The following is a 122,286-nucleotide window of genomic DNA, read 5'->3' on the forward strand; positions in this document are numbered from 1 at the left end:
ATATTGTATTAATGATTTGATTTGAAAAGACTACACTTACTACATTAGCTAAAGGATGTCCACTGGAGGGCATTGGCCTACCTTATAAAATTTCTAAAAGACGTGATTTTTTATGGCCCCCGCTATTGGAGGCCTCTCGTACCCCTAATTTGTTGGGATCAGGGTCTTTGTTTACAAATAAGTTTTTCAAATTTTTATTTTTATTCTTCGCTCACTTGCAATCTTCTCAATTTCTTTCGTTCTTACCTTTTTTCCTTCACAATATCTTTCATTTTGTTCTTTCATTCCTTCTTGCTTTCATCGCCTTCCTTCCATCATCTTATTACTCTTAGATGGCTAGGTATAATACATTTCTTTTATTCTTTATTTTATTACTTATCCTATTTTTTTATATCACAGTTTTCTTATTTTTGGGTTTGACTTTTTAATACAATACTACCTTGTTCTTATTCTATTTTTATTTTTCCTATTATTAATTGACTAGTTATTTGTGCAGTTTATTTTGTACCTACTTATCTATACTGTTTTATTTTTTGACAGTTTTACTTACCACCCTGCGAGCAAACGATAGGAATAATGGGCGAAGGTTGTCGTCAAATCTACTTTTAGCTTTACTTCCGTTTCTAAAAGACGCGTTGGAGCAGCCTGTATCCAATCATCTTCTGATGACATAAATGAAGTGGTCTGGTCTGTCCACCTAGTGGGTTGACTTCGTGCTGCGCTTGCTGGTTCAAGATCTTCACTCCAGAATGTTAAGACCCCAGGTGTTATTAGTTCTGTAAGCTATATGTTTTGCTAACTGCGACTTCAAATTGTTATTACGCTGGAACATATTGGTTTCTTTCGTCTGTCTACGGATCTCCTAATTTAACATTCTATCTCGTACAGCAAACTAGAGCATAGTCCTACTTTTGCCTCTAGCCGTAAGTCTGCCTATGAAGCCTGAAGTAAGAGACCACATTTAATAGCCATTATATAACAATAGTTAAAAATCATTTTGCACCATTTAGTAAGGTTCGACGTTTTCAGTGCAGCCTTTAAAACATGTTGATGAAAACTTTGTAATTGGATTTTTATAATGAGTTCATAGATGGGTCCTCAGTTTTCCAATGCATATAAATGAACCCATCCGTAGTAGTGGCGGCGTTAATGTCTTGTAGATCGACTCTGTTGCAGGTTCAAAAAAATGTTAACCTTCGTTCTCTGATGAGCATTTAAAACTATAGCCTTGATAACATATTAATAATAATCTTATCCTGTATCGAAAACGAACATTGTCCCCTTTAAAATGTATATAGTTGATAAAATGAGTCTGAATATATATTCATTGTTTTATTAATTGAAATAATAAAAATAATATGGCAGCTATCAAATTTATTCTAATATTTTTTATGTTAACAATTTTAAAAATGTCTTAATATGTCAACTATTGGAAGTTTAAATGTATATTTAATTAGAATTAATATTGTTAAATATATTAAACTTAGTGTTGGAGCAGTATATATATTATTTATATAAGCGGACTGGTTAAATTAAGTGTTGTGCCGTTCACGGATTGGTCAATGCGAATCTTATGGACCAATAGCGGGAACCTAATTTAAAATTCAAAATAAATGACAATGTCAGAGAAGCTATATTTACTATTCACACAGTAGTAACTCATAAGACTTAGTTTTGGAATAATGTAATTTGAAATAAATTCAAGACGATTACGCAAAGTTCAGAACATTAGTAATAAATGTTGTTTTATTTCTTAATAGAACAACGCAAAGTACCAAACGCATAGAATATCAACGTCTTCAGAAGGAAGGTGAAAGAGCCCATTTTGTCGAAGTGGCAGTAGCTGAGAGGTTATTGAATGGTGACCACGAGCCGGTAAACGCAGCGTGGGTAGGCCAACCACTAGGTGAACTGACTGAGTTATGGTCGCAGCAAGTCGCTGGATATGGGCAGCGCAGGCCCAGTCATCGTGGCGACTTTTAGTTAAGGCCTATGCCTTGCAGTGGGCGTCTATTCGTTGAAAAGAAAAAGAATCAAATTGTCTCCCATATAATAACATTTGAACTTGAAACTACGAGGAAAACAAAACGGGCTTTGATTTAAAAACAACCCACGACAAATATAAACGAGATTTTTATAATCGTAGATTTTCTCCGGACACTTTGCTTCGACTGTTACATTACTTTTTTTATCAAACGAATTGATCACAAAATTCTAAAGTCTAGCAGCTAGGGCTAGCTTCTCGATTCATGGATGCCCGTGTGAAATGTATTTCGATTTGTTTGATTATTCAATTGAAATTGATTCTCTTACTATAATGCTTATCTCGACTTATTAATGTTTAATTAAATACAATTATTACAACATTACGAATAGGACAGTGCTTTAGTTGTGCTATAATTAGGCGAACGCTTTTTGGTGTAACTGGGCACCAAGTATGCTAAGTAAGAAAAGGTCCAATATTTAGCCACTTCCGCACATGCAGTGGCAATCGTGCAACAAAGTGCACCGCCCGCCAGCCCGCTGATAAATGCTTATGCGACAAACAATGCGAATCACACAACCGCCACCGCCAAATCACTCAACACGTGTTTCACCCCTCCACGGGGCATCTTCAAGAGTTATGTTACACTGATTAATGCCAAACAGAGTTGACTCTGTGTTTGGCATTAATCAGTTACTAAATTTCGTTTATGGAACAGTGTCAAGTAAGTCTAGTGTTTTTAATATTTAATTAAAGTGAAAAGAGTCTTTCAAAATTATGCCAGTCTCGTGATTTTAATGTTTAATCAAATATAATTATTACCATGTGGCGAATGCAGAAGTGCTTTTGCGGAATCACTCTAATGTTTATTATTAATATGCGCTCATAGTCTGAAAAGTCACGTAGTTCCGAATGGGATCACGTAGCGTCGCGAATAATTACAAAACGCAGCCGTAGTCAACAGTTTTTTTTTTCTTCTGAACCGATTAAAAAAATAAATTTCGAACGTGCCACGCTTTTTGTTGCCTGAAATTTTAAATTATGCTTAGTAATTGTGTTAACTTTAGCACTACGCCAAACGTCGTGATCTGATTTATACAGGGTGTTTTTTTACATCTTTACATTTGCGAAAGCAATAAAGAAGTGAATGTGTAGTAATAAACCTATTTCCAATCAACTTGTATAAAGTGAAATAGGTTACAACCATTTAAATACGTTACAATTTTTTTTTATTGGAATGCGACTGGCCAATAACTTCTGGCAGACCTTATTTGCAGGAACGGATAGCAAACAATAGATGTAGATTTTGATATGGAATAATTCGAATTTTGAAAATGATTTTTTAACTACATTATCATTACAATTATTATGATTATTGAAACTATCGATTTTTGTATGAGAAGTTTACATTATTTACTTGCAAAAACGACCTATATATTCATCTTTTAAAGCTTTTACACCTATAGCCTGTATGCGTTAATACAGTTATGTATTGTTAATGTTATTATTGACTTTTTTTAGACTGGACTGCCACTGCTGCTCAAATGGAATTTGCAGATTAGATCACTTAGAGATGGCAGGGGGCAGAATGCGTATAGCCTTTGACTTAGTTTGAAGTGAAGGTCTAAAGCTTCCGGCGGAGCCTCGGCTTAAGCTGCTATATGCTATTATTTCACGGGATTAAGGCCACTGAGCTTTTATATCGCTTCGAATGGAGTGACTACGCTCAAGAGTGCCCACGAGAGGACGTTATCTTGGCGTGACACTTGTCTATAACATCTGCTGTTGCTATTGCCTGGTTAATATCACTTGCGAAAGCGTTAGCGCTGGGAGAAGATGCGGAAGAAACTCCAGCAATACTTCTATCTGGTATGATTGGGGTTTGGCGTTACCTGTGAGATATGATCCGGTATCGTTTAGGACATGATCGCTGGTTATTGAATGGCGACGATGATGGTGGTGCAGTGTACGTGGTTTGTCTTTTTGTCGTCGCGTCGTTCGAAAACTCGAGTACTTGTCTCGACCTCATGACAGTTTGACGTTTGAAGTGCGATTGTACATCGTATTCCTCTATAAACAAAATATAACAAATCTCATAGTTATAGTTTTATTTATCGATTAAATGTGAAATAAATAAACGTTGTTGTCTATAAATATTTATACGACAACATAAATTTATAGCGCGAGAACCATTAAAGGCCTGAAGTAAACTGTCGATTGCGTTAAATTGTAATATTTGAAATTGTTAAATTGTTAATGTTTTTTGAAATTTTCATAATTTCCGGACAAATTTCTGTTTCGACCAACAAGAACTTTATACCTCGAGTATAAGAAAGATAATTTAAAAGATAAGAGAAATCGCATAGAGCAGTGGTAGTCCAACTATAGAGGACGGAGGCCCGCGACCGTAGGTCGCAAATTCGATTTCCAGGATACAGTTTTATACAATTCACATTTTGTACATTAATTCTGTGATTGCCATTGCTCACAAATTGCATTCCTTAGTAAAAGCTGTGTTATGTTATATTATAATGTATATTTAGTATTGTACAGTAATTATCTTGTATATCCTCTCTAGTCAGTGGTAGAAGATAGATTTGCAAGTTTCCAGAAGATAGGCAGCAATCACATTGCGATCGCCAATCCGCTTTCCAAATGCAACGATTATGGTATATTCCCGCATATCTTTGGGAAAGGCCTACACCATGGAGTAGGTGTCTATGGGCTGAAACGACTACGAAATGAAATCGGTAAAGTCATATTCAACTTATGGTGTTATCCGGGGAAATAGGGATTCATTTATATTTAATTCCTATGCATATAAAATATTTTTCGACAGATATGGATACCGCAGGCATATGATTTTATAGCGCCTTGAATCTTGACAGCCCATACTCTCCTACTCACCGCTTACCTGTGGCGCGGTACTGCTGTTTTGGTAGCACTATAATAAAACTGTGCCAAATGTCACACAGACACTAAAACAAAGAAATTCAACTGCTAATTTTCCGTTTAACAGCTAATCGAATCAATTGAAGTTTTATTCAAAACCATATTTAGAGTAACAAAATTTTCCAAGAAATTATTGGTATATTTTGATTAAATAATCGACAGATATACATTTGTATAGAAACTACTATGTACGGTTTGCATCATTTAAATAATTTTATGAAAATAGTTTCGTATGATACAAGCTTAAAATTTTATTTGTCAAACAATGATTTTTCCAATTCAACGAACAGTTGAATGTTTTTTTTTTTCATAATTTGTTTGTTTTTGTATTTAAAAGAACGTATTTTTTTAATTTGCGAGTGTCTTCCTTAAAGACTCTTTATTAAAAAAATGTATGAAATATACAAATAAACTAATGATTAAGTGTGATCAAATTAAATTAAATACATTGTAAAATATTTAATATAGTTTTTTTTACTCTCGCGAATGCTAAATAACAATAACAATACATTTATATTTGATGGAAATGAAATGGTCCAGCTAAAATATTTAAAAAATGCTTAAGAAAAAGCTATTTCTATATACTTTTCAAAGAGTGCGGCACGTATATAACTGGCCAGTAACATGATCACATGATTAAAAACTTTTTGGTGTTGTATCTTTATCAGGCACGAAAGAAATTAAAACCGGTCGTTTATTATTTGCAATTGAGTGTATAACCATAATTTCAGTCGTAAGATGTCAACTAAAGTAGACTTCCCCTACAGGTTTTTAATGCTGGTTTCTTTCGTTTGTTTAAGAATATTTGATCGTAGAGATATCCTGAGCATAGCTCTTTTCATTATTCGTTGAGCGATAAGCTTGGCAGTAAGGATTTTTATGAAGGGATTAAATAAAACTTCATTTTAAGCAAGAGTTATGTTACACAGAGTCCAGACTGACTGACTCTGTGTTTGGCACTAATCGGTGTAACATAAGTCCTGAAGATGCCCCGTGGAGGGGTGAAACACGTGTTGAGTGATTTAACGGTGGTAGTTGTGTAATTCGCACTGTTTGCCGCATGCGCATTTATCATCGGGCTGGCGGGCGGTGCACTTTGTTGCACGAATACCACTGCATGTGCGGAAGTGGCTAAATATTGGTCCTTCCCTTGCTTAGGATGGACTTCCGCAAAATAACGCCTTTCTTTCCATTAAATATTTAATACTTCATTTGTTCACGAAGTGAATATACCTGTGACTGGACGGTTAGACAATTTTAAAAACAAACAAAAACACTTTTCTTTTTATTAAACATTTTTAATCTATAATTTATTAACAATGTATTGAATAAATTTAAAAGAAATTCCAAATAAAAAAACGACTTTTATTTTGTACCGAAACACGTCACAACCTCTTATTAACAATCTTATACGTTCTGCGCATAGCTGAACTCTATTTAAATTACAAAACTAGATACATATGAATACTATAACTTAGTCTTTGTCTGTGTACTTCTCTCTTCTATATCTTTTTTAACTACTCTTCTGTCTTGCTCTTGAGCTTCTTTTAAAGAGTCTGGAAGTTTCTGGTTGTTGGTTTCTGGTAGTGTGAGTACAAGGAAACCGGATATTGTCGCCATGCAGCCGAAAAGTATTGTAGGTAGGTAGACGTAAAATCTAGCCTGTAAAAAAAAAAAGAAATTTTAAATATTTGTGTCATTTTAAATTTGTGACAGTTGATAGTTTCTTTAGCTTTAATCTGTGGAAGTCTTCGCGTTCTGAAACTTAGACAAGTCAATGGTAAACACCATTGGATAAAAATCATTTGTCCATTGGTTTTTAAGCAGGTTGATTCATTTCCAATAGGTGTGAAAGCTAAAATAAAGTATTTTATGCTTTATACAAAAATCATGTGTATGTATGTTCGTATATATATGTAGATTTTGTACATGTTAATTATCCATTATTTATAGTTTTACTGTTTCCATACTATGGTTGTCTGTAAGAGAATGCCTCGTGTGATGAGACTGCCCGTAGTACATTTTTGTTTATTATTATGTTTGTGTATTATTTAAACTTTTTCTATTTTTTCTAGCGTGTACAATAAAGAATATTAAATAAAATTAAATTATTCATGCGTAATTTCTAATTAGATTCATATCATTCTTTGGTCTCTTATTGGTACTAGTAGTTCAGTTCGTTCTTAACAATCCTATGTATATATACTTCAATATTATTGACAATCAACCTTTATAAGCCTTATTAAAAGAGGTACTGAGGCGCATTTCAGATAGTAATTGGTTAGTATTACTATGTTCGACCTTATAGACGGAATCCTATAGGACAAAATATTTTAAATTTTGCAAATTGGATACGTGACTACAAAAAACTTCCGTCCGTACAAGGAAGCTCAGTTTGATTCTAGTTTCTATCGAATTGGGCTCTCCTGGCATTCATAATCAACAAAAGTGGTCACTGTTAATGGTCCTTATTTTTTTATATATTTCATATTCATACGTAATATAACATAATTTATAAAATCATTAATAACGACAACGAGGAAGTTCTTTCCGGACGCCGAGATGGTTCTGACGGTTCTGCTCACAGTAAAGCTGGACATGTGTCTGGCCCAAATACTCGCGGGCCACGGGGGATTCCCAGAGTACCTGTATAGGTTTAATCTAAAAGGGAATCCCACGTGCATCTATGACCCAGCGGTGGACCAGATGGTGTACGCAATATTTGCTGTCCCGTATATGAAGTGCTTAGAGTGACTAGCGAAGTGGAAATGGGTAGAAGTATTGCTTGCGGCAACATCGTTTTCCTTTTGGAAGAGGAGAGCCACCACACTTTCTTGCGGTCTTGTTGCAGGGTGGTGAGTGATGTAATTAGGCAAAACAAAATCGTGTAAAATGAAGTGTGGCGAGGGATGGGAGGCGTTGCGTGAATTATAGAGAATATAAAGGATGAAAGAGGGAAATAGTGAAGAATGAGAGAGGGAAGGTGAAAGTAGGAGGATGTATATCCTTGTTCCGAAAATAACATGAGGGAAAGAGTATTTAAAAAAATATATTAATAACTCAAACAATAACTAGGTACACATAAGAAGAAAGTATACTTTAAGGAAGAATAAAAATGAAACTGAATTTACATTGATTTTTGTGTACGGAATGAGTGTTGAACGTGTGTATATTGTGTGTTTGTATAAAGTACTAGCTGTGCAAATAAAATTATTATGATAATTCTTATTATCAGACAGACAGATGAACTAGGACTCAAAAATGTTCATCTCGGGCCGCATGCGACCCGCGAGTTTGACAACCCTGGTATAATATATATACATTAAACACGAACAAATAACAACGGATCGTTTGTTGTGTTCTATTTACGTTCGAAATCCGATTAACGAGTGTAAGAACGGTCGATTTTAATGAAGTGTGTTTAAAGTGATGTATCAATACATTAATCCGTTTGCCGGTAATTGGGATCCGTTTCGTACGTACGGAGCGGTTAATGAATTTCGGTTTGCCCGTAAATTCACTTCGCTTGTAATTCGATTACGGTACGCGTCCGTGATATTCGGCTATTGTTCGTTTAATGCGGAACGGCGTGTTCCGAAAAATTACGACTGTTGCGGGGTAATACAAATTTAATTGCACATTGTTTTTTTTTTCTTTCGCTGTGACTGACGAGGAAAGAGGTTCGTTGTAGAACCTTATTTATTGCCTATTGCTATAATCTCCTTGCCTAGTATCCCTCACTACTGACGTGACTTTTTTTGGAGAATTTCTCGAGAACTATGCTACATCATCTGTGTATTGCTTTGGTTATTGTATTTTCGAACGTGGCTGGGAACTGATGGAATCAGCACTTGGGTCTGCAGCCTCGTGGGCGTTGTTTACACTCTTTTTTCTGGCTTTGTCATGAAAAAACTCAGAAATCTTTTATGCATGTGGAAAGGCGAGTGGATACTCCGAATTGTTATCTAAAATTTACAATAAAATAGCGATCTATTCTACATAATATACACGGGCCTGAATGCTACATAAAAACTGTGAATGCTCTTAACGTAAGCCGAAAGCGTCTGTTGTATTAAAGGGACCGGAAAGTAATGTCGCTTTCTTAAGTTTAATTCATACGATTACATTATTAACAAGTTTTTATTTCTTATCAACAATATATTCGCCTTCGTTATTAACAATCTTATGCCATCAAGTATACAAATTTTCAATGTCGGACCGGTAAAAATCAATCAGTTTTTTGTGAAACGACATTATTTTCTGGTCCTGCTAATATTTAACTATATGAAAAACAGAAAGAAATAAATCCAATTACTTGTTCTATCCAACAGTTGTTAGCGGTCAGTTAAAGTATGCATTACTGCGGTATTCAAGATTGACATAAATCACCGTTTTTTTATAACATAATAAAAATATGTATATGTAATATTATCGACAAGTGACAGTCGAATCCGAGGTCCCTCGTGGGGTCCCTTGAACTTAGTCACTCCATGGAGCGTTCACCGAAGCGATTTTAGAGGTCGGAGGCCTTCCAATCCGGTTAAACAGTAATATCCGTGCTCTGTATTTGGCACTAATCGGTGTAACATAACTCCTGAAGATGCCCCGTGGAGGGGTGAAACACGTGTTGAGTGATTAACGGGGGCAGTTGTGTGATTCGCATGGGCGCTTTCGCATTCGCGGGCTGGCGGGCGGTTCACTTTGTTGCACGACTACCACTGCATGTGCGGAAGTGGCTAAATATTGGTCGTTTTCTTACTTAGGATGGACTTCCGCAAGGTAACGCCTGATTCCATTAAATAAACAGTAATATGTAGCGGTCCCAGCCTAGGCTTCCCGGAAGCCTTCGAGCTTCGGTACTTTAAAAGAGGTCTGGAGCACTCTCCGCCCTACCAACTCATGTCCACGGAATGTGCTATTGCAATTTGGGCGGACGTTAATCCTATCAGGAAAAAAATAAAAACATTTCTGCACCTTTAAAAAATATTTAAAAAGAAACGTAATTATATTTAAATCATGAGAGTACTTTCATATTAGTGTATTTCAGAAGCTTATGATTATTTAAACTATTTTATTACTCTATGGCAGTTACCACAGATAAAAATAAATTGTAACAAAATCTACGTAGCGTTTACTCGTTCGTAGCAATACGCGGCGAGTAATGTTTGAATATGACTTGTATTAAATCCCACCTAGGTACAATAGGTACACGGTAGGTACAATGTACTACCGGGTATTGTATTTTACGCTCCCTACTTCTTCCTCTCCGCTCCTACCAAGTACACGTTCGACTTCGAGTGCCGGTCTGGCGTTAAAATCGGGGAGGTAATAGCCTCCCTGATAAACGAAAAAGACACCAAACAGTCATTCATCACCCTCTGCAGAAAAATCTTAAAAAATGCTATAGAAAGAAATAAAACGTAAATATTGCAAATAAATAGATAATGAAGACAAAATAAGAGCAAAATAATATACAGTACTGTGATATAAAATAATTATAGAATTTAAGTAATAAAAATGTGATATAAAATAACAATGTTATTATGAAAATGTAAAAAGAAAAGAGGAATGAATGTAAGGTGATACAGAGCAAAAGTGAAAGACAGCAGAATTGTGGCATGAAAGAATAGACCGAAAGACAATGTGAAGTATGAAAGAAGAGAAAGTAAATAATAAAAAATTATGTGGATAATTAAATTTGCCCGTAAAGTCCCTGTCCAAAAGATAGGGGGTACGAGAGGCCCCCAATAGCGGGGGCCATTAAAAAAAATTAAAAAAAATACCTGGTACACGTACACACACGTATATTCACTGTCGAACACAGATGTACTCTTTCTCAAATGATAATTATGCTCAATTAATGTATTGTATACCTTATCCAAAAATCAAAGGTTCCAGAAATAATAAATAACAATATGAAAACGCTTTAAATTCGTATTATTACATATTAAAATGAATTACAGTTTATTATTTATTCCTGCAGACTTTGTGCTATCTAAAGTTACTGGCGTGTCGTTTTCCAATATCAAAAAAAACTGTTGTAAGATTTTCTACAGTTTACCTGTTTGAAAATAGATGTAAAAGCTTTAAAGATTTTTTTCTGAGGAATTAGTCTTTATTTAACATTAAACCAGGGATAAATATGTTTATGCGTCCCGTCAAGCATTAATAAAATTTATTTTATTTTATCGACTTTCTCTCATCAATATATTATTATAAAATTAATTATAATAAAATTGTGGTACACGCTAAACCGAAAAAATGAATTAAAAATAACCATAGATCAAAACGAAGTGACGCACGAATAGAAATCTGCGTGCGTATTATATATACGCTTGTATCGAAAATACATTGCCAAATTACTTCGTTTTTCCTTTCTTATTTTATTAATTTTTACTTTTAATTATATTTAATATACTTGCTTTATCTGCTTATTTTAATGTTAATTAAAAATAAAGTTCTGTATGTTATTAATTGCGGTATGTGCGGCGCTTCATAAAAATTTAAAATCAAAATTGGCCCGTTGATTAAAAAGGTTGTTTAACCCTGCTTTAAACAAAAGTTTTAATGTATAGAACAAGCACCCCTTTAAAACTTTTGCACATATTTACAATCATCTCGTACATGCGACGTTTATCGATTATCTCTTGCTAAAGAACCAAAGATAATAGAAAAGAAAATATTATAGAACGTACCAGTAATGGCGTCTGCGGGGCGATAGTGGACCCAATCTTCCCAATAGTGGAGCAAACCGCTAACAGCGTAGTCCGGTAGTCTGTAGGAAACACCTCCGCCGCAAACACGTACAGTGAGTTGTACGCCAACGTTATGAAGAACTTTCCACCCAAGTAGAACACCGTGGACCAATTACCATCTGCAAAAGTGAAATTCAAATTCAGAACATTTTTATTGAATTACGCATTCACACACACTTTTGAATCAATGAAAAAAATAATTCATTCGAATAGTAAGAAAAGGACCAATATTTAGCTACTTCCGCACATGCAGTGGCAGTCGTGCAATAAAGTTCGCCAGCCCGTTGATAAATGCGCTAAACACAGAGTTTTAAACTAATCTAATCACTAATCGGTGTAACATACGTGTTGAGTAATTTGGCGGTGGCGGTTGTGTGATTCGCATTGTTTGCCGCATACGCATTTATCAGCGGGCTGGCGGGCGGTGCACTTTATTGCACGACTACTTAGGATGGACTACCGCGAGGTAACGCCTGATTCCATTAAATCATTCGAATAGGTTACTAAATGCTGAATGCTGAACGCCTTCGATATTGTGAGCAGTCGCGATCGCAGGTCACGGGTTCAATTCTTGGAATATAGTCTAATATAATTCACATCTTGTGGATTATATAGGATTGTCACTGCTCACAAACAAGCTTCCAGAGGATGAGCAGCAGCGTGCTCTGCGTACCATAATACCAAACTGCGATGGACAACCCGCTTGCCAAGAGTGTCGACTATAGAATATGCCTGCCTTACTTGTATATATTTAAATACGCAACTATACGCCGCTACCAGGGATAGTGGTTAAAAATTTGTTTTCTTCCTATATTTCCATTTTAAATTTTTAATCCATTTTTAGCACCACACGGTGGCGATTATGGTATATTCCCCTATAGATATCTTTTAGGAGACCTAGGCCTTGCAGTGGGCGTGACATTGATATAACAAATATTTAAATATGTATTTATACAAAAAATACTACGGTTCGAAATGTTGATTCAATCGATAAGAATAAGATATTACTCTTTTAACATTAATTTTACTTTTACTTAATTTTAATTTTTTCCTGTTATAAATCGTCTATTTGTCACGTGAAAGTCAGTATGATATTAATTCCAGGCACATCTTTATCCTATATAATACTACAATGGCTTAAAATTTTGAATCGTCAGTTATTTTATTTATTTTAGCGTTGGCTGTTGGGGCCGAAAGATTCTAGAGTGGCGGCTGCTAGCCGGTAGATACGGCGTGGGGAGGCCGCCCACTAGGTGGACCCAGGACATAGTTAAGATTGTGGGATGTCATTGGAAGCTGGTAGCGCAGCACCGGTCATCGTAGCGATCTTGGGGCGGAGCCCTATGCCTTACAGTGGGCATCCACCTGCTGAAAATAAGAAGAAGCTACTATCGTGTGGGAACGTACTACTTAGAAGAACCGTAAATTCAAACAATTGCTATCTATAAATGAAATTTTACAATATAAACACTGAGATGAGTCAATAAACCAATTCAAGACTCTTGAACGCTATTATAAGAATTATTTAATAATATTCTTTTAATTAAACCACGCAAAAGGAAAATCTCAGATATCTTGTGAGAATAACGATCACAATTCCCGGATTTTAAATGTTAATTTCGTGTAACTCTACCTAAAATTGCGGTAAGTCCATAAACAGCACAATCATTTGTTTCAATTCGAAGTAAATTTTTTAAAATGTATCCAATTTCTTCATTAAATTCTCTCATTATGACAGAAAGAAAAACAAATGAAAAACAACACGAAACAAAATGTTCTTAACTTGTTTCTTTTTTTTTTAAATGTAACCGTTTTTATTGTCATATGTCATAACTAGCCAGATACAAATAGTACTAATAGTTTGTAGTAGTGTAGTTTTTTTTGTTTGTAGTATAATTTACATTTTATGCATTAATTATATACGATTGCAACTACCGACAAATAAGAGAAACCATTTTCCAGAGGAAGGGCTGCAGCGTTTTCTACGTACCATAATATAATACTGCGATCGCTAACCTGGCTATTATGGTCATTCCCCCCACAAATAACTTTGGGGTAGACTTATGCCTTGCAGTGGGTGTCTAATGGCTGAATCGAAGATAAACAGAATAGTCAAAGACATTTTAGTGTATACCATGTATGTATTTCTATATATGTTTATATGTAAGTATATGTATTAAGTGTATTATATACTGAAATATGTAGTGTGTATTATTTTTGCGACATACACCCTAAAGCGCTCTTTCCTTCATGTCTCTCATATCCATCCAAAAGTTAGAGTTAGTCTGGTAGAGACCGCCTCGAGCGATAAGATCGCATGTTGTATCATCTCTACATAAATTATTTAACTTTTATTTGTTATATGTATTTGTTTTTTTTGTTCTTTTGATATACAATAAAGTGTAAATAAATATATATTTACGATAACCTAATGAATGTAAATAAAAAAAAATTGCTTTAGGTAAATGTATAAGTTTAAACTTATACATATCATCAAGACATCTTTCCATCTCACACAACTACTAAGCGGGCACGGGTACTGCAAGCAGTACTTGCACCGTTTTAAAATAATCGATAATGAGACTTGCCCATGTGACGACTCCACAGTACAGACTTTTGATCACTTACTCAGACACTGCTCCCGATTCGCATCCAAAAGACGTAACCACGTGACCTTATGTGAAAACCTTAATATACCTCCGTTCAACTTACTGGACCTTCTCAAGAAAAAATCTACAGCAGAATCTTTTCATGAATTGGCTCGGCACATTGTCCTAAATCTCAAGGTATTTAACGGTTTGTAGCGCTTGGGCAGCGACTTGAAATAAAATAATGTACCATCTAATATATAATTGAGTGTTCCAAATTGTATTGTTTATATGTATACATTTTAGGTGTATTTATTCGTAAGAGAAAATTGTGTAAGAAAAATTCTAAAAAATAATAAAACGCTGTCGTGCCTTCCAGCTGGGAGAAGAAAGATCCGTATCAAATAGCGGCAACCCTCTCCCAACTGTCTGCGTTTAGTTAAAGCGAAAAATAAATATAGTAAAAAAACACTGGCGATACAAATTAGAATTAATAAAAAAAAAACGGTCAATGTATATGATTTTATAAGAAACTACTAAACGGCGCGATTAATTTATCTCTTTGTATATTTAAAAAAAGTATTAAACACAGACTCTGCTTAAAGACATTACTCTAATCCAGAAAATGTCTACGATGAAGATTTTTGAAAATGAATGGTTCTATTTTTCAGGATTAAAACATATTAATACAATCATTATAAAAATTTAAAACACTACTGAGTTTCTTGTTTACTATATTCTCTGTATATGGCGTGTAAACTTAATTGTAAGCTAAAGATTATAAATGATTGTAACAATCTCATAAAAAAAAAGCTGTTTTTACTTTAACTTTGACATATTATTTGCGAAAATAATTTTTCCCCCGCTTTATTTTAACAGCGCTGTAATTTGGAACGACACCGATAGATGGCGCCAGATGTTGATTGCCTCGTGCTATGGTTACGCAAGTGTAGTCGCATAGGAAGGCTTCAAGGCTTCAGTTCAATTTAATCGCCCATGTCGAAAAAATTTCGAGCAACTTCAACCAAATTTTTTTATATGCGGCTCAGTTATCTGAGACCGTGAAATAAATTACCTTAAATTTATATATATGTTAATGAACAAACATATTGTAAATCATTTAGCAGTAACTGACTGTTTCAAAAAAAAAATTATAGTAGTAGGTAACGAATTTTTGTTGTTTCATAATTGGTGTAAAAATATATTCTAAATCAGTGATTCCCAAAGTGGTCTATATCGACCCCTAGGGGTCTATGACAACCTGCAAGGGATCTACGTCAACGAAAAAGAATTTGGGAGTCCATGAAATGAAAATGGGGGTCCACGATAGTGGATCTCAACACATACACTGATAGTACCTATTTACTTACATCATACTATCTTATAATATCAAAACATTTACATTATTTATAAAAGTACCTATGAAGTAAAAAATTATTAATATGTAACGTATATTTTACATAACAGATACAAAATTTTATTTTGAGTAGTTTTAATTTAAATTCAATTAATAAATGTATAAATTAACATGTGTATTTACTTTAAGTTTTAATACTAAACTTCACTACAGTTAGAAATTTACAGGAAATCAATATCAGGTAAGTAGAGGGTCTACCTAATACGGAAAAACATGGCATTTGGGGAACTCTGTTCTAAATAGTACGTATTTATGGAACAAATTTAGTGTTCCGTGCACTCCTTACTTAATTTTTTCTATATGGTCCGTAATTATGAGACAGGGAAACTAAGCAAGCAGTATTTATTTAATTCCATGGTTACAGTACATATTTGTACAATATTGTTCGTAGAGGTCTTACCGCTTTTTTTACGTTTTTTATCGGTTGCTACTATGACTATTTGTATGATGAAAAATATAGATATGCTAACATTTCTCCGACGCCTTCTATCGTATGTAGAATAGAAATTCATGATTACATATTCTGCGTGCATGCCTCCTTTGATAACTCACAAAAAACCGAATCCTTTGCTTGTGCCCTTTATAAATTGTTTGCAATATATTTCAACCGACCAGCGTAGAAAAAGTGAGTTGAATTATGAACGAAATACGTGAGGTTACAATGGTACAGATAAAATAATGGAATCGAATGAAAATAATTTAAAACCTCTAATATAACTCCATTAATATCTAAACTGATAAAACTTTATAATTAATCTTCTGTTAGGTTTAAAAGCCTAATTTAATTTTGATAAATTTAAAAAGTTTATTTAAAATAAACTCTTTAAAGTTATCGTATTAAAGTGTAAAATATTTTTTAAATTATAAAAAAACTTCATACCGAATTGCTCTTCAACTATATTAAGTATATATATCGCATAAAAACACATCTGAGATTATTGTTAGGTTTTTTCAATTTTATTCTTTTTTATATTAAATAGTCACTAAGTATTTTTCACATGACGTTCACGGGTGATCATACGTGATTAATTATTTGAATAAATACATGTATAATACATTTGATTAAAATTAAGAATTGCTTACTAAAATGAAGAATTTTTCATCAAAACATTAATTTTTTAAAGAAGGTAAAATCAAGAATTATTATGAAAATTAATTAAACATTTTTAATTCAGAATTACGAATTTTCTATTGAATAATTTATTTTTAGTATAATCCTTTGAAAGACAACAATTGTTTCTATTAATGAGAATAAAAATTGGTGTCATATTGCTCGATCTAAATGCAAAGAATATCTAAAACGTATTACTGCATTTAACATTATAAATACTTGTTTTATGTCAAACATAGATCAATCAAGAGTTTAGTGTACTTAAAAGGATATTGTTAGGCAAATAAGAAAAATTAATATCGAATATATATCCATCTATAAGGTGAACATACAACCCTATTATTGAAAGATAGAGACTGTTTTTAATCAAACGTTTCTAAAATCTATTGGGATGTCTACGTGGAGCAGTGTTTCAATCAACATATATATATATGTTATATTATCATAGGCTACATATAGACTATATTTAACATGATTTCTTTATAAATAAACCGGTGGTCTTCATCCTATAATCAAGGCGGACATTAAACAGCTAAATTTCATAATAGCACTGTAATACTGCGAACGCATGTAATGAAGTTATACAGATTATACATGTATATTGTAAAGAAATATAGAAGAGAAATAGAACATTTACTTACCGGGTAGAAATCCATAGGCAATAAGAATCAATCCAGTTAAGATGAAGGCAATAGCAATAACTCGTTTTCTTCCAAATCTGTCCAAGAATATCAATTTGCAAACATTGGCCGGAGCTTCAATAATAATAACAACAATGTAGTTCAAATAACTGTTTCCAGATAATTCGATGGCGTTTATAGAAAGGCCGTAATAGACTAGAGTTGAAGTAGTCCAGAGGAAGGAGCAGATGAAGACTCTCTTCCATATCATAGCGGAGGCGAGAATCTGTCTGAAAGATGATTGGTTGCTTTCTCTACTCTCAAATTTCTTAGCATCTCTCTGCCTCATTGCATGTTTCTCCACTTGATCATAATGATCTTTAGGAATTGTTACATTGTTTAACTTCTCCGACTTGCTTAATGTGTTCAAACCTTCTTCATATCGACCCTTGCTGAAGAACCACCTGAAGCTTTCAGTCAGTATCCACATGTAGATGAATACGAAGATAGCCGGCGTGTAAATAATGAGCAGTAGATATCTCCAGTTCTGAAGCCACCAGAATAGCAGTGTGACTGTGACTCCACCGAGAATAAACATGGTGTTGAATAGGAGACTGATGAATACTCGACCCTTGGGTCCCACGAGTTCTAACGCTGAAATGGAAAGAAAACATTTCAGATACATTATGGTTAACTTTTTATGGTAATTTATTACTTATAATATAAAGTGTATGCTATTCTTTATCTTTCTTTCAAATAGATTTTAAAATTAAATCTATTTGATCTGTGTAAACGACAAAAATAATTGTGGAAAATCTTGACGGATCTTTTTTTAATTTATAATTTTTGCTCCATAATAAGTAGAATAATAGTACCAATATCTATTCGCCTTTATAATCGGAACACAGTTATATGTTACAGTTAAAAATATAAATTATTCCGGTTTATTAATGTAAAAAAAAAATCGCTGATTAAAAATTATGCATTTATTTGCTTAAGGTGTACAATGTTCACAAAATCATTACAGTTGAAGTAGAGAAAAAAAATAAAGTAGGTATAAAAGAAAACAGATGAAAATATATATGGCAGGTAGTGATCGAAGTGTGGTATTATTGTATGCAGAAGACGCTGCTACCTAGGACTCTCTTCTCTTCTCTCTTCTGGACACTTGTTTTGGAGCAGTAACAATCCTATATAATTAATGCACAAAGTGTAAGTTATATAAGATTGTATCTCTGCAGTAGAACCCGCGACCTACGATCGCTAGTATCAGTCTATTACCGCTAAGCTATCGCTGCTTAATAGTGTCAGTATTAGATCTTAATTGTATAATTCTGTTGTATGTTTAACTGATGAAGCACGGCTGATTACATTTTATACTTGTTCAATGTAATTAGAATGGGTTTTCCAATCTCTAACACGTTCACTTGGATAAAGTTCCAAAGTAACATAAATAGATGTTAAATAATGTTGCCGACGCGGCCGAAACGCAAACTTTCACGGCTGAATGGAACTTGTGCGAAGTAAATTTAGTAGAGAAGTTACAAAAAGTAGGTGAGGTAAGAAGTTTGTAACGTAGTGCCCGAGTAAGGTCAGGAATAGGATTTTAGGATCGGAGCGGATATGATTTATAGTTATAGTTTTAATTTTTATACTTTACTACGTAAAACCTACACTTGAATTTTGAGTGTATATACGATAATACGGAAGAATTGTACACGAACGAAAGTGATCGACACAGTTTAGCGGATTAAAAGCAAGTTCAAGTGGTAGTAAGCAGGTCACATTTTGCTTATAACAAATTCCCGCAGAACCTTTAAGGTTCTAGAATGGAGAAAATGGGCCAACAAGTGTAGAAAGCTGGATATAGACCGCTTTCAACCAGTTTTATTAGTAATCTCTGGGAAAACTTATGTCCATCATTGGACGTTTCGGTGCTGAAATAATTATGATAATTAGGTAAACCGTTTTTTTTTTTAATTTTAGTTGTGTCTATACTTCTACGGGGTGATTGATTATAGTAACAAAAAATTTAAAATACTAACTCAATTGCTGTTAATTACTGTATCGTACAAACTATACAAAAATCAACAGTTTAAAAAAAATAACGTTATTTTAAGTTAGAAAAACCGTTTTAAATATTTGAAATACTTCATACAAAAATTATTATTTTTTATTATCTGTCCTTGTAGAGTTCATACTGTCTGATGTTATCAGCCTATCGATAAAAAAAAATTGTAACCTGTCTCAGAGTAATCACGTTATATAGGTGAATTGGAAGATTAGAAACAGTAACTTTGAATTAATAAGGAAACAGAAATGGTTATCAACAAAGTTCAGTAGACAAACAAAACTTATATGAGCTATAGATTCACCCCTACATAGCTTTTATACTTATAACTAATCACCCTGTATGTAAAGACCCTCACACACAGTTATAAGGTCGTTATCTTCATCGGATCTATAAGCATCCGCACTTTAACCTTTACCTTTAACGCCTCGACAGTTCCTCGTATTTTTTTTTACGTTTAATTAAGGTTTTCGTTCATCGAACACTTCCGGTAACAATTGTTTTAGACTCCCGCGTGATATCGAACTTTTAAGGCACATCATTACCGGTTTTAAGATATAAAAAAAATAACGACATAAACATAAACGTTTAATATAAAAAAACTGTGTCAGACGTTCACTGCTGGAGAGAAGCCTTTATTAGAGACTTCAACATTTAATGTAATCAGGCGTTATTTTGCGGAAGTTCATCCTAAGTAAGAAAAGGACCAATATTTAGCCACTTCCGCACATGCAGTTATAGTCGTGCAACAAAGTGCACCGCCCGCCTGCCCGCTGATATGCCTGTTAATAAATACGCAAACACAGTTTTGGCACTAATCGGTGTAACATAACTCCTGAAGATGCCCCGTAGAGGGGTGAAACACGTGTTGAGTGATTTAACGGTGGCAGTTGTGTAATTCGCATTGTTTGCCGCATGCGCATGTATCAACGGGCTGGCGGGCGGTGCACTATGTTGCACGACTACCACTGCATGTGCGGAAGTGGCTAAATATTGGCCTTTTCTTACTTAGAGACTTCAACATCTAGATTCTTCTGACGAACGTAACAAGGAAATCCTACGCTGCGCTTTCAAGTCCGTGGTCTCCAGGATTTTAAGATCCCAGCGGCCATATGCGCTATGGGTTACGTAGCCTTTCCGTTCAACTTGTCAATTCGCTGGGTTAGTTTTTTATCTGTCCTTTAGAGTATTGAAATCGGTGTATATATATCTATTAAAAAAACCCAGTGTTAGCTTATTAAGAAGTCTTTTTGGAGCGTTTGAGAATCTCTTAAGGTGAAAATTATTACATATAATTTCTTGCAGTATTTTGTTCTTCGTTTTTCTTTTACATAATCTTAAATTATTCTCTTTTTTTCTTCCTTCACAATATCTTTCACTCTGTAACTTTTATTTATATTCAGTTTATAAATCGTCTTCTATCCGTCGTCGCATTTCTAACAATATTACATTTTTATTATTTTCTTTTATATTATTTACTTTTTTATTTTTATTAATACATTTGTTTGTCTCAACCGTTAAAATCTGTTTTCCTATTACTGCAACAGCTATTGATTATTATTATCTGACCTTAGGTTTTGTTAAAAATTATGACTTTATGACGCTCTCGCAGTATTTTAAGAATCTGCAGTGAAACCTATTTTTTTATTCTCGCTCTCCTATCTTTGGGAAGGAGTGGGTCGTTAGTTGTCTTATTAATTTTTTATTCACTTTCCTTTTCACTTTCATTCTCTACTAACATTCTTCACATAATCTAACGTTCCATTCTTTCTTTGTACAACTCATTCAATCTTTCTTTTTCGTACTAATTCTCATTCAAACATCGCCTTCTTATTTCTCTATTTTACAATTTTGTTTACATTTTTTCACATTTTTATTACAGTTTTATGCTTACCCTATTACACTGTTTTACTTGTTTATTTTTTGTAACACGTTTACTTATAACTTTACAAAAACTGAGAAACGATTCCCTACATTGGGCGTCTTTCAACATAAAGGTGATGTTTCTCTTATTTATTTTCGGCATTCGGAGTCGACCTGGATTCCTCTGAATGCAGGGCAGTGGTTAAGGTGGACCACAGTCTAGTCCACGCCCGGTTCACAGAAGCACGAGGGGTCCTCGTTGAGCTTAAACCGGTGAAGGTATTCGGGGAACCCCCCGTGTTCCGTGAGGAGCTGAACCAGCAACACTTCTTAGAGAGGCTATGCTGCCACTACCTTCCTTCCTTATTCGATCTCTACATCAGTTCAGAGAACACTGAATCAGGGACAGGAGGCAATTGCGTGCACCACGGTCTGGTCCACCGCTGGGTCACAGACTCCCACTCGTACTGTGTGTACTTGTAAGTGGATGTTCTGATTTTGATTATATATACGATCATTACAAAATATATCTTTATTTTAAAAATATATATAGTAAGACTAATCTATTTTTACTTTATCACGATTGCAATTTACAATTCATTGGTTATCAACAGCAAAAAATACAATTGACAACTGAGTAACTGTGCTTCTTAACTGAAGCGAAACGAACGGTTTTGGTTTTTAGTTAAAGAAAGCGTGTTCTGAGTTATTCAATAGCTGTCTATCTGGTAAAGTGTTTGATGAAGCTTTTTTATTTATACAGATAATAATACAGACAAAAAGTCCCTGTATATATATATACATATATATATATATATATATATATATGTATATAAATATATATATCTATGAACACATATATATATATATATATATCGTACTTTTATAACGTGTTTTCATGTTATCAATTTCGTGTTCTTCCTGTCAAAAGTTTCTCCTATAACGAGAGTATTTATCAACTTATACACGGTGATACGTGTAAATACTTTAAAGGGATCAAAAACTTCTCATTTGCTGTCAAATTAATGTATAATACACGCCATTAAAAAATAAATGGTTTCAGAAATAATAACTTATGTAATAATAATATAGTAAGAAAAGGCGTTTTTAAATTTCTTTTAAATGTTTACTATGTTACTATGCATCCTTTTAGACATTGTACTGTCAGAAGTTATTTTCCCCTCGCATACTTACAGAAAAAATAATAATATAACATGTTTAGGAGTGATCCCTTTATATATGACGATTCGAGATAGATATAAAAACGATATAGCTTTTTGATGATAAAATAGCTGTAACTCTACCCCTTGAAAATTTTTACACCCATGACAAACAACCCTGTATATCTATACTGTTCTTCTTCCTCTCTGTTATATTTCTGGTCACTTAAAAACCCACTTCGAAGACAAGCAAGCTAGTTGCAGAGTAGAAGTGAAGCTATCTCTTTTTTGCAGTGGAAATGCGTGGCGGTATTCTAATGCATCTCTTATACTATCATTTGCAACTAAGCGAAGTCTTACGGCATGATATTAATCATTCTTCGTATCTGAATAATGGTTGGCAGCTAGTCCAAAGATCAGAAAAGGTCTATCGATTATACTAGTACTAGTTCTTTTGGTGCTTTTAGTTACTGGATCACTCAGGGAAGTTCATTCCACGTTGGTAGGAGAGAAAAGTAAGCTTCGTTTGGTGCATGGTTTGTGGCAGAATCAAAAAACGAGTTGATAAAGTCTTATCCTTGTGAATTATAGCTCCCTTGGACCTCTCTTGTCTTGGTCAAAAAGTGCTTTAAATTCAAGCGACGTTTGAGAGTAAATACAGAGAGATAAGGCTACATGGGCCGCCGTTACCGGTGTGATTGTGGCTTAAAAACTTGGCATTGCTTTAAGCAATGATGGAGAAATATTGTGAAGATTGTAGTCAGTGTAAGTCTGTCATAATCCATCTAGGCGAAAGACGAGTTAGATCTTGCAAAATGTGTTGATTTGCATATATACTTTAATTTTTATTTATTATTATTTTAATATATTTACAAATCCTTCCTTTCATTACGATAGCTATACGGGAGTAGATGAGTAAGGATTTTTATTGTCAGTATTAATATTAAGCTAAGCCAAAAATAAAAAATGTTTTTCTCTCTTTCTTTTAGATGTTATTTATATTAGGTATTATTTTACTTTAGAAAAATAAATTGTATTTGGGTATGACTGTGCCTGTGATATTACAGGATTGATAATAGTTTCAGCTGTACTATGTCTACTGCTTCCTATTAAATTTTCAATAGGAACGTTTGAAAGCGTTCTATATCCCGCGTCTTTCGATGATTTTAACAAGGTCAATTGTCAACCTTACAGGAGGTTGTCTTGCACTGCCGGTCCGTCTCCACTCCCGAATATTAAGTACCCTGCGTCCATTTACTTTGCACGCTTTATTAATAAATAATTTTCATCTAAAACTTCTATCGAATTTTTTAGCACCTTTTCTTGTTAAAAGTGTACTTACCGTCAGGTGAATGTTCTCTAAGGAATTACCTGTTTTTATATTACAAAAAATGACAATAAAAGTATATCCTGTTTAAAATTGGTTCTTCTATGATTATTTCTTTTGCATTTTTTTGTTCTAAGTATAAATGATAGTTATTTTAAATTGCTAATGAAATTCTTAGAAACATCGCATTGTTACGGTTAGTATTCTATTTACAATATAAAGATGGACGTATAGCTCGTCTTGATGCAGTATACGGGGTGATTGTTTAAATGTATAAATGCGTCAAAGGGATTATATACTTTATTTGCTAGCAAAATGTCTTAAAGTTTATACACTATTTTGCAATCACCTGTATATAGTGATCATTATTAAGATATAGTAATTCGAATTTTGAAATATTTTTTTTTACTTTATTATCGTAACGGTATTTATTATTTCTGATGCCATTAACTTTTGGACACGGTATACCGTACATATATTATCAACAAATAAAAAAGTACACATTTGTCATCAAAAGACTTCACAGGAGCAATGTTTACACTACCTGCTGTTTAATATTACAGAACATACACAATGGTTAAGTTTAAATTGCGCAATACATAATGCAGCCGATACTTTGTTTTAAAATATACACCTTCCGCCATCTATCGGTTTAAATAGTAAACTCACTTGATAAGCTCAAAATTTAACACCATTTATCATTGCTAAATACATACATTTAAACTATAGAACAATATGCACATATAGAGTGATGAATGTGTATTACATTTCGTTGTTTAAGTCCATAGATGTCCACTGCAAGTATTTATATTCCCCCAAAAATATCTAAGGGGTGGTACAGTCTCCAAATTTATTTGTGAGCAGTTGCAATCCTATGTAATTAATAAACATAGTGTAGATTATATAAGATTTGTATTTCGGGAAAAGAACCTGCGACCTAAGATCGCATGTCTTAGTCTTCCAACGACGGGTTACTACTGTTTGATCACTTTCAAAATCAATGATTGCACAATTAATAAATAACGTAATGATAATACAGTAAGAAGAAATATTTTTTAAAGTTCGAATTACCATTTATTATATAAATTACTTTTTACTATCTGTCCTTACCGAGTTTGTATTACCAAAAGTTAGCCTGTTGCATTAAAAAAAAAGAAATATTTATGTAACATATCTGCATTCATAATATAATAAAATTTAAAACAGGAGCCACCAGACATTCTTGGAGTCGGGTAATAAATAAAAAAAGAAACAATTCGTGATAAAAGTGATTAAAATGGAGAAGAATGTGGTAGGTATAATAATAGATATAGATCTAATAAGAAAAGCATCGAAGAAAAAATTTGAGCGTAGAAAAGTGTTATTATTATCAAATTGTTAATGTTTAGAGAAATTGAATAAAAATTGTAAAATAGCAGAGTCCAGGAGCAATAGCGAAGGACGAGAGGCAATGATGAAACAAGGTATGCAAAAGAATGAAAGAGATGTTAAAAGAAGAACCAGAGAAAGATATCGCGACGGATAAAAGAAGGGTGAGAAAATAAAAATCATTATTTGTATAAATTATTAAGAAAATATCGTCCCTGTTATATGACAGGGGAGGTACGCGAGGCTCCAAAAACGGGGCCTTAAGCGTATAATTATAAATAACATCACGATTTAAGTAAAGGATCAATATATAGCTACTTCCACCATGCAGCAGTAGTCGTGCAATAAAGTGCACCGCCCGCCAGCTCGCTGATAAATGCGGTGTAACATTACTCCTGAGGATGCTCCGTGGAGGGGTGAAACACGTGTTGAGTGTTTAAACGGTGGTGGTTGTGTAATTCGCATTATTTGCCGCATGCGCATTTATCAGCGGGCTGGCGGGCCGTGAACTTTATTACACGACTACTGCTGCATGGCGGAAGTAGTTATATGAAAGGTTGTCAAATATCTCCCTTCCGCCTTTTTGTCTTTTGAATTTCGCGGCTATGTACAAAGCGCTACAGAGCTCGTATCTGGCAATACTATACATAATTTGAAAGGTCTTGACATAACCTACAAAACGACGCCATGCATGATTAGTTTGGATATTGCGTTCAACAGTTATAGACGTGTAAACATGGAGTTCACTAACGCCGAAATTCGCGCTATTTTAAAGTTTTCCTTCGTTAAAGGCAAATCCGCTAGAGAAACGTTCCGTGAGATTAATGGTGTTTTGGGGGATGGTACTCTATCACTTCGAACCGCGGAGGAATGGTTTCGACGATTCAGAGCCGGCGAAAACGACACCATGGATAAGCCAGCCGGCGGAAGACCTGTGACGACAAATACCGATCAAATCATGGACTACATCGAGTTAGACCGGCATGTGGCATCTCGTGACATCGCCCAGGAGATGGGAGTTATTCACCAAACCATTTTAAACCATCTGCAGAAGGCTGGATACAAAAAAAAGCTTGATGTTTGGGTGCCGCATGATTTGACGCAAAAAAACCTTCTGGACCGAATCAACGCCTGCGATATGCTGCTGAAACGGAACGAACTCGACCCATTCTTGAAGCGGATGGTGACTGGCAAACTGAAAAATGGATCACATACGACAATATCAAGCGAAAACGGTCGTGGTCGAAGGCCGGTGAATCGTCCCAAACAGTGGCCAAGCCGGGATTGACGGCCAGGAAGGTTTTGCTGTGTGTTTGGTGGGATTGGAAGGGAATCATCCACTATGAGCTGCTCCCATATGACCAGACGCTTAATTCTACCATCTACTGCGAACAACTGGACCGCTTGAAGCAGGCGATCGACCAGAAGCGTCCAGAATTGGCCAACAGGAAGGGTGTAGTGTTCCACCAGGACAACGCCAGACCACACACTTCGTTGATGACTCGTTAGAAGCTACGGGAGCTAGGATGGGAGGTTTTATCACATCCACCATATAGCCCGGACATAGCGCCAAGTGATTACCACCTGTTCCTGTCCATGGCAAACGCCCTTGGTGGTGTAAAGTTGAACTCAAAAGAGGTTTGTGAAAAGTGGCTGTCCGAGTTCTTCGCAAATAAGGAGGGGGGCTTCTACGAGGGAGGTATTATGAAGTTGCCGTCTAGATGGAAACAGATTATCGAACAAAACGGCGCATATTTGAACTAAATCCGATCACTGTAACACTTTTTATAAAGCATTGAATAAAGAGCAAAAAAGCGGAAGGGAGATATTTGACAACCGTTTATTGGTCCTTTTCTTACTTAGGATGGACTTTCGCAAAATAACGACTGAATTCATTAGATAATAACGATTTAATCTGGGAAAAATTAAATAGTATCAGTTTTATTAAAGATAATTATAAAAAAAATGTATGTAGAAAAAATCATTTCCTACTTCATAGAGGTAGACACGTGAAACGAGCGCCATCAATCGTTTTATACGGAAGTAAACTTTGTTTCAATACTGTACTTTAATAACCGTCTGTTCCGTGAACACTGACCTCTATCAAAGTACCTTTGAATTCATAAATAATCTTTAAAATACAGGAAGATTATTTATAGGTGTAAAGCCTCTAAAGGTTAATGTACATAGTGTGATAAGAAAATACGAATTTTTATACCAGGAACCACTGCATCTAAGTCCAGTTAAGAATATGTTTGATAGTCTAATTCATTGAGATAGTCTCGAGCAAATTTTAAAATTCATTAAGGCTTGCTCAGAGTCTTTGAATCAGCCTCTTCCCACCCAAACCCTCTCATAGCAAGTGCTTCTCCCTACTTCCCCTGTACCTCAGTAAAGGCCAAGAGACGTCCCAAAGACGTACTCCTCACTCCCATCACAGGCCTCCCACAGAATACGCACCACACCATACTACACCCGCTGCAAGCGCTAACCACTGCAGCTGCGACACTCCGCATAGGACAGCGGGTTATAAATAACAGAACCAAACGCTACTCATCACACCACAACACCTGTCTTTAGAGAGCGGCCGCCCGCTCTCTAAACGCGAACAGTGTGGGCAAATCAAGTTTAGATCCGGATCCCTCCTTGGTTCGTCTGTGGTCCACGCTGCCGTCCCAAGCCGTATATACAAAACACAAACATTACACAGCCCTACTCGGGTAGAGCGCTTTACTACGTGCGAACGTTATCATGCAACTGGTGCGCACCCATCCAGTTTTGTTTATTTTCAAGTTTTTAAGTTCACGGACCCCTCCGCTCCGTGAATTCTCCAAAGACTTTTAAAAGTCCCCGGGTTAACAGCAATAACTTCAACCGAAAATAAGTAAGAAGGAAATTTGAATAAGTTATACTTATATATCAGCTTCCACAAATAAAAGAATGATATCATATTCGCTGCATTCGTCGCGCATTATGGATTTTGAATAACGCGTTAACAAAATTTTGTTTTAGCTGTAAAAAACACCAAACAAGCTCATTAAATGTTAAAATTAGTGTATGAACTTGAGCAAAAGTCAGGGTGTTATTTGACCCTAAAAACCGTGCAAAGAAAAGCAAAAAATCGTTTGATTAAAAAGGCGAACGACGATCCGAAAGTTTATTGAGGAACGAAACAACTCGCATGGATTCAATCAAAGAATTGTACCGATGATTTGCAAATGATACAAAACAGCCAGTCATTTGTTTTCAGATGTCGCTACTCTTTACTCTCCTCCTTACGCCTTACTCTCCGGATTTACTAGCATGCGATCTTAAAACTTGATTTAAATTTAACACGTTGTTCGAAATAAAATTAGTCTCCGTATTTTTGGATATAACTCGTGAGTGTCTTTTGTCGTCAAATATATAGTAAATTTTAAGACTATGTACTCACCTAAAACAAAACACGCTGTATATATCCCACCTCCGAAAGCGGGCTCAAGAAACTCCAGGACTATAAACATGTTGTAATTCAGGGAGAATGCCCGGATCACACCGAAGATTCCGCTGGTGACGCACGCGAAGACCAAGGCGAGGCGTCGACCGAACTTGTCTGATATAAGGCCGGTGAGAGGGATGGAGATAAAAAAGCCCGCGTTGTGGACTGTGCCCACTAGTGACCGCTTCCAATCCTGGCAAGCGAGGTCGAACTGAAAACAATTTAAAGTATTACTTATTATTAGTAATGGTATAGCTCAATTCATAGCAAATAGATTTTACAACTACTTTCTATTATTCTGAAATATATTTATGTATACTAATTTATTTCTATATAAGACAGTGATAGGCCAATAGCTTTTTATAGTACAAAGCCTGCAAGGACAGCTACAGTAAACAATAATTAAATTTAATATGTTAATTTTAGAATTTTTTAAAAAAAATTCTTGTTGAATTATAATTAATTTTATCATTACATCTAAATTCTTTGATTTTTAGATAGACTCTGCCATAGATATCAATTTACAGCAAACATGCTATACATTCACTCCAGCTTTTATACTTATAACTAATCATCCTGTATAATACTAGATGTCCCCTTACGGGTTGATTTTAGTGTAATACTTTCTTAGCTGATCTATACACGATAAAAGAAATATTTCTACCGAATTTAAAGTTTTCTACGCCTATTAGTTCCATAGATAACGTGATGAGTCTATACTTCGTTAAAATCTCTATGTATGTAAATAAAAGAGATATATCCAATTCACATAACGGTGCTAAATATTCAGTAAAAATTTTTATTATGTCAATATAATTAAAATAGAGTTTATTACTGTATTTATTGAAGCATATACTGTTTAGTTACTAAAAGACACAATATCGGAAGATTCATTATATTTCGGGTATACTAAACGCGCGGTAGCGGTTCCACATGTATTTTAAAAAGTCAATATCAACCTCTCTTTATTCTCTAATTAAGTACAATCTCAATATGACGACACAAGAAAGCAGCGGTCACAGTAACTACCATTTCAGCTGTACAATGTTCACCGATGGACATATATTTCTTCCTCATATTTCCAAAGACTTTAATAAGGTCATCCGTCCGCCTTGTCAATGGATGTTTTATATGTTTAACATTATACAAAGTATAGATGTTAGCATTAATTGCGTGAGAAATATGTGTATTCTGTGTGTTATATCAATTATTTAACTACAAATCGCACAAGATTTTTTATTCGGTTTTATTTTCATATTTACGTGATTTAATTTTCAATGGCATTAATAGATAGATGTGGCTCTCAATTGAATTTACGTAGAAAAAATAATGTAGTTATGATATTTATATTATATTTCCTGTACAACAAAATGCGATAAACTATTAAAAATGGTAATGATAAAGAAGCATTTTCAATACAAGATGGTTGGTATCGCAAGGTTACAAAATAATAATTATCAGCCAGGTGGTCGTAAAAAGAAGTCTGTCAGATTCTGCAATAGAGATTTAGGGTCCATAATTGAGCAAACACAACTGAAGTCAGACTCCGTAATGGTGCGCCGTATAAAAAGTAACTTCAAACGAAAATGAAAAATGAAAGGTAATAAAAAACATATCCGTAGACAAAAACACAAGCCTTGTCCGCGATTAAAACCCGAAATAGATTTACAGAGGGCGCCCCTTTTAAATTTGTAAAGGGGCACAAAAGTTGAGCGCCAAAACAAACAGCAGCGGGTCGATCGTCGGGCACTTTTTTTTCTGTATTTCGGATTGCAAATGAAATTCTGCCGACTCTCTTGTTTACATCAACTGAGCATCGATTTAGATGACTTTGTTTGTTTCAATCTCGGCCTCAAAGCTCTTCATTTAGCAAACTCAACACGTAATTTATTTCATCCATTGAAACTAGAATCAAATTGAGCTTGCTTATAATACAACCCTTCAGATAAAAGGGTTTCAATCGCACTCTAATCTGAGAATAGGCGTCTGGAAATTAAAGAGTGTCTTCAATTTAGTTTTTTTTTACAATTATTGTTAATAAAGTTTTAAATTCTAATGCACACTTATTTAACATAGTTATATATTAAAGCGAAAGGGTTAAACTCGTGACGAGTCCACTTTCGAATGCCTCGGGGCGTGGGCCCCACAGGAGAGAAATTTGATTGAGAAGCTGGGAAACACTGAGTCCGACAATTTCTTCGCATATGTAATTTATTACAACTTCTCGCGAGTTTTTTAATAAGTTTTTTTTTTTAATTTATTTATCTTATAAAACTATACACTGTTGCCCACAAAAGAGTTGTCTTTAAATAGAAATCAGTATTTTATCATCTGTTTACAGAACCAGGAGAACTGATGGTAATTAGTAAAGTTGAGGGCAAACGTTCAAGAGTTAGTAGTCCCATAGTCAGATCGGACCAAACTCCATACTCTTAATTTGAAACTTTATAATGTACACGATTCCACAGAAGCCGGTGGCGCAGTTAAAAAACAAAGGCCATGTTTAGGGCGTTACGCAACTACGTAATAAGGAAACAAGGAGAATGTAAATCTGCATTCATTTTTATGCTTCACGTATTCTTGATCGAAGTTGATGCTGCTAGCCCTAGGGGTTTTATAACTTCATCAGAGTTGAGTTCAGGTCCGTAAATTTAAAAATACAATTATTCTGGTCTGGATCTGGATCCTTGATTCGCCCACACTCTTCGTGGTTAGGGAGCAGGAGGCCGCCCCCTTAGAATAGACATTGTGGTGTGTTGGGTCTTGCCCTGTTGTGAATGATTCAATGTCATGGTCGGAGAGTAGCGGGTGAAGTGGTCGCTGGTGTTGTGTGGTTAGCGATTGCAGTGTCGTGGGTGTTCAGTGGGAACCCTGTAAAGGAGTTCGTCCTTGGGATATCTATTGGCCTTGGCTGAGGTACGGGGGGAGTTGCGAGTAGCACTTGCTATGAGGTCTTGTACTCTAATAACAAATATTGTTGTCAAATTAATTATTTAAATTCAAACCGACGTCGATGAGATTAATATTGTCAATTCTGATTTTAGGCAATGAATTTGTTTGTGTTCGAAAAGGGCTTAATTATATTAATAATGTTTTGCAATATAATTAAATAAATCTCAAACAAGTTCAGAAATATTTCTTTTGTTAGTATTATTACTAATAAAAAGGATACTACTAATAAAAAATATTTCCGAATTTATTATCAATGGTCAAAGACCGTACGAAATTGTTTGATAAATGTGTGTTGCCAGTGATACGGGTAGAACCGTGTTATATGGGTTTAGCAATGCTACTGGTCACATAGAAAGCAATAGAAGGTGGCTATGCTCGGAGTTGCACTGCGAGATCGAATTAGAAATATGTTGGTCCACAGAAGAACCAAGATTACCGTCGTAGCTCGTGCCGACACCACGTGCTTGTACACGTGGTGTGAAGGACTAGTTCCTGTCGCAAGGCTTTGGAGGAGATCTGTGCCTTATAGTGAGGTGTTTATCGTCTGAAAGAATACTATTATAAGTAGTTTATGAAAATTCTATATGAAAATCTTCAATTACAAAGTAACATATTAAACTAAAAACGTGTCTGACTTCTTTGTGGGACTTTCTCAGAACACACGTGGCTTTATTTCTAGTTGAACGATGACGGGGAGATTAAGTTTCTGTTAAATTGGGCTTTTCTTCAAGTACACAAGTGTTTGTTATTAATGACCCAAAGTGGATAAAAGGTCGTATATAACAATTACCAGTTGACCCTGTGTACTACGTTCCATCTAACAGTCAACGAGTGAATAAATTACGAATTTTCAAATTTACATACTTTTTGACTCTGTGTTTGGCACTAATCGGTGTAACATAACTCCTGAAGATGCCCCGTGGAGGGGTGAAACACGTGTTGAGTAATTTGGTGGTGGCGGTTGTGTGATTTGCATTGTTTGCCGCATATGCATTTATCAGCGGGCTGGCGGGCGGTGCATTTCATTGCACGATTACCACTGCATGTGCGGAAGTGGCTAAATATTGGTCCTTTTCTTACTTAGGATGGACTTCCGCGAGGTAACGCCTGATTCCATTAAATAATTACAAAAAATCATTAAGTACGTTAAATAAAAAATCACGGCTAAAGGGATGTATGTGTGTATTTACTTATCATTTTTTAGACAAATTAAAAAACACTAAAATTATGATAATAGGTCAAGCCATTCTAGAGTTTTAAATAGTGTTAATAATATAACTTTGTTTCTAATTATAAATGTGGTGAGGCGAGATTCAGACTACAGGCGACTAATCACTCGTTTATTAATTAAAAGTCTTTTAATAAACAAAACACTACTCATTTGACATTCTCTAATTGACATCTTACATCTAGAATTTAAAAAAAGCAAACAACGTTTAGCTGTGTCGATCGTAAATATGATTCCTTACATTATTAATGAAAAATCAAATGATTTGACTATATTAGGAAAAGATTTATGTTATATAAATGAATTATTTCAAAATTCTCTAAAAAGAATTTCTTACTTAATTAAATGTTAAGGATTTCTGTATTTTTTTGTTAGTAACAATAATGAATATGATTTATTTATTGTTTGTTACACAGTAAACCACACGCGCGGTTAGTACAAGGTTTTGTGAACAATGGTAAACGGAAGAAAGTTTGTTCACACGGTTCACAGTTTTAACTTCTGCGTCAATGTTGCCACTATACAGCACATATCTTATTTTTTGTCTTGTTCACTCGGCGTATAGTTGCGTGAGTGGGAAAAGGATACGAATACAGGAAATAACAAACTGACAGCTACATTATTATACCGCGCGGGAATTTGAAACTATTAAGTATATAGCAAAGTTATTAAATAAATTTAGAATGTTTTATAATTGGTAATATATATCACGGCGTAAACAATTATATATAGCAGTAATAATAATAATATAAGAAAACAAAATACATATAAATGATGTATGACAAAAAAACGCAATAAAAATGAGTAGTAATCGGAACATAAAACTGGATTAGGATTATTGTACTAGAGCTATTAGTATAATAAATGCACTTATGTAAGGTTATGCGATAGTGCAATGTGCAGTGTTGGATTTGTTTCGCATTTCCTCATCGCTGTGTGCAGAATTGCGATTATAAACGGTGACGACCAATGAATGGTATAATTTTCTCTTTACATGTTCATAATTTCGTTATAAATCCTTTGTGAAGTTTAAGATAGTTTTTCATTGTTTCCCAAGCCTATATCCTCTTTGTCCTTTTTAAAGCTCTTTGTGAATTAATCACTTTAAGAAGGGCAAATTTTTCATTGAAAACCTTTAATATACATCGTTTCAGCCGTAGGATATCGAAGCGAAAGTAAATGATATTCTGCAGCAGATTTGCTAGTTGAAGTTGCAAAGATCCTAGTGCGCCTAACAGATTGCCGCTGTGGTTGGTCCTGGATTGGAGATCACGTACCGTAAAGTGCAGTATAGGATATCCATTCAAAATGGGGGGAGTCGATTTTGTTTAGGATGGAAAAGCTTTGAATGCATACCGCTTTCAACTCTTCCTTTTTTAAATCTATTGGAAAGACATATCTTCAACGTAGACCTATGCTTAGATAAAGATGATGAGATATAACAGCTTAGCTAGGTTCTTATATCTAGTTTTGCAAAAAAATCTTGTAAATATTAATTCGTTGGTAATAATAGTACATATATGAAGACATAGACATGCATATAAATGTACAGAAATATGTTTATTTATTAATTTACCCTTTTCACAAAGTTCGTAAATGCTGACATAACGCCTTGGAGCATTCTCCACCAAATAACTAATTATATATGCTGAATGAATCGTTATTTTAATAATTGAAAAAAAAATCAATACGAAACCATTATAATTAATAATAATAACAATGAAACAAATATTTACCCTATTTTATGAACCGTATGACGTATATATATGTTTATACATACATATATATATATATGTATTTATATATATGTATATATACACGCCCATATGCTACTACTGTCAGGTTCGGATTCTTGAATCATTTGTCATATCAAAATCAAGATGATACTAATATCAGGCGTATTTGTCTCCATTATTTAATGATCGACTTTTCACTAACGTTAGTTGAATAGACATAAACACTTTGGTTTTTAACATCTCGAGAGAAAAATAATGTAAATCAAATCGAAATCACAACGTTCGTGAGAACGGGTGTCAAGGTGGTTAAGCGATTGTCTGGAAATAAATTTTAATTTTATGAATAAACAGTATTTCCATTAAATGGCATCTCTTTTAAATGAGTTATTATCAATTGTTGTTAAGTACTTAATATTATAAGTTTTATAAGTCAAGCGAGATGTTTTTTTTTGTTCTGGTGATATATTGGTAATTTAATGGAATCAGGCGTTACCTCGCGGAAGTCCATCCTAAGTAAGAAAAGGACCAATATTTAGCCACTTTCGCACATGCAGTGGTAGTCGTGCAATGAAATGCACCGCCCGCCAGCCCGCTGATAAATGCGTATGCGGCAAACAATGCGAGTCACACAACCGCCACCGCCAAATTACTCAACACGTGTTTCACCCCTCCACGGGGCATCTTCGGGAGTTATGTTACACCGATTAGTGCCAAACACATATATTGGTAACTTACATTGAAGATTCCGCGAGGTCAGCGGCAGGGTGCAGTCATTGTCGTTCAACCCGTAAAAGCAAAGACCTACTAAAAGATATCAATGGTGGAATATACCATAATCGCCACGCTTGGCAGGCGTATTGGTGAAATAATGTATTTTTTTTTTTTATGACCCCCGCTATTGGGGGCCTCTCGTACCCCTATCTTATGGTGAGACAGGGACTTATTTTACAATTATATTTTTTCACATTCATTTTTATTTTCTTTCTCTTCTTTCTTTCTTTACATTTTCATTTTCTTTCAGTCTATTTTCTCTCTTTCATACAACAATTCATCTTTCTTTCTCATTCGCTCTATTCAACTTTCATTCTTTCCTCTTTTCTTAATCTCTATAATTTTATTTCTGTTTATTTACATTGTTTTCGTTACACATTGTTATCACAGTAGGTTTATATTTTATTTATTTACAATATTCAAAGTTATTACAATTTCTCATTGTCTATTTACATTTCTATCACTTTGTTTAACTTTTATTTATGTGAATTACTTTTTTAATTACTTGTTTACAGAATGCGAGGAAGTCGTCTTTTGTCAATTTTTCTTTTATCAGAGAGGCAATCGAGTCCTCCCTGATTTGAACGCCAGTGTAGTATTATGTTACGCAGAGGACGCTGCTGTCCAACCTCTGGAAACTTATTTATGGGCAGTGACAATCTTTAATAATGAATGCACAAAGTGTGATATATATAAGATTGTATATGATGGAATCGAATGCGCGACTTACGATCGCAGGAATAATACTTTTTTATAAGTTTCTTAACAAATGGAAAATTGCACAGAAATTTGAAAATGATTTTTGAAGTCTTGCACAATTGCCTTTACGTTATGGCTTCTCAGTTCTTCATTTTAATTGTAGTGTAACTTTTCGATCGGTGTTAATTGGTTACAAAATAAATTAATATAATTAACATTTAATCAATAAATAAATTGATTATTATGATGTATGTTTAGGGGTACGGAATTTTCGTATTTACGAAATAGATGCGAATAAATGCGAAAATTTCTTATAAATGCGAAATGTATGCAATTTTTCTGTTTTTCAAGATCATTTTTAAATGAGTTAATTGATGAATATACACACTTTCATAGGTAAATTCAGTGATGTCAACCCCGTATCATAGACCCCTAAGGCCTACGGGATATATTTCTTGGCTTACTTATCAGTTAAGAAGCTCTTTGTTTTGTGTAAAAGACCTCTGGTCAGTTGAAAATTCCTAATTTTTAGAAAAACGCCTTATCTTTTTTTCGAACTCTGCCATCAATGGGCTAATCCATGAACTCATTAATAAAAATATAAATCATAATATGCATGACAATTTGTTGGCCGTCAAATGCAACTTTTCGTGCTTTGATGGAGCAGAATCTAATACAGAGTATTTGACATCCAACTTTACATAGTGGACGCTTAACTTATCTTTAAAATATACAATGTCGTCGTAACAAACTAAAAAAGAACGCTTAAGGTTGCGAATATTAATTTTTTTACGATTTTTTAATTAACTAAACTTGTCAAATGTTAAGGCATGCACCTTTAATTTTGAAAAATTTTTGTCGAAAAATGCCTATTACCTCAAATTTAATAAGTTTTAAAGTATAAATGCGAAATTAATACGAAATTTGTAAAGTTTGAAAAATTTAAATGTGAAATTGGTGATTTTTTTTTGCGAAAATTCCGTACCTCTATGTGTTACATTAATATATATATTACGACAGTAATCGACACGCTTATAATTTCTGGCTGCAAGAAAACTGTTGATACTGATAGTGTAGCATTATGTCAGTAGATAGACACCCTTTGTCAAGCATAGGCCTTCCTAAAAGATTGCTACTATGATCGGTATAGTGCTGCCCGCATTCAGCGAATTTCTTCGACATTGACTATCTCGTCGGTCTACCTGATGGAGAGCTTACCCACGTTGCGCCTAACGTAGTCACTACTTATTAATAATATGTAAGAAAAGGACCAATATTTAGCCACTTCCGCACATGCAATGGTAGCCGTGCAACAAAGTGCACCGCCCGTCAGCCCGCTGATAAATGATACGCATTTATCAACGGAAAAAAATATTACATACGATAATTTTTCCTTGAGAGGATTTCAAACGCTCTAAAAAGACTTCTTAATAAACTAACACGGGCAAGGGAATTGGCAAGTTGAACGGAAAGGCTACGTAACTCGTAGCGCATATGGCTGCTGGGACCTTAAAGTCCTGGAGACCACGGACTTGAAAGCGCAGCGTAGGATGTCCTTGTTAAGTTTATCGGAAGAATCTGGATGTTGAAGTCTCTAAGTAAGAAAAGGACCAATATTTAGCCACTTCCGCACATGCAGTGGTAGTCGTGCAATAAACTGCACCGCCCGCCAGCCCGCTGATAAATGCGCACGCGGCAAATAACGCGAATTACACAACTGCCACCGTTAAACCACTCAACACGTTTTTCACCCCTCCACGGGGCATCTTCAGGAGTTATGTTACACCGATTAGTGCCAAACACAGAGTTTAAGGTTTTTCTTTGTTGAAGTGGCTAAATATTGGTCCTTTTGTTACTTAGGATGGACTTCCGCAAGGTGACGCCTGATTCCATTAAATTATTAATAAAATGGTAGAAAAATTTCTTAACAAAAAAAGAGGCACCTCCAGTAGCAGTAACATTTATATCTCCCAGTCACCAAAACTTTAATTAAGTATCCGTACATTGGGTATTAATGAAAGAGCTTACGTTATGCATGGCAAGGGTTTCATACAAAATTGTACGGAGTCTGGCACGCCAGTAAAAAGCCTTGCACAATAGGTGAATTGCATTCACAGACTTCAATGTGTCGTCGACTATGCGAAATCGTTATGCCAGTGCTCTGTAATATATGAATGTAGAATTTGGTATTCATTCGTGAAATCAATTAAAAATTTTCGACTGTTCCCAATAGAGTATTATTCACCTTTGAATTACTTTGCAATCTTTTTGAAACTTTCTACGTACATTGAAATTAATAAAAATCTACAGGATGATTGTTGTAAAGAGTATAAAAGGGTGAATATAAAGATCTCATCTCAGCAAAAAGCTTTTAAGCTTTCACAACTATTTTCAATCAAGTGATCGCTCTAAAACGCTATTGGAAACGCAGTGACAGATATTAAAATAATTAATTCTAGTATGTGAATATCCGAATTTTGAAAAAACTTTTTTTACTATATATATTTATAAATATATATGTGTACATTTATAATTTTATATAAAATTATACATAATTATTAAAATTAATATTTTCACTATCTTGATGCTTTTTTTTAAGTATAAACAATTACCTTTATAAAATGGTATGTCAAAAATCATGATGAAAAATATGTTAAGTGTAAGACGTTGGCAGGACCATTTGAGTGAGAGAGACCTTTTTTAGTGCCATAGATTACCTTTTTGCTGTTTCAAATATCATGTTAAATAACTTTACATTCTCTTTGACTTTTTCTATCTAGATTTAAATTTTTAACAAACTTTTTTTGATAAGGTACTTGAAAATAGTGTACAAAAATTTGGTTTTGAAATTTATTATATGGTAAGTTAGATAGGAACCCCACTAGATGGACCTATGACATCGTTAGTCACCGAAAGTCGCTAAATGTAGGCAGCGCATGACCGATCATCAAGGAGTTCTTTGGGAGAAACCTGTGGTGTGAGTGGGCGTCTATCTATTGTAAAGATGATATGCAAGGAGGAGTTTTACTGTGTATTGTATTAATTAGATATATAATTATTTTTAATTCTGTGTGAAATATTAGCATATTTAACATCGGATTGGTATAAAAGATAGTTATTACTTTTTTAATACTTTTCAAAATTACACAAAAAAGTTAGTAGTTAGAAAACTGAATTATAAAGTGAATTACCTAAACTTTTCCTATTTAAAATGCGCTATGAAATACGAATAAGCTATATGAAATGTTTTTATTTACGAAAGACGTTTCGTATCTAATTACGTATGTCGGTTTCCTTACATAAGTTTCGTAAGAATTTCATATTAACTACAAGAGATATATTACATATGCATTCATATCTAAATAACTAGTTATTGGTTATAATTTTTAAATGATTTTATTTTTTATATTATTATCATCTGGTTAAGCATATTTTAATGCCGCAGGTATATGTTTAAAAAAAGTTAATATTTTTAAGGAATCTAGATAAAGATACAAGTTATTTATTCAGTGCTAAACTTATACAGTCTAGATGTGCTTTTTAGGTATAAGTAATGAGCTGTAGTAACGTATTGTGGCATGTGGACCTGTATTTAGCGTCTTATCGTTACATGATCGTTTCAGCCTATAAACACCGCTTGCAAGGCCTATACAAGGGGTGCTTATTGCAGAGGGTGCCTATTGCTGGGGTGCTTATTGCAGGGGGTGCCTATTGCAGGGGGTGCCTATTGCAGGGGGTATCTGCGAGATTGCATAGGCCTCCCCCAAAGATATCTATGAGGGAATTTATCATAATCGCTACGCTTGACAGCGGACTTAAAAATCACTTGTTTATTTTATGTTTCAAGTTGTTCAAATTATATGTTCTATTAGTAATGCCTCAAAGCCTATCTATAAATCTACTTACTTCGGCGGACTTTACATTTTGATGTTAAATAAGTTATTCAAGCTATGTTCTAAATTTTCTTATCACTAATTGCTTATTTATTTATGCTATAGACTCTACTCTAATGCCTTACGTTTAAATGATTATCCTTATTTTTAATTTAGGTAACTTTTAACTATATTTATTTTTGTTTGAATCTCGTGTTTTTTTTTTATAATTATATAGAATGAATAAATATATCTGTAGAGGATATAGTAGATTATGGCTAAATTATTTAAACTTTAGTGCAGGCACGAGTATGTAATAAAGTCATTAGACGGCAAGGCTGTGTGTCGAGGGGTTATTTTTTTAAGCGCTCGTGCGGCTGCTGTAATGGTTCAAATGTGCGCCATAGTAATTTAACGTACAATTAAATGCTTTTGTAATGTGAACAGCATTTTGTCCGCATTACAATAGGATTTACTGTGATTGCGCTTCCCATAGAGTGAGTACGAAATCGGAGGAAAAAATGTGAATTGTTGCTTTTGATGATTTTTTTTATTTATTCTTATTTTTACCCACACATGAAGATTTGGCGACATTCAGAGCGGCCCTTCGCAATAAACTGTTTACTTTATTTATTTATTTTAATTAATATTCTTTATTGTACACGCAAAGATACATTTAAAAAGTTTAATAATAATAAAAAAGTACAATGGGCGGTCTTATCGCAAGAGGCAATTCCTTACAGACAACAATAGTATGGAAACAGTAAGTTTAAATAATGCGCAGTTAACATGTCCAAAATATACATATATACAAACATACATACATATTTATAAATATTTTCTTATACTATAATTGCTACTTTTATATATAAATAAGTTAAAAATCCTGATTTATTTATAGAAAATAGATCATTGATTAATATGGTCATATCATACAATAATTTTCACAAATATTACACGTATACTAAACATACATATATGCAACCATACGTACATATGTGTATAACATATATACTTATAATAAATAGGGTATAATACGAATATCGTTAGGAATAATCATATGGATTGTTTAAAAAAAAACGTTACGTTCTAAACCAATTCAAATTATTTTTTAAACATATCTCTCTTTTGCATGATTGTCCAATCGTAGCTTTTACAAGAATAATTTGAAAAATAAAAATTAAGTGAGATTTTAGTTAAGCAAATACAATTAAATAAAAAATTGTATTGTGACCACATATAACGTAACAAGTTGTTTTCTTTACGCAATATATTTACGTTCACGCGCTGTTGTGAATAAACAGATTCCATTGTTACCCTAAACGACTTTAACTGTTCAAACATCATTAAATTGAAAACACTGATGTGTATTTTAAATGAACGAGGTTTAATGAAACAATACTTTGTTGTTTACTGTGTGTGTCGCTTGATCATTGTTGTGTGAAAAATTATATATTTATTTCTATGTACATAACTGCGAAACTGAATTTTAATATCACGTAATTATTAAATTGATTTATGTATGTTTGATACATACATTGTAAAAAGCTGATCCTTAAAAATTTTGGGATCGATCTGATATAAAATATTTGTAGGTGGCGGCAAGAGATTTGTCTATTTGATCTTTAAGTTGTTACGTTATACATAGAGTATAATCGAAAACAAAAAGATTTTCTGAAACTGTGTTGTTTTGGAAGTGTTTCGTTCGAAATTATTAAGTACATACAATGCAATTTAAACCATAATATAGATATAATATAAATATATAAACAAACATAATATAAATATGTAAACTATAGTCTTTGATCCCTGTCCCTTTTTATTTGTTTTTTCCATTGTTTGACTATATATCATTATATGTTCTCAGTGAGATAGTTATAAGTTAACAACTGTAACTATTTTTATATTTCTAAGCTTCTAAGTTTGTACTTTCTTAACGCCTTTGGTTACTGTCTATCTCAAATAAAGTAAATAAATATTAAATCACAGATATATGTCGAAACCGACAACAGTTTTACATATTAAAACAAAATTGAGACTATTTATATTATTACAAGTATCTTTCGCATATAAGGAATATTGATCTGTATGTGTAAGCCTTCGACTAGGTGGCAGGACGACAAAGTCAAAGTCGCGTGTTTTACTTAAAAAATATAAATTTCTCTCTTTGTAAGAAAAGGACGTCAAACACAGAGACTCTATTCGGTGTAACATAACTCCTGAAGATGCCCCGTGGAGGAGTGAAACACGTGTTGAGTGATTTGGCGGTGGCGGTTGTGTGATTCGCATTGTTTGCCGCATACGCATTTATCAGCGGGCTGGCGGGCGGTGCACTTTGTTGCACTACCACTGCATATGCGGAAGTGGCTAAATATTGGTCCTTTTTTTACTTAGGATGGACTTCCGCAAGGTAACGCCTGATTCCAATAAATATTTCTCTCTTTGTTTCTACGCTACTATACTCATCCCTCTCCCTCGTCGGGCGCGTACCACACACGCATCACACAAATACTCAAGACACCGGCAGATGCTCGTCCGAGTTCAAGCAAAGGCGGTCAGGGTCGGTCTGCGACGCTACCGCCGAGTAGTCCTCGCAACACTAACCAAGACTACACTACAGTAACAACTACACTCTTCAAGCAAAGTCATCGCTGTAATTGGGATACGATCTGCCAAACTAAAGTTTTAGTTCACAGACCTTTGTTTACGTGAAAATAGCTAGCAGCATTACATCATTCACACTACACTCTCTGCTAGATGATGCTTATTTGTAATCATCATTTCAGCAATAGGACATCAACTACTAGATATAGGCATTCTCAACAGATTTCAAATAGGACCGGCTATAAAAGCTTAACGTTGAAAAATCAGACGACTTAAATGGAAAACTATAAGCAAGTTCATTAGACTATGTCAAAACTAGCGAAGGGATCGGCGTTATTTGTTGCAAGAGATTGGTTACCGCAATCCATCAAGGACAGCCATTACTGTATTCAATAATATATTGAGTAAATCTAAGCTCAAGTAATGGCCGTTATAAATGAAGATGTATTAACTGCATTCCTTAGTAGATAAAAGATGTTTTATGTAAAATTATGTAACATTTATAGTATTGTGCAATAATGAACTTGTATATCTTTTTTAGTCTGTAGTAAGCCATTTATATGGACTGAGGCTTGTGATTGTAGGTTGCAGGTGAGATTCTCTGTATACAATTATATATATTATCACTGTTTGTGCATTAATTATATAGGATTGCCACTGCATACTAAGAAGTTTCCAGAGGATGAGTAGCAGCGTCCTCTGCGTACAATAATACTACACTGTGATCGCCAACCCGCCTGCCGTACGTGGCGATTAGGGAATACAATACCGAACTAAAATCTTAATACCGGTATTTGATATTTGAAATATCGGGATACCGATATTAAAACCGGTATTATTAATAAAAAAATTACTTGTTATGTTTTTATTTATCTCACTTGTTATATTGACTTGTTAACAAATAATACATGAAATCCAATAAATATTGTTCCGAAATGAGTACATATTATTTATTCTATTACATAGAGAGTAGGAGTAGATAGGTACAACAAACGCGGAAGCAAAAAATAAGTACATATTAAATTGTATGTTACATTTTACATGTAATAGGCTTGTATGGCATTATGTAATTAAAGAAGCGAAAAATATAATTAAATTGAGAGTATTTATGAAATAATATTAATATCTTGCGTTTTGTTTATTAAAGTACACCAATATCTCACTTTGCGTCGTGGTTATGTTCCAAAAAAACACGACGCAAATTGAAACGCGGCAAAGTGAATTAAGATTTTCTATAGGAAACCATGTAAAGATCGAAGATAGGTTCCAGCGTTACGAAAACACTACTTTTTAATAAGAAAATTGAACAAAGTAAACATTAAAAAACAAAAATAATATTACTCTGTCAATAAATAAATTGGAATAATATTTACCCTTTTTGTAACCAGAAAGAACCCGTAAAAATTTATATAAATTTATTATTCTCTATTTTAAAAAAAGCACAACACACTACGTATTTAAAACTGAACTTTAAAATTAGCAAAACAGAGTGAAAATAAATACTGTATTCAAATTGCGTTGATTTTTAGTTAGAAAAGGAATGCCCGAGTTTTGATGGCATGGCGCAATTAGGAACAAAAGTGTTGCCATCTCTTAGAAAAAAAAAGAAAAGTAAAAAAATATTAAAGACTCGAACCCAAAACAACACAACCTCGAAAATCTAACGCACAGTGAAAATTAGTACTAATTAGGTAGCGACGTAACTTCGAAAAAACTCAAAACGAAACGACGCAAAGCGAGGTATTGGTGTATGCTTTTAAAAACATAAAAAATCAATCTTTTCTGATGAAACGAGGCGAAATCAAACGAGGTCCGAATTTTCGTCCAAATCAAATTAAATTTATTGTGCATAAATTCTATTTTTATCAAATAATGTAATACCAAAATACCGGTATTTTTACATGAATAATTTATATTAATAATTTATATTAATAAAAAAATTATATTAATAACGGACAAAAATCGTCCGGAATTCCGGTTTTCGGGATCCCGGAATCCCGGTTTTGTAAGCCCTAGTGGCGATTTTTGTTTATCCCGCCATGAATATCTTTAAGGGAGGCCTAAGGCTTATAGCCAGCGAAAAGTTACACAGATTTTATTTATCTATCAAAACTTTTTGTACACCATTGACAATAATTAGAGAAAAAAAGGAACAATTCATATGGTACAAGAGGCGGTCATATTGTTCGACGCGATCTCTACCAGACTACCTTTGAATGGAAATAAGAGACATGAAGGAGAGGGCAGTTTGGGTTGTACGTACATATAAATACAAATATACACACATACAAGAATACTGACATATACATATATACACATATTCATTGCTATATAAATATGTGTATACATATATATGAATATTAACATGGGAAAGGTACTCCATAAATATGAATAATTAAAAGATGCTATACAATATCCTATTTTTAAGGTGAAGGAAGTGCTCTTTTAGATTTTTCCCTTCAAATTCTTCCGCCAACAGGTCTTAAACCTTATTTTTGAACATATATAGCTTCCCAAGTAGTAGCGCCCACGCGTACCATAATACCACACTAGTCGACAACCCGCCTGCGAAGGTGGATTATGGTATATACCCCAATAGATATGTATATGTGTATATATATATATATATATATATATATACAGATAGAGTTCGCCTTCGGAGAATCATCTTATTCGAATAACAACGTAACAATGTCTGGAAGAATCCGAATTTTTTCGGTTCATGCGACAACTGTATATGCTTGAAGTCGTAATATTGGCCTTGGATAAAATCTTGAAATTTATGTCGGCATATATCCGGTATGACGATTATTGTTTTTAATAAAAATAAACGCGTTCAACAAGATAATATTATTAATACGGTAACTGCGACAATGTTTGCACGCGAGTTTCAGGTAGTGCATTGTGAGCTTATATAGACCCCAGGAAAACTTTATTTCATTTCGACAAGAGTTCATATTTGCCTACAGACACTGTCAATGAAATATCATAGTTTTTTATTCACTTTGATAAATATGGCTACATATAGTTTGTTCCTCCAATTAAAAAACACAGCTTTGTGGAACAGTATAGATATAAAAAAAAATGTTACATTTGTAAGTACAATTTCACTGGGATATTGCTGCCGCAGAGAGGGAGAATACGATAACTTTCTTTACGCACACGATGCAATGTATGCCGTGTTAAACACAGTTCAAGACACTTACCTCTTTAACAATGGAGTGTTCTTCAAGATAGAAATATGACTCGCACTCTATTTCAGTGGAGGTGTCAAAGTAGTGCGGAGAACATCTTCCTATGCTGCTGTTGACGAATTCGGTGACGTTCGGGAACGGTGCATACCGCACGCACTTCGCATAGCTTCCATCTTCATAGTGGGGTATCGTGTAGTTTGAAACAGCTGTCTCGCCATCGCATTCTGGGATCGCACATCTGAAAAAAAATTCTTTTATACCAAGATGATTGGTCATAGATACAAAAGATTTAAAGAGACTGCATTGCCCAAACATCAAAAACTCTTCAAGTTTTTACACCTATTTTCAGTCATCCTGTATATAGTTACCGCTGTTTTGATTTGTTTATTAGAATGCAATACCCCAATAACTTCCGGCAGTACAATGCATAAAATAAAAAAAATAATAAAAATAATAATAAATTTAGATACTTCTTTAAGGCTTTTACGTCTATGACTAATCATCCTGTGCACGATTAGTAGTATAAACTGATCCTATTGGGTCCAAGTGTAAATCTTGTGCCACTTGAAACTAAATTTAACAATTTTTATATAAATAAATCATTTAACAAGCTTTTTAATTCAGCACCATATCAGAAATATTTAATGGAATCAGGCGTTATTTTGGGGAAGTCCATCCTAAGTAAGAAAAGAACCATTATTTAGCCACTTCCGCACATGCCAAACACAGTGGCACTAATCGGTGTAACAAAACTCCTGAAGATACCCCGTGGAAGGGTGAAACACGAGTTGAGTGATTTAACGGTGGTAGTTGTGTGATTCGCATTGTTTGCCGCATGCGCATTTATAAGCGGGCTTGCGGGCGGTGCACTTTGTTGCACGACTACCACTGCATGTGCGGAAGTGGCTAAATATTGGTCCTTTTCTTACTTATATCAGAAATAACATCCCTACTGCTGGATATCAACCTCTCCTATAGATATCTGATAGGGCCGGTTGAATGCCTGCATCTAGCGATTTTCGAAGACTTTAATTATGTTATCTATCCACCTCGTGACCAGACGTCCTAAGCTTTGCATGTCGGTCCGTGTCATCCGTTCTAAACCTCAAGGCTCTCACTTCAATACGTATAAACTATTCAATGAATGTATTATTTTCGTTGAAAATCAATGTGATCGGGGCTGAAGCCACGTAAAAAGTTTTAGAATTCCTTGCAATTAATTCATCGATTCTATCATTACTGCTTTGGAAGCCCGTTCCAAAAATGAGCTGATGTTTTATCTCGACTGGCCCAAATCCTGGAGCTCGTTGAAGAGAGATTTCCATCTCTTGCTTTTACCTCTACAGCATAAAAAATCACTTTGAAATTATTCCTTGTTATTTCTTTGAATAGGTTGTAATTAATAATCAAAAATGTTCGAAATTGGTATCGTATTTTTTGTATTCGAATTGTGTTTTCAATTATTGTGATTATTTATTTTTATTATATTAAGTACATCAAAATTAAGGTGTACTTTCAACTGCTTTCCTTAATCAAATTTAAAAATAAATATTAATATAGTTGAAAAAATTCGTCACGTAACTTGAAATAATATACGCTAATGAAAACGCACCTTAACATCAAATGTGTTTATTATTATGGTAAACATATTAACGGTTTCATTCATTGTTTCACCTTGACCTATTCAAAATAGACGTGAAGACTTTAAGGTTATATTTCACGGGCAATATTTTCATTCGAATTTTTCGTTATAACAAGTTTGTAAATGTATTATGTAAACAAATACGCTACGTGTTTTCATTGGTGTAATGTATTAGATAAACAGTTGACTTAATAAGTAAACTAAAACAATTAATTGTATATTTAAATGCAATTACTTCGTATTATATGCACAATTCATCTAGTACTCTCTCATCTGTTATACAGGATGATTGCCTATAGGTGTAAAAATTTTAAAAAGTGTGAATGAGCCGCTAGAAAATTTTCTCACATACTCCCAATAACTCTATGTAAAGTAATCACTCTGAAATAGGTGACATTATTTTTTTTAATTTATAGGAATGCGGTAGGACAATGTCTTCTGGCAGTACAAAGCAGACAAAGACAGATAGTTAAATTGTAATATGTAGTCGTATTAATTCGAATTTATATAATGCTTTAACTTACTAAACTTTACATTATTTATTATTTTTGAAACCTTTTAATTTTAATAGGGTTTTCTATACATTAATTGACAGCAAATTATCCTCTTAAACCTTTTTTACTTATAATCAACCGTCCTGTGTAAAGAAGTACAATAATAGTAGATAAATGCTCCCTAAATAAATAAAAATTTTCGGAATTGTATTTTAGGTATATTTATTGAAAATAGGTTAGATAGTAAATGTTAAAACTTTAAATTAATCATCTTGTTAATTAAAGGGACCGCAGAAATTATTATCGTCCATTGAATGAAAAACAAAAAAAATACATTACGTCATATTTTTATAACTATGAAAATAAATTATAAAAGAAAGGTCTATACTTATTTTATACGTGAAGTTATTGGCTTGCCATAGACTTTTTGAAATTATATGTATTTAAAAGTGGACACTTTATTTATTATACACCAATGCCTCGCTTTGCGTCGTTTCGTTTTGCGTTTTTTTCAAAGTTGCGTCGCTGCTTAATTAGTACTGATTTTCACTGTGCGTCGTTGGATTTTCAAGGTTGCGTTGAATGGTAAAGAAGATAGCAACACTTTTGTTCCTAATTGCGCCATGCACTCAAAACTCGGGCATTCCTTTTTTAACTAAAAATAACGCAATTTGAATACAATTTTATTTTCACTTTGTTTTACTAATTTTAGAGTTCAGTTTCGATTATGTACTGTGTTGTAATGTAGTGTGTTGTGCTTTTTTAAAAAGATAATAATGAATTTATTTAAATTTTTACGTGTTGTTTCTGGTTACGTAAAAGGTAAATATTTTTCCAATTTATTTATTGCCAGAGTTATATTATTTTTGTTTTTTAAATGTTGACTATGTTCAATTTTCTTCTCAAAAAGTAGTATTTTCGTAACTCTGAAACCTTTCTTCGATCTTTACATGGTTTGCTATAGAAAATCTTAATTCACTTTGCGGCGTTTTAATTTGCGTCGTGTTTTTTCGGAACGTAACTACGACGCAAAGTGAGGTATTGGTGTATGTATGTTAAATAATACTTTGAATATAAATTTTATGTTTTGAACAATGTAAGACCAAAGCTAATTTGATTATATTTAGATTGTAATGCTTTATGGTACACGATATTTTTTGCTTGATAACATCCTCATACACCCATTTTGCTTCCGATTGACGTCAAATGTTTGACAGGGTCAAGTGTTTTAATTTACAGTGTATTTTGTTTAGGGAAATAATTATTTTTACTATTTTCTTTTCAATTACAGTTTTATTCTCCATAAGTACCTTTCTACTGGTCCTATTTTAAATCTACAAGGGATTCCTGTGTCTAGTAGTAAATGACCTTCGGATGAAATATAGACGGTGGTGAAGACTCTTCCTCATGTCTTAAGAAAAATATTAAAAATAATCGCTGTGTTGTGTAGCCATTTTCGTTTATCGAGGAATACGACTTGTGATCATAGGTCGCGGGTTTGATTACCGCGATACGATCTTATATAAAGATTGAATATAATTTACACTTTCTGAATTATTATATAGGATTGCCAATGCTTACGAACAAGTTTCGAGACATCCACAGCAGCGTCCTTTGTGTATCATAATACCATACTACGATCGCCGAACCGTCTGCCAATTGTGGCGATTTTGGTATATCCTCCCATATGGGGCAGACACAACTCCCCCAAACATATCTACATGGGAGGCCTTGCAGTGGGTGTCCACATTCATAATATACACTAAGGGTAAAGATACATAGATACACCCGTTAATAGATCTCTAACTTTCTTTTTGTAACTGTTTATTGACCCTTTAATATCGAAGGGAACTTTATTTAAAAATAGAACGCTTTGTACAGGTAAAGAAGAATGATCGAAGTCCGATTTGTGAGAAGTACCCATAAGGGAATACGATAGCGTGCAAGACATAAGACTTCTATAAAATAATAGTTATTTGCCTATTAGAAGCTCAAAACCTATTCTGTATGAATATTTTGAGTCGGAAAGTGAAACTAAGTCATATCATTGAAAATATTCAGATAACGTGTGGCATGTGCATTTGCCTATCTTTTTACTAAAAGCCTTCAAGGAGTGAGTGTATAGCTCCTTTACTGTCAAATAATATATGCACATGAACTAAAATCAAGTTGTCTACCTGTATCATTTCAATAGAAATACATATTTAGCGTTCACTTTTTATATTGCTGACCAGTACAGCTAGCTAATACTTTTATGTTAAACTATTCTTGTGCGTTTGAAATTCGGACGCCATCAGTGACGTTGTCTCTTCTGTAAGAAAAGGACCAATATTTAGCCACTTCCGCACATGCAGAGTGCTCTCTGCTGTGGACCCTGTGTTTGGCACTAATCGGTGTAACATAACTCCTGAAGATGCTCCGTGGAGAGGTGAAACACGTGTTGAGTGATTTAACGGTGAGAGTTGTGTGATTCGCATTGTTTGCCGCATACGCATGTATAACGGGCTGGCGGGCGGTGCACTCTGTTGCACGACTACCAATGCATGTGCGGAAGTGGCTAAATATTGGTCCTTTTCTTACTTAAGATGGACTTCCGCAAAGTAGCGCCTGATTCCAATAAATAGTGGTCTCTTCTGTTCCGTAAGGGTTATGTAAATTGTAAATACTCTTTGTACATATGTGATCACTTTTGGCTATCATCTTCCTTGCTAACGTGCTGGAGTAATAAATTGTTTTCACCCTCTAAATGCGTATATTTCATAGAAGGTAGATCAGATACGTGCTCGGGCGGTAAGTCACTTCCGCCGGCTAATCGTTTTAATGTCTACATCCTTGATGGCGCCCAAATTCAAGAACTCCCTGGAATTATTTAACATAAAAGTATTGTGGCCGCACTGGCCAGCATTACGGAGCGTGAACTCTTCACGTATTTTAGAGTGAACACTCTGAACAGTATGATTGGAAATATATCCTTTCATACATCGACAACAGTTATTATATTATTTATGTTGATAAAAAAATATTTCTTATTTGTGAAAATTATGTTTCATTTTTAAACGGTTTTATTTAGTTCGACCCGTACGGAATTTATTTGTTTATTTATTTGGGTCAAAATTAGAAATTGAAATTTAAACATCTTCCCGTTGTCAGATTGATCTTAAATTTGGTACACACATTTAATTTAGATGACAGTATAATATAATAAAATTAATAACATTATGAATCTAAGATGGCCGCCGATAAAAAATGGCGGATTACATATTTTTCCTTAACCTCCTCAATATGGGTATCAAATGAAAGGGCTACATTAGTAAAACACGATGATTATGTCAAAATTTAAAATTCAAGATGGACGCCGTTCCAATATGGCGGACTAGGTACATATTTTTCCACAACCACTACAATATGGGTATCAAAAAACCGTTTAATTTAAAAGTTTTTTAAATGTATTTATTCTATGTTTCGTAATGGCACTATGAGGGTGCCGAATTAAAATTAAAATCATTCATAATAAATAAAGAATAAAAAAATGATTGGAAATAGATGTATAAGCTATAGGTCAGTTTTATTTATCTTGCTTTAGTTCGCGACCTGTCTATTCTATAGATAATTACGTTATAATATTTATGTAAGTAATATTAATGTTTTGTAATATAATATTAATATTATGTTAATAAATACACATTATACATTGTGTATTGTTTGTTTCAATATAACCTGATATGATTAATGTGTGGAAAAACGATTACAATATTGCAAGATAATTAATATGGACATCAGAAGTATGTGGTAATCAATAACATTGTTGTTGTGTTTCTAGGCTTATATTAAATCTAGGTAAAATTCTAGATGGTTCTATATGTAATAGAGACGTAATTATCGGGTCCAATGCGGTGCCTTATTGCAATCAAATGACATCCACGTTCACCGATCATACTTCTTTTGTTTGTTCTTCGTCATTATCGTTTCAGAGGTAGGTCGTTCAGCAGGGAACACACACACATACACACACGCAGGCACACACACACACACACACACACATGTACGCACGTGAACATACACATACTATTATGACAGCTAAACTATGCCGACTCGTGTCTAATATCGGAGGACACAAGCAAAACAGAAGAAAGCTATTAGCATCTGTGACTACGTCAGTGCTTATGTACGAGTTACCCATATGGTCTGACGTACTGAGCAAATAGTAATCCCGACGGAAAATCGCTTCAGTTTATAGAGTCAACACTGCGAGTAGCTAGCGCCTTTCGTACAGTATCGGAAGAGGCGGCATGCGTGATAGCGGGTATGGCTCCTGTTGCACTTCTTGCAGATGAATTGATGAATCTCTACCGAAGCAAAAAATGAAATTCAGACACTATTTCAGCTGAACTTGGAACCCAGGGAAGACTGAAAAGCTTGCAACAGTAGCAATCATCCTAGGATAAGTCAACGAAAGGAAAATGGATGCGTAAGCTAATACCAGACCTAGAGCCGTGGGTGAACCGAAATCATGGAGAGTTGAACTACTACCTAACTCAGATCATATCCGGCTACAGCTGTTACCGAGCGTACTTCCATAGGTTCAAATACAAAGATTCCCCTGACTGTACTTTTTGTGCCGGAATGATTGAAGATGCAGAGCACGTCTTTTTCGTCTGGTCTTGGGAAGAAGATGTAGGATGCAAAATCTATTCTGAAAGTCTGATAGCTACAATGCTATCATCACCTTCGGTCTGGGAACTAACAAGAGAGTGCACACACACACACACACACACACACACACACACACACACATATATATATATATATATATATATATATATATATATATATATGTGTGTGTGTGTATATAAAACTACATGTAGCGGCGAATCTATAAAAACTTGCAATCGATTTACATATCGATTTTCAAGACAATCGATATATAAACAATCAGAATTGCGGATAAATGTCATCTTAATTATATCGATTTAACCGAATTCTATTTTAAATCACTCGATGTCCGGGGGCATGTCAACAATATTTATTTATTTATTCACTCCTCTATACCACTTGTGTTACGGACTCAAAGGTTTATAGACATTCTCTACTAGTCAACTGTCTCTACTACTCTGGCTTAGAAAGAACTGGTAGGCAGGTTAATGTCATAAATATATAATTACATAATACTATATGTTATATACTTGATAAATACTATACTTATTATCTAATTACTAATAAACATGTACTTAAATGTAAGAATATAATAAATACATATATTATACATATATATGCTTCATAAGATTGAGCATTTGTGGCCTAGCGATAGAGGACACAGACTTGCGATCGTTATTCGCTGGTTTTATCCCCAGGATGCAATCTTAGATATTCACACTTCGTGTATTAGTTATGTAGGATTGTCACTGATCACAGTTTTCCAGAGGCTGGCCTCTTCGAACTGCAATACCACACTGCGATCGCCAACCCGCCTGCCATGCGTGGCGATTATGGTATATCCCGCAATAAATATCTATAAGGGAAGGCATAGGCCTTCGGACTGGAAACTATAGAGTTTCCAGTCAGAGAAAAGTTACATAAAGTCTTCCGTCAATAGGTCTCGAACCTTCTATTTAATTATTTATTGGATTAATGAGTCTTTAATTACGAGAGGAAGTTCATACCAATGCAGACATATTTGCAAGAACAAAAAAGTAAAAGATTATATAATATATTATTTTCTTGAAATTGTATTATTTATTTGAATAAATGAAATAAGAACAAAATCTATTTCAATATGATGTTTACGACATATAATAGACTCACGAAACATTGAATCAATGACTAAGCAATAAAGGTATAAATGCTCACGTCGACACTAAAACATACGTGACTAAGTAAGTAGAAATGTCTTTGCATAAATTGATAAGAGGTGGTGAAATGAATTCAGTTAAGATAAATATAACATAGTAGTTTTATAACATATTAGAGCTAAAGGGTAAACAAAAATCAATTATTTTACTGAATATTTTGTTGTCATATAAACTCTTTGTATATTCTATTTATATCTGGCTGGTTTTGATGTCATTAAATATATTATAAAAAAAGAAAAAAGTTAGTAAAATTTCGAGTTAAATTTTAATTTGTTTTCTTTCTGTCAAAATGAATGAATCTAATGAACGAATTCCATACAATTTAAAATTATACTTGCATGCACCGACCATTTGTGATATTTATGAATCTAATGCAATGTTAGTAGCACAAAGTTAGTTTAAGTGTTTTCAATTAGGGAATTGCTAGGTCAAAGAGATTCACTCTTGTCGTTCCGTTAGGGGCTAAAATGAACGCTATTTTAAAAAAAATATACCAAGATTGGTATACAAATAGATAGGACTTAGCAGAAGAATTGAAAGTTGTTTACATAACGGTATTGGACAATTTAAAAAAAAAGCTAGGTATATAAAATATCTCAACATTTGTGTACAAGAACGAGTTGAGTAAAAGATACGGAATGAATCATGTCCTCTGTTTTAAAGAGATTGATAACTGATTTTGTAAAATGAATCGTTTACTTAGAAATCGAAGATCGGTCAGGCTTCACAGACTGGTAAAACCTTAGTTAATTCGCAATGAGATAATGCACTGCGTGGGCGGATTCGCCGGACAGAACCATCGATTCTGAACTTTACTGCAAACAACTGATAAGATTAAAGTAAGAAGTTGGTTGAAAACGACCGGAATTAATAAACAAAAGAGGGGAAATAAAGAAAGGGTGTGGTCTTTTATCATGATAACAGTACACGACATATATCTTTAGACACTAAGCACAAATAAAGAGAGTTTGGCCAAAGAACTTTTACTCTAAACATTATTAAAGACATTTGATGTCACGGTATTATTATTGAATTTATTATATATAGAACATCTAAATATATTATTGCTACTTTTTCAAGGTTTTTTTAAGGCACAAAGAAGGTTTTTATGACGTGGAAATTAAAAGAAAATGCCGGGAAAAATATAAAAAAACACATTTTTTACATAGTACGTAGTAAATGAAAGCATTTATTCATTTATTATTGAGTTGTCAAACATTCAGATCGGACATTACATATGTGCGGGAAAAAGAGAAACGAGTTAGAGAAGTTGAGAAGGACGTAAGGAGAATAAGGAATTAGAATTAGAAAATGAATAAATTATTTGCAAAAATAGTCCTTGCGTACCCTAGATACGAGTGCCTTCAATAACGAAAGCCATTTTAAAAAAAGTTATAATATTCGGGAAAAAATGACGCCGGTAAGTTGTTCCACCCCTTCCTCCTCCCCTTTTAAGTTCACAGAACCTTCTGAACTAAGATGAAGCTGTAAAAGCCTTCAGGCTAACAGCAACAACATCAACAGAGAATAAGTAAGTCCTCTTCTTCGCTGGTCTCACTATATAAGTACTAGCAAAACGCTTAGTGCGGGTGGAAGGGATTTCAACCGTTTACGGATGTGATCTGTGCATCTTGTTGTCCGATGGAAGAAAGTATATTGGAAATTATATACCGTAATTCACACAATTTTAGCTCAGAGTTTTGACTTCATTTACTTTGATCTTCTTGATCCAGATTGACACAAAAATATACAGACATAAAGGTAATTGCAATGTAAAATACATAGGCAATATATACATTATACTCGACATAAAATTCAATAAGGAAACAAATAGTATTAGCTTACATTTATTCGAGATTTGTGTGAAAAAGTTCGTGTAGTGAGATAGGAACGTGACCAACTACATCGGTGTTCTAACAAAGAACCAACAATTCGCATTTCTTAAAAATCAAATTTAAGAAGCAATGAAAACTTTAACAAGCTATTTCAACGCGAACCAAAAACTGAAATAGGATTCAGTAATAAAAATAAATAATTAAGCCAATTCATTAAATATCACCTATTTATCCGATAAGTATTTAAATTACAAATTTATTTGTAATATTCATGATAATATAATAAAGTAATACATATTTATGATTTAATTATTAATTTTATTATAATTATTGATGCTACACAATAGAGTTATAGCATTAAAGATTTATGGAATAACTAGCCTTTTAAAATATAATTATCATGCTATTTTAATTTGCATTGTTAATTAGTTTAAATCAATATTTCTGAAATAAAACAGTGCTTGTAAATTATACATAGAAATTTGCTATAATTTATATGTTAAGAATTAAAATTATTTGGGAATTACTATGTATATTCGTTTTCTTTATATTTAAATAAACGGTTAGATTTGCCTGTCATTCAAATTAAAAATTTGACCAGTATTTTTCACAACCGTGTACTTGTGTCTCTATTAATTTTGTTAGCAATTCTTGATTAATAAAAATAAAATTAATAACATTTTGATTTATTAGTAAAGTGGAATAATGAAAATAATACATTAAGTTAATTAAGAAAATATTATTATTTTTAACAGTTCAAGATAAATAAAATATATTACCTGTACTTTAAATCCATAGCTTCGAAATTGAAAACCGACGAATACACTCCCGCCAAAAACACAGGGAACAAAATCAACATGTAGTTATAAATATTAAATCTTCCAAAAGGTCCCAACAATTGCAATATATCGTCCACAGTCACTTCGGCATCTTGCTTCTTTTCGGCGTCCATTTTGATTTATTATTTTTCATTCAGCACAACACTAAGCTTCTGTCCAGTTTTGTTTCGAGAGAGTGGCGCGAGACGGCCGTTGGTATGACCACCGGGCCGTTAATGCGCGAACGCAGTCTGTATTATAGTTTTTATTGTTGAAAAATCATTGCCTTCGAATTATCTTAGGCATAGTTTTTATGGCGTAACTTTGTTGTATTACTGCATCAGTCTATTTCAATATCAAGGCGTTGCGTACTTTTTATAATCTGTGTTCGCTGTCAAAATTTCGCGGGAAAGTTTTTGCATGTCACTGAAAATAGTGATTTTGCATTTACGTACATACAATTATACTATCATTGTTAAATCATGGTTTTCTATTGAAATTGAAGTTTTCGAACGACTTTTAAAAAGTCTTCTTCACCGTTCCACGATAAACCGTTTATTTATTTATTTACTGTAGTGGAGATAAACAGTAACGAAAGGCAGTAAGAAAGTACAAACTTAGAAGCTTAGAAATATAAAATTAGTTACAATTGTTATAACTATCTCACTGAGAACATATAATGATTTATAGTCAAACTAGTTAAAACCAAAGACTATTGTTTTTACTATTTTTTTTAACCAGTCTGTGGTGTCCACCCCCTTCAGGCTCCAGCGGCAACCATTTCTAAGCATGTGCCAATCCGCTAGACTATATTAAACATTTGAAACACTGTATTATAAATAGTAATTTAAACAAATTCACCGTTACATTTTATGAGTTATGGTTTTCTGAATAACATAAGATTATGTATTAAATGAAGTTAATAAATAAAATTATTAAAATGGTTATACAGTTGTGTCAAGTTACAAATTGATACGGTAAAATGTTACTTAGTAACAAGAAAAATTTTTTTTAGGTGTTCAATAAAGTTCTGTACGTATAGAAATATTTTTTTTCTTTATCATTATCATCCTAGACGTCCAATGTAAGGTATATTACTCCTTCCAAGACCTCGACTTTATCGTCTGTCTATCCAGGGAAAAGACTCCAAGACACTTCTACCGGATCTTGGTTTCCACTCAAGAAGCTATCAGCCCCAAAGGTCATAGGTTGCACGAGAGATTTGACCCACCAACTACCACTACAGACGAGCAATTTTTTAAAAAAATCTTGTTGTTATCTTATTAGAATGTCCTATAAATTCCATAGATTAATAGATACAATAAATCTCAAGTTAAATGGACCGGAGTCAATGCTTAATTACAAAGGTACGTAATCGGAGACTGGTGTTACTGATACGTTACGTTCTTGTGATATCAAATTTAGTAGTTAAGTTTATAACTCCTATACAGGTGGATTGTTTCTTGTAAAAGCTCTAAAGGGATAAATAAATACTTCTTTCAATTTATGTATTGCACACCGTATATATCAATTGTTTCGGAAATAATAAATTACGTAACGATAATATTTCGTTGACCGCTCAAATATCCTACGTGTTCAACTACTGTAATTAAAGGAAACCAACGTGAACAAAGCACGAATTCTGCGAACGAGCCTGTCGGGGCTGACGGTGCGAGACCGGTCAAAGAGGCGTTTTTTGGGTGAGACCTATGACTTGCAGTGGGCGTCTATCACACTATTGAGCTCACACAAGAGTTACACTCTAACTAAAATAATGATAAAGGAATATTTATTCATTTTTAGTATATTAATTAATAATTTAATATACTGTTATCCTTCTCATTTCCTTCTATTCCTTTTCATACTTTGTTAATATGTAAATATTTGGCAATAAATACAAAAAAAGCGATATATATATATATATAGGGTAAGTAATAAAAATAAAAGATAGCTTCTTAACTTTCGTCTAGGCGACATAAAATTCGTAACTCTTTGGATTACAGTTTACGATATTATAATATATAACCATGTAATATCTCTAAATTAACATATAACAATAAAGCTTAGGAGTGAAGCGCTCTAATAATGTATTAAGAATGTTGATAAAGTGACCACAAGCAATAAGGATGTTGTTGTGGGCTTTTCTTAAAATAGGGTGCATTTGGAACCAACCTATTTCGCTTTAAATTGAAGAATGTAAGTATATATCTTGCGTTCTTTTTAAGATACCCACTGCTAGTTGAAAGCTTCCCTATTTACTAATAGGACTAGTTAAAGACCCGAATCCACCGACCTTCTTTCTTAATAAATAAATAATGATAAATAAACTCCGATCTTAATAAATAAATTATGATAAATAAACTGTTTTTATTTCAAGAAGCTTCCCATATTTGTGGTACATTTGTAATCCATATTATTATTTAAATTATTAATAGAAATTATAATTATAATAAATATGGGTCTAGGTTTATTTAAAACTAAAAACGTCTGTCCAACTTGTGTTGGGTTATATTATGTGTGTAGAAATTCTAAGTTGCACTTGTACACTGAAACTACAGAATCTTAAGGCAACAAAGGCCATTTGTAATATAAAATGTGCTTCATAGAATTGTTTTAATAATATATAACCTTTAGAATATGTAGCTTGTACACTAGAAGTTACATCGCACAACTGTCAACACGTGAGCCCTGATCAACGGTGTGCTTTGAATAACCATAAACATGCGTCTCGTCTTGAATAACGTTCCTGCAATGGACAGCACGCTTTGCAAAACGTCACATACGCCAGCAGTATTCTCGGAATCGTTTCAGTTATAATTCCCGCAGGTGTATAAATTGCAATGGATTTCTTTAAGTACAAGGTCTATAGATATCCTGTCTTATTGGAAATCTATGGGACCCTATAGGGAGATCTATATTTTCAACCATGGATGTCCTGCGATGAAAATAATGTTGATGATGATACATTCTACCCGCTATAGCCTTTTCGGTTATTTCAGTCAAGATACATATGTTAATCTTATAGTTGAGAACCCTGTATGATCAGTCAGTTATATTCTTAAAATATTTTTTTCAGCAGCAGCTCATATGTATACACTGTATATATATATATATATATATATATATTTAGAAGTTTTGTTAATTTGGTCAGAGCATCTAACTTACATTGTAACTGGGTTAGAATGTTTTGTCACACGCATCATATAGTCTTGATCTTACACCTTCGGATTAACATTTCTTTCGTTCCACGCAAAACTCTTTATATGACAAAATTTTTAATAACACGGACCGTGTCCGATCACACCTAATTCAGATTTTAATAGCTAAGGTAAGTCATTTAACGAATGGGGAATTTTTACACTGACAGAACGATGGAAAAAGGTCTTCGACATGAACATAAATATCTAATTAAATAAAATTTTTAAAAATATTGTTAATTCTCCTTTTTATTTGAAATCGGCAATGACTTAGTTGCTAACGAAATAATAATATATTTACGTTCGTATATATGTACTATGCAATAGTACATGGACAAATTCAGTGAAAATGTTTTCCCGCCGCGTCGCTGAGATCTCCATTGTTACCCACTTCAGATTCGAAGTACCCTAGTCATTACCATCTAACAAACGACTAGTCGAATCACTTCGGTCGCTACGTTGCCAAATCGTTCAACTAGCGACTGCCGTAATTAACCAATCGTCTCCGTCGTAAGTGGCCAATTCATTGATGTTCACGGAAACTTGATATCCGGTTTTTTTTAGTTTTTATTCTGACTACGATTAATCAGGATGCTGTTTTTAAACGGTTCCCAACAATGATTAGTGAGACGTTAGTTTATACCAGAGTTCCCCAAACTTTTTTGTGTCGTAGACCCCTTGCCATATTTTTCCGTGTTGGGTAGACCCCCTACTTACCTGATATTGATTTCCTGTAAATTTCTAACTGTAGTAAAGTTTAGCGTTAAAAACTTAAAGTAAAACACATGTTAATTTATACATTTATTAATTGAATTTAAATTAAAACTACTCAAAAAATTTTTTATCTGTTATGTAAAATATACGTAACATTAAATAATCAATTTTTTTACTCCATAGGTACTTTTATAAATAATGTAAATGTTTTGATGTTATAAGAAAGTATGATGTAAGTAAATAGGTACTATTAGTATGTGTGTTAAGATCCACTATCGTCGACCCCCATTTTCATTTCATGGACCCCCAAATTTTTTACCTCTGACGTAGACCCCTTGCTGGTTATCATAGAACCCTAGGGGTCGATATAGACCACTTTGGGAATCACAGGTTTATACGATACTAGTGTTTGTGTGTGTGTGTGCGTACGATAAACGTTGTGTTCCAATCGATTCTAAGAATTACTTACATTCACATAAAGTCACGAGAAGTTAAATGACATCCTTACTTTTGTTTTTCGTATTCTTAATACTATGCCCGCATTAAAGAAAAACAGATTAGTGGTATATATAGAAGATAATCAAATATAGCATACCTATCAAATTAATTATTATGTTCTTCTCCTTGGAATCTATATTCCGAACGTGGTGGTAGTACTTGGCGAATATGAGACCATTACAGTTCGTGGGACTTCTTCCTCATTCCAACTCTTGCTATCGTCAGATTATGCACCAGTATCTGTGCGGTGGTTACCGATTTTTCCAGATCGATGAAACCTGCGATCGCATCTCGAGTCTCGTATCGATATTGCTACTACAGCATGATGGACACTGTTATACAGCCCGAGGGTATGTTGTTCCAAGGACAACGATGACCGCCTCGCTTTGTATCACCTGAGCCTCGTGGATTGTGAAATATTGTCTAATTACCTTTTGGAAACCAATGGGGGGAGGGGAGTTGGTGTATGTCTGGCAGTGAATGTCCGACGGATGAAATAATGATGTTGATGATGAAACATATACCTATTTTTTATAGATAGATGGCCCTATTTAATTGGGAACAGAGTTTTGTATTTGTTAAAAAAAAAATTTCACTAAAATTTTTATTTTCGTTCACGTCTTCCATAGTAAACAATATCTTTTTTTCTCCTTCTATCATTCTACAATTCTATCATTCTTTCTCAATCATTCCATTCCCTTCGTACATCCTCAAACACTTCAGTTATTCATTTCTATTACAGTATCACATCCTATAGGTATGTTAGCCAATATTATTCGTAAATAATTCAAACTATAAAGTTCATGACATTTTTAAATTCGCAATTTCTACGATTCGTGCTTGTTTGATGAATATTGAATACGCGTTTATCTGATTTGTCACGTATTACGCACAAATAATTCATGTTAGATATATAAGTGTGATTATAGATTATACTGACAGTTAAATGTTAATAGATTTTTTATAAATAACACGGATATTCATTTAAACACTTCATGTAAAACCTAATGGGGCGATAAATTTGTATCTCAAATTTCTACCTTAAATTGTTGAGGTTGTTGAGAGGCGACCAAGTGCCGGTAGACGCGGCGTTGGTAGGCTCCACACCGCTCCGCAGGTAGACGGACGACATGGTCAAGGTAGCTGGAAGTCACTGGGTACGCAAGACGAATGGTGAAGGTAGAAATGGTGGAGGTAGGAGGTGGCAAAGAAGAGAAAGAAGATACAGTGGTATCTTCTTTCTTTGTTTCTCGCCTTAAAAATAGATTACATTTTTTTTAATTTTCAGTTTGTAATGGCATTATGAGATTGGGGGAGGTCGATGATGCCTTAGTGGGCTATCGACTAACATTACGAAGATGATGATGATATTGCTAAGGTGTTTTAAATAAATAAAATTTCAATACTTCACCTGGCGGTACTATTTCAAACAAGAAATACAACACAAAATAAACTGTGGCGTCTAAAGGTTAGCAGAATCATTTAAGAGTGTTTTAAATATGGATATGTTTAAAACACTCTTATAATTAATATACTCATAGACTATTAAATTGATATATTTATTTTTATATTATAATTAATATCAAAATATAAAAAAAAGCTTTAAAGAAATGAATGTATAGTTCATTTGCTATCTACTAACGCATGGCACAACTTATCGAAAAATAATGGTTTCAGAAATAATTAATATATAATAATGAAAATCGTACAAAAAATATAAAGAATTCTGTCCCTGAAGATTTTTTACTACCAGAAGTCTGCTCTATGCCTGTCGCATTCCTATATAAAAAGAATAATATAACATATTTCATAATGATAACTTTATACAGGATGGTTGAAAACAGGTCTAAAACATTTAAATGTTATTGCTAACTAATGAGCTAAACATTCGCTTTTTTAAAACTTCCCCATCTATAACCAATCACCTGTATAAGTTTATCTTATATTAAATCATTAATGACATAGTATATCCCAACAAACGTCAAGACATCTGTTCTTAAATATCGCATGTGCGTCACGCCGTTCTCCTTATATATCTTATAGGATTACTACAGTTTACGAGGTAAGTCCGAAAAATTTTAAGTAAGTTTGCGTTTAAGGTAAAAGTAAGTGTTCTGTTCAAAAAATCTCGTGTGCGTTTTCCCAATCACATTTTCGTCTAACATACCTAATGCGTTACTATAGTGTGCGACGTGTGAGCTCAAGATGGGGGAAGTAGACAAATGTCATACTGCCTATTCTTAAATATATTGTGCGTCTTGCTAATCGCGCTCATCCGCATAGTGTGCAAAGTATATTAGTGCCAGGACGAGGAAGGTAGTCAAATAGATAAGAAAAGAAAAGCCGTCTGATCTCAAAAATGTCGTGTGCGTCTTGTAAATATCGCTCTTCACCACTCACATGCCTTAGACGGTGAATATAATTTGAGATCGGAGAGGTAGTAAAATGTCAAGCCATCTGTTCTTGAATATCTCTTTTGCGTCTTGTCAATCGCTCTTCTACGTCACTCTGCACAAAACCCTCAGACTATGACTAGTATTTCCGCGCATGCTATAACAATAAACAGATAAAAACGCATCAAACTGCTGAAGTGTTTGAGGTGTTTCTTACCGCAAATATGAAACGTGCGATCGTAAGCTTTTATGTTCTATTGTCAGCTCTTATAAATGACAGACTCTGCAATGACGGACGCGGTACCGGGAATTGTGTGCGCATTGATATTATATAGTTCGACAGCCTTTTGTTTCCTCCCTACGAATATAATTCTATTTAATAACAACATGTAGTGGTAGTTATTTTAATAATATATGTATTACATGTACACGGTATTTTAATTTTTATTAAAATATTTATTTATGCTTAAAAGTGCATCCAGGGGTTGTCCAATGAAAGTCCTTCGTCTTGATCTTTAAGTACAAGGACACTTTGAAGGTTTGAGATACCTACCACCAAACAATCCTCCTTAAGCAAAAGTGCCTGTGTTTCATAAACACATCCCGATTATATATATATATATATATATATTATATATATATATATATATATATATATATATATATATATATATATATATATATATATATATATATATATATATATATATATATATATATATATATATATATATATATATATATATATATATATATACTGTGAGCACTTCTGCACATCATGAAAAAAATGCTAGAAAAACCAAAATTAATAGATACTAAAATCAGATTGAGCTTGCCTATATACGCCCTAATCCGAAAGCATACAAAAAACTCAGATGGTTTTTTTACAGTGGTAGAGCAATTCATTTCCAGGCTTTATAATAATTTAAATAACCTATTCCACGTAACTGTATAAATGTATATGTTTATATATGTATATATATAAGTATTTTGTACATATGCATGTATCTGTATGTACACCGTAAACTGCCTTCTCTTTCATTTCTTATCTACATTCAAAGGTAGTCTGGTAGAGATAGCTTCGAACGTTAAGACCGTCTCTTGTATCTCTATATCAATTATTTCTTTTTTTTTAGTTATTATCCATGATTTAAAATAAAGCGTAAATAGATAAATGAAATAACTTAAAAAAACATTACACTGTTTTATAAAAAGTCGGTACAGTTGTGTACAAAAGAGTTTTCAATTTTATGAACCCTTAACAGGTTACATTTTTTTTAAATTCTTAAGGACATAGACCAGATTATGTTAATTCTTATATAGAGTTATATATACTATCCATTTGTGATGGATATAGGCTTTTATCATAGATTTAGTAACTTTCAATTGGAAGCGGTTAGAATTCAGCTTTTTTCTACGTACGTATAAAGGTCATCTGGCTGTCCTAGTGGTAGATGTACTACACTGCCACTTAGCGGTCTTCACTCGCTATTTTGTCTACCTACTGCCAGTTTAACTTAACAATCTGTTGGACTACGAGGATTACCTTTGTTCTTCTACGGATCCAAACACTTAAATTCATATCATAGTCTTAAACAGTTCCGTTGTCGATAGATATAACTTTTCTTACGTCAAAGATCGATATAGAAAAAACATATTAGTTGATTTTTTCTTTGTAACGAATATTCCGTTTCCTATAAGGCAAACATCTAAGGCCCACAACTTTCGAATCCAATCACAAGGTAACTTGATACTTGACGTCATATGTTTTTATCTTTCTAAAGTATTTCTAACAACGAACACAATTTAAATACATTAATGAATATAATTAAAGGAAATTAGATATATACATATTGATCGTTTATAAGTGTAAAAGGTTTAAATAGGCAAATGCATAGCTAAGTTGCTATTAATTAATATAAGGTACAATACTCGACGATAAATATTGCATAGCGTTATCTCTGTCGCACGAAATACTAAACGTCACATAGGCAGTGTGGGACAGAGATAATGCTGTACGAAGCCGAAATTAGCCGATTGTCTCTTTCCAAAGGCCGATGTGCAATATTTATCGCCGGATACTGTATACTATTTTAAAAATCAATAGCTTCAGAAATAATAAACAACGTTATCATAACATACTAAGAAATATAGTTTTCAAAAGTCGATAGCTTAAAAATATATTTTTTTATTATCTGTTCCTACAGACTGTACTGCCAGAAGTTATAGCCCGTCACATTTCAGAAAAAAAATTACTGTAACATATTTCATAGTGACCACTCTATTTGGGTGATTAAAAATAGGTGTAAAATCTTTTTCCTGACAAATAAGCAGTAAATTCAAAATTCAATAACCACCGTGTACAGTGTAAGATATGATAAGATATATTATAAAAAATACATTAGTTTTTTTTTTAATTCAAAACATAGGAATGAAACTAATTAATTAAATTGAAATTTTATTTATATATAAAACAACACGCACAACAAATAACAATGGCCAGTGTGAAATACAAAAATTAACTACGTTGTTCAACCATTTTTTTTTTAAATAACTCTTTTACATTTCACTGGTATTGTATTGTTAATATTAAGTCTCCAATTAGAAAGAGAGTTCGTTGCATGTTTTTCAAATTTAGGCATAAAGTTCTTGTTATGTTTCTTTTCGGCCAAAAGACGCACTGCAAGGCTTGACCCAAACATTGCCCTTGCGTTGCCCACAACCATCGACATCTCACGATTTTAACTATTTCGACTATCCACTTAGTAAGGGGCCCGCCCTTGCTCCGTCTACCGGCGCATGGTCGCCTCAAAAACCTTTCGTCTTCTATGGCCATGGATTGCACGAGCGATGAGCCATACTTACTGCCACTGCAGACCGCAGAACGCTATCATCATGACAATTGAATATTTCATAGCATTTTTTCTTTGTTGATATGGTTGTTTTTTGTGACGGTGAGTCGGTAAGGACTTCTCTTTTTCTTCTCGATCTCGATTCGATCTTTACGCTTTTCTCTTCTCTTCGATCTTTAAGTGAAACTATATTAGGCTCTTCAGGCATTTATTTTACCCTTGTAAACAAATCCCTACCTAACGTCTTTCTCAGTAAATGATGCTGAGAGGTGATGCTTGACCTATAGATCTAAATATTTTTAAATTATTTTTTGCAATATTCACAATTCCAATTTCAAATTTATTTTATAATTTGTTTTCGTGGACAGAGTTAAAAAAGAAAGAATAATAGATTAATAAATCAATAATTGCATTAGAGTGACCAATCATCCGTTATTAACTTTTACAGAAAGATCGATAAAAGAAATCAATTAGGGGAAAATTTGATTTATGTTTTATCGCGTTGTCTGCATTCCATTGATTGCTGTAATCCAAATTGATTTGTATTAGTGCCATTGGTAGGCCGTAATGCGTTTAATTTTTATTACCTCCTCCCTCCGACCTCTGCGCGTAATTCCTCGGAGGAAATTGACTGGTTCTAATCGATATCTTGCTTGCGGTAAGTACATTGCGAATTTAACACGCTATATGTATTGTTTACTGTTCAATGTGAATCATTAATGATTGTTTTAGTTATATATGTGCAGGAATATGTTGTGTATCTTTATTGATATCGGCGTCTATTACTCGAGATCGTTCTAGAGAATTGTTTAAGTTTAAAGGAAACTAAACCAATAGTAAAATCAAAGTTAAGAGTAGTTAACTAGAGAGTTTAACTTTCCTTTTGGTTAACATTTAAAATACTAGATGGCGCCACGTGTTCAAGTATACAATGCACAGCTACCCAAGTGGCATTTACAGATTCCTTTGATTAGAGGAGACAAGGCGCATAAAGCATTTGGCATAAAACCTAATTCAAAGTAGCGAAATTTGAAGGCTTCCTGGGAAACCTAGGGCCGAGCTGCTGTCGGAGACGACTTAGTTAAGGTCGCGGAAAGTCGCTAGAAGTGAGGAGCGTAAGACCGGTGGTGATGATGATGAAATGTATGTATATTGGTCTTAATAAAGAGGAGCTACATATTTTTTTTTTACTTTATAGTACCAGCTTGCATCTCTGTACATATTGTTCTTTGTTTCAAATTTCAACCGAACGTCTGGATGGTTTTGAAAAAAGAATCATCGCATAGAAATGAATTTGAAAATATCAAGTATTCGCGTGCATTTGTTATTCCGACCTCGCTCGGCCTGCATCGCAGATTTCCGTGTTTTATTCCATTGACGTGAACTTGCTATCCGATATTGCACTTCCGTACAATCGCTAGTGATGTACATAGGCGAACATCATTTTTATCGATATTTTTTAAATGAATATATATAAATATACATATATATATACACATATATATACTTATATACAGCGAGCATCTATCAGCGGGCTGGCGGGCGGTGCAATTTGTTGCACGACTACAACTGCATGTCTGGAAGTGGCTAAATATTGGTCCTTTTCTTACTTAAGAAATAAAAATTGTGATATAGATATGGGTTATAAGAATAATAGAAAATGAAAATTATAAAGCAGAACTGTTATAAAAAAGTACTAATACAAAAAATAGTAAAATAAAAACTGTAGAAAAGCAGTTTAGGAGAAAGTGGTGAAGTAAAACAGGTGATGTATGAATGGTAATGGAATAAAAAGACATGAAATGTGAGAGAAAAAAGAAGAATGAGTGAGGAAATAAAATTAGAAAGTGAATAAATTATTTGAAAAATTGTCCTCGCGTGACCCAGGACGAGAATGTACGGGAATCACTCAATAAAGGGTAAGAAATAAAAATGAAATTAATAAGATAAAATAGATATTCTAAGAAATTGAGATTATTCCTAAACAATTGGAATACAACTGGTGTAAAACTATGAGTTCGTTTTAAATTTAGTAGCGATGGGAATATTGCAGACCGATTTCGATAAATTGATTTCTTGATATTGCATGAATGTAAATTTAGTTAATATTATAAATTGACTTATGTATGTACTCCCTAGTTGTAAAACGTATGTGTGATATATTATTTCAATTAGATGATTTAATAATATGATTATAAGATTAAGTGTTAAGAAAAATTTTGAAATTTTCTCAGTTTTATCGATATGCATTGACAACACTTTAAATTCCTAAAGAAGAGCTCTTTGTGGGATTGGAACTTTTCGGCTTCGAGGGATTGTTATCCGCAAAGTAGCTTTGAACGCATATGATATTTTTCAAAATAGAAATTTAAACAGGAACACATGCGAATACCGTACGAGTTAAAAGTTTACAAATAAATGTCGGCGTACCGCGTACTACATTCAGATGTTTTGTTAATATATGATTGTTAAAAACTAATTCGTTTAAGAGGAATATAAGTGAGTTGTTTGTTAGTTAGTAAGATATTGTCTCGATGATCTTTCAAGACGTTTTTATACTATTTAAATATATATATATACTAAGAGACCGCGACGCCCAGACCTTCGTTATATTATAAAAACTGAAAATTCTTCTATATATGTCCCCTATACAGATAAGCAAACCCAGCCTATACAACCTGGGTAGCGGTAGCTTTGGCAGGTAACAGGTGGTAAAGGTGAGTAAAATTGTGTTTCAAATTTGTGATAGTATAAAACTTAGTTTTCGTATATTTTAACTTACAATCATATGAGAAACCGCCTCGTCTATTGGCGGACACTTAGGACGGCAACAACCCCTTTCCAGACACCCTCACAGTCTAATTATTTATAAATCTACTTTCGTTATAGTACAAAATCTGACTTTTATATATTTTATTCAGAAAACTATACGAATAATGTTTCTACAATCCCCAGTCACTTTCGATGGCTCCCCTGTCTTCCCAGACATATTGAAGTGTACTAGAATTTTCGGCTTTTATAATATAACGAAGGTCTGGGCGTCGCGGGCTCTCACTCTATTGTATATTAGGAGTGTGTCGTAATCATAAATATTGAGTCCTCTGGCATATATATTAACACTTTTAGCTCTTTTTATAATAATTGAAGTATCACTCAATTCATACTAGTTAAAATAAAGATTTACAGTCACATTTTTGTTTTTTTTTTTATAATTTTACATAGGCTAAATCGATTTCAGAGACCAACGTGATAACTTTTCTTTTGTACAGTTGATGCTTGTTTATTTATATCAACTTATAACTTATTAATGTGTTCTTTTTTTAAATGTCTCAACATCATTCTAATCATTTCATCAGTAAGACATCCACTGTCGAATACAAGCAATAGATATCTAATAGGACTGGAAGTAGAAGAAAAAGTGGGCAGCGTCTTAATAAGGCTTTGAAAATGTGTCTACTTAACAATCTACCGTTCAACTTATCAGACCTCAAGAAACGATCAACTGCAGAATCTTTATATGAGTTGGCCCGACACATTGTCTTAAACTTTAAGGCATTTAACAGTCTGTAGTGCTTGAGCAGCGACTTTAAATAAAATAATGTGGAAATGAATGTACAAATATATATGAATATTTCAATTTTAACTGTATTTCCCCATATGAAAAAATGTATATAATAAAACGCTGTGGTGTCTCGCAGCTAGGAGAAGAAAGATATTAAAAAAACCCTTCAAGAACTACGGATTTTTTGGTGATTGGCTATATATGTAAAAAATTTTAAAGGGAAAAAAAATCAATATTTTCGATCATAATATAGTAAGGAAAGTGTTTTGTGATTAATACATATTAAAATAAATTATTGTACACTATTTTTCGCTACAGACTTTGTAATTGGTATGTTGTATTAAAAAAAATGAAGGTTACATCTGAAATCAGAGTGATCACTTTATACAGTATAATTGGAAATTATTTTAAAAGCTTTTTTAAGTTTTTAAGCTGATATACGAGCTACACGTTCATCCTATTCAAGCATTTACATGACACCAATCATTCTGTAGATGTAATAAACAATTGAATTTGAAAATAGAATCAAGCGCCGGCAAATGATAAATGTATTTGTAACAAGTACATTCCGCGAGATATAATCAATCATCTACGTTTCACTCATTTAACAATTACTTATGTGTAATGCGTGAGGGAGGCTACAAGGTACTCTCACTTAAATTTACGTGAGACATTAATTACTCGAACAATACATCGCGTCGGTCTCTCGCCTAATGCCTAACCCCCAGCGACGAATAAATCTGGCGGGCGAAGAGAATCTACATCGCAGAACACTTTAAGTGTACAGATTAAAAAGTTTTACAGAGACAAAATATCTTTTTTTTATTTTATGACAAAAGTAACTATTTTTTAGCAGCGCTTTGAGGTAAATCAACTGAGACAAGCAGATTTAAGTTGAACAGTAGTGACAAATTCAAAAATCTAATCTAATAAGTTACCTCTACATTGGTTAAAGCATTATTAAATTTAGTTGGTATTAATAGGGTGGCTTACATTATCTATGGCCTTAACCATAAGCAAAATCGTTTTTGTAACAAAAAGTTATATGTGTATATAAATAAATCATTGCCTGGTCTGTAGATGATAGATTCAAAAACCATACATCTAATAGCCCTGAATATACATACGTGGATATATATATATATATATATTAAACAAGTTATATATTTCACCGCGTTTACTTATAGCATTCATGTTTAGTGTTTGTGCTGATGAATTATTGATAACCATATCACCTTAAATTAACAGTTTTTAGCCAGTGACAATGTGGTGTATATATATGCATAACATATATATATATATATACACTCTTTGGTGAAAAGTATGTTGAAATTCTCATTAAAAACTCTTGAGCTTCAGAAAGGAAGATATTTCAATTTTTAATCGCGTCGTTTTGCTTGATGCCAAAAACGCTCAATTTTTTGGAAAAAAAACGTCAAAAGCTCGACTCATATCGATCCGCAACCACCGCATACGACGACTGGCTATTCAGCAAACTGCGAAACATACTTCACATACTGCAAAAGGTAGGAACACTGATTTGACACAATTATGGTGTTAAAACCGAAGTAAATAAGGTCTTGAAGATTATACAGGAAAAGACTACTCCGACTATGTCGAGGACTTGAAAAAATGTTTTACAGGGATTACCTTTTGAAAGGGAATTTACATTTTATAAACAAATCTACATCACACATATATACATAGTCAGGCCATAAATACCGCTACAATTAAAAAAAAATTAACTTTTAAATTTGGAATCTATAATTTTTAATTCATTGCCTTTTCTTATTTTCGCCACACTACATTGCAAAGCATTTCATGATTATGATTTTAATGTTACTTCTCGATATGATAATATCTTTCTAAAGATTGACTTATAATTTAGATATGCGTAGTTTTAAGGGAAAGTCTTGTAGTTGACAATAAATTCTAGATAATTCTGTACTATTCTACTCTGTACATTGTGCTGTTCAAAATAAGTGCGACGCCGTGTAAAACGCTAAACACGTTTCTAATTTCAGAGTACACTTGCGCCGCGTAACTGCCCTCAGATGAGCTCTGAATTAACTCGGAAAATTTTGTTTTTTTCTTCTTCTAGCAAACAGCACATTCGGGTCTCTACCGGACGTGTTCGCCAGTGGCTGATGTCGTACGTGACCAGATTTAATAACCCGCGAACATCGACTATTACAAACCGATATAGTACAAAGTATTCATTTTTAAATCGTCCACAGCTACTTTGTTATAAAAGCAGTAATTTTTTTCCGGTAACAATTTGTGGTGCATGGTTTTAATTTTAAGTTGGATGTTACGCCACCAAAAAAAATAAATTAAAAGAAAGACATTATACAAATATTCAATTCATTTTGAGTCACATTATTGACGTACGTTTTAAAAAAATTCTGACATCGCAGCGTTTTGTTTCAAATTCGATTTTTATTGAAGTGCATGAACAGTCACAGCAATTTATAACATTTATTGAAATGTGACGCCATCTGTCGAAAATTCTTCATACCAACTTAGAAACCATCATGTTCTCATGCAGTATAACTTTGTTGAAGATCATCACATGATCAAATGAATATTTTATGATTCTATAAAGGACATACAGACAAACATTATTTTTTAAATATATAGATAGAGAATTGATACATTGATTATTTTTGAAGTCAACATAATTTACAATATTCTCGGAAATAAACAAATAATGTATAATGCATTAATATTTATAATCATTGTCAAATTTAAGATTGAATACCGTTTTCTTTTTGACGTACCTCTGACACAGGAATTCGATGTTCGATAACTTCGCTAATAAATCACAGCGGGAGATGAATTCAAAGTCTTAACAAAAGTTTAAACTACAATAAAAGTAAAGGCTTGTGTTTTGAATTGTTTTCTTTACACAAGCAGATTTCGTGTGAAATTGTATATTCGATTGTTAGTCCTAACACATTATATAATACATGAAGTGTCTGGTCTCGGATCTGATTGTAAGCAAGGCAGTCCGCGGCAATCAGCGGCAGTCCAGTATTTGGTGCGGTAAGAGCAGAATACTAACAGTTAGCAGAGAGAAGAGAGAATAGAGATGAACATCGCCTAACTAGTGAGTAAAAAGTAGTATCGCCATACCTTTTTGAAGTTCTGTCGAAAGGTGATAGGCATAAACAAAAGAGTCACTAAATAAATAAAAAATAACAAGTATAATGAAAATAAACAAGAGTCATAAAACAACGTCACAAGAGTCATAAAATAACTATGATATTAGAAAGGCAAAAATTTTGAATAAATACGTTGTTAAGTAAATGTATGAAAACTAAAGAATTAAAAAAAATATGCAAAATCCCGGATGGAAAGCGAGGAAAGTGAGGCGATGTACGGAAGTAAAGTATGGAAAGGACAGAGGTAATGGAAAGGAAATTAGAGGAAAGAATAAAAGACATTGAGAATTACGAAAGAAGAGAATGGAAATTTTTGTTAAAAAAATTCTTATATGTATAAAGATTCTGTCCACACGTGATAGGGGTTGAACGAGAGCCCCTAAAACGGAGCTTAAAAGAAACATAATTTATATAATGGTAAATATCATCATTTATTCCGAGCGGTCTTGAACCACGCGCTTTACTTCGCTCCACGTTATTCCAACTGCCTTCACTTCTACAGTGATCGTCCGCCGCTAGGTTTGCTTTGGGTGGCCACGTCTTCGCTTTCCTTGAAGATTCCATTCTAGGGCTTACCTCGGTATGTGATCAGGGTCCCTTCGGAGCGTGTGGCCTATCCAGTTCCACTTGCGGCGTTTGATCTGCTGGTCGATCGGCATCTCACCGCAGCGTTTCCAGATATCTACGTTGGAGACTTTCTCAGACCACTATAACTGATAATACGTCGAAGACAGTGAAGACTTGGAGCCGACGCGAGATATCTTCGGTGACGTTCCACGTTTCGCGTCTCGCATGCATATAGCAACAGGGTTTTCACATTGGACGGTATATTTTGGGCTTTACTCTCCAAGTCAGTTTCCGTGATTACCATACAGAACGGAGCCGTGCGAAGGTTTCCTGAATGGTAAATATACGGTATCTTACCAGGGAAACTTTAATCGATATAAATAAAAATTAATCGCAAAATTTGTTTCATTATTTCAGTGTTTCATTATTGTCTATCACTGCACGCCGGTAAAAAACGTTTCTTCTACGTAAATCAATGTACGAGACAGGTTGTGCCCGTGAATTACGACACTACGTCTCTTTGCCATATATTTATCACTGGTTACGCATGTTCGTAGACCTTGGTCAACCGTTTGAGTCCTAAGCAGCGCGATCAGATCAGATTTTATATTGAGAAAGCCCAACACATTTTGAACACTGCGGACAACTGTCAGTCGTTACGGATTGCCGTTTTGGAGTACTCAGGTTTACTTACGCAAGTACGCAGCTCCTTTTGGAGTAAATAGTATATTTTACAATAGGTAGAAATGTACTATAAATATACAATAATACATTAAAAAATGAAAAGTTTTATTTTTGTAGTTAACTTAAAAAAAATTATCGAAAAAAATTAAACAATTTTTAAAAATGAATTTAAATATCTATTTACAACTAGTAACAATTATAATTTGCAGCATTGGTGTTCATCAAAACATATTGGATAAATTTCTTTTCACCATCGTGCGCAAATTGTGATACACACATAACAAGCGCTATCGCGCCGCTTGTTGTTTGTCGACTCAGCAAAACAAGCGGTATAGCGCTTCTTGGGTATTTTCGTATATATATAGGATAAGCGCGATCTCGCTGCTTTGGATTCTTTAACAGTGTTTTTTCAATACCGTCTAAAACACAAACGGCTAAGGAACTTAGAGATATTGGACGAGATGTTTTGTATTTTTACGCGCGCTGTTCACAGTCAGATTTGACGATGTACTCCTTCACATATACTAATAACGAAAAAGTTCTTTAAAATCTGCGCAAGGCTGTTTTCACATTTATGTATCTTAAAACGTATTGTCACGGTAATGAAATTTGATTTATTTTTTAAAAGATCAGATAGTAGTTTAAAATACCAATCATAACTCTTGAAGATTACTTTTTTGGTGGAAGGCGCAAGCGACAGTGCGGTGCAAACATAGATGGCGTGTTAGCTAAAGATATTTTAAATTAAAAGGCAGTTAGTAGGTAGTTAGTTGCAATATATAGATAAATTCAAGTGTAATTTCTTATTAATTTCTAACGAAATGTTTGTAATTCAAATAAAATATATACACTATTATTAACTTCTTTTGTATTATTACAAAAAAGAATTATAGTAGTTACTTCAATATAAATATTGGTAACTAATGGTAAATAATGGTATAAAAATAATGGTCATTTACTCTGTGTTTGGCACTAATCGTAACATAACTCCTGAAGATGCCCCGTGGAGGAATGAAACACGTGGTGAGTAATTTGGCGGTGGCGGTTGTGTGATTCGCATTGTTTGCCGCACACGCATTTATCAGCGGGCTGGCGGACGGTGCACTTTGTTGCACGACTACCACTACATGTGCGGAAGTGGCTAAATATTGGTCCTTTTCTTACTTAATAATGGTAAAAATATATTCATTTGTAGTGATGAAATTATTCGTAATATGGTTTAATTTAATGGTCGTACAAATGGGCAGTAAATTATGAATATTTATTTACGTAATGGACATTTTAAAGACATTAAACATAAAATTTATGCAAATAGAAATAATTTCGACGTTAGCACCTATGTATTATTTATATCTTATGTAATAATATAAATAAATGAATAAACATTTTTCAATGTTGTTCTTTTTTTAATGACGTATTACATAAATGTTAATTGATGTACCTTATAATACTTGATTTATTACACTAGAATAGAATCTTTATTTACATAGGAGGTATACATATGTATACATCAGAGGTAAACTTTCGAATTCCTGCAGCAAGAACGCATTCTAGATCTCTCTTTTTTTATCAACGGCTAAGGCAAATATCGGTAAACGTGCACCCTTATACAGGATGTGTGACCTCCACAATTCATATATTAGTGATATTGATATATTCTCTTGCTCACTCGTATCTTTTAAAAGACAACTTCGTTTGGAATTATTGAATACACACAATACAATTTAAACATCATTGGAACGTGACGTGCTGTGACTCGTAATTATTGCGGTGTGATATGCAGTATTGTTCAGTAATGTTTTTATTTGTTTTGTCATTGTTTGACTGTAAATCATTAAATGTTCTTAGTGAGATAGTTATAAGGTAATAATTGTAACTAATTTTATATTTCTAAGTTTCTAAGTTTGTACTTTCTTATTGCCTTTTGTTACTGTTTATCTCCAATAAAGTAAATAAATAAATAAACATAAGTAAGTGTTCCATATTATTCGTAATTTAAATTAATTTTTTATTCATTTGCATACATCATGAGAAGAACATCAGAAGAATTGAATTTCATAAAATTAGCTATGAAATTGAGGTTTTTATTGTACTCTATAGACGAAGCATTTGACCTCCGTTTCGCCTGATTTTAAGCGACGTCGATGTCTACAATGGTACATGCTTGTCTTTTGGAAACCTATTCATTGTTTTTCTTGGAGACTCTTTAATTATAATTGTCTTGAAACAATGACACCGGTAGTTTACACCGGTAGGTGTTTCTTGACTTTTCGCACTATAGAAGTATTAGCAAGACGATTAGTGCTGGTGGAAGGTATTTCAATGGTGTACGGATGTGATCTGTGCATCTTATTGTCCGATGAAAGAAAGGAGATAAGTAAATTTTATTGTGTATATATTTTACCAATAAGACCGATTGAAGACGGTCTAAGTATTCTGATGACATTAACGAAGTTTGATCTGCTTATGGGCGGAACTTTTATGCTGCATTGACCATGGTTTTTAATAACCTAAAGACATTAGCGGTAATCTGAATTGCGCAATATGCGAACTGTTCACTCTCACTTGAACTTACTAATTCGCTGGACTATGAGAGTTAATTTCTTTTCTCTTCTTTTGACTTTGTGCTTGGCACTAATCGGTGTAACATAACTTCTGAAGATACCCCGTGGAGGAGTGAAACACGTATTGATTTAACGGTGGTAGTTGTGTAATTCGTATTGTTTGTCACATGCGCATTTATCAGCGGGCTGGCGGGCGGTGAAATTTGTTGCACGACTACGACTGTATGTGCGGAAGTGGCTAAATATTGGTCCATTTCTTACTTAGGATGGACTTCCGCAAAATAAAGCCTGATTCCATTAATTTCTTTTGTTTACTTTCATCTAACAAATAGACAAGACAGCGGCGGACGCTTCTGCTCGCACGCTTGCAGCGATTCGTCCTGCGTCGCTCGTTACCGCCAATATTCCTCGCTTCGCAATACTTACACTACACTACAGTTACAGCACTATATATCTACACGGTTATAGTCTTTCTTCGTGCAAACGTCATCGTTGCAACTGGGATACGATATACCAATGTAAAATTTTTAACTCACGGATCTTCTGTTTCTGCGAGGTCAATTGCAATTAAGCTGCACACAGCCTAAATCAGCTAGCAGCATAACAGCAATTAAAATGATCTCGTAGAGAAATACCCATCAAAGCCTTTTCTATGCTTTTTAGGAGGCTAAAAGCTTGCCTATGATGTCGACCACATTTTAAAGCATAAGTCACATAACATGTAATAGACTATACATTGGTCATATACCTTCATCTTTAGGCATTGAGAGATAGGCCTGCATCCAATGTCTTAAAAGGACCTTTCTGAGATCCTCGGTCCACCTCTTGGGTTGACAACCTACTCTGTGTCCTTCCGGTCTGTTGTAGCTCATAATGGCATTTTAATTAAAAATAAACCTTCAACTAACATAGGCAGTGTTTTTTAGCAGTTATCAGAAATCGTACCCTTGAAGTTTATTTATAATGTCATTCGTTATAATATATTACTAGGACTAATCACCACATTTTTCCTGTCGCAAGCGTATCTCTATTTTGGATTATGTAAGAGTAACACTTAATTTTCACATTTCTTCATAAATTTTCAATTATATTTTTTTCTCCGCAATTATGTGCAGTATGTTATGCTTGAAATTAAAAATATCATTCTTTTTTGGAAATATATTTTGAGCACTGTTAATATGTTTTAATTATATATACAAATAAATAAAGTTGACGTGTCCGTTTGTAATAATAAAACAATCGCTTTTTACTACATGTATATGATTATATTTACGTATATATACATTAGTACATTTATTTAATTTTTGTCTGATTGTTAGTTTATTTGTTCCGGAAAATCACTGAAATGGCTGGACCGATTTTAACAGGGTTTACTCTGGCAGCTAGCTGATGTAATATGGAATAACGTAGGTTACTTTTATTTTTAGAAAAATTCTAATAAAAAAATTAAATAAACTCAATACCTTTTCTGTGAAATTTCAAACGGACGAAGTCACGGGCACAGCTAGTATATTAAATATAAATTAAACATTTTGTTTACGTTTTTACTTAAAACGCGTTTATAACATCATTATCAATTCACCTTTAAAACGTCTTCTGCATGACCACTCCCATAGAGTTTCAGAAAGACTGCTTGGTAGTGGTACATTCAGAGACTTTCGATTACCTTAATAACATCTGTCTGCCTTATGTGTAGACGCTCTACGTTAAGCTTGTCGGTCTATGGCTTCCATTCAAGAACTTTAAGGTTCTGGTGGTCATGTGATCAGCTCATTATACGGCCTGCCCACTACTTCAACTTGCTAATTCGCTGGACTTTATTCGTTCATTTATTGATCTCATTCTAGTTCGATTCTGCAGTGGAATCCCGGGCATAGCATTCTACATGCCTTTTTGAGAGACTAAAAGATTGCACTGGTTATATACCGTATATGGATCATAGACCTTCGTCTTTAGGTACTTAGGGATATTTAACAAGAAGTTTCGCAGTCTCTGAAACGCTGCTGAGCGGAGTTATATTCGTCTTCTTACCTCCTTCGAGGTTAGTAAATGTATAAAGATGTAAAAAAATTATTTATAACCTCTTTGGAGATGACATGTTTGATACTGTCTAGTTTTCTAACCAAGTTTACGAATAAGAGAATTTTTTTACGGAAGGTCACGAAGGCCTTATGTGCATTTACATCGTTTGTTCGCGAGTTTTATAACAAGTCGTTATGCGTAGTCTCATTGGATTTATGGCCTATGTCCCGTGAACATCTTACGGCTTAATGATGATGAATTTAATTTAAATATAGACTAAATCAAATTATGAAATCAGTTGGCTTCAGTACAATTGCATTGTTTCCAATATTAATACAACATCTGTTGTGCATCTATTGAAACTTGAATCAAGATGGCGCGATTCCGAAATTTGTAACGATATTCGGCGAACGACTATTGTAGTATTTTGTACACAACCTATTCAGGTTAAGTAAATACTTATTAACCGTTGTCTACCAGTAGATATGCTAATTTACTTAAAATAAAGAAAAGAAATCGAATTAAAAAAAATTTAAAATGAAGACATAAAAGATACTCTAAAATCGAACATGGCAGACTAATAATTAATCAAAATATGTCTGCAAGTGTAATTGTTTTGTGACGCAGTAGCTTGCTCCCTTTCCTCTTACCATAAATACCTTTGGAGTAGACATTTATAAAGGGAGGGATATATGTAAATACCTTGCAATGGGAGTCTATAGCCTGAAAAGAAAAAGAACATTCAGTGACTTAAATAACCTAGTGGGTGAAACACAATTTTTTTAATTATGACTGCGGTAGATCGTAATTGGCTGCTCAGAAGAAAACACAGGGTATTTGAAGTCAAACCAGTATCTTTTTCGTATGTGTCTTGATAATTGAGATATAACTGTCTAAGAGTGCAAAACAATAAAACATGTATTGCGTGTTATTGTTATAGAGATGTGAAATAAATGTTTTATTTATGGGTCTCCGTTTTGGGGACCTCACGTTCACTCCCACATGTGGGACTTTTTGAGTTTAGATTTTTAGTTTATTTTCTTCTTTCGTGCTTCATATTTTCTTTTGTTCTTCACTATGTCTGTCGCTCTATACAATCTTTGCATTTTGTTCAAATTTCCTCTTACATCCCTCTCGTGCATTTCCAGGGTATCTCAGATTTTTTTGAACTATCACATTACTTTGCTATCACAGATTTAGTTATTGGTTTAAGACCTGCGACGAAATAAACGTTTATCTATCATTCAATCCATGTAATTATTTCGAAAATCGGTTACCGACTTATATATGTAAATATAAAAAAGAAAATATCTGGATGTGACTTTTAGATTTCGTTTTCCTTTCGCGAATCTGCACAATTCAATAGCGAGCTTTTTAAAGGTGTCTCTCGATCTTGAACTCCTGAACAATGGGGACCTTAGTGGTTTATTGCTCTCCAGTGGCGATTACAAGAACTTAAACGTGGCCTGGGAAGGACACTATGTAAACCGAAGCTAGAATTAAAGTTGCAGGAAATAGATAGAGCTTGGGAGAGATAAGATGATAAAAGGAAAGCGATAAAAGCAAAAAGGAATGAAAGAACAAAATGAAAGATATTGTGATGGAAATAAGGTAAGAATAAAAGAAATTGAGAAGTATGACAGTGAGTGAAGAATAAAGATGAAAAATCTGAAAAATTTATTTGTACACAAAGACTCCGATCCCAACTAATTAGGGGTACGAGAAGCCTCCTATAGCGAGGGCCATAAAAAAAAGGCTGACATGGTGATGATCATGATGAAGTGTGTGATTTACTATATTTGTATATTACTATGCTAAGTGAACATAAACTTCATTCACTTACATTGTACTTACACCGACTTCTGTCTTTATATTGTTGTATAGTATGTTTGTGTCTTTATAAAGCACTCAGCCAGTGAAAAATACCCGTGAAATCTTCCCACGCGTTGTTATAAAAATAAAAAAATTGTCTGTGAAAAATGAATAATGCGTAATTCGTAAGTCGATGTTCAGACATATTGTTACTTTTTTTATCATTTCTAAGCAGAATTCTCTGCGAGTACAAGTTGTCTTCATTAAGTCTGTAGACGTAAAAAAAACGCGTCGCAGATGTTTTTCAAAACATGAATGTTTCTTTAAGGCTTTTATGTATATATATAGAGTATAACAAGCTGTATTCTTGGAATTAAAATGTGTTTATTTTAAATTTCGAATACATGTTGTTGTTAAAAAGTAAAAATAAAATATAACAGCGATTTATTTTGTCGTTGCCATAATCTACAAGTTAGTGAAATATCTTACTTTACTCACTATTACATGAACCGAATAAAACCAATGATCTTCTTACTTTATTGTTTGCCGGTATCAATTCATGATACGCCTTCGTATACAGCCTGACAAAGGATTTATTTCAAAAGCGCACCTTAATTTTTACTTACTTAGGCCTGTATTTTAATTCAAGCGATGGATATATCAAGTTATTGCAACTTAAAACTTGTCTTTTGTAAACCAATCAGAAGACGGCGGTACAGGGTGTCCGGTAGCAGATTTATATTTAGTAACTTAAACAATAAATATAATTATTAATAAATAGTTTTAATAAAAGCATTGAATGATAAAATATAAGTGCGGATTTTAATTTTTAAACAGTATGTTATCCTTGTTGTATATACTGTTCAAAAAGAGCCAAGAGCTTTGTGTTCTGCGCCACAAGTTACAGTAAACTTGATTCAATTGAGTTGAATTCTCGACAAACATTTTCTTTTACATATATCAGATTTCGGGAGAACTCTTGTCAACTAATTTATTTATAAGCTTATTGTTGATTACTGAGTGTGCTATCTTTGCGGTAGCCCCATAAAAAACCACTGGAGTAAAGTCGGGTGACATGGGTGGCCACAAGGTATCCCTAAACAGGCTGATCAGTTTTTATGGGGAAAATTCTCGAATCAAATTCACCGAAGTTCAGACCGTGTTTGCATATGTATATAAAGTGCAGCTTGGAGATCCTGCAGTAAGAATTCATGCGCCTATAATTCTCACACATACACTCTTATACATTCAAAACACACACTGATTATTGTACTTATCCCAGTAAAGTTAATTACATCGTAATTAACTACATATCCTTATGTAATTAAGATGACCTTGTTCGACACAAGCAGCGCTTTGTGCTTATGTTTCTGTATTTGAAAAACTTAAGATTAACCTATATTTATGTAAAATTTCTTTCAGTATTTTCATTAATAATGTTTTGCTGTTGGTTTAGTCAATTAATTATATATGGGAGAGAGCTTTATCAAGCAGTGGACGCCTTTTTGTTGAAGTCATAAAAAATCACGTAGTTTAATAGTAAGTAATAAATTATAATTTAATTCATTTCAGCATTAAATATCGTTTAGTTCAGTCTGAGAGCTCATTACTCCCGGCAATGCGAGATCCCTTGCTCTGAACTTTCATACTTGTCCTCCGTGACAAATGACCAGCGCTCCGCCCGTAACGTTTTGAGCTAGTGGAATGTTGGACTGAAGTTTCATTTAAATATCAAAGTAAGCCGCTGCCGTCACAGATGGGGTAGGTGGAGGTAATTATCTTTTATTTAAAGACAAAGGACAGGCTTAATATATGCAGACCGAGGAAGGTGAAGCATTGTTTATATACGAAAGATAACATTCAGTAAGTTGTACGTATATTAAAATTAGAGGAATGGCACAAAAGTCATTTATCTTAGAATACTTAGTTTTACTTAATATTATATATATTTATACATGTGTTTGTATGTACGTACACCCTAAACTGCCTTCTCCTTCATGCCTCTAAAAATATATATAAAATCTGAAATGGTTAATTATGTGTCAAGTCCTTTTTTGAATTGCCCACTTGTGGGGAGTAGGCTTCAGGTTGGAAGACACTGATCTAGACACTGCCCAATCATAAACCAGCGTTAGCAGTGTAGTGAAATTATACTTTGACGAATCGGTAAGTCATGATTTAGGAGCGTTTTTAGTTTGATTCAATTAGGTTTTGTTTTGCCATCTCTCTGTATAATTCACTAACATAATATTAATGTTATGAAATGTGTTGTTCTGTTACTGGCTCTATCTTTATTCTATGTTACTAACATGTGACTGATTCTTACGCTTATGTAAATTTATATCGCTAATTTACGTTATAGACGTTTTTTCGAAGAGAAATAATTATAAACAGTTGTAGAGTAGTCATTATGTATAAAAATGGTATATCATTAATGCACATAGTCAATCTATCTTTTTACTATACAAGCTAAAAAATATATACATTTTTGCATATTAGTTAAGAAAAAAGTACCACCAAAGTGTCACCTGACAACCATAGTATGGAAATGGTAGTAAAGTAGGTAGTAGTAGAAAGTAGGTAGTGATAGTATGTAAAAAAATACTATATAGGGTGAATTATATGAGATTATATCTCAGGAATCAAACACGCGACGTACAATCGCAAGTCTCAGTCCTCTACCACTGAGCTATCACTGAAAATAAATATGAAAAATAAACAAATATCAATAAGTCAGAAACGTAGATTTTTTAAAAAAAAGGCAAAGACAAGCAAGTCGAAGTTTCTTGTAAATTGCTTACAGCGTTAATACCGTTCGCGCCAGGTTTCATTTGCGTAATGCACTTCATATCAAGACTTCTTGGCGGAAACTGTATGAAAGTTTATTAATTGTTATTTTGATGAGATTATTAATATACAAACAATGTGACAAGTTTCTTTAAAAAAGATAAAAGAGTTATTACCTCTTTAGTCGTATTACAATCAGTATGACACCAATTTAAATTGATAAATATTAATAATCTTTTATACATTATTTGTTATACTTATTACTTGGTTATAAGCGTAAAACCTTTAAAGGAGTAAATATATAACTTATTTGACAGCAAAAACCCTGTATGACAAGAAAAGATTTTTGAATGCGATAGGCCAAAGGCTTGTAGAAGTACGAAGTCTGAAGTGACTAGTAAAAAATAATTAAATTTAATATGCAGTAATCTTTAGTTTTAAAACTCGTTTTCTTACTATTGTATAATCATTCTGTTGATTATTATTGCTCAAACCATTGATCTTTGAATAGGATGTACGACACTTAAACTTGAAAGATAAAAAGGTATCCATTTCTGTACAAATTTATGAACATCTGAATAATCACCTTCCATAATACCGTCACCATATCTCCTTTGCTCTTTTATACACTTACTAAAGATGTGCTATTCTTATATAGAGTTTTATATGCATCCCTTGTTCCAATATCCCTTCGTAGCGTAGACGTAAATTAGTTTAAATAAGTTTCGTCGTCAGTCGTCAAAACCTGGAACGCGAACAGATCCTAACAAGAATCGCATATAGAATCGAGAATCAATAAATAAGAATCAACAAAGATCCTATATATATATATATATATATATTTTTATATTGTCGTTAAGTACAGCGGTTTACATACAAGGTAATGAGATACACGGAGTAAAAACTTAGGTATAGCTCCCTGGTAAGCAAAATATTATTACTGGTTTTTCTGTAGGAGTAAAAATAATTAAATTTGATGTACAGTAATCCGAATTTGTAAAACTGTTTTTCTTACTTTACTATCATTACGTCATTTATTATTCATAAAACCATTGATTTTTAAATTCGGCATATCATGCAGCAAATGAGCAATATATACTCGTACATACCACTTTATAGCTTGTACACCTATAAACAATCACCCTGTATAATTACAGCTAAATAAGTAAAAATTAATCACCAAACGTGTTGCTCAGTGCAAAACTCTGAAACGGCTCGATCGGTTGTACTAATTTTTTAATATTTTTTATTAAGGTACGAAGTGAAAAGTTTTTATGGCGAGTAGAATGGAAGCATTGCGGGGAAAATTGTAAAACAACACTTTTGTTTACCGGTTAAAACTATAGACTGAATTAAAATGAGCAAGCCGAGCGGCAGACGACTGAGATTAGTGATCGTAGATAGCGGATTCGATTCCCGGGATACAATCTTATATAATTCACACTTTGTGCATTAATAATATAGGATTAATTATCCCTTCTCTAAAATATTTTGTTTAAACCACTTACTCTCTCTTTTCACAAATCTAGATTTATTTTCTTACGTGACTCACATGATAAGTTGCTTAGATCATTGGAGAACTTTAAATTGACTATGCCTGTTAATTTTACCATATTTGTAGAGAAATCTTTCACTGTTGTCGCTATTAGGTTATGGAATAAATTACCAGAACCAATAAGATGCGCCAAATAGTGGTCATTTCAAAAGATGTCGGGATATTGTGTAACATTTGTGATTTATTCGTATTTATGTAAAACCTTTTCCGCATATATAATGTATATATGTATATCTATTAAGCAATATTATTGTATATATGTACACCCTAAATTGCCTTCTACTTCATGTCTCTCATTTCCATTCAAAGATTGTCTGGTAGAGATCGCCTCGAGCGATAAGACTGACTACCTCTTGTATATAAATTATTTCTTTTTTATTATTTATCGTGCACAATAAAGTGTAAATAAATTAGAAATACATATAGTATTGCCACTGCTACATACAAACAAATTTCCAGATCGAGTAGAGAGTGATCGCCAACCCGTCTGCCATTCGTGGCAATAATAGTATGTATTTTGTATGGTGTTATGTGGATCTAAAATAAACAAGTCAAAAAGTTAAATTTAACTGTCAAATAGGTCTTAATTATGAACAAAAAATATTAAAAGATTTAAATGACTATAATATCGCAGTGGTTAAAAATTACTTACTTTTTTTAACGACTTTTTTATTTACATTTTCAGTACTGCCTACTGTACTGCAAGCCAGTTCGTAATGTTATTTCAAATCTTTTTTTCTCTACGAGAGTGTGCCTTGATTAGAATATTTAGTTAAGAAGTGAGTTTTATTGTCATATCGGATATTAAGAAAACAAAAATTATTATTATTGTCATTAATATAAAACCGTGTAAGCTATCTCACGTGTGACTAACGAATTTATTGAACATATACGATGTTAATTGCGCGTGTATATGTATATATACGTGAAATTGAGATGCAGTTCACCTTTGATAATGCTCGGTATTTCGCAGCGAGATACAACCAGTAATGAGGACATCTGCTAAAGAAACAAAGTCATCGATATAGCTCGAAGAATTGCACATCTAAAGTGGCAGTTGAAGGCTGTAGACACGGCGTGGTTTGCCCCCCCACTAGATAGGCTGCCGCCGTAAGTAAGGTCGCGATAAGTCATGTGATGCTGGTAGCCTGGGATCGTCATGGCGATCTATCGGATCATATATTGCAGTTGGCGCATATTAGCTACAAAGGTTGCGGTACGTGAAGTCAAGTCGCACTAAAATCGTCACCAACACTTACATAAATTTCTTAAAACAATACAATCACACTTCTGTAAGATTTTATATTACTAAGCGGTTAAAACATCACGCATTAATTTTTTACATGCAATCAATATTGGCTGTAATAGGAAGGTAATAAGGAAAGTCCTCTGTAACAACTTCGAACACGATAGTAGCAATTACCAGTAAGTTACTAATAAGGAGCTTATCCGCAAAGGCATCGGCACCCTAGCGAGGCCTTATTGGCAATTTGTGCTGATCGAAATTGCCTGTTTACATTTGTAGCGAACTTACAGGCGTTGAACCTCTTTTTCCTCTCGGTTTATTTCGAACATTTGCTTCTAATGATCACATTAGTACAGTGTTTATAAATTTTATTTATTCGTATTTTAACCACTTACTATTATTTACAATGACCTGACTTACACCGGTTTGAACTCATATCGTGTAAGATTTTATTTTAGAACATATCAAAAAATTGAAACTTTTCCATTTAAGTTTTATCCTAATTCAACATTGATGTCGCAAACTTCTTTACTTATAACAACTGAAAAAAAACTTTGCTCATATCTCTAATTTTTTTTATAATCACGATTAATAGATAATTTTTTCATCCTTCCAATAAGAAAATTTAATTCATTTTAAAATTTACATATTATTAATAATCAAATAAATTTTAAAGATCTTCAGCACTGTTTACCAACCTTTATAATGCCATGCCGTAGCTTAGCCTTTCTAAAATTCTTTAAAGACTACTGTTTGGCACTAATCGGTGTAACATAACTCCTGAAGATGCCCCGTGGAGGGGTGTAACACGTGTTGAGTGATTTAACGGTGGTAGTTGTGTAATTCGCATTGTTTGCGCATTTATCAGCGGGCGGGCGATGCACTTTGTTGCACGACTACTACTGCATGTGCGGAAGTGGCTAAATATTGGTCCTTTTCTTACTTAGGATGGACTTCAGCAAAATAACGCCTAATTCCATTAAATACTTAAAAAATTCTTATGCCTCCTCTATGTAACGCATAATTTTTATTATTGACTTAAAAAAAGTTAAATGTTAGGTTTCAGAAATCACGATAAGTAAATTTTAAAAACATTTTGAAAAACTCAAAGAATTCAAATCCCAATTTATTTTAATGAAGATTTTCTACATATTTATTTATTTTTTTAAATAATTGTTTCCCGGAATTATTAAAGAATTTGATTTTGTGAAAGGATTGAACGCCGGAGTGAAAGGGTCAACTTTGTCGAATCCATTTTCTAATTGCCTCCTTAATAATCAAATTGCCTCCTTTAGGGCATGACCCCCCCGTTTGGAAACATTGCTCTTCAGGGTCTTCTCATTTTTTAAAATTGTTTTAGCTTTTTAACCAAAAAAAAAATTATAGACCGAATAGAGACAGATAATATCATGCAATCTCTCATATAAGTCCCCAATTAAGAGACTGTTTATGCTACCTTTGTACAGTCAAAATACTGCAGCATTTTTATAATTATCAGTAAATAGATTAGACTTCATATTATCAAGAAGACGTTTTTGATAAAAAGTGGATAAAATTCTTTGCATAATTCCTTTATTTAACTTTAAATAAATTTAACATTATTATTACTATATTATATACTAATTTCATCATTATAAATAATTTTTATTTAATTTAAATTTTATTAAAAATTATTTATGATGAATTAAATTTTAAACCAGTTGCGTATATCATGTGAAGAAAGCCAGAAGAGACCATTTGATAGACACCAGTAATAGATCGGCCCCTGTTACGGTATTCTTCATTTTTAAGCTACAAGAGTTCTAAATGCGACCTGAAAAGGTCAACAAATTCAGACAGGTCCTTTTTTGAAGTCATTTATAATATACTAAATAATTTAAAACAGTTTATATATAGGAACGAAGTAAATTAAAAAAAAACTTATAAATTTAAATAAAGAACGGTGTATGTTTTTTAAAATGAAGCAAATAAAGGGCTTATCGTTAAATATAATAATGCAGCGTTCGTTCGAGGTAAAATCGAGCAGCGAGCGGAAAGCTTCATAAAGCGCTTTTCGATGATATTAAAAATAGATTTTCTCGATACGATTTTCATAGAGGGGGCATGTTCGTGCTGTATTAGAATAAGTATAATCTTCTTAGTTTCAGACTCGACTACCGTTTGTTCCAGATTGCAAGACGTGATTTTTAAAATAGAATCTTTAAAACAAATATGATATTCAGTAATTGGTTTAGCTTATAAGTTTTCTAGAAGCAACTCTTCGCAGTAGTTGATAATGAAAGATTACAAAATAATGACTCAATTCTTTCCCGAGGGGAAGTCTTGATATCAACAGGGTTCCTTTAACAAAAGAGTTACATCGGACTCCTTACATCCACATCAGCGAAATTTTTTCGAAACCCATAGCCAACACTTTGGCGATCTTTGTCGAAAGCCTGCCTTGCAGGGGGCGTCTATCAGCTGATAAGAAAAAGAGGAAGAAGTCATAATTACGAGATCTGCAGTTTACCGTATATCTATATATCTATGCTCCGAATTTCTTTAATACATCGAATCAGGGTTATAATAAACATAGTCTAGTGGATTTGTAAAGTTGAAGCGGGTAGGCTATATAGCGTAAAACATGGCTTTGGCTTTAAGGTTCTAGAGTGGAGATCACGGATCGACAAAACAGTAGATTGGATGGACGATACTTAGACAGATGACCCCGTTTAGGTCGTCGTGACATTACATGAAGGCCACTTCCTACCGATGCTATTGGAAATCTATAGAAGAGACATATGTTCAGCAGTGCACTACGGCTAAAATGATAATGATGAAGATATTTTGTTAGAAAAACCTTTTCTATCATGAACCTTACTCTGTGTTACTTTCAATTTGTTATAAATTTCGAATTCTTTTTAACTCTTTTCTGTTTATGAACAGTCGTTTTTGGGGGCTGTATTAAATTCACAAAAATTATGAATTAATAATTTTACATATTTATAATTCACACGAATTAAATATTGCCTCTCGGTACTTTGGGAATTGACATCGAAGAGAACTTAAAACACTTATTCTTTTTTAGATACTTTTTTATATGTCTTTTTAAACAGTGTTATTGGTTACAGGTGTAAAATTTATCAACAATAAACTTTAAAGATTTTATTACCTTATACATTAATACACGGTATAAACTTATCACTCTAAAAATATGTAATATCATTTTTTTTTATTAAAATGCCTCAGGTTAAGGACATCTAACAGTACTGTCTGCAGGAACATATATAATATTATTAATTTTGATATGTAGTTATACGATTTTTGTAAAAGCTTTTTCTTACTCTATTATCGTTGTTATTATTTGTCTCTGAAACCGTTGTTATCGAAGAGTGTACAATAAATTATTTGAAAAAAAAAAATTGCAAGATATTGTGAAGGATAAAAGGAAAGAATAAAAGAAATTGAGAAGAATGAAAGTGAGTGTAGAATAAAGATAAAACCCTGAAAAAATTATTTGTAAATAAAATCACTGTCCCAAACAAAATAGGGGTACGAGAGGCTCCCAATAGCGGGGCCAATTAAAAAAAAATAAAAAAAAATTTGACAAGTGACCTATATATACATATTATATATACTCTTTTCTATATATAATCATTTTATATATATATTGCTACATGTACCTGAGGAATACATTCAACTCTTTTAATGTTTCATATCTATAAACAAAGATATTGTAAAAATAAGGAGAAAAGTAAGAAGTTTAAAAAATTATTTCTATAGTAATAACAGTCTTATTAATTGATAAAATATAATATGTAGCGTTCACTGCGGCTTGAGGCCGATTTAGCCTCATGGTAGACTTTGCACTGGTGCGGCGCGTAAAACTCGTGTTTTCTCTCTGGTGCGGCGGCTGTTTACACTCAACCGTATGAGGTATGACAAAGACAAATATAGCTTTCTTTATGTCTGCGAAGAATTGACTCAATATTGTAAAAAAATGATTGAAGCATGAGGCAGAAAAGACCTCAACCACACTACTAGGAAGTGCAGCTTGAGGCTGATTCGACCTCAGCCGCACCAGCTGAAAGTTCTTCAAAATTGGGCCCGCAGTGAACGTGTTAATTTCAAAATATCTAAATATTCCACCTGGAAATCCCGGTGGAGTGCAGCTTAAGCTGCGTTATGACAAGCAACGTTTCATTACTATGCGGCAAGCTAGCGGATAGTGTCGAAAGCTCGGGCGCGAAGAGCGCTTTCACGCAATCACGACTTGTAAGTCTACGTTTTAAATTAAAAAATAACAAACTCACAAAGTGATTTTTAATTATAGTACATGTTGGTTTTGATCCTAATTTTTTCATTTACATAAATTACTTACACTGTTTACGCTAGAAGACTAATTTAGTCAAATGTTTTATGTACATTAAGTATTATTATTTTTATTTTAAATAACAATATAAATACAACTAAAAGGAATATATATAATAAGTAATAATTAAACAATTTATACAGAGGTTCAATATACGGTCTTATTTATCCAGGCGATCTCTATCAAAAACAGAAACATACATTTTGTAGTATAATACACTTGCAAATATACATAGACATAAACATATATGGAAATTCATATATATATATATATATATATAAAATATAAATATATATAAAATATAATATATGTGTGTGTGTGTCTCAGTCGATACAACAAGACGTAGACAGCACATCGGTTCAGCGATTTTTTATGTCATAGATCCACCTAGTGGGGGTGGGAGTGCGTGTGGACTGTATAAATGAAAATGGTGGTGGTAATTTTATTATAATTTTACAAGACTAGGTAGCAGTAAGATAATACGTAGCAATGGACTGATAGAATAAACGAACAATCAAAACTGCTTTTCGACATAAACTGTCAATATATAAAAAACAAATAAAATTATAAAGAGGTTTTAAATGTTCCAGACAGTCTGCAACACTATGGGGCCTATCCAAATTGATTATGTATTATATATAACATTCATAATGACAGAGAAAAATTATAATAATTAATACATAAACATTTAAACTTTAAATAACATAAAGTAATGAGTATAGAACGAACATCAAATAATATTAAATATACACAATTAAACTCCATTGAATAATGCGTAGCTCTATCTTTTGTAGTCTCGAAACACTTTTTTAAAAATAAAAAAAAATTCTTTACATTGATAGCTGTGTCTTATAAGAAATGTATTGCTAAGATAATTTTGAGTTAACACCGGGGTAATGTACAGTAATCTCGGATTTATCACGAGATTCGCATAGCCAATCTTTAATATCTAATTAATTTCATATTTGTCGGCTTGCGTCGTATCAAAAAATAAAAACGCGTTAGCCGAGCGTGCTGCGCTGTCGTCGTAAATCTCGTGTGCGTCACATGGATTCAGTTCCAAATGAATTGCATACACGCAATCTAAACGTCATGCGCTGCAGTTTTGACTAATCTGCATTCATGAGTTTATAATAGTGGTGTAACTGACTTTATTAAACATTATCGTATGCCAGTGCAATAATGTTAATGCTAACAATAAAATATGTGATATATGGCGGAAAATTGACAAAAACTATCTTCTGTTCAGTCGCTTACATAATAATGTGATCAAAATGTCATGTGAATTTGTTTATAAAATGTAAATTCTATATGTAATCTTCCAAATACATTTCATTCTTTTCAAAGTAATCCCTGTCCAATAAAACGCACTTTTGCGAAACATTCGGAATAGTCTTTTTCAAGTACAGCCTTTAAGACCTACGTTTCGGTTTTTATATCCTCAATCGTGTCAAAACGGCGTCCCCGTATTGGATTTTTTAATAACCAGAAGTCTCACGGAGTCAAATCAAATGAATGCGGTAGTTGCAGATTGATATGAGACGAGTTTTGGACGGTTTTTTTCAAAAAATTGAGCGATTTTGGTACCATTCGAAATGTCACATTTTTGACAGAGTTGGAACGTTTCACAATAACATGTGTAACTACGAAATAATTAAAATTTTGACAAATAGACACTTTGTAAAAGTTATAGAAACCGGAGAGTTTTAAATGAATTTCACCTTTCTTTTTGATCATAGTGTATTATAAATGGTAGAAGAATTGACGTAATGATCTTCGATTCACTTGTCTATATATACATATATAAATGAAAATGTGTTTCTGTACATTATATGAATACAAAAATCATACATACAAATCACAATATAAAAATAAAGGCTTTCAAAAATTGTTTTTATTTTTATTTCAAAATAACACAGCAAGACTTGAATAGGTACACCTAGTATAATATATTATATACTATATGTATGTTATTAGTAATAAGGTAACACATATAAGGCTTCATTAGCAAACTCACAATTCTAGGTCATGATTTATTTACGAGAACGCATCAGGAATAAAAAACTTGTAGACAAGCATACCGAAAAATTTTAGCGGATTGGCAAAGTTGAAGTGACAGTTGGAAGGCTTGATGAATGAACCGATGACCGCTAGGACCTTAAGGTTCTAGAGTGAACGAACGAAGCGCAGTTTAGTACATCCTCCTGTTAGGTGGAGACATGACTTTGTAGAGGGCTTCAGGCAGTCCTATGTAAAAGCCTATCTAATGGATTCAGGCGTTATTTTGCGGAAGTCCATCCTAAGTAAGAAAAGGACAAATATTTGGCCACTTCCGCACATGCAGTTGTGCAACATAGCGCAGCGCCCGCCAGCCCGATGATAAATGCGTATGCGGCAAACAATTGCCTTCGTGATACTCGTAGTTGTGTAATTCGCATTGTTTGCCGCACGCGCTTTTATCAGCGGGCTGGCGGGCGGTGCACTTTATTGCACGACTACTGCTACATTGGCAAAGTTAGCTATATATTGGTCCTTTTCTTAAAAGCCTATGTCCAGAGGTGGACGACTTACGGCTTAAATGTATTTTATATTGTATACATTAATTTTTATCACGAAAAGTAAACATCTATCTGTACAGGTTGACTGGTAGATAATATTTTTAAGTTCACGTTAGTTGATGCTGTATGCGAGTTCTTTTTATCGGTGCTATTGGATATCTATGGAAGAGGCTTATATTCACTAGTGAAGGTTCTACTGCTGAACTAATGATGATGATTTTTGTGAAGTCATTTCGGTTGTTGGCGAATAACTGTGTACCGTTACAAAAGAGGTTTGATTTAAGTCGACCGACACTTCCGCTCCGAGAACTCAGCTCCGATGAAGCTTTAAAAGCCTTAAGGCTAACAGGAACTACATCAACAGAGAATATATAGAAGAAGTTTGTATAATGAAACGGTGTTCTAAAGAAAGGAATAATAACTATTTAAATTATAAATTCTGTCTGTGTTGTGAACGCATAAGTAAGACTAATAACCGAAACTACTTTGTAACAATGAACATAATTATCTAGTGAACTTGTTACTTGAAGAAATACTTGATAACTTTGCAAGTAAAAACTCCGGCTCCGAGCGAACTTTCTCGCAGCCTTATACTCGCTAGTTAGAAGCATTTCTCTCGCGTAATTATATATTGTTTACGACTGAATTACATGTAATGAATAATTAACAATGTTATATTACTGTACCAGGCAATCTGCAGAGAAATTTCTTATATTATGAATATCCTTGCTTACTACGAAATATAAAGCAAAACATTTATATGTAATGATAGTTTCTTTTATTTATTACACAACTACCACCGTTAAATCACTCAACACGTGTTTCACCCCTCCACGGGGCATCTTCATGAGTTATGTTACACCGATTAGTGCCAAACACACTAATTGGGAGGAGTGAAACACGTGTTGAGTGAATTAACGGTGGTAGTTGTGTAATTCGCATTGTTTGCCGCATGCGCATTTATCAGCGGGCTGGCGGGCGGTGCATTTTGTTGCACGATTACGACTGCATGTGTCCTTTTCTTACTAAGGATGCACTTCCGCAAAATAACGCCTGATTCCATTAAATTTATTATTAATTTTAATTTGTATTGCTCGTTTGGTTTACAATGTGTTTTTCTCATTTATTGATCGCAGACAGTTGCAAGAGGGTTTGTCGCTACTTGAAACGGATATTTCTTCTCCCATGCGAAAGTCACCACAGTGTTTTGTCATATACAATTTTTGTTATGAGTAAATATATATATATATATAAAGACACTAAATTATTCAGTCATTTATACATAATTTTTATTGAAGTCGCTGCCCAAGTGCTACAGACCGTTAAATGCCTTGAGATGTAAGACAATGTACCGGGCCAACTTATCAACAGATTCTACAGTAGATTTTTTCTCAAAGAGGTCTGGTAAGTTAAACGAAGATACATCAAAGTTTTCGCATAGGGTCACATGGATACGTTTTAGCTTTAAAGGGGTATTACTGAATATTTTCAAATCACTCTATTTATATAAAGTAATTATTATGAAATATGATATACTAATTATTTTTTTCTATTGTAAAGCGACAGGCCTAATATATTAGTGAACAATGATTACATTTTATTATGTAGTATTCCGAATTTTGATAACGTTTTTCTTACTGTATTATAATGATACAGGTAAGGTTTACTATCTATTAATTAATATAGAATGAGCTATTTATTCAACTCTTTAAAGCGATTACATCTATAAATTATTCTTAATTCACATCACCATGTATAAGAAGTGGTCGCCGATCCGTGAACTAGAACAACAATGTTAAGGCTATTTACGTTCACTAAGAACTCGAAACCGTAATACTTACGTCAAGTTAAAATACATACGTAAAATATATTACGGGAGTATTTAAAGCCTTCGTTGAAAGTCATTAGCTCCTCACAATGAGGCGTTAACAGGAAAACGTACAACGTGAACGGTTCACGTTTTATTTTGTTGTAAACGTAATTGCTTTGTAATTAAAAAGATTACGTACGAATCGGGCACGGATCGTTAAAGGAAATTGGAGGCTTTTGGCGGCCCTTTGTTTAATTTAAGCGATGTTAATTGAGAACCTACGGAAACTCTAGCGCATAATGGCATTCTTCAAGGTTCGCCTGTTTTTCGTAAGACAATTTTATTTATTGTCTTTTTAAGCACTAGACTAATGTATACGTTTATGTTTAAATCACTTAATATGATGACTTAAGCTATGAATAATAATGAATTGACTAATGTGATGCTAAGCGGAAAATTTGAGATCGATTTAACAAACCTCGTATTTTTCCGATAAACGCCAACTACAAGGTCAGTTTTTCTTTTCAATCAGTCATTAATAGATGAGGACAGTAAATATTGTCGACACTATTTCGTATTTATTCTTCTTTTCAGACAATATACGCCCAATGCAAGGTAAAGGCTTTCCCCAAAGGTCGTCACGATCACCGATCCTAAGCTGCCGGTAAAAGCTGCGGGTAATTGACGTGCGATGAGAGGTTACGTCGATGAACTTGTTTCTTCAGCGGATCTCCTAATTTTTGAATCGATCTCGCAGTGAAACTCGGAGCATAGCCGTCATTGACAAACTTGTAGCGAACTAATCACAGTTGTCAAAATGCTTTCGCTTATCTGTCAATTCATCGGTCTACGCATGCGCAAAAACTAAAGACGCGCGGCGTATGATTTGTAGGCGGTTGTCAAAACCGCGTCCCACGCAAAAAATATTTAGAAATGTAATAATGGCGAACGGCGTAAAAGTTTCATATGTGTTGTTGTTTTGTGAATTTTTATTAAAAGTTTAATGCTGTGATGGAATATAAAATTAAATACAATCTTATATCAATTTTGAATCAATGAAAGTTTTATGTAAAAATTATTTTATAAGTATGAAAAATAATTTATTACGGCGTTGGTGTATCTGAAGTTGTAGGTGGATGACTTTTAAAATAAACTGTGTCTATTTTTCATCTAAGCGTTTTAATTTTGTGCTCCAGCTGGTTAGGTGATGTCTCTAACATTGCCTACCTAACCTGTTAAACTTTACCCAAAAACTAATTTGAATATATTTTTTGCATATCACTCTTTTATAAATCATAGAATAAATTAAATAATTGTTTTAAAAAATAATGCATTAACATAAACAATACAAGAAATGTATTAAGGTTATGATGATTGTATTGTTATTATATTTTTAACACCGCGAATTTTCTTTTCATAACTTTAAAGCATTTAAATTTTGAATTAATAGCACATATTAAAATTATTTAGCATTTAAGAAATCATCGCCTAAAATAATTTAAGCACTTTTATCAAATACATTTCCGTGCATAAATTTAACAACTGTTTACATTTAAGTTCATTTATTATCTTAATATACAACTGGGAGAAGTTTCTCTTGTTGTTTGAAGACTTTATACTCAGAATATAGTTATCGAAGTACGCTTCTATAAAGGGAAGAACTGGAAACTGTATTTCCACCAAGAATTGATGACACAGCTGTAGTATAGAAGGTAAAAGTTCAATTAAGTAGCGGACTTTATAAGAAAGTTTCTCTGTTATATATAATACACACTGGTCGGTGTAACATTACTCCTGAGGATGCCCCGTGGGGTGAAAAACGTGTTGAGTGAATTAACGGTTGTAGTTGTGAAATTCGCATTGTCTGCCGCATGCGCATTTATCAGCGGGCTAGCGGGCGGTGCACTTGATTGCGTGACTACTGCTGCATAGCGGAAGTAGCTATATATTAGTCCCTTTCTTACTTAGGATGGACTTCCGAAAAGTAACGCCTGAATCTATTAAAAATAAAAAAGAGGAGTAAGGAGACTATAATAACGTAGACCCAAGCTTGAAGAAGTTTTGGGTACACTAGACATGTCTTTTAGCGAGGCCACCCTCACAAAAAGAAACTGATATATAATGAAAGCTTTATATAGAAAATGCGTAATTATTGAACAGTAGGAGTCGACAAGACTTTGCTAAATAAAAACTTATTGTTATTAAAAAATGGGTAAGTCCCCCACTTGTGGACCGAAGTTTGCGGGAAGTCGCTAGATGCAGGCAGTGCAGTGCCAGTCATCGTGGCCAAATTTAGGGGATTCCTACGTCTTGCAGTGGGCGTATATTGGCTGAAAAGAAGAAGAAGGAGTCGACAATATTTACACTCATCTGTGAGTGACTGATTGAAAAGAAAACCTGGATGAAGAGGTGTGCATATTTAGCAAAGAGGTTTGTAACATTTGTTGTTTTAGATCCTGTCATCCTCGTTACTTCACGGCTTGGAAATTAAATAGGCGCGCACCGCTCCGGGGTCCGCCGTTACGAAAGTTAATCTGGTTGTAAATTAGCTTCGGTGCACTTGCTAGTCTTCCTGAATTATAAATGAGAGCGATGTTATTCGAGGGAGCACTTAGAGTAAACGTTAAAAGTTAAACGAATTTATTTTTCTATGTTTTTACTTTTTCTACGAACTTAATAATGTGTTACTGTTCTAGGTCAGTTTAAAAACATCATCGATAGAAATATCTCCATCAAAAGGAAAAAAAGACTTAATATCACTCTGGTCTTCATATATGGTGCCTAAGCTTGGACCTTAAGAAAAGCGGACCCATTACGCGTCAACGCATTTAAGATATGGACTGGTCATAGAATCAACGCTACTATTGTATACATCATAAAATATACATAAGGGGTTTTTTTTTAGTGAGATATTCAGAAAAAGCGGTGACAACCTGGTTAAAACTCTAGACCACCGGAAGGGAAAAATCCGCAGGCCCATGTGCTGATCTAATCAACTATGGAAACAATGTTTGCTGCCGAACACCGTCACTGATACCACGATAAGGTACGCGACAAAGTTTCCAAGGATAATCGTGTCCTTGGTGATGAGGCATACGACGCAGAGAGAAGGAGGAAAATAGCTGTGGTAATTATAAATAATAACTTCACTATACCGTCTTTTATCTTTGACAAGTAGTGATCTTCGTGTCCATATATTGTAAATAACTTGATACAAGGTAGAACACCTTGGTGATAATGCGTTCACTAAATAGCTTGGAGGGTTATTTGATCTCCAGTTTTTTTCGCCTGTTCTTCTCTCTGATATATTTAGCATAAAACAGGCGGTAAACTCAACTTGACGTTAATAAGATATGTAATCCATGGAATGATAAATATTTTTTTGGATTTGAAATATACTACGCCACGTGTTCCTTTGCGCTATGAAGTATATTGTCAAATATAAATAGGATTTAGTTCGACGATCTTTTGGAACTACCTATTAAGGACTACATATGAATAAATGGCTTAGCCGATTTGAAAGATTGGTAGGCGATTGCGTATTTTTCAAATGCAGTAAATTTTTAAGAAAATTCTCCTTTCTTGCATGTTTATTTATTAACAATTTTGAACGTTTCTTAACGGTTGACTACGTGATCGTCGCATGTGCAATGCAAAGATATTCTCTACTAATTAACAAATAAAGGCAAGTATGGACGTGTGTTAATAAAGGATTATTAAAATATATTAAATGCCATGTAGTACATATTTACATATATATAAAATTGTTATTCATTCTCCCTAATAGTCCCATATAAGGTTCTCAAGGAAAAAAAGTCACAAAGAATTTCATAAGCTATAATCAAAATTGAATCCATTTCGCCTTTGATTGTTCATCCGCTACTAATTCATACTGTGTTTTAATAGCCGTATCAAACAGTATATATCGATAGCGAAATCAATTTATATATTTCACACTTAGTCAATAAAAAAAGTTTCACACGCTCACTTTGACTCTTATATATCTTAGCTTTAATCATATCATATCTTATTGTTTTTTTACTAGAGCGCGGTAGACCACCTTCTGGTAGTACAAAGTCTATCGGGCTAACTATTCATATATATTTTTTTACAATTACAACGTGAGAGTACAATTTTAAGTACAAACTTGCAATACAATGCAATAATACAAAAATAAACATTTTTTTTATTTATTTTCTCACATGTATATATATCCAATTAGCCAAGATGATTCCTTTAACAAGACTCTATTGAAAATAATTGACTCTTGATTAATGGCGCGAAATAACAAATAATATTGAATTCTTTACATAAATTCTACTATGGCAACATTCCCGTTGCACGTTTCCGGGTAAAGCAATTACTTTCCCAGCCCTCGTTCGAGTAGGATTTTCAGTGTTGCGAGTACATTTTTTCTTTTTAAACTATTTTATGTTTACTCTACCGTTGGCAATCTCGTACAAGAATAAAATATTTTATCTTTATCTAGATAGGTAAATACATTTAACATAAAAAGTTAATTTTTATATACTACATGCACGCTAATTATTTTAATTTAAGACCAATCATCAGTAGAGTCAAACACTTACACCACGGGACAATATATAACTAATCACCCTAATATTGTACGTAAAGATTATTTATAAATATATTAATAAACATCATGATGAAATAGATATATTGAGAAAGAGATAGCGATAGATAGCGGCGAAACGGGAAAAATCAGTGTTGAAACAACAAATACCGAGAGAGATTGATATCTTTCTTTTCAGCCGATAGACCACCATAACAATCTTCAAGATGACTTCAATCTACTTAGTGGAGGACCTAACGATGCCACGTCTACTAGGTCATGGTTGCTACTAGAGAATCTTGTCAAGTTGAGCAATTATTAGTTTCACACCGGTGACCGTGGTTCTTGTATGTATCTCCTCAATTGTAGAACGATCGCACAGCGAATTGCGCGAAACTTTCTCCTTTACTCTCCAGGTGACCTGGTGCCTTCAGCGACTTCATATTATCATGGTCATGTCTTATTCTGGAAAACTGACCATAAATCATATTCAAGTTTAAATCCGATGAAAATCGAAATATGTTATTAGTTTCAGATTCCGTTTAAATGTCGATTTTGAAAGCCTAAGGATTAGTCCTGTTGAAAGAAATTTTTTTATGAAACATTTTGTTCTTAAAAGGTTTTATCACTTCGAGAATCGTATCTTGATATTCTGTAATGTTTTGACATCTTTTTCACAAAAATACGATTCAGTCACTCCTTGATAGCTAACACCTTACCGAAATATCACTGAAGTCATATAATGTCGATATTGTAATTAGCTAATTGGCTAGCTTCTAAAGAGTTTGAAATATATACTTGACACCTACTTTGCTGTATTACTTGTTCGTTTTATAGCCTATATACGTAATATAGAACACTAGGTTAAGTAACTATTCTTTTCAAAATATCCCTGGGTTGATTTCTTTGTCGTAAATATATTTTTAATTAAATTAAGTTCAATCATACTACACTCCTGCATCTCACGCCATCTCATTTCGCTGGAAGCTATAGCCCGAGGCATTCGTTGGCGCGTGATAATAAAACATTCCTTGTTGCATTCGCTGTTTCTTGTTTCGCTTACTGTACGAGGTATGAGGAGGTTGCTCTGTGAACATGAAGTTTGTGAAATGATTTTTTTTATACGGTTCATGCAAAATTTCAAACATGCAGATAGAAATTTTAGCTTAGAAATGTTATTTGGTCCTTTGAACGGAAATTGTGTAAACGGTAAGAGTTCACTTATGATAGAGAGGGTACCTTCATACATCATCAAGTCAACTGATAGATGACCACAGTAAGGCATTGGCCACCCCAAAGATCGTCACGATGGCAGTCTTGCACTTACCGCATCCATCGATTTCGTGCGACTTTGACTAATTTATTAGTCCACCTTAGACACATCCCGGCGGGAATCCTCCCCCGGTACCCTCCCTGTACCACACCAAAAGGAGACCTGTTCGCGTTATCCTTAACGCGAACCAGATGCCATTTTAGTTGCCTCTTATAACAAGTAGAGGATATCTTAGCCCTTTGCTAATGAACCTGAACTAAAGGTTAGCAGCGGATGTCTTGATCCGATATAATGAACATTAAACTGGAAACGATTTTGATGTTTAACTTTTGTATTAAATCTAATTTTTAAGGTAAATATATGGTGATTATACAAAATCTTATTAATTGTTTCTTTCTTTCATTCTTTGTATATTTTTTTAATTTAATCTTATGTTGTAATAATATTGCTATATAAAAAAGCCGCCAGATGTGAAAGTTCCCGCGGACGTCGTCACAACGCTCAACCTTTTGTTTGTCTCGCCCACTCGTCTCGCTCACTCGCACGGCGTGCACGATACGCGCTCTTGCTTGCTCTTGGCAGGTAGCCAAGACGCGCAGCACGTGCGCCCGCGGCCGTTGGAGTTCCAGAGAGTCGGATTTGAGCCATGGTTCGATGCGCAACCGCGCGTAGGCGAATTATTCATTTTCCGCGCACAAATTGTTTTAATAATTAAATAAACGTTTTTCCACATCACACTGGCTCCCAACACGTGGCCTACACGCTAATTATCGACGAAATCGCGTATTCAACCGTTCGCCATCTTAGCGTCGTAGAAGAATCCCATCGAAAATTTAACAATTGTGCGCTATCGGAGTGAATTTCGTCAGTGGTTTGCATCTGTTGTTTGCAATGCCGCGTCGCAAGGCTCCAGGCGTCCGTAACAACGTCGAGGATGAGGACTCGGACAGGTTCATGACCGAGGGGCAGCTATCGTCGTTCATGGCGGCGTTCGCCAAGGCTCAAGCGGAGTCAAACCGCCAGCTAATCGAGAGTCTTTTGCTGCGATCGCCGGCCTTCACCACAGGAGCGCCCTCGCCATCACCACCGCCATCGTCGTCTTCGGCTCATCCGTCTCCGTCGGGAAACTTCGCCGGTTGCACGGCTCGTTTCAAATTAACACGAGAAAGTGTACAAAGCGATCAGCGAGCAGGGAGTGCGGGCTCGCGCGCGCGTGCGACGTGCAAGGCACGCGCCGCCGCCGCCGCCGTCGTCGCTGTACCTGCTGTGGTAAGCGCAGCGAATGCGCCGAATCGAGGTAAACGGTTTTGTGTTTATTGCAAGAAGAGTGGACATAATCGCGATGAGTGCTCAAGGCTTAGATCTAAAAGTGATCCGCATACAGTTTCGTGTTACGGTTGTGGTATGAAAGGTGTTATTCGTGCTAATTGTGTTAACTGTAATACAAAAAATACGGACACTAAGGATTCGTTCTTTGCATGCGATTTTATGTTAACAAATAGGCATTTATATTCCAAAACCGAGGCATCGCAATGTCAAGCCCATGTTTCTTTTGATTGTAATACTGTTTTTTTAAATTCTGTTTGTAATGTATATGATGTACCTGATGCGCGGTCAGTGGATAACTCGCGTACCGAGCGCTTTCGTCCGGATGTTTGTACCAAAGGCCGTCCAATTTTGGACATAGAGATTTTTGGCTATCGCGGTACCGGTCTATTAGACACGGCGGCTAAACGTAGCGTTGCCGGATCCACGCTGTACTCCTTGTTGCTTAAGTTAGGGCAGCCGATGCGTAGTAGCGTCATGACTGTGAAACTTGCTGACGGTGTAGTGCGTGACGTGACAGTCAGACTGGTGGACGTTGTTGTGATGCTCGCGCGCGCATCAATACCTATCACATTTATAATTTTTCCAGATGCAGTTAACAATGAAACATTGCTAGGCATTGATTTTATACGTAAAGCTGGTTTGGTTATTGATATTTTTAATGAAACGTGGTTCACAGCTGATCAACCTCAGGTCATTCACCCCTTGCGTTGTGAGAAATCACGTAACTTCATCGGGTGCGCCTCTGCCGACATGTTGCGTTCGGACGAGGGTATGATGCTGTCACCACCTGAAAGAGCAAGCCTTGCGCAGACATTGCAGGAATACGAGGACATTTTCCGAGAAGGGGGAGGACCGACGTCGTTCGCTGAACACCGCATTGACACCGGCACCCACCTGCCGATCGCCGTCCCGCCGTACCGCCTGACGCCTGCGAAAAAAGAAGTTATGGAGGCTGAAATTAATAAAATGCTGTCGGAGGGTGTCATCGAAGAGTGTGAGTCTCCGTGGGCAGCACCAGCGCTGTTGGTACCTAAAAAGGATGGGTCCTACAGATTTTGTGTGGATTATCGCAAATTGAATTCCGTCACGAAGGTTGACTCCTATCCGCTTCCGGTGATCGACGATCTACTGCAGTATACTGGCAAAAGTTGTTTCATGAGCACCATCGACCTCAAGGCAGGTTACTGGCAGGTTGCTGTCAAGGAAGAGGATCGCGACAAGACCGCCTTCGTGTCACCATTTGGCGTTTTCAGATTCAAGCGTATGCCTTTTGGCTTGCGCAACGCTCCAGCGACGTTCCAGCGTCTGATTGACAGGTTTCGTTCAGGGTCTGCTTTAAAAGGCGTGACTATTTTAGGTTACATAGACGACCTCATCGTGATCTCTGAAAACTTTGCTCAGCATCTACAGGATCTTCGAGCTGTTTTCGATCGCCTTCGTGTCTTCAGCCTGTGCGCCAATCGAGCTAAATGCGTGTTTGCTAGAGAAAGTGTTAAGTATCTAGGTCACGTGATTTCGTCTCAAGGGATGTCGCCGGACCCTGACAAAATCAGCGCCATTGTCGATATGAACGAGCCGACGAATGTGAAGCACTTGAAATCCTTCTTACAGACGTGCTCGTGGTTCCGCAAGTTCGTGCCGAACTTCGCAAAGGTTGCGCAACCGTTGACTATGCTGACGAAGAAAGATCAGTCTTGGTTGTGGGGCGAAGCTCAAGTCACCGCGTTCTTGGAACTTAAGAAATCACTTACCTCTCCTCCAATCCTCATCCAGCCAGATTATAGTCTTCCTTTTGTGCTCAGGACTGACTCGAGCAGCTATGCTTTAGGTGCAGCTCTCTTGCAGGGGGAGTCGCCGCGCGAGGAGCGTCCGATCGCGTACGCCAGCCGCCTTCTGACTTCGGCGGAACGAAACTACTCAACCACCGAGCGCGAAGCTCTTGCAGTTGTGTGGGCAGTCGAGAAGTTCCGCGGCTACATCGATGGTCATCCCGTGCGCGTCGCCAGCGACCACCAGCCCCTGAAGTGGTTACTAACCTTGAAGTCTCCTGCAGGTAGATTGGTCCGTTGGGCTATGAAGTTGCAGTCTTTCGATCTCCAAGTGGACTACACCCCAGGAAAGGCAAACGTCATCGCAGATTCGCTCAGTCGACCGCCATGCGTTGAGGAGGCTCGAGATGCTTGTGGCGTCTGTACGGTGGTGGTTGAAACGCCACGATGGGAGGCAACCGCTCTTCGTGAAGATCAGCTCGCAGATCCTGAAATCGCGAAGATTATCCTGGGCCTGGAGGGAAAGGAAGAAGTGGAGATTGGTAGGTGGACAGATAGAGGTTATCATATGTCAAAGGGGATACTTTACCGATATACGGAAGCAGAAACGGAAGAACCGCAGCTTGTTGTACCAGTCAACCGTCGGAAGCAAGTTATGGTTGAATGTCACGACGCTGCAACAGCTGGTCACGGTGGTGTTGATAGGACTTTGCATCGTATTTCCCAGCGGTTCTATTTTCCTGGAATGCGTCGTTTTGTAGCGGAGTATCTCAAGTCTTGTACTGAATGTCAGCGTTACAAGCCTTCGAATGAGAAGCCTTCAGGCTTGTTGCAGACTCCAGTACCCGCACAGCGCTTCGAAGTTGTAGCAGTAGATTTGTTCGGTCCACTTCCTAAGGGTCCCAAGGGTGAACGTTGGGTCCTTATTGTCGAAGACACCGCCAGTAAGTGGGTAGAGCTGTTTGCGCTTACTGAAGCTACTGCTGAAGCTTGTGCTAAGATCTTGATAGAGGAGGTTTTCCTTCGTTTTGGTGTTCCTAGGCGATTAATTTCTGACAATGGTGTCCAATTCGTCGCCGATGTTATGCAGAAAGCTATGTTTGTTTTGGGTGTTAAGCAGAATCTGGTGCCCCTGTATCATCCAGAAGCGAATCCTGTGGAGAGGAAGAACAGGGACCTTAAGGTGCAAATGGCTATCCTCGTGGAAAATCACCATCAAAAATGGCCTGAAGCTCTGCCATTTATTCGTTTCGCTTTAAACACATCGTTGACAAAAGCAACCCAACAGACTCCTGCATATCTGACTTTTGCTCGCGAACTTCGCTCACCAATTGCAGCTCAGACGGACTTGCGTGCAGTTGTCGAAGCGGAGAACTACGTGCCGCAAATCACACCTTATCTGCTAAGACTCGCAGATACTCTCCAGTCCAGCAAAGAAAGTATTGAACACCAACAAGACCTCCGCAAAGCTGTTAAAGATAAAATTCGTAAAAGTGACAGTCTCGACGTCGGCGACCTCGTATTGATGAAAACGCACGTTCTCAGCAACTCTGCAAAAGGTGTCAGCGCTAAGTTCGTACCTAAACGAGACGGGCCTTACGTCGTTCAGAAGAAAGTTAGCCCAACTACGTACCTGTTAGCGTTTCCTGATAAGTCCGACATTACCATTGGGAAGTATCATGTCTCTGACTTAAGACGCTATCATTCGCGAGAGGGTGAATGCACTGAGATTCCTGAGCCTGTGGCTCCAAAACGTCCTCGCGGCCGACCGCGAAAGCTTGTGTCGGTTTGACCAGTTGTGAGGTCACTGGTCCTGGTCAAAAGGGGGAGTATGTAATAATATTGCTATATAAAAAAGCCGCCAGATGTGAAAGTTCCCGCGGACGTCGTCACAACGCTCAACCTTTTGTTTGTCTCGCCCACTCGTCTCGCTCACTCGCACGGCGTGCACGATACGCGCTCTTGCTTGCTCTTGGCAGGTAGCCAAGACGCGCAGCACGTGCGCCCGCGGCCGTTGGAGTTCCAGAGAGTCGGATTTGAGCCATGGTTCGATGCGCAACCGCGCGTAGGCGAATTATTCATTTTCCGCGCACAAATTGTTTTAATAATTAAATAAACGTTTTTCCACATCACAATGTTTAATTTATGAAAATAATTTGTTTCCTTTGTATTCTCCTAATGTACGACGTATCCTATTTAATTATAAGATCCGTATAATTGAAGGCCATTTGAAAAGTAATTGAGGTTGAAAATAACTTTAATACGAACAAAAAACTTCCCGAGTAAACAAATGAGAGGAATATTTTCGCGGAAAATTTCCCAAATGTAATAAGAAAAAAAAAAGAGATTGTTCTGTTGGCGTTTCGAAGATTTGAGTACTAATTAAATTTGTGTGTACGTTCTTATAATTATTTTCGTTTGTAAATAATTTAAAGTTTTCAAGTTTATGTTTGAGGAAGATTTTTCTATTAAGCTTGCCTACAGCCGGTTTATTGAAAATCTTTTTGGGATAGGCTTATGCCCAGCAGTGGAGATCTTACGGCTGAAATGATGATCATGACGAAGAAGATTTCTGATTACAGACTGTTCGTTTTGAATATTTCCATTTTTTTTACTTATTTATTTATTTTGATCACTGCATAATAATGTAAATAATTTTAAAATATTTATTAATACCACATATTATTCAAATTTCGAACCTGCGTTTATTTTTAGATTTTTTATTTTTTTTTTCAATTTTTTTTTGCTTACAGTGTGAACAGGCCTTAAGACACTCTGAAGCCGGTTCGAAACGTTCGAGAAATTTGGATACAAATTGCTAATAATATTCTTGTCATATTGCGATGTCACCGAGAGAATTCCAGCAGTTGCATTCAATTTAAATATTCAAGACGAGGAATACAATTAGAAATTTCTATTGCATTGTATTATGACGAGATTAATATAGAAATTAGTGATATTTGATTCAAGATAGAACTGTAAATAACTTAGGTTCTGTATCGGAAATCATAGGGTATGCGCGTCGTAATACGTCATCTAAGAAGGTGAACAGAAGATCTCGTTAAAGTCGTCGGAAGATGCTGAATACTGACCACTTTCATGTCTAGCATTCCACATCGATAGTGACTCGATAAGCGTAGGAGAAAATGCAACAGAGATAATAAAATACAAAGAATTACGAAGGTATAGACAAAAGCAAGTGTAGTTTTACGTCTTAACCACGAGAATAAGTATTCCGGTCTTTCCGGTCTTCATGAAACTATGTGAGTTAAAAGTATAACTCCAGTCAGAGAACACACTGTATTTTACACATACATTGCTTCTATAGAAGTTTTTGCTGCTAGCTTTTTGGCTTGTGCAGCTTCATCGATATTGAGACCGCGGAAACAGAAGTGTAGTCCGTGAGGTAAAAAGTTTACGCTGGCACTGTTACAGCTATGCACGAAGAGGGAATGAACCCGTGTAGGTGTATAGTGTTGTAACTGTAGTGTAGTGTAATGCGAAGCGTGGACTACTCGGCGGTTGGGAGCGATACGAGCATCTCCTGACCGCTCTGGCTTGTGATAAGTGCCTGGTGCATCGCGCCCAATGGAGACCCGATGTGCGGTGAGTATAGTAGCTATGAAATAAAGTGAGAAATTTATTTAAATTCCGCTTTAAGGTTAGCGATCTGATGGATCGAAGGCTTTGCGGCTAATATAGATACCTCGTCTATATTGGTAAAGTATTGCGTGAGGGCTTTAAGCTCCCCGACGAGAGAAAGAGACTTGGCTCAGGGTTTCGAAGTTTTTGGCTACTCTGATGGAGTCGCTGGCACCTCGGGTAGAGAGGCATCAAATTATCAACCGCAAAACCTTACTCTTACCTCAAATTGCAAAGTGTGATTAAAAATATTTTTCAGCTGAAAAAAAAAGACGACGATGTATGGTGTACAGTTACAATTTTCGCCATTAAAAATATAAAACAACACTTAAAAAGTTCCGCAAAAGATTGCCAGACGTCTCATTGTTACGTGCTTTAAGAATGTGTGGCATCAAATGTCTGAGTCTCATCAGCGTGAGACAAAAACAAACAGGGCGCTAGTATAATAACTCCGAAGCGGCTGCGTTTCAATCACACAAAGAGCTTTTTATGTTCCCTGAGTTTCTGAGTCTGAGTCGGGTTGTAGAAATGTGTTCGACTCTAAATTATCGATATCGATATTCCGCTATATAAAATTATAGTTACTTCATCATAATCAATTCATCTGTATTTAATTGAATCAGGCGTTACCTTGCGGAAGTCCATCCTAAGTAAGAAAAGGACCAATATTTAGCCACTTCCGCTCGCATCACTCAACACGTGTTTGCCCGTGTGCTCTGTGTTTGGCACAAATCGGTGTAACATAACTCCTGAAGATGCCCCGTGGAGGGGTGAAGCACGTGTTGAGTGATTTGACGGTGGCAGTTGTGTAGTTCGCATTGTTTGCCGCATGCGCATTTGTCAGCGGGCTGGCGGGCGGTGCACTTTTTTGCACGACTACTACTGCATGTGCGGAAGTGGCAAAATATTGGTCCTTTACTTACAATTCATCTGTATGTCGTCTACTACCTTCTTGTAGATTCTCTTTTAAATTGGTTCATTCATTCATTTATATCACCCGATAGATGCTCACTGAATGGCATAAGCCTTCCTAAAATACCTCCACAATGATCGGTCTTGTCCTGCTCGCAACCAGCGACTTCCTGCGACCTTATGTCGACGGTGTAACTAGAGGGGGGTCCTAGCCACGCCGCGTCTATCTGCTCTTGGTTGCTTTTTGAAAACCTAGCTCATCGGTTACATGGGGGTTACCTGCCTAGTACCACTTCAGACGAACAATTCTTTGAACTACGACGGTCACTTTGGTTACATAAAATCTCAATTCTTCCGTCCTCCTCTTCCTCCGTCTTCGTCCTCCTTTTCGAAGAACCTTTCTGGGTGCAAATTTGCAAATATCAAGACTACCAAATTATGAATATTAGTGACTTACAATGTAAAAGAATCATAATATAGATTCTGATTGAATAAATTTTTGATTTTTTTTTCTTCTTCAACCAATAATACACACTTTATATCTATTCTAAGTATGAAACTAGGCTCTAAGAAATTGTTGGGTTTATGTTAGTGTATATCGCCTACTTGTGTTTTAGAACAGTGGTTCTTAATCTGGTCTAAATGAGGTTCAGGGGTCAACGTGTCTACGACGATTATCTAGGTAGGAGTGATTAAAAAATAGGTTCACCATTTGTTAATGGGAGTCCACAAAAATTTATCTGCCTTTGATAAGGAGGAACTAAAATGTTGGGATGACTTCATCTATAAAAGTCGGTAGATGATGTTTTTGAAAATCTCAGTGCCTGTTACTTGTAATATCTTGCATATTCCATATTCAGTATGTGTCGAGAACTATAAGGGGTCCATCGGAACGAGATAAATAATGTAAAAAAAATGAATTGATCGATAAGAAAAAAAGTCTAGGAACCTTTTTTATAAATAAAACTAGCTGATCCCGCAGACGTTGTTTTGCAAAAAAAAATTGATATTTTAATTTACAAATAAAAAATAAGGGTTGATCGTAGAGAGGTAAAAATTTATGGTTGTATGTATTCTTGTATGCTGTATCATAAAAATATAAAACCAAAAAATTTCGTTAAAAAAAATAAAAAATGTTTTTTAAGTGTGAACAACCTTTATCACTTAGGGATATAGAAAATAGATAGTAACTGATTCTCAGATCTACTGAATACGCATATTAAATTTGGTAAAAATCAGTCAAGCCGTTTCAGAGGAGTTCAAGTTCGAACACCGTGACACGAGAATTTTATATATTAGATAACGAGGAAGATATGTACGAATCGTTATCGATATGTACGAAACATCACTATGCAACGATTTAGAGATGTGCATTATTTCGGGACCGCCGCGACCCCAGAGCAGGGGGAACAAAGGAGGCGAGTGTCGTGGGACTGCTTAGTTGCATCTCTCGTTGCGGATGCAGCCTGCCCTACAAACACTTGATTGTTTTCTTTCATCTCGTGCACATGAAACGTTATCTCACGACCTTGTGAATATATTTTATAAATCAACATTTTTACTTAGTGTAATATTTAATCAGATTTATTATACATGGTGATTGAATGACATAGTTATTGAAGTTTTAAAAGAAGGAATGTGTAGCTCATTCATTCACATGAAGCTTTGAATCATTCATTACTATTTCCATTCATTCTATACCAAGTGATCAATTTGATATATGTTACATTATTTATCTTTTGCCAGTACAAATTCTGTATAGAAAAATAGTAAAAGTATTTAAATTTAACATATAACAATTCGAATTTTTTAAAACGCTTTTTCTTACTACATCATCATTATTATTTGTGAATTTTTTTTAATTAAACGTTAGAAAAAGATTTTACACCTTGCATTACAGGGTGGTACGTAATAGGTGTTTTAAATTGAAAAATAACGGAACTCAATCTCATTTTAGTACCTTTAAAATGGGTCTTTATGAACATTCCTAACGTGCATAAGTGATAAATAAATAATCTAAAGCGAATAATATCAATAAAATTATAAATATAGTGCTATAAAAATAATTAATGTGAAAACATTTGCACTCTTTTATTTGAATAAACATGTAGTCTTAACTTTGATATGATATTTTCTATAATTATCTGTGATCACAAACAGTAATAACGTAATTGTGTGGCAATATATTTTAGGAAATGAAATAATCAGAAACAAAGTAACGAGATAACACAACATTGTAAACCAAACAGTATTTATGATAAAATTAAATGCGAATATTTTACATTTCTATTATCATACTTGTATAAAAGTTAAATTGCAGAGGTCAGTATTTCCATGCGGGTGCGACGTGAGCAGCTATCTAATTTGGTTAATTCACAAAAAAAATCAAGTTAATATTCTTGTGCCGTTGGTGTGGCCTTATATATACAACTAGCAGCTTATTTATAAATTTCCAAGTTAACTGTTTACTTCTAACATTCAGTTATTTACAAAATATGAATCTTTTACAATGCGGTACACAGTCATTTATATATTTATTACGCATCTAATATATGGACCGTTTATTTTGAAAGTGGTGTAAGTCCATTTTCTTTTGTTTCGAGAAAATTAAAGGTTACTATATTTGTTGATTTAAAAATACAGGCAAATTATATAAGGTCTGGCATTGTTTCTATTGTTTTATCTACATTTAATTTTTTTTATATAGATTTGTTTTTGGCTAATTAGACTACGATAACACATATTTATGTGCTGTAAATGGACTTACGCCACTTTCAAAATTAGACAATTGTAAAAATCGTTTAATTTCAATTTTGAATAATCAAATATCGCTTAAAATATACTTCATTTTAATATAATTTTGTTTACAAATACGCATAACAACACATAAAATTTGATTTTAGACGCCAATTACTTTGTCATAATTGCAAGATACTGATAGATACTGATTACAAGAATTTACTTATTCTCTGCATGTAGTAGTGTTTCAAAATATGCATGATGCACCGGAGGTATATAGGGTAGTATCTACATATAAATTTGTAATATTCAACTGCCCGTTTCTTCTCCTACTGGTTCCATACATAAGGTTGTCTGTGAGAAATTGTCCCAATTAAAAAGACCGCCCATTGTACTATAATTAACTTTCAATAATTCTTTATTTTTCAGCTGTAGTACTTCGACTGGTAGATCATCATCCTACACCGACACTCACTGATACTCAAATGGCATTTGCAGATTCTTCTCTTGCTATCTTAACGAAGCTCGTAGCGTTGGCCCGGGTTGTTATAAACTACTATTCCACCGGATTAAGAGGCCGTCGAGGTCTTACATCGCTTCGGCTGATGCATCACGGTCAACGGAGCCTCCGAACCTCGGCTTTTTTTTTATGGCCCCCGCTATTGGAGGCCTCTCGTACCCCTAATTATTTGGAATCAGGGTCTTTGTCTACAAATAAGTTTTTCAGATTTTACATCTTTATTCTTCACTCACTGTCATACTTCTCAATTTCTGTTATTCTTACCTTATTTCCATCACAATATCTTTCATTTTGTTCTTTCATTCCTTCTTGCTTTTATCGCCTTCCTTTCATCATCTTATTACTCTTAGGTGGCTAGGTACATTTTTTTTTATTTTTATTATTTACATATTCTATTTTTTTATTACAGTTTTCTTTGGTTCGTGCTTTCTTGTAATAATAGATTACTACACTTTTCTTATTCTATTTTTCCTATTATTAATTGACTAGTTGTTTAATGTGCAGTTTTCCGGACCTCGGCTTGGACTGTGACTCGGTGATAACACTTGCTTAGAATACAAGGACGGACAACTACCTTTTCGGACAGCGTTAGCGCTGATATGGGAAAATACACCTGCAATTTTTCTATCTAATATAATCGCAACTATTATAAAGTCGTCTGTCTACCTTCTAAATCGGTATTACAATCATTTATGTACCTCACCTTAGCTTTTATAAATTCTCAAGCCCTCCTATTTAACATACATATTTTTTAAATTAAAGCGAAAGAGTTAAACTCGTGTTGAGTCCACTTTTGAATTGTTTTGAAACGTGGGCCCCACGTTGGGAAACACTTTCCTAGATGGATATCCTACGCTGCGCTTGCCTGTCCTTGGTCTCCACTCTAGAACATTTAGACCCCAGCGACTGTCTATTCTGGTCACTGCCTCTTCACCTTCCCAATCCTCTGGGCTATACGATTAATTTTGTTCGTCTGCAGATCTATTTATTCCTGATTAAGTCTTGTCAAGTGAATGTGAGTATAGCAACATAGGCTAGAAAGAGACACAACATTTTTATACTGTAAGAAATTCACACTCTGTATCAGACATTGGATTAATATGTATTAGGATTACATATTAGTACAAGTACTAACGTGATTCATAATACCCTTAAATATCCTAATCGACATCAAACATCACTTAACTTGATTAATGTGCTGCAAACAAAACACTTAAATTACTTGAACACGGACATCAAAGCTCCATGTTAAGTTTTTGCTCAAATTAAGAACGAATACCAATTTATCTCGTAGTAGAGATTAAGGAACAAAACGGATAAAAAATGTCAATTTAATTGACCCTTTCGTTACCAGCGCTAGAGTTAGCCGGCATCCTTGTAATGTGGGATCATGTGTAGATCCCTGTTTTAAGATTTATCACAGCCAAATAAATTACTAAGAATAATCCTAACTTATATCTTTAATTAATATATCAGTAAAATCTTTAAATATGTAACACGAATGAGAAAATTCGAATATCAGCTTACCGCCATGCAATGTGCACACTTCGCGGCGCACTAGCCCGATTCAGTAGCGTCAATTCGGCGGAACGGACTGCGCTAATAAAAGGGATAAGAAGCAAAATTAAAAAGACGGAGAAGCAATTTTGAATATCAAAATGATTATAAATAATCAATAAAGCTAATCTTATCGATCTTATTTAGTCATTATGCATTGTGGAAATTTTTACACACGAATTAGATCAGAGTTCCCCAAACTTTTTTGTGTCGTAGACCCCTTGCCATGTTTTTCCGTGTTGGGTAGACCGCCTACTTACTACTCAAAATAAAATTTTGTATCTGTTGTGTAAAATATAAGTAACATTAAATAAACATAAAACAAACTATAAATAAAATAACATAAGCAATAAGTCAATATTTTTAGTGGGAAGGATGAATCTGATGCTTTAGTAATAAATTATAAACATTTGGCGTCAATTTTGTAAGGGTTAATCTTAAATCTCCTAGGCTAATGAGGTCCAGTCTGTGGACCCCCATTATCATTTCATGGACCCCCAAATTTTTTTTCGCTGACGTAGACCCCTTGCAGCTTGTCATAGACCCCTAGGGGTCGATATAGACCACTTTGGGAATCACTGAATTAGAGGATCATTAAAAATTAAATTCTGGATGCAGGCCGGTTCCAATCACCGGAAATCTATAGTGAGGCCTATAGCCAGCATTGATCTACGGCTGGAATGATAATGAAAGTAGGAAATGTACATGATTTTCTTTCTTACCGGCATATGCTAAGGCATACGAATATTCCGCGGATTGGAGACGACGCTGGAGGTATCTATGTTATCTTAACTCAGAATAATAAATGAATACACTATAGAAATAATAATAAAATTAATTCGTGTAAAACATGAAAAAAATAACCGGAAGATAAAAAAACTTTTTTGCTTTTTGCTTCCTTATTCGCAGCCGGAGGTTGTTGTTAATGACGAACTTTAAAGGTAGCGGAAAGAAATCTCTTTTGCTTCAGAAATTACAGTTCGCGAATACGCCGGGTTTTAAAAGAAAAGACTGCATGAAATATGACACAAGAAGTAATATCGCGTTGAACTTTCGGAAGCGCATTTGTGGGGCAAGTTTTCTTTCGTTTTGCGTCCAAAAATATTTCTAAATACCAAAATGATTCACCTGTATAAAGCATGTTTTTATCATATTAAATGTCTTATAATTCACAAGAACAATCTATAAAGTTAATTATATTTATGTATCTATTTCGTAAATCTTCATACAGTAAATGCAGCGTGGGACAACTGCCAACAAGGAAATCAGATGGCTTATTTAGGTCATCGGTAGACTGAACGCAGATCACTTTTGACCGGTCCTATTGGAAATCTATGAAGACCTGTGCTCAGCAATAGATGTTCAAAGCATAAATTGTTCCTGATGATGATATATAGAAAAAATGCTTACCTTGGTCACGTTATAACTAGAAAACGACTTTACCGAGTTCATTCATCTTTTATTAATAGTTTCTATTTTTAAATATTTTTTTCATAACATCATTGTATGTAGAAGAAAGTGCAAAAATACATAAACTTGAAGAATATCAGATAACATATTTACTATTGAAAATTTTTTCGTTAGACAATTGGCGCTGCAAGCTTATATATTGTCCAACAACAGCTGCACCGGTCTGGATTGGTCAATCACATAACTGCTAGTGAACAAACTAAATATGTTTATTTTTTATTGGTATGCAACAAACTTCTGCCAGTGTTAACACTGTTGGAAGCTAGGAAATAATAAAACATCTTCGCTTTTCTATAACATTCATTTATTTTTATATATGTCAATATACGTATTTATGCTATAACCTTATTTGAATTAATAAAATTATGTTGTTCTTCTTTTCAGCTGATTGAAGCCTATTGCAAGGCTTCTAGGGAGGCATATCCTTAGAAATCACCACGTTGTGTTCTAGCGCTGCCTGCATCCAGGGAATTCCCGCTTATTTTTACATTTTTATTTGATAATTTATATATTTAATGGAATCAGGCGTTACCTTGCGGACGTCCTAAGTACGAAAAGGACCAATATTTAGCCACTTCCGCACATGCAGTGGTAGTGGTGCAACAAAGTACACCGCCCGTCAGCCCGCTAATAAATGCGTATGCGGCAAACAATGCGAATCACACAACCGCCACCGCCAAATTACTCAATGATCGATAGTTGAGTTTTTTTTACAAATGGTACATGTAATAGAGTATTAATTAATTTAAGTAGATTTCGGACTTTTACAATTTCAAACACTGTGACCAAGAAGGCTCTGTCTCAGCATATTCTGAAAAGCGTTCAACAAAACTGTTCTTCCGTCAATACCATTTTGATGAGCGACTGTGTGTATAAAATTATCGTGTGACCGATTTTCGTGAATCTTAGCGCGCACATCGACAACATACTATATTTTTCATCCCACTTAATGTTAAGTGTGGTCCACCCCTAATTTTTTTTAAATTTTTTAGACAACATTTTTTGTTTTTATTTTTTTTATAATACAGCATACAAAAATACATACAATTCTAAATTTTCAACCCTCTACGATCATCCCACTTTTTTTAATGTTTCCTAGAAATAACATACATGGCAAAACAACGTTTGCGGGATCAGCTAGTATATATATATATTTTTATGCATATGCTGTCTCTGTATGTTTACATACAAGAAAAAGTGTAATAAAAATAATAACTTATAGATAGTACATATTAATAGATAGACATTAAAATGTTTGGTTATAAACTTAAGTTATCTCATCACTTTCACGGTTTTAAGGTCATCGAAGCATCTGGAAGGTTTGTATTTCACAATTTATAGCTTACGCAGATTTAACTCTAAGAATTTCCTTCTCTAGTACAATCTATTGGTCTTAATATAAACTCGCTCCAGTAGATTATGTGAGCAAAATAAACTTGCGAATGGGTTAAAATTAGGCATTTTATTTTTTATCAGATCGGGTACAGTGTTGGGGCGGACGATACAGGTGCTGGTGATTCTTTCTCGTCAACTTTTAAATGGTGATGCCAATGTTGTTTTGGAATCCAGTTTCAGAAATGAGCTGATAGTCGCTCTTAACAGACCTAAATCTTTCAGCGGGATATAGAGAAACGCTGTTACATCTCTCTCTCTTTCTCTCTCTCTCTTACCTCCGCCGTATATATTCCACTATGATTTTATTCCTAGTTATTTCGTTGACTAGGTTGTAGTACTTAGATATTGATTTCCTAGAAAATAGTAAATTGTATTACACGTTTCAAATTACGTCAATAGTAATGTCCGGTCTGGAACACGTCATATTATTCAAGGGGTACATAAAGAAAATATTTACAAAGAATCAATTCTAAATTTCGCCTTGTTAAGATTTGTTCAAGAAACAATCGAGTAGTAATAAAAGATCGGGAATATCGGTACGAGGAAATACACTTTGTGTTTGAAAACTACGGAGCGATGTTCGCGCGGCGCTTGCTTTTTGTAATGGTTTTATTTTAAGCGGATTCTTTCTGAGCACCGAGTTGTAAGTGTGTGGTGGCGCGATAAGAAAGTTGGTGCTTAACAGAGCTTTAGGCTGAGAAATCTCAAATGGAATTCTTCTTTCTAAACTGTTACAAAATCCCGATAAAAGGACTTTACGTAGTGAATATAACTAAATTTTATCAAATATATATTAGGAGATGTTAAAATGTTAGTAAAACACTTGTAAATTATTGTACTTTTTTAATATACACATATTTAACTTGTTTATATATTTGCCAAGTGGTCTACAGTTCTATACAAGTGTTATTTGCATTATGGGTATATTTGAGGTTGTAGGTCGCAAGTGCGCTTAACTTAGACCTATTTTAAAGCAAAGTACGGAGACTACGAAGCTTCGGCTAGTGCCACTACGGTCTAATGTATTGCCAGATTAGTGCCGAATCAACCATTCAGTGCTCTTCTGAGATTACCCGCGTCAAACGCTAGCGCGAGGCAATCGACTGCTAGCGCCATCTATTGGCGTCATCCGATGCTACAGAGTTCCGATGTATATAAACTGTTTATTATCTATGATCTTATTCGTTTTTCAATTAAAATTACAAAAGGAGGACATGTTAAAAAAATTATACTGTAAATAGCAGTTTAAAGTCTTTTTTTTAATAAATAATGTGTCTATTTTTAGAGATCTTTGTTTAAGAACTGGTCGTTGGAGTCTACATTTGAGCATTGGTGCCTGTATTTGAAGAATATGTTGAAAGAATCAATACATATAGTCAAGACTTTAATTAAATATAAATATATATGTATATACACAACAGTGGTAGTTCAGCGGTAAAGGACTAAAATCGCGGATTCAGTTCAAGACACACAATGATATATAATTCTTATTTTGTTCATTAATAATATAGGATTAACACAAACAAGTTTCCTGAGAAAGGGGAGCAGTCCATACTATCACACTGCGATCACAAACCCGCTAGTCAAGGGTATTGATGATGATATATCCCCATACATTTGGAAGAGGCCAATGCCTTGCTATGAGCGTCTAAAGGTTGATCTAAAGGCAGAAATTAATTCTGTTTTAATTTTATGTAAATAATAAAAAAAAATTAGGCCCAAAGGTTGACAGTCCTTCAACAAACCAGAGAAGGAGCTATGCTCAGGAATCAGGACTGAGGAGGTCGGTAGACAAATAAAAGTAATTGACATAGACAGGGCAGGTTTTACGGCTATTGGTGCCCTAAGATCATGGATGCACAGACCGCGGCCCGCCGGTCGAATACTGGTGGCCCGCCGACAGCAAAAATAATACTCTAGTACATTCGAAAGATATTAACTTCTATTCCAGAATAAAACCATAAATTTTTTATTACCCATACTTCTGGCAGCCGGCCCGCCATCAGTTCATGATTTGCCCGAGTGGCCCCTAGTCTTAATAAGTCTGTGCAACCATGCCTAAGATTATTTATGAAATTATTTTTTGCATGTTAAATATTATTTAGAAGTATTTTTTTTAAAATTCCATCCACAATATAAAGTGCGGGTGAAGCGAAATGGATGCTAAGCATAAAGATAAAATTCGTTTATTCAACATTGGAACTTTTGATAGAACTCTTATTTATCGCCAACTGATTTTTTTAATCCATTTTATCTTTGACTCTATTCTGCTGTGTTATAGTTGTGGATAAGAAGCAGGAAGAAACTCCACAACAACACATCTTTTAATAAAGTTTAACAATACAGATTTATATATACACTTTATCAATGGACAGCTATAAATAAAAGTATTCAAACAAGTCGACATAAATTTGTAAATCAAATAGATTTAACTTTAAAATACATAAAAACCTTTATCTTATAAAATACGAGCAGTGGATGCGGTATTTTTAAAGATTCTAGAAGCAAATCTTGACAGGGGCATTGCACAGGTGGCAGGGAGAAGCAATCGGAATTTCGCGAGAATGTAAGACGAAAATTCCAACATCGTTATGGCATGTCGCTGATATTCCAGATTGAATTTAATCTGGACTACAGGTTGCGGTCGTAATAAAATGACAACAGGTCTTGACTGTTGCTTTTGTGCTGTGAATTGAATACTGTTCTATATAAGATTTTTTTTTCTTTTACAAAAGCAGTGACAATCAAGATTTTAAATCCATAAGTGTAATCCAAGTATATTATTGTATTTATAATTATGTAATATACCATTTTTATAAATATTAATGAATATACATACGCACACACACACACAAATATATAAATATAATATATACGTATAGACGATATATATATATATATACATGTAAACTAACCGCTGTTATCTATCTTCAATTTCTTCTTTTGTTATTGTTGTTATTAATAGTGATAACACAGAATGATTAATTATAAATGTAAAAGCTTAAAAAGGGTGAATGTATAGCTCCTCTACTCTCTATTAATATATAGTAAACCCTTCCCAAAAAACAAAGACTTCAATGATAATAAAGTAAAAAGTGTTTACTAAAATAGGATTACCCTCTCTTCTCTTCTCTCTTTTCAGCCGATAGACGCCCATTGTAAAGCAGCGTAGAAATATTCAAAAATATCTACACCACGCTTGGCAGGCGAGTTGAAGATCGCAGTGTGGTATTATGGTACGCAGTAGACGCTGCTGCCCAACCTCTGGAACTTGGTTTGTGAGCAGTGGCAATCCTATATAACCGCAATTTATCTCTCTTCAATTTCCATATTAGGGCTGTCTTGAAATTGCCTCGTGTGATAAGACAATGTACTATTTCTTTACTATTGTGCAACTATGAATATATTTTCTTGCGTGTACAATAAAGAGTATTAAAATAAATTACAAAATTAAATATCCTTCGTGTAGCTTTTACGTGAAAGCTTCGTATTGCTGGCGACTGTAGCCACAATACTTTTTATAATTTAATTATTCTTGCCCGTTCGAATTTTAATTCAAATTCGTATTCGATTTGCCATCAGTGTGACAGTCGCTGACATTGTGTTTCAGTCAAATATCTAAACAGTACACAATTGTAATAAATGTATATGTGTTACATTTATAATATACACCAAATAGATCACACCTTAGAGTGAGGGGTTAGAGGGTAAAGAGCGCGAAAGATGCTTAGGCTATACTCTGTTTTTAGTTTATATATTCCTCTGCCATATGTAAGGAGGTACAGTATCTATATAAATTTTATTACGTTGTTTAATTTCCACGCTCCTCTTTTGTTATTGAAATGAAATTATTAGCCCGTTGCATTCCTATAAGAAAAATAAATTAATGTAACACATTTCTGAGTGATCATTTTATACAGAATAATTGTAAACAGGTATAAAGGCTTTAAAGATTTTTGCTGACAAATCAGCTAAACAATTACTAATTTAAAGCTTTTATACCTATGACCGATCATCCTGTATATCTTATAAATAAATAATCTGGTACACCGGTAACTATAAGATGTACAAAATCGGTACCAATATTCAAGGAAATTTTTAGGTGTAATAAGGTGTATTTTCTTGACAATGGTATTGATTTATGCAAGCAATTTTAAAGCCTTTATACCTATTTCCATCCATTCCGTATAATAGTTGAAAAAAACAATGCGACTATGATATTCTATCATAAAAGAGGAGATGCAATAGCTAATCTCGTAGGCAATTAATTTCCATTTCTCCGAGTCATATTGGAGGTAGTCAAAGCAGCTTTGTTTTAATTGACACAAGCAGCCAATGTTCGGTATCGTTTTTAATTAACTGAGCTTTACCAGATGTTGATTATTGCAGGAAGTCGCCCGAGTTTTAATATCTATGCAATATCAATAAAGCATCCTGTAGTACTATGTCGTGTTTTAATATAGTCAGATATTGACGATTCAGTTTATAATAGAAACCTGTATTTTTTATTTTAAAGTCTTTTTTTGATTATTTAATTTGATGTTATTATTAATAATAATACATGGTAATTGATTATAGGTGAATAAGGTTGTGAATGTATAGCTCAGTTGCTGTCAATAAATGTATAACAAACCTTACCCAAAATCAGTGACTTCAAAAATAAATAATTACGTAATGATAATATAGTAAGAAAAAGTTTCTAAATATGTATTACTCTCTCTTCTCTTCTTTTTTTCCAGAAGATAGACGCCCACTGCAAAATTTAAAATTATCTATGCCACGTTAGGCAGACGAATTGGAGATCGCAATGTGGTATTATGGTATGCAGAGGACGCTACTGCTCATCCTCTAGAACTTTGTACGCATTGGTAATCATATTTAATTCATGCACAAAGTGTGAATTATATAACAATTTATCTCCGGAATCGAACTCGCAACCTACGGTCACAAGTCTCAGTCCTCTATCACAGGGCTATCACTGCAAATTTTTGTAACAGTTGTTTCGTAAAAGTTTTTATTAAGTGTATATAATTGTATTAGAGGAATGATGTTTCAGCAATTAGTAGCTGAGTTAATTGCGACATGTTCTGTTTATGGGAGGAAATCTGTGTCCAAGAATAGAGAATCGTGTTAAGTGAAAAAAAAAAACTAATCTTTTAATCCATCTGTCTAATCATTTAAATATAGAATATTATAGCCGGCCAGTGTATGGCGAAAATACAAGAATATCCTTAATACGTACAACATTGTACTTATTACTTTATTTGCTTCAGTTTTTTAGATATCTACCTTTTTTTTAAATACCCTAAAAATTAATTTGTATTAACAATCATTCAATAAATTTTATGAGAAATTTTTCGATAAATATAAAGGAGGATGATATTTTTTATTGATTCTCTTAATCGAAATTTAAAATAATACGCCTCACAGAGTAGAAGAAAATAAATAGAGATAACTTTAAATAATTAAAATAAAATTAACGAATCCTTTTACGAAATGTATATAAATGTTACCACAATAAAAGCTGCAAAAAAAATCATTTCACACCTAAATTTATTTCAATTTGAATAATGGTTAATTATTTATTTGTTTAGGTACATCGGCAGTACACATAAGTTTAAAATTGTGGTATAAATAAAGGTTTTGTTGTGTTCCTTTATATGCTGTGTTGTAGAAAGAAAGATCAGACCACATTAAATAGCAAAAAAAAAATAGGAGAAAAGAGATCTTACGACTTTTGACACCGAAACAGTACTTAATTTAAAAAAAAATCCACCAGCGCTCAATATTTTCACAGCTGTCAAAAAAATCAAATATGTTATTAGTTATAAAAAAAACTTTCCGCATCCAATAATTTCAATACAGTATATTTTGAAAAATAAAACACCATTCTATTAAAACACAAATACGTAATATTACCACAGATAAGCTCGTTCGATTACAAATTCTATAGATAATTCACATAAAACTACACCATGTGACATTAAAATGAATGAGTACGCAAAGTTAAATAATACTATTGTAATGTTAGCGTATTCAGTAACATTGTTGTGTTGAAATAGATGTATTGATATTTTACAACACCAAGATTTTCCTCACTGCATACATATTCATACTTGACTGCATATAATTATGTTTGTTTAATCTATTTTCGTATTATTTACCCTGAGTTTAAATGATGCTTCATATACTCAAAGATATTTTATCGCGATATTTGTACTTTTTTGCAACAAACAGCCGAACTAAAAAAAAAATTTTTTTTGAAAATCGAATTTTCGAATTCTGTTGTCATGTCAGTTAGCATCGATAATTTTTATGTGGGTATATTAAAGATAATATATATTTTAATTACAAAACCAAAGTACGTACTCAAAAAGTTATAA

At 34.2% G+C, this 122,286-nt stretch overlaps 1 protein-coding gene across 1 annotated transcript; it reads right to left on the reverse strand.

Annotated features, from left to right (window-relative positions):
• Window positions 1-6,213: 6,213 nt before the first annotated feature.
• Window positions 6,214-56,621, reverse strand: LOC137923275 (organic cation transporter protein-like). The gene is made up of 6 exons (XM_068766474.1): window positions 56,350-56,621; window positions 45,763-45,988; window positions 28,650-28,905; window positions 17,449-18,081; window positions 11,632-11,810; window positions 6,214-6,598 (listed from the first exon to the last, which is right to left on the reverse strand). The coding sequence occupies exons 1-6, from the start codon at window positions 56,520-56,522 to the stop codon at window positions 6,404-6,406; spliced, it is 1,662 nt and encodes a 553-aa protein (XP_068622575.1). The 5' UTR covers window positions 56,523-56,621; the 3' UTR covers window positions 6,214-6,403.
• Window positions 56,622-122,286: the final 65,665 nt, after the last annotated feature.

Source organism: Battus philenor, unplaced genomic scaffold (genome assembly GCF_028537555.1).
Source record: "Battus philenor isolate CCGP_79_NKW_IND1 unplaced genomic scaffold, ilBatPhil1.0.hap1 SCAF_21, whole genome shotgun sequence".
In the NCBI taxonomy this organism is placed as follows: Eukaryota; Metazoa; Arthropoda; class Insecta; order Lepidoptera; family Papilionidae; genus Battus; species Battus philenor.

Excerpts from the sequence above, each read along its gene's own strand:
- LOC137923275 (XM_068766474.1), bottom strand. The coding sequence starts at position 56,522 with ATGGACGCCGAAAAGAAGCAAGATGCCGAAGTGACTGTGGACGATATA. Across the intron at positions 28,906-45,762 it reads AACACTCCATTGTTAAAGAG|TTCGACCTCGCTTGCCAGGA; the intron begins GTAAGTGTCTTG and ends AATTGTTTTCAG. Across the intron at positions 18,082-28,649 it reads TACAGCGTGTTTTGTTTTAG|CGTTAGAACTCGTGGGACCC; the intron begins GTGAGTACATAG and ends TTTCCATTTCAG.